At 43.0% G+C, this 144,179-nt stretch overlaps 3 protein-coding genes and 1 pseudogene across 7 annotated transcripts; 1 reads left to right on the top strand and 3 right to left on the bottom strand.

Annotated features, from left to right (window-relative positions):
* Nucleotides 1-3,038: 3,038 nt before the first annotated feature.
* LRRC58 (leucine rich repeat containing 58) lies at nucleotides 3,039-22,645 on the bottom strand. The gene is made up of 4 exons (XM_023623691.2): nucleotides 21,979-22,645; nucleotides 12,134-12,262; nucleotides 11,197-11,474; nucleotides 3,039-8,956 (listed from the first exon to the last, which is right to left on the bottom strand). The coding sequence occupies exons 1-4, from the start codon at nucleotides 22,476-22,478 to the stop codon at nucleotides 8,748-8,750; spliced, it is 1,116 nt and encodes a 371-aa protein (XP_023479459.2). The 5' UTR covers nucleotides 22,479-22,645; the 3' UTR covers nucleotides 3,039-8,747.
* A 53-nt stretch (nucleotides 22,646-22,698) lies between these two features.
* On the top strand, nucleotides 22,699-49,051 carry LOC102149205 (V-set domain-containing T-cell activation inhibitor 1-like). Of its 5 annotated transcripts, none has more exons than XM_070242738.1 (6): nucleotides 22,741-23,219; nucleotides 28,956-29,359; nucleotides 32,144-32,196; nucleotides 37,435-37,839; nucleotides 38,808-39,092; nucleotides 48,514-49,047. In XM_070242738.1, exons 3-6 carry the CDS (start codon nucleotides 32,145-32,147, stop codon nucleotides 48,546-48,548), a joined length of 777 nt encoding a protein of 258 aa, XP_070098839.1. In that variant the 5' UTR covers nucleotides 22,741-23,219; nucleotides 28,956-29,359; nucleotide 32,144; the 3' UTR covers nucleotides 48,549-49,047. The 5 variants fall into 5 exon arrangements, with proteins under 5 accessions (XP_014588167.1, XP_070098839.1, XP_070098841.1 ...); XM_070242740.1 differs by lacking the exons at nucleotides 22,741-23,219; nucleotides 28,956-29,359 and adding an exon at nucleotides 29,382-29,467 and having other exon boundaries at nucleotides 37,435-37,597; nucleotides 37,748-37,839; nucleotides 48,514-49,051; XM_014732681.3 differs by having other exon boundaries at nucleotides 22,699-29,359.
* Nucleotides 49,052-57,653: 8,602 nt separating this feature from the next.
* FSTL1 (follistatin like 1) lies at nucleotides 57,654-112,056 on the bottom strand. Its single transcript, XM_001500510.7, has 11 exons — nucleotides 111,695-112,056; nucleotides 111,498-111,554; nucleotides 77,688-77,792; nucleotides 74,926-75,055; nucleotides 74,014-74,046; nucleotides 72,583-72,713; nucleotides 68,153-68,271; nucleotides 66,691-66,803; nucleotides 66,261-66,371; nucleotides 64,049-64,125; nucleotides 57,654-60,327 (listed from the first exon to the last, which is right to left on the bottom strand). The coding sequence occupies exons 1-11, from the start codon at nucleotides 111,695-111,697 to the stop codon at nucleotides 60,283-60,285; spliced, it is 924 nt and encodes a 307-aa protein (XP_001500560.2). The 5' UTR covers nucleotides 111,698-112,056; the 3' UTR covers nucleotides 57,654-60,282.
* Nucleotides 112,057-142,340: 30,284 nt separating this feature from the next.
* On the bottom strand, nucleotides 142,341-142,655 carry LOC111768990 (cyclin-dependent kinase 2-associated protein 1 pseudogene; annotated as a pseudogene).
* Between the last annotated feature and the right edge of the window lie 1,524 nt (nucleotides 142,656-144,179).

Here is a 144,179-nt window from a genome sequence, read left to right as displayed (position 1 = left end):
GCTTTTAAAACTCCCAAGGCAACATTGTAAATCCAGTCTTTATTTGTAGGAAGAAAATACTCATAATAACATATTAAGAATATTTTCATTTCTTTGAGTTTCCATGGCATCATGAACAAGTTTACTCTTCCATTTAAATCTTCCATATATTTACAGAGACCTTAAGATTGCAGCACCATTCAGACTGAAGCAGTAAAATAATCATAGTCTTATAGCTAGATCTAAAAGAAACTGGGGTAGAAATTATGCATAGTGCTTATAAAAATGTGTAGTTGAGTTGAACTTTTATTACTGTTTCCTATCATGGGAATCTATGTTTATGGATTAACCATAGCACTTTCTTCTAGGCCATATCTACATTTTCTTATCTTTCCTGGCAATGTTAACCTGTTCCTCACTGCTCCTTAGGAATGTTAGCCATGTATTTGTCTATGGTCAGAAGAACCAGTGTGTGACTTGATGAGGTTTTCCTCACCCACGGAAAGGCTATTTCCTGCCTTGTGGCTATGACCTGAAATATTTGACCAAGCCATCCTTTCATGAATGTTTCTGGTCAAGTTGATCTGTTTTCTGCTTTTGTTTTCCACGATTCAGCAGATACTCTGACTTAGTTGAAGTTGCCTTCAACATGGCCAATCCACTTGAATACACCATCTTACATCCTCAAAACACTTTCAGTTCAGGAAAAAAGTGACCGACAGGGAGAAGCAAATAACATTGGATTAGCAATCAGTGCCTGGTCTGAAGTAGGCATTCAATTAAAAAGAAAACACCATTTTTTTTCAATGGATGAATGGATCCTAGCCCTAGCTCCATTGCTATTTATCTAAGAGAACTTGGGCAAGTCACTTCATCCTTTGGGTGCAACTCTTCATCCACTAAAAATCATAATCCAGGGGCCTGCCTGGTGGCATAGTGGTTAAGTTTGCATGCTCTGCTTCTGTGGCCTGGGGTTCGCCAGTTTGGATCCTGGGCGTGGACCTACACACTGCTCATCAAGCCATGCTGTGGTGGCATCTCACACGGAAGAACTAGAAGGACTTACAACTAGGATACACAACTATGTACTGGGGCTTCGGGAAGGAAAAAAGAGGAAGATTGGCAATAGAGGTTAGCTCAGGGACAATCTCGCCCCCCTCTACCCCCCAGAAAAGATAAAGAATCCCTGGGCATTTGACTTGACTCTTGACTCTTGTGGGAAATTTGAACCCCACAGCCCTGGCTAGCCACGGAGACTCAAAAAAAAAAAAAAAGGTAGTCCACTGACCTCAGGTTATCATGAGGGAACTTTCACCCTTGCTGGGCAACTGAGTCAGCTAGGCGAGCTTCTACTATTGATGCTCAGACTCCACCTCCAGAGAGCAGGTTTCAATTGGTCTGGGGATGGAGGCCATGCATTTGTACATTTTGAAAGCTCCCATGGTGATTCTAATGTGCAATCAGTTGAGAACAGCTTCCCATAAGAAACCTTTCTAGCTTCTTTTCCTCCCTGTGGGGGAAAGCTAATTCATCTGCTTAGACGGCCAAAGTCTGACACTAACTGTTCCAGGTTTCTCTGTTGGGTAGCACTACAGGGTTTAAGATTTGACATGACCCTCTTTGGATCTGCGGTGCTTTCTGGTCAGCTTTGTGGAATGCTATGTGGGGATAGACAGCCCCTGCAGGGGGATTCTGTGATTTTGGTTGGTTACATTCAATTTAAGAATACAAACAGCTCAATTCCGATTTGATAAACCTGATATTTAGATCCCTTTCTCTAATCTAAGCCAATTTCTTAATTGATTTCAAACTCAGATGAGGGAAAGGGTTTGATAAGCCACAGCACCAACTTCACCCAAATCTAGTCCTACCTCACTGCCATGAGGATTAAGTAAGATAGGTTCTTGAATGTCTTTGTAAATAGTAATGAGCTACCCAGATGTTTACTCGTATCTAAGGTTTCCCACCATATCTAAAATTCTGAATACACTGAGGAGACATAGTGCAGACAGCATTACTTGGATGCTAGTTGGCCAGTTACAATGCACTCCCAGTACTATTAGTAATTTCCTGTCGCAGATTGAGTATTAAAGAAGAAAGCAGCACACTATTGGGGAGCCAGCATTGAAATCAGAACCCAGAGGCTTAGATTCAAGATTCAGCCATTTAAGTCTTGGAAAAGTCTCTCTGGGTTTAAATTTTTTCCTCTCTCAAGAGAGTGAGTCAATTTCAGACCTTTAAGGTTCTTCTAGCTCTAACATTCTGGGGAATGCTGACGGAACTGCACGAGGCTGGCAGTGACTGCTGTGATGGATGGGACACATCCAAGGCTCACACACCCTCTGAAACATCTGGCTTCCTATTTGCTGTCTAGAGTTAGGCCATTAAAGAAAATCTTATTCTGAGACTTGTTCTAAGGAGAACATTCCCAACCAGGTAGTTTAGGGAGCAGGTTTATCCTCAGGAGAGAGATCTGAGTTACACCCAATGTTTTTTCTCTTGTGCCCTCAAATTTCTGAGCCTATCTTCACCAAGAAGCCTTCCTATATACTAACCAGGGAAGCGCTGAGCTTGTCCCATCTCGGCAAATCTGAAAGATTAGCTGTTCTGCAAGCGTGTGTCTTTCCTAGCCACTCTGTTTTCCTCAACTCATAACCAACCACAATATTCTTCCAAATTCTGTAATCTATAAACATGTCAGGTGTTCTAGGTGACCAAAATAATGGCACTAAAGAACAATACTAAGCACAGTAATATCAACGTGCTCAATTAGTACTGTACTACTTTGTGTTAATATTTTTTGATTCTGGACTAAATGCAAGAAGTAACTGACTTTTCGTTAGCAAAATGACTTCACCAATTTCTTATTAGAGTACGTCTGTTAAGACTGTGGAAGCAGAAGAACTCTAGTAGAAAGGGACCTGGTCTAATTCATCTTTTATCCTTTGCACCTAGCACCGAGAGTAAATGCTAATACATGCTTAATGTATGTATTCATGTATTGGAAAAAATTCAACAAATAGATGAACAATGGTCTAGCAAATAATCAGGCAAATACCAACATTATAGGGATTTTAATTTTTTTTTAAGTAAATGCTTGTCAATTAAAACTAAAATACTGTTACTTTTTCCAGAATACAGAATCAGATACCAACCAAACACTTTTAATAAAATAAGGCACAATGTTTGATAAGGCAAAATTCACACAGAGGGTTAATATAAGATCACATTTTTTGTATGTCCTCGGGGGGGAAAGGAGGTATAGAATTGAAGTAGCTTAAATATTCTTTCTAGAGCATTCACCATTACAAGGTAACATAAATCTGATGTAGTAAACTATATGTTGTCCTGAAAATAAAATTTAATTGTTGAATCATGTTGCAGTATTACATTTATCATTACCATTAAGTTGTAAATATCTATATACCTATAGATACAGATATTCCTAATTCATAAATCTCAAATACAGAAAACTAAGAAATCAGATAATAAAAAGTGATTTGACTAAAAGTACATATATTTTCAATATCCTTTGTTGATATTTCAAAGGCCCAAACTTTATAAAAGGTTAAAATACAGGTTATTTAAAATATTTCTCCCATTATGTTTTTGTTTCTCATGAACACAAAGTAGACTCAGAAGTGCAACACACACCGATTACAGGAACTCAGGTCTCTCTACGATCGTTGTAAAGTGATTGCTGAGGTTAATATTCCTTGTCAATAACACGTCAATGTCAACCATTTAAGTTAGTCAAAGGATTCTCTTGAAACATCAGTGGGAGACAGAAGAATTAACCAATTTAGTAATGTTTCTGTAGTGCCAGTAACAGAAATCTTATCCAAATTTCTTCTCCTAACTGAAATTTAGAATAAAACAGTTTTATCCAATTTATTCACAGCCAAAGGAAGAAAGTAAGTTCTGGTGAAGGCAGACAGCCTCTCCAACCCTGGCTTTCTGGTATAACAGTATATAAATAACCTTCATGAAACTAATACATTTACTAGATTGAATACTGTCCCTTACAATAAATTGAGACTGACAAATGCTAGGTAAAAGTCTAGTAGCACCCAAATCAATATTACCCTGTGAGTGTTCAATAATGTGGAAGGTTTGTTGTTAGTGAACCGTTATCTTCTACATCAATTCTTAGCAAATACGGACTGAGAGATAGAAAAGGAATGGAGATATTTACATGAAAAATATTAAAACGTAGGCCCCTTTCAACCTAGTATTACAAAGAAACCACTCACAAAATATGCTAGGCCTCATGGGAATAATATCTTTCCATGATGCTATCAATATGAAGTGGGTTAGGAACTGCTGCCCCCCCCTTAGTGGTAGCAGATAAATTTTCTCATAACATAAAAGAGAATTATACCTTTCATTCATTCCAGGGGACCCTGATCCTCATGGCTTTGACCTCTGTGACAGCAGGCATGACTGGGATTCTCTCTCCAGAAGCCCTAGACTCACAGACATGAGGCCCTGTTTTAGGGGAAGGAGTTGCTCAAGATCAGTCTTTCTCCCTCGAGTCAAATGCAAACCGTCACAGGGGTGTCAGAAACAAGTTATTAAACGAAACAGTTCCCCAAACTTTGGGTGTAAAGTGGAGGATTTAAGGCACACACTTTCTGAGCACAAGTGAAGGCACTGCTACCTTTAAAAAGATCATGACTACAACGAAAACACAAAACTGGATGCTATTAAATTCATCAGATTAATGTTATACAGAGTACAGTACAGAAACAGTGAAGGTCAAGTACTATGTATTACAAATCATGTTGCCTAAAAACCTACACAGCCGCCTTTACTGTTGCTAAACACCCAGCATAACTTAAAAGCTGACTATTTTGGACTAAATGGAGAGTACTATTTATACTGACATAATAAAATCTATACTTCAGATGAGAAGAAAGGAGGTCATTTAGCTATTTCTAAATAAATGAAGCTTAACTAATTTTATATATCCATACTATAATGGATAAAGTTTTACCTACAAAGGGTCTTCTAATTCAGAATAACTTTTTATATAAATAGCTACTGCTAAAATGCTTTAAAAGATCAAACTTTATTTGCACTAATTATTTGCTTGGTGGTTTTTCTTTTTTACGGAGTGAAAAGGTAAACACTAATCAAGGCTATACCACAAATTTTAGGTTAATGAGGTATTACTCTCTCCCTTTGCAAAGGGCGAGGTTGGCCCTAAGAAAGTCGTATCACTTGCTGGGCCCTTCATTGTGGAGGGATGTGGACAATCTCCCAAGAGCAGAAACTGAAGAAATTTGGTGATAGGGCTTTCAGATGGTAGTCAGTGGGCCACCTAACTTTGTAACAACTCATCATTACTTTAAAGAGCTTTCTTGGCTCAGGAGGATCCATGGGTGTCTGGTGACTTCTCTCTCCCTGGCCTTTGAGCTTTTAAAGATTTCTTCCATTTAATGCTCCAGCAATCAGCCTTTTCCTTCTCTTCCATTTAAAACTGGTATTTACAGTGTTTGGCCGAATTGGTCCGCAGTACTACACTGCACTAGTGCGGATCGCCCACAGCAACACAAAAATTTCTCAAATTTGAGGGACAGTTTACAATGCAAGTCTTTACTTTTAAATTTGGTACTTAAAGTTCCAAATATCAAGAATTTTAGAATAAGAGACTCCTCCAGCAGACATTTAAAAGTAAAATACGAACAGTAACTCTCAGATCTACCTCCACTACTCAACTACAAGGAATCCTGTGAACCTGGACTAGCTCGTCCCTAGGTCGGCCAATCGCTGACTCCAGGGGGCAAAATGTTCTATTAGCTCATCTTCCTGCTCCCTAAAATCCTAGGACTATTTCACCAACTCAGCTTGGTGATCCTGAGAGAACTGGATTCTAGGAAGAAAGATGACTAAGAACGTTCAATCCACCCATTTCAATTTCAAATTTCAGCACTGAAGAATTCCATTCCAAACAGAATAATGCTTTGGTTACGTAGTTCTAACCACAGAAGTCCTGGTCACCAAAATTGTCCGAGTTGAGCAATATCAAAAACTTATTCATTATGAAAATTAGTGCAGATTCTTAAATCTCAAAAAATACAGTTAAAGCTTATTAACTTCAGTTTAAACACAAATATGTGACTTAGCAACTAAAGAGAGAGACGATCACTTTAAAGACAGAGCCAGCTATATGACTCAGGAGCTGATTACCTGGTCTCAAGAATATCAGCTCCCTTGCATCGCATCTTCTGGTTAATTTCTACAATCACCAGTTACGAAAAAAGGGAAGTGATGGAAAAGAAACAGGGAAAATCTTAGAAAATATTAGCAGCTCTTGTAAAAGGTTAGGTCAAAGATTTAAAAAAAAGAAAAAAGAGGATAATACAGCTAAAATGTAGATTTCAGTAAAAGTCACCAAAGACAAGTTGCACGCAGATCTTAGATTTTCAAATGCACATATGGAAAACCATAACAAACATTTTGTTGAAAGCCATTTTGCTGTATACTATGGTATATGTCTACATCATGTAGCAAAAGCTAGAAACTGTTTCTGGTTGGACCTATTCACATCTGTAAAAGATGAATCAGTGTACCTTCTTTCTGGGAAGCTGGAAAGAGGTAAATAAGGTTAAGTACTATATTTACATACCTATCCATTTATTTTACAAAGACTAACTCTTAGAAGATTACCCATGCTGTTACTTAGATCAAGCTGGTAATGAATGAGGAAGTAAACTGAGGCACATAAGCCAGAAAAATTTGGTCCTATCAATCTGAGCATTTTACTATGAATATGTCATTTATTTTCTACGAAAATATTTTACGTATCTTAACTAAGTCACTTACAAAACATTTTGGGCTTGCCACTTAGGCAGTGCCTAACTCATTTTTACCTTTCTTAATTTCGTGGTATGCCGTTGCTGTGGCTCAAATGAAAATGTAAACAAAGACTTTCTATTACTTCCATCTTATGATATAATTACCCACGTACTATGCTAGGCAGTAGAAACATACTAGATTACTTCTATAGACACAGTCAGAAGACTTCTGAATCAGAAGGAAAGAGGAATCTCACTACAGTAATAAGGTGAAGGGATTCACTCAATAGCAGCGTTTCACAACTGCAGTCATGAAACTCTCAGGATGTTTCATGAATTAACACACGACAAACAAACCCGAACTAGCCTACGGTATATTTTCTTCTAAAATAAAAAATAATATATAGGACAAAAACCTAACACACGTACATATCATTACTACACAACAATATGCTTTTAAGAAATGATGTGCCCCCATCATGAATGCCAGGAGGTCAGAAGGGAGATCATTTGATGCTCCGGTGAGCTTCTGACCTGCCTATTACTGTACAGGTAACACTTACCAACAAACTACCATGCTACTACAGGTTAGTTACCTAATGGCTGCTAGTATATGTTGTGTACTATCTTTTATAATATCAACTTATAATTGTACTATTATTCAATTTTTATTGCATATTAAACTAGTTAGTGAAAATTTTGTCATTTCTCATAGCAATTAACTTGTGAAACCATATTTCTGCAATACTTTAAGGATATAATATATTTAATAAATTTTTTATATGTTATCGATACAAAAATCGTTCTATTTCACACAATTTAAAGACTACTTTAATCTTTACACAAACGATTCCTGCTCCCAATTTTATCTGACTTGTTGTAATGTTTTTCTAGTTTTTCTTTAAAATATAGAGAAAGTTACAGGTTAGTATATAGGCAAAGAAGTCGTCTTTGACGATTAAAAATTTTTAAATCATTTTCCCTCTCCTGTAATGCAAGACATAAAGAAGCTTTGCAAGCTTACATCTCTTTTCTGTCAAAAGAAATCTGACCAGTTTTCCAATCAAGAAGTGTTACTCTGTCTTACGATGAACAACTGATCAAGACCACGGCCTCTCATTAAGGGTAAAAGTGATTTGCTTACAGGGGATCATTTCATGTTTAAACAAAAGATTGACGCTCAGGAGGCCATGAGCTCAGATGTCAGATATACAGTTCTTTATCTAGTTCCGTTAAAGCACATTTTAAAGTGTTCTGCATAGAATGTCAGGTTACAGGCTGCTCTGGCAACATTTCTTGGATAAATTTCCCAATCTTTGCTAGAATTAAGGCACTATAACAGTTATTGCTGGATGACACGAGGGTAGCAACAATCACACAGAACAAGGGAGCAGAACTGAACAGTTTTAAAATCCTACATAAAAGTTACGTCCCTTTGTTTAGCAGTTAGCAGGTCAGAAACATTTAGGTCCTATGTAGCCATCTGTGAGCTTATCTGAATAGCTCTGTAATCTAGACATATGGGCAATACAAGAAGGGAGGGCTCCTCCCGTCATGATACGGTGTTTAACCGAAACCCAAAGACAATTCTGGTAGTAATTACAGCTTTGATCATTTCTTTCTTCACCTCAACTGTCACAAGTTACACTGCTCACGGTTTATTATAGCACTGCTCTTCAGAACATTCCATTCTGCTGTGTAATTCATATAAAACTTGAGTCAAAACTGCAAACAACCAGCCAAATTTGAAACTGCCATTCAGAGTGAATTCTATCGAAGAAATCCAAACATGGAACTGGACTCATTCCTGATGAATGGGCAGATGAAACACAGAACTTTTTACATCATCTCCGACTCTTTCACGGACATTCAAGATGAAGACAAGGTTACTCGTGACCTTCCAAAGTCTTTTCTTTTCTAACCACTTCTGCTCAGTCTTTCAGTGACTCACACCCCCCTGCACTCTGTTCAACCAAGAAGAACCTTCTGCATTCTGTGTGCGGCAACACCAGCTTCGTCCTCCGAGTCAGACTCGCTCTGGGATGTGGAGCTGTGAGAGACGGAACTGCACGGGGAAGAGCATTCTGGCGAACACAAGTAGTGCATCAGCGGGAGGCGGTACTTCCCACAGAAGTCCACAAATTTAATCTGTCTGACACAGCAGTCAAAGTAGACTCCTGGAGAGAAGGAGGAGCAAGCACAAAGTAACCATTACACAGCAAACAGCCACAGGTTCTTTCTCAGCCCTTTCTCCAGCATTCTGAAGAAATGTCATATACAGTCTTTTCTTTTGCGAATCTTAAGCAGAAGCAGTAGTTGCTTCTACAGCTATTTACAGAAATATTGGAAGGTCTTAGAAACGGTAATTTAGCTGCAAAGAGAAGGCCAGGAGATTACCTTAAAGGGAGCTGGCAGTGAAAGGACACTGCCTACTTAGCTTGTTTTCTCTGGGTGACTTGGTGGCCAGCAGCTGCTGGAGAAATTATAGGATACCTAAAGCGCCATTCCTCCACCCCCAAGCCACTCCTTGGTACCAGCCTGTAGTCAAGAAACTTAAAAAACCTCCACAAAACTCCTTTAATAAGGATCTTAAGGAATCAGTTGCTATACACAAAATTTGCAAAAAGGAGACAACTTTTGGTACCCCTGTTCTTAAGTATTGGGAAGGAAAAATTAAAAGAAAGAAAATGCCATCTTACATTTCCACAGGCTCTAAATCTATAGCCTTCAAAGCGTTTCACTAATGACCTCACTTGATTCTCACACAACTATAATTAGTAGGTAGACTGAAACTGGTATTCGGCTCTTTTGATTCCTAATTTAATGCTCCTGAACTGTGGCCCTTCAGCTAAGTGGAAATACCAGCTAGAGCTGAGAGGAAGGCAGAGGTTGCTGTGTCTCGGGGTTCGAGCTGCTCCTTAAAAAGATACTACACACCTCTAACCCACAACGGTTGCAGCACAGCTGGAACATCCAGAACTCCGGGTTCCATCGCCTCTCTGGAGCAGAATCTCAGCTCCATACTCTACCTAAGTTCCCTCTGGCAGCTACTACTCTAAATGTATCACATGAGGAACCAAAATAAAAAGATGGGGTCCAAGCAAAGGAGAAACTATGATTTCTATTTTTTTTTTCCTGATACTTCCTCATTAACTTTCTAATTTTATGATCCTGTAGTAAGTATAATTCATGGTTTAAAAGGGGAAATTTATGGTATATTACTCTGAACAATTCAGGAAAGTAAATAAATTCAACAAACTGCTCAATCTATATTGATAATAAATCCCAAAAAATGTGTTAGCTTCCTGAAAACAGATGGAAGTAACAAAATAAAGCATTCCAGAATTATCAGCTAAAAAAGAAAAATACTATCTTGCCAATCGTAAGATCTCAGACTATACCAGGACAAAATAGCTCACAAAATATAAATTTACTTTTGTTTAACTTAGAGTTCAATGACTAATGAGTCTGAGAAGGGAAACATCAATGGCTTATTTTGTATATTATCTCAAATTTTAAACTACTAATTTTAAAAGTATTTTTGTTCCTAAGGTAAATAACACATCAGTATACTAAAGAAGTCATTAAGAAACCATTTAAGAGAGAAGAGAACTCTTGTGGAGGTCCATTTCTAGAAAAGGACAGATTCAAAGCAGAGATTAGACACAGACTATGAAGTCTGGAGGCCTGGTGTGAACCCAGCCCTGCCACTGCTAAAGCCAACCTAGGAAAGGAGAATCGAGAAGAGCTTCGGCACATCTAATGCGGCATGGCAACCTCCACTTCTAAGATGGAGTGGCCAGAAACGGCCCAGAGTATTGTCTTTTTTTCTTTTTTAAACCAACAGTGTCTTTTCCTATCTTTCAATATTTTTTGAGGAACTCAGATCATTTCCTCCCTTTTTAACCTTATAATGGTGTCAAGCCATGATGAGACTTTCAGGGAAAATCTGACCTGGTTCTGATCATCATTATACAGCACTTCCTCAGCACCTACTTTATCCTACAATAGAACTCCCATTAAACTGGATTATTTAAAAGTAGTCTTTTATGAGGGAGCCAAAATAAAATAACCTGCCCGTCAGTCACCAACTCCCACCCACACACCCCAGCACCTCAGGCCCTTTATAACCTGGCCTTGGGGTATGCTTTGTTCCTCTCTCTCATTATTCCTCTAACTATACAAGAAAGAGAGAGAGAGGGAGGGAGGAAGGAAGGGAGGCATAAAAGGAGGAAGAGAGAAATCTGGAGAGGGTGAAATGTCTTACTTTCTGATAAAAGACTGAAAGGATGAGGGAAACAGAAACAGGGACTACCTGCCTTTCTCTGAAAGAAGACAGCAAATTAAAACAACACTTAGACCATCAATTTTAAAAACAGCTAAGTGAATGAGAAGCAAGGACAATGAATGAACTTACCTCCACACTTTGGATTTGGGCAATTGCTGGCTAAGCTCAAGTATCTAAGAAGATTCCCAGGAAGATCATAGGGGGTGTAGGGAATATTTCGAATTTTAATGGTCCGTGCAGCTAACTCCAGGAGAGTTGGAGGGTCATAGGTTAAATCTCTAACAAAACGAACCACCAACGGGTTTCCTCGCAAACTCAATTCTTCCAAATGAATAAGGTTGAGGATCTCTCGAGGCAGGTACGTCAGCAAGTTATTGTGAAGACTGAGGGAACGAAGGGAATGCAACCTAGAATGAATGCAACACAAAACTCAATGGCAGTACGCAAGACAACTACCAAGAAGGCCAAATGAGGAACTTGATTTCCACGTAAGAACGAGCAACTAAGACTAAGGTCACTGGAAGTAAAACGAGAAGGTGCTGAAACTAGATCAGAGGGCACATTTGCAAGTGTCGTGAAGGACTTTTGCCCATACAATCTTGGAGAGCTCAGAATACTTAGAGAGTATTCTGACGTACTGGCTGAAATATAAATGCTGGATTTAAAGACTTTTTGGGCATGCTTTATCATTCAGATACCTAAAAAAGTATTCAAATGCAACAGGAATTGAGATCCTTTACATTATCTCATTAGGATAGGAAAGCTTCATATCAAATACAAAATCAATAAAACCTAGGAAATCTATGCTAAATTAATACTCTAGTTTTGATTACAGAACACAAGCTAGACAAATATTTTGAAGAATAAAACATTTTAAATAGAGAATTTAAAAGTAACATTCACAATAAGCAACCCAATTAACAGCAAACCTCAGAACTGTAACTCTCATGTAGCATGTACTTTGAGAACACCTAATTCTCTTCTACATATAAAACATGTGGGTGAATAGGGGCAATAATTCGTAAGCATGGATCTCCGTATACATAAACTGCCTGAAACTACTCACTGTGAAAGCTGAGGAGGCACACTTTGGATTTTGTTGTCACATAACACCAAATACTTTAGAGAAGGCAGATTTGCTAATTCTGGTGGGATTTCTTTGATGAAGTTTCCTCCAAGATACAAACACTCTAAACTGCAAAATAAAGAAAAACAAAAAAAGTAAACAAAACAGAAGTTGGATAAGATACCCCATTGTCTTTATTAACACCGAACACATTTCATCTATTCATTCAGCAGATGTTCTTCTTAGGATTTGCTATGTGCTTCACAGTCTCTAGAGAAACAATGCAATCTTCAGGGAGCTTACAGGTAAGAGACAAGATACACCAATGTTAGACAATATTATAATTCAACACAAAACAAGGCCAAAAATAAGCATAACATGATTGAAACACCAAAATGAGCGGCACAATCCACAAATGATTCAGGAGGTAAAAAAGTAGAGAAATCAGGACACAGTGGTTCTGACTGGGAAAAGCTTCCCCACAGCACTGTGACTTCAGCTGGACTATGAATTCAGCTCACTTACGTGGAAGGAAAGAGCACACCTCAGGTTGGAGGAGAGGAATTTCACGGGACAAAACATATCTTTTAACACAGAAGAGGAGAATTCATTTTGAGGAATCCAGAGATGAGGCTAGAGAAAGGCCAGATGACAGGAACTCTGAATTCTGTGCTCATAGGCTTGGACCTGGTATGCCACTGGGCAATGGGAAAACCACTAGCCGTTTTTTTGAAAAGAGTGGAAAAACATGGCTGAACTCTATGTTTCTTTTTTGCTCTTCTTACAGCATTCATTATTATATTCTTATTATAGCATTATACATTACGAATGAATAGCAAGACATTCTTCAGAAGTTATCTAAACAAATTATGTAAAACTGATCACTATCATGAAATTAAGTTTCACGTAATTATCCTGTTTTCCAACAAATTAACAACATTTTAGACGTAGGCTACATTGCACCAAAATGAACTGCTACTCTTTGTGGTGACGACTGTGGAAAGGCTCTCTCCAAAAGATTTTTGCAAGGGCGTGACAGTCAGTTCTTACTACATAAATATAACGCATACACAGAGATCTTTTCCATTACTATGTTACTTTTGTCGTCTTGTTAAATCTACTAACTCAACAGACACTATCACTCTTTTAAGATACCTTTAAATGTGGGAGAAGATAGCCTACTAAACTATTACCCAAACTTCCAGGATAAGAATTACCCGGGATACTTTTAAAGCTACAAAATCCAGGCCCCATCCAGATTTTAGGGTACAAGGGGTACCATTAAAAGATAGAGCCCAATTACCCTATAGTTAATCACAAGTCCACAATTAGCATTCAAGAGCCCTCCTTACTCTTCGCCCTGCCAACATTCAGTATTAACACCTGCTCTAACTGTTTTTACTATTCGAAGGCATGACAAATGGTACCATTCTGTTCTTTTAATCTGCAGTTCCCTAATTACTAGTGAAGTCTGGCACCTTTTTATATATTTTTGGCCATTTGGACATCTTTAGAGAATTGCTGGTTCCTATCCTTTACCCATTTTCCTCATGGGTTATATGGCTTTCTCTTATTAATTTGTTGGGAGCTTTGTTGTTGTTGAATACATGTTTTCATAACCTTGTTCTTCTGTGGCCTAGAGCACGGTCTGTTTTTGTTCACATTTTATATGTGTAAAAAAGAATGTACAGCTATTAGAACTGAACTTGTTCACTGTGCAGTTTGAATTTTTACAGTCTCCCCTATCATTCCGCCTTCTTGCTCTGGTGGTTAGTCTCCTCGCGGAACCATGGTTTTCCTTCTTCCCTTGATAGTTCTGTCAATTTTTGCTCTCTTTCCCCTCAAAAAATAGAAGCTATACTACAGATACATTCAAGTTCATGACCATTAAAACTTCTTGTTGAATTGTTCCTTAATTCACACAAAGCATTTCTCTTTGTTCCTTTTAATCCATTTTGCCTTCAAATCTGTTTCCTCTGATTATCAATACTGCCTACTGCTTTATTTTTGTTAGTATTTATTTCATTTAACCCCAGCTCCACCACCTACGAGTATAAGAACTTGGGCCAGCAACAATCTTGTTATGCCCCAGTTTCCTCTTCTTCAAAATGGAATATTATGACATATCATATAAAGTGCCTAGTCAACAAACATCAACTAGGCACCTACCATGTGCCAGGCACCAGTCTAGGGACTACAGTGTAAGTAAGGCCAAGTTCTTGACATTAAGAAGCCTACATTCTAGTGAGAGAGAAAATAAATTAGTGAATGTGTACAGACTATGCCAGATAGCTTTAAATACTATAAAGAAAAAAGGAGGTAATCAGATGGTGATGGAAGCGATATCCTAGATAAGGTGGTCAGAAAAGATTTCTCTTGAAGCTGACATTTCAACGTAGATCTGAATAAAATGATTGAGTATAAATTCCTCACATACAAAAATGCTTGGTGTGTTGTGAAAGAGCAACACAGCAATGTGAGTAGAGAGGGTGGCAGAGGGGGAGAGTGGTCATTAAGAGGTCAGAGGTAGCCCAGGAGGCCAGATCACAGAGGGCCCTTGGAGCCATAGTAAGGATTTTGAATTTTATCCTAGGAAGGATGGGTTTTCAACAAAGGCTAGTTGAGTATCTGACTTACACTTTAGAAGGATCACTTTGGCTACTGTGTGGAAAGCAGCTGGGAAGTGGCAGGGAGGGGAACGTGAAAGGCAGGAGTGGGGGCAGCAAGAGCAGACTGGAGCCTACAGCACGAGGCCAGATGCAAAACGATAGCTTTTCCTGGTACATCTTTTTCAGTCCTTTTACTTCTCAGTTATTGGGGTATTTCTAGGTTAAGTGTAACTCCCATAAACAGTACACAACTGGACTGTTAGGTTAGACTTGTGTTCTCTGTTACCATGGTGTATCTTCTTCTCTTCAGCTCTGCCTTCCACTATGCACATGCAGCTTCCTCTCATCCCATTCACTCTCCACTGTTCTGAACCGGATACGCTGTTTCTATTTTGCCAGCAGTTGCCCCTTCAATTTCCTTTGCTATCCTTCTCACTTCCAAACACACATCCAGGCTCGCTTGTCTGTCCTTCTCTTCATATCATCATCTAGAATTAGTTCTATCTTGATCTAAAAATAAATTTACTTCCAATCAATAATTATTCAGATTCATCAATGTTTTACCAATTTCTTTGTTTACCACTGTTTTTGGCAGCTTGCTATTTCTTTCAAAGTGCATTTTTCCTGGAGTACCTCCTTTAGAAGTTCTTTCAGCAAGGACCCAAGTTCTTTCAGCAAGGACCCATGGTTATTAATCTTTGAGTCCTTTTGTGCCTGATGTTTTAATTTTTTCACTTACTCTTGAATAATAGCTTGGCTGGGCATAAAATTCTAGGGTGACAGTTACTTTTCCTTAGCACTAGGAAGATATTGTTCATTATCTTATTACAGACAGCATTACTATTCTTCCTTTGTAGGTAATCTGTTTTTATCTCATTAAGAGCTTTTAGGATCTTTTTTCTCTGTTTATCATTATTGTTCTAAAGTTTTACTATGATGTATCAAGATACCAGTTTAGAGCACTCTGTTTTTTAATTCTGGGAAATAGCCACTATTACTTCAAACATTGCCTTTCCTACATTCCTCTTTCTAGAATTTCCTGTTAAACAGCAGCTTGAACTTCAGGATCAATTTTCCATGTCTCTTAACCTTTCTTTCATACTTCTCATTTCTTTATCTTTTTGTGCTGCATTCCAGGATAATGCTTCCAGAAGGTCTTTTAGCTTACTGATCCACTCATCAGCTGACTTCAGTCTACCACTTGTCTCACTGAGTCCATTTTTAGGAATAAACTCAATTTCATTTTTCTCACTTCAAGGAATTCTAATTAGGGTTTTCAGAGTTGTCAGTTTTTTAACTTTCTATTCTTGTTTCAGTGATAAAGTTCCTTCCTTTACCTCTCTGAAGTTAGGAAACATACTTACTTTAAAGTCCTTTACAGATTGCATTATATGTATTTTCTCAGGTATAATTTCTTCTATTTGTTGAATTTCTTATCTGCATTTCATAATCTCAGCCTTCCTTGATGTGTGGTGATTCAAAAAGCCAACCTGAATCTGAAGTTTTGTCTTTCTTTTTTCATAGATTGATGATTTTTTTTCTATTTCTGATGGTGTAAAGCTTTTCAAGATTGCCTTTCTCTATTTAGATTTATAATGTTTAGTAAAAATAAGCAGACAACTTTAATTCTGTTACATTATTTTTCTCTCTTTCAAAGACTACCTCGTAGCAACAACCAATTGTCTGGATACAAGACTGAATTCTACATGCAAGTGTTTAAGCACAGGTGGAAAAGGTTCCTTCCTAGGCAGGATTTTTTGATCCTACCGAGTATAAGTTAATGCTCCGTTACTTAGAAATCTGTTTTTCAATAATGAGAGAGAATAGGATAGGATAGAATATTTGGAGTCCAAATAACAGAAACTACCCTGGAAAAGGAACTATTTTAATAAGAAAGCTATCTGGGGAAAAAGTTTAGCAAACTTGGAAACTTTTACAAAAGATTCAATAGTTAAACAACAACCTGCTATAGTTCAATACTGGAGGAGAAAAGAAAACAAAGCAAAGAAGGGGAAGAGTGAGCCTAAGAGTAAATTCAAATATTGTCCTTTCTATTTGTTTAAGTCAGCAATCAAGAGAAACTAGTATTCCATGTCGTCTTCTCTCAATGCTTCAGGTGGGTGAGTGGGGGACACACAGACAGAAAGGATACCAAACCTGAGTAGTTACTGTGACTTTGGCAGAGAAGGATGTCATGTTTCAAAATATAACCAAGCCCATGATTCTGAAATTACGTAAATTTTCTTTTGCAATTGATGGGTATCCATCAACCAGACTACACAACCAGCATATTAAATGTACACTTTCAGGCTTATTTCTCACTTTGAAACTCAAATAACTTCCAAAGTTCTAGGGACTTGAGCCCTTTCAATGATTTGTGGGAATTAAATTTCTAAAACACACTCTACTGTTTCCAAACATGCTTTTTTGTAAGGAGAAGGCAAAGGTGTTCAATTTAAAGCAAAACTATAGGGGCTGGCCCCGTGGGCCGAGTGGTTAAGTTCGTGCGCTCCGCTGCAGGCGGCCCAGTGTTTCGTCAGTTCAAATCCTGGGCGCAGACATGGCACCTCTCATCAAGCCACGCTGAGGTGGCGTCCCACATGTCACAACTAGAAGAACCCAGAACGAGGAATATACAACTATGTACCGGGGGACTTTGGGGAGAAAAAGGAAAAAAATAAAATAAAATCTTTAAAGCAAAACTATAGTGTTTAAAAGTTCCTGTGTTTGTCAGGATTGCACCTCTGTTAATCAGGATTGGAACAATTCTTTCGGTGTTTGACAAACACAGAAAACAGGAAAACAGTTCACGATATTTCTTCCTTTCCTTTCTGTTTAGCATTAACAGACTAACCTTAAATTTGTTCTTGAAAAGTATCTCACCTCTCCAACCCTTAGGGATACTGAAGTAGATGCCTTTTCTCCAGCAGGGACCAATGATCCACCAAAAAAAATACACTAGGGCCCCTCAGTGCCAATCAATTTTAGCCTCAGGTATAAGTCGAAAATGTTTTGCTTCTCTACCCAAATAAAAATGACATTATTATAACAAAAATATACACTAGTCCTACATTATGGTTGGTTAAAGGCAGATGGAATTAAAGTGAGACAGATTTGTAGACAGAGGCAGAAAACAGAAAGTAAGAGAAACACAGAAAGATAAGAACACAGTTTTCTTGAGGTAGCATCCGCATGTTGAGTCATTTTCAAATACTATCACTCACCAGGGACTGTTAAAGTACATTATACACTTCAAAAGTAGAAGCACAAAAGAGGAATCATCTCTTGATACCTGCCTCAAACTAAGGCTATAAAAGAAAGAAGTTAGAGGGAAGAAGCCGAGAGGCAGAGGAAAAACTCAGTATGCGACTCTAAATGGGGAAAAATGTTTTTATTTAAACTTTATCACATTCTCCTTATCATCTGGTTGAGTCACCTCCTCCAGGGCATTAATTTTTAGCTTTTACTTCATTACAATCCTCGTATCTTCAATTTCTAAGACCACATCAGACAGACAGTGAGCGAGGGGTCCTGAATAGAGAAAGGCAGGCACTACTTGAGAAGCAAAGACTGTGGGGACTAGTTCCAGTGGAACTCACCCGTGCTCACACCTGCTCTCCAAACACCTACCCTCCGGGAAGCCAAACGAGCCTGAAGCTTTCGGTTCCTCACGTCAAGTCTATTACCCATTTGGTGGTAAGTTATTAAGCTCTTTCTCAATTAATGTCCGAGCTAACTGAGAGGAATGACAGGCAAGAGTTCAGAAGAAGAAATAGGTTGAAATATGAATTACACCTACTTTTTCAACATTATAAAACAAAAACAAGTCTGTGCTCATAGAAGCCAGCTATTATAACTACTTGTTGAAGAATAACCTTTTTTCTTTTTTTTAAAGATTTTATTTTTCTTTTTTCTCTCAAAGCCTCCTGGTAGATAGTTGTGTATTTTTAGTTGTGGGTCCTTCTAGTTGCGGCATGTAGGATGCCACCTCAGCATGGCCTGATGAGCGGTGCCATGTCCGCGCCCAGGATTCGAATCGGCGAAACCATGGGCCGCCAAAGAGGAGCACGCAAACTTAACCACTCGGCCACGGGGCCAGCCCCCTAACCTCCTATTTTGATGGAAAGAATCAACACCCACAACCTCATGGTTCACACTGATAGCTGAATTTACTCCTGGGGAATGAAGTTAATCATAAAAATAATATTTTCAGCACCTACTTATTACTTCAAAATTGATCTTTCAGAAGCCATTTTCTAAAGATTTTGACACTAGGGAAAAGGATCAACAAAGTAAAGAAAACATACATGGAGGCACCCACTAAATCTGGAGAGGTCAATTACGCCACGTAAGCTAAGAGTGTGTGTTTGTTATTCCTTCCTGAAATGAAGAAGCGTGGAGAGCAGAGGGACATTTATATGGACTATACGCTCTGCGTTACTTTTGAAATTGCTATTAAAGAGGGCAGATATCTTCCTAACGTTCAAACACACCTGACGTGGTCTTCACAGCAGCACGGCACAGTTTACAATACACATCAGCGTGACTAACGAGGTCTAGGGGGTCACACACATTCTAAGAGAAGAAGGCGTTCTGGGGCAGGTACCTCAGGGTTTAAGTGACTGAACTTCCACTTCTCCATTTTTGAAGCTTTCATGCGTTGTTTCAGCAGTGAGTAACAGGCAGCCCTTGAGGGGTGAACCACACAAATCTCACTCTCAGTTTTTGGCCTCAATCAAGTGACTGGTACTAAATCACAGTTCCCTCATCCGTACAAAGAAGGGGGTGAATCAGCCCATTTAGGCTGTTTCTACCTCTCAGGGTATATTTCTACACGACTCTTTTAGTCTACACTCAACCAGAGTTTATATTTGGGGCACGGCCTAAACTTTTACTAATTCTTATCAGTTAAGAGCAATGGAGCATACAACCGAAAAATAAAAACTCTAACATAAAAGATCCCACATAGCAAAGGCATAATAACCAAAAAACACAGTTACCAGCCCAGAAAATTAGGTCAACCAGGCTTTGACTAATCCTCCTGGTCACATATGCAACAGAACAGAAGTCGGGAGAATCAGGTTCTAGCCCCACTCTATCACTGTGGAAAATTCATGGGTTTGGAGCCAGAAACCCCAGTGGTCATATCCAGTTCCACCGCTCACAGGCTTTGTGACCTTATGACCGAACCTCTCAGAGCCCCAGTTTCTTCCTCTCATCTCACAGAGTCACTGTGAGAATTAAAAAGCATATTTAGAGCACCTTCAACAGGGCCTACTGCATTGTAAGTATTCAATTAATGGGATTTTTGCCTACCATTTTCCCCATGTGACAGAAATAATTCTTGCTCTGGGTTTCTCTTAGTATGAAAAGACTAAGAAGGCTGGAATTATGTAACATCAAAATGAGAAGGAACCAAGACCTGTCAACTTTAATCTAAATCTCTCTCCAACCCTTCTATTTCTTACTATCTCTCCTAGCACCACCCTGGTATAAGCTACCATCGTCGCTCATTCTACTAGAATGGCCTCCTTCTAACTAGCCCTCAGAATCTCATCTCTCTCTCCACCCCCTCCCCACTCCATCTCTGCACAGCGACAAGACAGAGGTGCTTTAAAAACTGTCTCACGTGTACTTGGTATAAAATCCAAACTTCACCATGGCCTTCAAGATCTGACATGGCCTGGGATCTGGTCCAAATTTATACTGGTCACGTTCCTACTTCCTCACTATGCTCCAGTACGATGTCCTTCTTTCAAAATTTTGGCCTTCAGTCCTACTTGCCCCTGGGATCTCACATGCACTGTTCCTTCTACCTGAACTGATCCCACCCCACCCTCTCCTAGTTAATTCTTCCTCTTCCTTCAAAAGCTCAATTCAAATGTTACTTGTTCAAGGACCAAACTAAGTCAGGTCCCTCTGTTATGTCATTTCAAGGCACTCTGCACATCTCCACAGAACTTATAACAATTGTAATCAAATAATGAGGTTTACAGTTAGGTGTAACATCTCCTGTGTTAGTGTGTTAGCTCCACGAGGGCAGGAACATGTTCACCACTGTATCCCCAGCACCTAGGACAGTGCCTGACACATGGTAGGTACTCAATAACTATCTGATGAGGCGTAAATAAAGGGATATCTTGTCCAAACGCCTCATTTTGCCGGTTAGGAAGCTGTCGTCAGGATATGTTGAGTGACTTGCCTAAGGCTGGGACACCGAGAGTTCTTATTCTCAGGCCAATGTTCTTTTCACTACATTTAACTCTGCGGTCTCTTCCAGCTCTAACATTTTGATATCTCAGAAAATTCAATAAAAGACGTGAAAAGATTTTACAGATGGAAGACACTTTTTTTCACTTTGAACAATACACTTGCTCTTGCTCTATTTTTCATTCCCCTGCCAGGCATCTCTAGGGGACTTTTGCTATCCTGCTTCTCTGCTTCCTCCTTCCATTTAATTCAACATACATTTACTAAATAATCTAATAGGTGAGGGTGAGGCAGACCTGTAAACAAGGAATAATAATCAATAAGGTAAATGCAATGGCGGGGTGAACAAGGTACAGAGGAAGTATAGTTTAGGCAATAATTGAATGGTTCTCCAGGAAGCAGTAAAAGAAAGAAACAAAGAGATGTTCATCAAGAGAGGTTTTGAAGGATGAATAGGAGTTTGCCAGGTGCAGGCAATATTCCAGGCAAAGGGAACAGCACACGTACAGAGACACTGCATCCATTCAACACATTTAGTGAATGCCTACAAGGTGCTCGCAAAGTGTATGGACCACTGAATTCCACAAATAGCATTATTGCTGGTATTGCTATAGAGAAGAGGGAGCAGGAAATGTTGCGGATAGCAAGAGTCAGCTCAGAGTAGCTTGTATGTCACGCTAAAAGGCATAAACTGATCTATAAGCGTAGAAAACCCCCAAAGTCTTCTGAGAAGGAAGTGACAAGCTCAGATTTACATTTGTTTGCGTACCTACTCAGGATCACTCCCCCAAACCCAAGGAAGACAGAAAAATTGCCTTAAACATCTGCACAGGGCACACGCTACATAGCAAACGCTGTCAGACACACGACCTTGTTAGATCTTCACTGCGACTCGCCGAGATGGCCAGGCAGAACTCACTGGCCAAGAGTTCAAGAGACAGCCCGGAAGACGACAGTTAACGTGGCAACTGAAGGGCGCCGAGGCCGGGCCCGGCGCCCCCTCCTCTGCATCAGGGACCCGCTCACCTCCGCAAGTTCTCGATCTCGGCCGGGATGCTCTGCAGCTGGTTGCCGCCCAGGCAGAGGGTCTGCAGCGCGCGCAGCTCCAGCAGCGAGGCGGGCACCTCCTGGAAGCAGTTCCCGCTGAGGTTGAGCACCTGGAGGGTGCGGCAGAGCGGCGAGCGCGCCAGGCCCTTGGGCAGCGCGCCGGGCCCGCCGAGCCGGTTGTTCTTGGCCAGCAGCGTGCGCAGGCTGCGCAGCGCCAGCAGCTCGGGCCCGAGCGCCGTCAGCGCGTTGCCGCTCACGTCCAGCAGCTGCAGGTGCGGGAAGCCGCTGCCCAGCGCCCGCGGCAGCGACGCCAGCCGGCTGTGCGGCAGCAGCAGCCGCAGCAGCGCCTCCCGCGCGCCGCGCCGCTCCTCGGCCCGCGCCTCCAGCTCCGCCTCCAGCGTCTCGGCGGGCACGCTGAGGCGGGACAGGTTCAGCTCGGCCTCCCCGGCTGCGGCCACCGCCGCCCCGGCCTCCTCCATCCCGGCCGCCGCCGGGCCCGGGGCGCCGCACTCCCAACAGCGCCGCGCGCTCCGCAGGCCCGGAGCTCCGCGGCGCCCCGGAACCTGAAGGGAGGGCGGCGTCGGAAGTGGCGCGGCGGCTGCTCACCCCGCGGCGCCGCCGAGGCCCGCGACGCCAGGCGGCGGGGTGCGCGCGCCGCTCGGGGGCCAGGCTCCGCCCCACGTGGCACGTGGCGCGCGGCGCGGAGGCGGGCCGCGGGCGGGGTGGGCACCGAAGGCCTTCCCGGGGCCCTCTGACCCCGGTCCGGTTGGGGCGGCCGCGCTGGTAGTCTCGGGAGGCTGTTGACTTGTCCACAGAGTCCAAGGCCGCCTCAGTAAAAGAGCCCGAAGACTGCTTGGCCGTCTGGCCTTGAGGGTTCGCGTGTCACAGCGCGCCGCCCCCTTGCGTCCCGGTTCGGGAGGGGGCCCCGACTCTGCAGGCTTCAGTGAGGACACAGGAATTTCGTGGTGATTCAGCTCCATTACACAAGCCCCAGGAATTTCAAGTCCCGGGATTAAGCAGGCCGGCTTCGCTATGCAGGGACAGCTGGGCTGGAAATCAGAACCCCGGGGCCTGCTGTGCTGTAGCCTCGGGTCCTTGGACCAGGGATTTGATTTCAGTTTCTCGATCTGTAAAATACGATAATACTTGCCCTGCTTGCAGGACAGGATTTTTTTCTCTTTTTTTTTTTTTTAAAGCAAGATGGCAGTAAGGTATATCAAGTAAGGACGTTTCGACATTTTAGCTATAGAAGCACTTCTGTGGTTTTTGGTTTGAATTATGGTCGCTAGAAATGAATTTGGGAGTCGTGGAGGAGATTCGTTAATTTGAGCGAGCTCAAATTAATTATTAGTTGAAGAACTCAGAAAGCATTGAGATTTTACTGTAGGTTAAAACTGCCGTTTAGCTGGGGAAATCTGGACTCTGGCTTGGATTTAGTACTTTTAATTAACATATTTTCTCCCTTGTCCTAAACTCAGTCTTTTCTGAAATTAGTTTGTATAATTTTGAAAAGTCTTGAACAGAAATTAGAAAAGTATTTAGCTTTATTTATTTATTTTTTTACAAACGTTATGCATAGAAATGTTAAAAGATTGTGTATAATCAATGAGATTAAATTGCTTTCCTTCTAAAAAGGAGGTGATTTGTGTGAGAAGCTTTATGCCTCTTACCTGCTGCCAAACTTTAGTTTCTGGCTGAGTAATAGTTGTGGGAAGATAAACTTTGTTAATTTAAACCAGGAATAGAATGTTTTTTAAAGCGATAGGGTTTCCTGCTCTTGAAACTTGTTTTGAAAGGGACGTTTTAAAAATTAGACCTTGTTTTGGATCAAGATCACATTCTGGCAGGAACCCTGATATGTGAAAATCGCAAATATTTAAAATAGTTCAGTTTTATTCTTTAAAAAATGCTTCTGTGGTAAAAAAGTGACAGGAATGTAATTTAAAATACAGAAAAATAATTCGAGTGTGATTCAGAAATAGAGTTAAGATTACCAATTAATGAAATTAAGGGGGAAAGATGGAAATAGCCTCCATAATAGAGAATGAAGCTACCTGATAGGAAGTTTTGAAGAAATGTTTAGATTAATGTGAGAATCCCCTCATTGCTCATTACGAGAAGCCCTCTCTGTCTCAGCAACCATGGATGCATCTCTTAACCTTGCAGGCACATGGGTCTAAATTAAGCAGCTTCCCCCAACACTATATGGTGGGCCTTGAAACTACCCAAGCAGCCTGGAGAGTTCTAAGACCCTCTTGGAGGTGAAGGAGCTTTGGGGGCTTGGACCTTCGCGGTGATGGGATGTCTTGTGGCTCCCTGAAGGAGATGCCAGAGAGGCAGTGGGATGCTGGAGAGTGTGAGGGAGGCAGAGACAACGTAATGCATTATCCAGGGAAAGAGATATGGGTGTTAGGGAATTGGGAAGGTGCATGGCATAGTTGTCCTCTTATCAAATCTTCACCATTAAGCTACTCTTGGGTCAAATTGACCATATTTCAGGATGTGTCACCTGACTAGAATGTTATCGAAAAAAGAAAGAAGATCAAATGAAGGGCACTTCCTCCTTCAGCCACCTGTCTGGGTTTCCTGAGGGCAGAAACTGTGGGTATTCACCATGGCACTGCCCCTGAGGCATAGTAGGCACTCAGTAAATCATGTGTGAATGAAATAAATGCATGAGTGGGTTTTGGCATACCTGACTAAGATGGCCCCTGGTTGCCTAATTGACTCCAGAAATCAAGAAATAAACTGTGGAGAATCCTTTCATAAACCATACTTGCTGGGAGGCAACGTACTGATATAGTTAAAGCGTGGGCTTTGGCTTTTATCAGATAGAGGGTTCAAATCCCACCTCTGGAAATTAGGTTTCTCTTACTTAATCTTGATTTTTTTACTTAATCTCCTTAAGCCTTGATTTCATCATTTGATTATGAAGAATATTATGTTTCATAGGGTCATTATAGGGCTTAAGTCTCAAGTGCTCAGCGTAGTACCTATCACGAAGTAAATACTCCATAAGTAGTGGCAATTATTATTAACAGTAATAGTAATAGTAGTTATTGTTATAATTATTACTCTCTCCTGCATGTTAGATTGTGATCAGGGTAAAGAGAAATGAAATTGAGAACAATCTTTACTCATGATGGCTCTCTGCTCTGGACCATGCCATGTTTTAGGGATTAAATTTGAGAGATTGATGTGGACTCTCCTTGCCCCTGAGTCTCGAGTCCCAAGATCTATGTTTATTGTCCTGTCTCCTAGTTATATCAAGACATTATGGCTCCCAAACTGGATTTCTACCTGTCTTCCAGCCACCTCTGGTTCAGATAGCCTTTCTGCAGCACTGCTTCCACTATTTCAATCCATCTCTCTTCCTCCTTCCCTGACCCCGTGTCTCCTCATTAGTTATCAGGTGAAGGCCAGTTGCTTAGCCTGGCATGTAGCGTTTTCAGTTATTTCCATTGCTGAATCCCTCTCAGTTTGGCTTATCCAGTTTGGCCTGGGATGGTTTAAAATTCTGCCATCTTCCTACAACTGTAGTCCAAATCTCAGACAACCACTTACTCTCTGTTTAAGGCAGCATTGAAGGCAGAGGGAGCTGTAGTCTTACTATCCATCCTGAGAAGGCATCGGCCTCTCTATATACAGGGGCCTGGAGTGGGTCTGCAGCCAGTTTGTCATTTAAGGTCTACAGTTTGGTTATCATTAACAGTTCCTTCTGCCTCAGTTTATCGTTACTGTAGAATTGATAGACTAAGATTAATTGGTAGATTAAGCTTTTCTGAGTATCTTTCCCCAAACCAATCTTTATTGAAGTTTGCTCTCCCTTTATTTTGAAGATTCAAATAATGATGTGACATTTTTGGATGGGTGTCTTTGGCGAAGCATTTATTAGAGCTATAAAAGCATCCTCATGACTGCTTCCATTGAATTCACTCCATTTATGGTTTTTCTCACACTGGTGAGGTGTTTTCCTTGGTGATTGTTTTGGGAATTTGAGTGGCTGTAAATCTTTTTAATTTTTTCCGCTTGTTCAGTCTATGTTCCACAATTGTGTTGTTTTACCTTTTCACAGATAGCTAGTCATAACAACATCTAATAAACAAGCTAAAGTACTCTTAGTCACCAATTTATTCATTTGCAAATACTCATTGAGCATCTCTTGTGTGTAAGAAACTGAACTATACATTGGAAATGTATAGAGACAACTAAAAATAATAGCTGACATTTATTGATTGTTTTCTAAGTGCCAGACACTGTCCTATGAGCTTTGTAGTCATTATTTTATTTAGTCCTCATTCTATAAGGTAGGCATTATTATCCCCATTTTACAGACAAGAAAACTGAGATGTGGGAAAATTAAGTAACTTGCCAAGTCATACAGTTATGATGGGGCTGGATACCAAAATAGTGGAATATGACTCCAGTGTTATGATTTTGTCCAAATAGTCATTGCCTTCAAGAGACTTAGAGTATAGTAACAGATTAAACATGAACCCATTAAAAAAACAAGTAATCCAACTTAAAAATGGGCAAAGGATCTGATAGACATTTCTCCAAAGAAGATATACAAATAGCCAATAAGCACGTGAAAAGTTCCTCAATATCATTGGTAAATGCGAATCAAAACCACAAAGAAATACCACCCATACCTGTTAGGATGGCTAGAACCAAGATAGATTTGAGTGCCGGTGAGGATGTGGAGAAATTGGAATCTTCGTACACTGCTGGTGGGAATGTAATATGGTGCAGCCACTTTGAAAACAGTCTATTTCCTCACAGATTCAAAAAGTAGAATCACCATGTGACCCAGCAATTCCACTCCTAGATATGTATCTAAGAGAACTGAAAACATGTCCACACAAAAACTTGTACATGAATGATCATAGCGGTGTTATTCATCATAGCCAAAAAGTGGAAACGACCCAAATTTCTATCAACTGATGTATAGATAAATAAAATGTGGATACCCATACAGTGGAATACTATTTAGCAACAAAAGTAAATAAAGTACTGATACGTGTTACAACATGGATAAATTTTGAAAACACATAAGTGAAAGACCTCAGTAACAAAGGATCACATAATGTATGATGCCATTTATATGAAATATCAAAAATAGGCAAATTTATAGAAACAGAAAATGGATTAGTGGTTGCCAGGGGCTGGAGGAAGGAACAATGAGGAGTGACTGCTAATAGGCACAGAGTTTCTTTTTAGAGTGATGAAATGTTCTAAAATTGATTGTGACGGTTGCACAACTTGGTGAATATACTAAAACCATTGAATTATAAACTTTAAGTAGATGAATTGTGGTATGGTATGTGAATTTTATCTCAATAAAGCTGTTACAAACCCAAAGTAACTAAAATATAAAGGAGCATTTGATAACTGTCATACAGAGGCATAACCAAATACTATGAAAATTCAGAGGAAAGAGACCATTTCAGGCCGCTGCAATCAGGAAAGCCTTCATTGGATGGTGGAATTTTGATATAAATGGGGTGAGGCATTATGAAATTGGGGGAAAGGAAAAGAAGAGGTATTTCTTGAGAAAGAATGGCAAAAGCAAGAAGGAAATTACAGCATGTGTCTAGGAAATGGTGAAGGGTCTCATTTGGCTGGTGTGCTTGGTGCTGGTATAGCCAGGAATTGCCACACTTCGTAGAATATAGGAGAAAAGATTTAAAATTCTAAGTATCCCCCAAATCTAAGGTGTACTGTTATGACGTGGTGTAAAGGAGGAGTAAAGCTTGAAATGATAAGTTGGTCTAGATCATGGTGGAGAGGTATGAATACCAGGTGGGGAGATCGTCTCTGCTTCTTTCCTTACTGGAAGCTCTAAATCCCATTTCCTCATTAGCTCATGTAGACATACATGAAAAGACTGCCAGGCTTGGTACATTCAGGAAAAGACAGACTGCCAGGCTTGGGGGAGTCAGTGGAATGTGGCATCTGTAGAAAAAGCCTTATTTCTGAGTACAAAGTATTCTTCAAGGTTTCTCAATACTGTGGTAGCGTCAGGACGTTCTTCCTCTTCCTCAGGGTGGAAGTCAAGACTCGAGCCCCGTAGCATAAATCAGAAAAGTGATATGAATTGATAGCAATTATTTCATTCCATTCCCCAGTTCTTTTATTGAGCATACTATGTGAAAAATCTATGCTATATGTTGTAGGAGCTTTAAAAACAAGGCATCCCTCAAGACTTCAGGTTAATGGATGTAGCTTTAAGTTTATTTTGAAACTTCACAGGTGTTTCCTTCACTTAGCCACTAAAAGTGATTAGAGGAACTGAGAGGTTCCGGAGACCCAAGGTGAGGGACTAGCTACTCCGTTCACAGTCAGGTGGGGTGAGGGATACAGGGTGAAACTGTGTCAGGCCCTGATTCCCAGCAGGAGGCCTCCTGATCTTGTGTTAATATTATCTGCTCTGTTCTAGTAAGTCTGTTTACCAGAAGAAATGTTCCTTCAAACCCTTGTCTATAGCTCACCTGGGTTGTGTGCTGAGTATAAGAACCAGGTCAACCCAGTTCAGACCCAGACCCAGTAATCCATGTGCTGGGGGGGGGGGGGGGTGGAGAGGGAAGGGCACCCTAATAAAGAGCTGGCCACTACTGAACTTGAGCCTAAAGGTAAATTGGAAAGATTTGAATGGGAGGCACAAACCATCCTTATCCCTAAGAGGAAGAGAATAGAGAATAAATTTCATTTGCTTTCCTTCCTCTGCCCTCACACTCTGTACCACATCATGTATGTAAGGTCTTTCTGTCCATGTCTTTATTTTTCTGCTTATAAAGTATTTATTGTAATGTAAATGTAAAAGGTTATTATAGGAAATTCAGTCATGTGATGAAAACAATAAAATCACACATAACCTCACCATCTAAGAGTAACCACTGCTAACATTTTGGTGTATTTTCTTCCTTTTCTATATGCGTACGTTTTGTCCCACAAAGTTGAAATCATACATACGTGTAAACATATATTAAGTTTTATATTTTGATTTTTCTCACTAAAAATTATATAGTGAGTATTTTCTGTTATTTAATTTTTCTTCAAAAATGTGATTGTTTAAAACAAGCTCAGAATGATGCCCCACTGTTGGACATCGTGGTGTTGTTTTAGCTCCACTCTTCCACCACAATTCCTTGCAAACACTTTTTTAGCCAACAAATGCAGCTATAAGAAATATTAAGTCTCACGGAGCTCTTTGCCAAGATTTTGCCGCAACAGCTTGGTAATAACAGTGTCACCAAGCCTTCTCCCTGGGGGCTGCCACACAACTGTGCCTTCCAAGACGTGCTGACTCCACCTCACTTGCTTCTCACCTGGCTGATCAGGGAAACCAGCTGTGATACAGGTAAGCTGTTTCAATAAAGAGACTGTTTATTTAGGAGAAATAGTTGACCGGAGAAATCTTGACTGAACTCAAGAGCGAAATGACGGATGAGGTGACTGAAGCGTTTAGGTATCTACTCCTACTGTCTCTGGTCCCTTTACACTTATGTCTCCACATAGAGCTGGTTCATAGACTTCTCATAGTTTTTCTGTAAATGAGAGGTGAAAAGGGTACAAGTGCTGGAGGAATTCCAGGATGTACTGCTGAAATTTTCTGTTTTGGCGTAGTTGATTGTTATCTTCAGCACTATATGAATTTATTTTTTCTTTTTCCAGTTATATAGTGAACCTTTGTAAGAACGTTATACTAAATTCAATTTAGTTCAGTTAATGCAGTAAACACTTATTGAGTGCCTGGAACATATGGAGCACAGTGATGGATGTATGGAAGACACGGAGGACTTAGCCCTGCCTGTAGGAAACTTACAGTGTGGTAGGGGTGATAAGATATGCGTGCAAATAGCTAAAAGTAGACCAGGTTATATGAATATTTAATGATGGAGAAGTGCTTACAAAATAGTGTCATGAGGAAAATTAAACTGGACGCTAACCTGTGTATACAAATTGAGTTGTCTTAAAAGGTGAGCATATAAAAGACTGAAAGAGAATACTGCAAAATGGTAATATTGGTTGTCTGGCTGATGGACTTAAAAGTAATTGCAATATTCTTCTTTGTTCTTTTCTATTTTTTCAAACTTTTTTTTACAATACATCTGGGTTACTATTAGAATCAGTAAAAATAAGATTTATTAAACAAGTGAGAGTACTATATAAAAGTACAAAATACAGTGGAAGCGCAGAGGAGCAAAGATTATATCTGACTGGGATGGGGAATAGGGAAGGCTTTAGAATTTATGTCTTTCATAGTGAAAAATTTTCCATCTTGGATATAGATAATGAAATTTTATTGAGTTGAAAAGGAATATTATATTCCTACCTTTTTTCCCTATGACATTTGACTATAATCTCTCTCTGTTAACTATCTATAGCTCTATTAGCTGCTTGCTGGAATATTACGTTTTAAATTTTATGTTATTTTAGATGTGTCTTTAAATTTTTTTACTACATCTACCACAGAGAGAGATTTTCTAAATCAATAGTTGTCAGTCACTAGCTGTATACCTAGTGAGGGTATACAGACTTGGTGAAGAATCTCTCCACTTGTCCCACTGACCCCAGAAATGCTTTATTTGGTCCTTGATCAGCAAGGGCTGCTCCTTAATCCTATTCTTCTGAAGACTTCTGTGCCTGTTAATATTCAACCCACAGAGCACATATTCTCCAGGGTCTAATAGGCCTCAAGGAAAGAGACATTGTAATATTCCACAAGCCATCTGCTCTGTCAGCCTCTGAGCTTCCTGTTCTCTTGGTGGATGCCCTGGGTGATGAGACTTCCCATGGTGTGTGTGAGTTGCAGGTTTGTCAGGACAGAATTTAGGTGACATGCACAGAATTCAGCTATCCTGAAAGGTGAGAATCTTGGTTCTGTTTGATGCTGGATGAATTATTTACCCTCTCTCTGCCTAAGTTTCCTTGCCTATAAAATAGAGATAATAATGGTATCTACTTCACAGGCTTATACTGAAGGTTAAAATTGGCATTTGTAAGCATTTGAAATATAGTTGCTGTTATTATGCTGTATCATAGACCTAGAGGATTGTGGTGGGGTTTTTTTTTCCTTAATAGATAACAGGAGGAAAAGGAGACAAGAAAATATGCTGAGAGGGTATGATAATCTTACCTTTCTTTCTTTGAAATAGTAAGGGATAAAATAACATGTAAAGAAATAAATCCATACAAGGTGATTCAGGCAACGACAAAAGTATGTTCAAGATATCCAAGGGGGAATGATGCACTGGCTAAGAGATCAGGGAGGGCTCTGAGAAGAAGTGCTACTTGGGCAGAGTTTTGAGTGATAAGTGAGTAGTGAGATGTAGCAGATGAGGGTGGTGGTGATGGGGGATGTACCAGGTGCGGAGGGTTTAGACAGCACCATGACTTAGGGATGGTGCTGGTGGAATTGAAGTGTGGTGGGAGTAGTGAGAAATGACACCAGAGAGGAAGACGGGATCCAGCTCAATAGTAAGACTGCCTTTACCTGAATGTAGATGTACATTTGTGTCAGGGCTTCTCAAAAGGGCTGAGCATTCCCCAAGCCCTTTATCCCACCCCTTCCAGGGCTGTCCTAGGCTCATTAATACCATTCCCATTAAAGTGCAGCCCTGGCTGGGCAGACTCGTTTAGTTCTGTCTCTATTTTGGTTATTTTTTTCCATTTGGGAAGCATCACTTCATAACTTCCCAGATACACCTGTATATCTACCAGTTATACCCCCTCTACTGCTGACTTTGCCCCAGCAATGCCCAGAAAGGCCAGCAACAGTTGCCTGGGAAGCCGTCACTGTCCCCTCAAATATCATCTCAGGGCTGACTCTGATCCAAATGAATTCACATGTGACTCACCTAAAAAGACAGATTTGCAGACAGATAGAGTTCCAGGTTCACATAGCAAATCGAAGAAATCTGCATAGGATCAAACTGAGTGAACTTGACTCAGTGGGCATCCCACGTGGAATTCTGAGGTGCTGGAAACCTCTGTTGGCTAAAGGTGCATCTGGTGGGCGTGAAGTTTAGAGGTGGTGCCTGTGGGGCGGTTCCTCGGACTCAGCGGTGGTGGCTGCGTTCTGCTGGCCCACACTCTTTCTTGGGGGAAGCAAATTTTCTGCCTTTCTTTTTGTTCCTTACAGAATGTCTTTCTTTTTGGCGACTGTCAACATACTTCTACTTGTTCATGATGCCGGTGAGTCACTTTTCAAAAAAACTTTGTATTTCTGAAGCAGCTTTGGGATAGTGAGGAAAATAGTGATTTGGAGATTAAAAAAAAAAAAAAACAAGCAAATGATTTAATCTCTCTGAACCTCAGTCTTTTCATTTGTTAGATGAGAACAACAATGCTATATTTGTTTCGCAGGAAATGGTGAAGGGCAGATGGGAAAATATAATAGACACAAATTGTAAAGCCTTATTGTTTATTCTATTTTTGTTTTTTTGAATGAGAAAAGCCTCCCCACACTCCTAATGTGGTTTGTCTATTTGAGGCCATATCTGGATAACTACACTGATTCACATGTATAATGTGAATTCCCTCAACCAAAAAAAAAACAAAAACAAAACTAGACACTCTCTCTGACTTCAAGTGACTCTGACAAGTGCTGATTTAGAGTATAGTATCACAAAATATTTGAAATCAGGTCTGTCCTGAAAAATCTGGATGAGCAGTCAACACAGGGTTTATATAACTCTTTGTACTCAATTCTTCAAAAATGTTGGGATGAACAGTAAATAGATGTTCAAAATGTTAATGTAATTCAGCTACCAAAAGTATACATGCAAAAATTTCTTTTAAAAAAACACATGTATCCCAAACCTGTAATATAACTATTCCACATAGTGATCAAACACATTTATAGTTTCAGGCATATGTCGTCTCTCAGGGACTGATAGCAGTTCTGCCAGTCTCTGAGAGGTGGAAGCAGCTTGAAGGCATCCTCTGGCTCCATAGATCTACTCAGGAGTTAGTGCAAGGCCTGGTCCACCCAGATTATGTCTACTGACTCTTTTCTTTTGATGCTTGGTTACTCTGTGTGCGTGTGTGTGTGTGTGTATGTGTGTGTGTGTGTGTGTAGAGGAGGCAGTAAGGCAAAGTGAGATGGTAATCCACTCATAGTCAGGAACAACCTAACAAAATAAAGGAATGGGTGTGTATGTAGGTGAGAAAGAGAAAGGTGTGTCAGCTTTAATAATATCTTACATTTTATAGCAATATTGACAATCTACTACTATGTACAAGGTACTAGAGTAAGTGCTTTAGATATAATATCTTTCTAGAGTTTTCAAAGTGTGTTCCCCATTATATGATTTTTGCTGAGCTTTTGCCTCAGCTTCTTGGCCTTGGGAAGCTAGAGACATAATGGTCTAGAAATAATACAGATTGAAATAGACAAAAGTTATTCAGATTCAAGTAGGACCATCTGCAGACATAAGTCAGAAGTTGGCTGTTCTATTACCAATTACATCATCAGTAAACCATGTTTCATGATTCATTCGCTAGGGCCTTTGGATTCCTGAATCTGTGACCCTTTCCCTTGGGGCCAGAAAGAGTACAGCTATAGCAAGACCTCCTGGGTGTACTGAGAAGCTAGGATCAAGGACCCATCATGAGTCAGCTACATATTATTATGAGAGAGATTGGGAATAGGGGCAGTTTACCAAGGTATCCACCCATCTGGTCCACTCCTTCTGTCCCTCTGGAAAATGACTGAGCCATGTCATATAAAAACAGTCCCTAAGAGCCCAAGGTATTTCATAACAACCCTGGGGCAGGTGTTCTTACCCTAGTCATACATAAGGAAACTGTAATTCAGAGAGATGAAGTAACTTGCTCGATGCCAAATGACTAGTAAGGGAGATTTAGAACTAGAACTTGGATTTACAAATCTTCAGACGAGGATTTGTTGATAACTATAGTCCACTGCTTCTTGTTTATAACCGCATCAGACAAATAACAATTTAAGCAAGAAAGCACTTAGTTTTTTGTATGCAAATCTGTCCTTCTAAAGGTTATGTGAGTTGTTTCTCCCAGCCTCCTTCTTTCCATTCTCATCTGTCTTCCTTTATATTCGTTCAGTCACTTATTTAATTAGTCATTGACTCATTCATCAAACTTAAAACAAGTGCCTACTGTTAGAAGAAAGAACATGGCTCAGATGGAGGGCTCCAGAGCCAGCCTGCCAGGGTTTGAGTAGTAGCTCTACCACTCACTAGCTGCGCGTCCCTGAGCAACTTACTTCACCTCACTGTGCCTTGGTTTTCTTAGAGGTCAACTGGGGAATGTAATAGTACTTAATTTCAGTGTTAGCATGCTGATTAAATGAATTAATTTGGGAAGAGCTTTTAGAATGTGTCTGGCACATTGTAAACACTTAATAAATGTTACCTTATATATTAGTCAGATTCTCCAGAAAAAGAGAACGATCCAAAGCTATATAAAGAGATCATGTGATTATGGAGGTAAGAAGTCCCAAGATCTGCAGTGGGCCAGCTGGAGACCCAGGAAAGTGATGGTATAGTTCTATTCTGTGTCTGAAAGCTCAAGACCCAAGAAGAGCCTATGTTTCAGTTTGAGTCTGAAAGCAGAAAAAGACGGCAGTCTCACGTCAAACAGCCCGCAGGAGGAGTACCCTGTCACTCAAGGGAGGGTCAGCGTTTTCGTTCTATGCAGGCCTTCAACTGATTGGATGAGGGCCACCCACATGAGACAGGACAATCAGCTTTACTTGGTCTACCAATTCAAATGTTAATCTCATCCAAAACACCTTCACCTACATGGCCAGAATAATGTTTGACCAAATATCTGGGCACCCTGTGACCCAGTCAAATTGACATATAAAATTAACTGCCATGCCTGATCCTTTTTTACTGTATCAAGTCCCCGTGCTAGGTACTGGTGAAACAGGACGGTAAAGATATGGTCTCTGCTCTCTGTGGACAGTCTATGGCCAGCCCCACCAATAGCCACGTGGTTGCTCCTTCTGGAATGAGCAGATTGCATCTATTACTCAGCTGGAATGTCTCCTTGGAATGGCTTAGGAGCGTCCTTGCTTACTAACTTTCACCATTTAGATTTTCCCTTGGTGCTTCACCTATCTTTTCTTCTATTTCATCTCACCTCTTTATATCAAACAGTACCTTTACTTAGGCTCGCATTGGCCAGCTCTTCTTCCTTTCTGATGCTTGTTATCTACACAGTGTCTGCAGGAGAAAAAAATGTTGCCTTCTTTTTTTTTTTTTTGCAGGGAAGTGATGCAGGGTCGGTGAACCGAGGAGTCGAAAGAAAGATTTCTCAGACTCTTAAGATCTGGCAGTAGTGCTCTTTTATTTAGAGAATAGAATAGCAGGGGACAGGACCCATGGGCAGTCAGGCTGCTGCGTGGGGACAGGGCCCACGGGCAGGAGGAGCCACTGCTGCTGCTTCTGCTGCTGCAAAGTTGGGTGGAGAGTAAGGCTAAATTTAAGGCATAGGTATGTGAGTTATCTCTTTACAAAACAAAGGATATGTAAAAAAGTTAAAATGGTGTCAGTGCCTGTAGGGTCCGGCCATTTGGTGGTCCCACAAATTTTAGATAAGAATCAAACCGGATTGAGTAAATGGCAGAAGTCACCGCTTGAATTTTATCCTCAGCTAAAGACAAAGGAGGATTTGGGGGTGGGGGGGTCAGTTACATGAGGTTGCCAGACAGTAACCAATTTAAGTTCTGGCCTCTGGCATTGATTAAGAGTTTCTAGAGATAAGGCCATCCCCCTTCTTCCTGGCACAGAGAGGGAGGCATCTTCACAGATAGAGGTTTCCCTTAGAAATGTAAATGTTTCCCAACAAAGGGACAAGCAAATTCCACTCCTCGGAGCCTGCTTCTCATCTGTAGTTTTAAAATTAACCAGCCTAAAAATCCTCATTATAAACCGTTTTAAAATTAACCAGACTAAAATTCCTCATCAGGAAGGATTCGCCCTAAGCTAACATCTGTTACCAATCTTCCTTTTTTTTTTCCTCTCTGAAGTCCCCCAGCGCGTGGTTGTATATCCTAGTTGTAAGTCCTCCTAGATCTGTGTGAGCCAACACCACAGCATGGTAACTGACAGAGGGGTGGTGTGGGTCTGCCACCAGGAAACTTACCAAAGTGGTAAGAGCGCCAAACTTGAACATCTAGACCATCAGGGCTGGCTCAAGATTGCCTTCTTATTGTAGTCTCTACTTTCATAATGCTTCAGTTTCATTATTCAGTCTTACTCAAATTGGGAATTTAATTAGTTTCATAGGCTCTTTTGAGTTTGGTTAACTATTGGGGCCAGCCCAGTGGTGTGGTGGTTGGGTCTGTGCACTCTGCTTTGGTGGCCCAGGGTTCATGGGTTCAGATCCTGGGAGCAGACTTACACACCACTCATCAAGCCACGCTGAGGCAGCATCCCACATACAAGATAGAGGAAGACTGGCACAGATGTTAGCTCAGGGACAATCTTACCTCACTTAAAAAAAAAAGTTTGGTAACTATGACCCAAAAAAATTTTTTTAAACTCTGCAGCATCTTATTTTTTTCTGTAGTGCTACCAGTATTTTACTTTGTGACTCTGAACAACTTTGCTTCCTGGCTTTCAGTTTTGTCTTTTAGTAGCAGAGACATTTGACAGAAGAATTCTGACTTGGAAGCCCAATTATCAAGTAAATTAGAGAAGGATTGTTCTGAAGTGGTTAAGGGAGTGGAAATCTCACTGATTTGGTCTTCCTTTGGCTGTCAGTGGCAAGATTTAAAGATTTAATCAAATTCTCTCAGCTTTTTTCCAGCTCTAACATATCAGGATTCTGTTCCATGTCATGAGTCTATGAGTGGTACATAGGGCATAGCTGTATTCCTCATATCCTCCACCTGCTTCTGTTGATAACTCTGCCCAGACCAGTAGGTTGAATGGACTGATTTACTGAAAATCTGTTTCTGCTTTCTGATGTGCCTTCCTGGACTGCCAAGACTAGAGAGTAAAAAACTACATTTTGAAGACTCCTTTGCACTTTGGGCTCTGGGAATGACATAAGCTCTGCCGATCAGATTAAATTGGCAACTAATGTAGGTGGGAGAAAGGTAACAGTGCCTGAGGCATCCTTTCTTTTGCCAGCGTGAATCTAGCAGGTGCAGTTTGGCTCTGGAGCCAATGCCTGCAGTGATGACTTCCTGATTTAACAGCTTCCTGATATGGCAGAGGCAGCAGTTCCACTGGCAGACCAGCTCTGCAGTGGTGTCCTGAGCCTAACGTAATGTGGGAAAGGACAGAACACATGTATTGCACGTCTTATCTTCCATGCTTTCTTTGGGCTCATTCCTCCAGCTAGAGTAATTTCTTTTATCTGTTATTAACCTGAATATAAGATCTGAGTTCACTGGTCTTTATAAGTACTTTGCTAACTTCATTTCTTCTTTGATGTTCTCAGTGTCTACAGAAGAGTTACAGGCTCACCCTTTCACTGATGTTACCCTCTCCTGCCATTTCTCCTTTGTGGAGGGCCCAGAAAATCTTGAGTTTTCTTGGGAAAGAGAAGACATCAAAGAGGAATATGAGGTAGAGGATGATAAAGAATATTACCACTTTTTCAGGTACTATGATTTTTTTGAAGTTTTCTCAAAGCTGGTTTACCAGTTTCACAATAACACAGAGCAACTAGAGGATCAAAACTCCTTGTATGAGGGAAGAGTCTCTGTAGATCGGGCTGGAATTTCTGAGGGGACTCTATCACTTTTATTAAGAAATGTGGATTTCATGGATGAAGCTATCTACAAGTGCTCAGCCATCACACCATATGGAAGAGGCGAAAGTACAATTAAGCTAATAGTAGAAGGTAAGGGAATTTATTGGATGAACTTGGTTTCAATCTCTGTTTTTGCTCACAGCACTAAATTCTAAGTTTTCTCTTCTGGTGTTCTCACTTTTTCTCTTCTCCTCAAATATTATAGGCTCTTCTCATTCCCCTCATGAGAGTCTGCCATTTGGAATGGCAATTTATCTTAGCTAAAAATATTACTCTGAACCAAAGTTGCTGTTTCTACACCTGTCTACATCATTCATTCATTCAAATAAGCAGCAAAACATAAAAAAAAAAAAAAAACAACCACTGGCCTTATCCCAAACTCACCAAACAAATTGTAACACTGAAAACCCAAAATTTTTCATCACATAATACACCTACATGAAAACTCTGAGATATGTGTGTGGTTTAGTGAGAAGAGCCCTGTGTTGGGGGTCAGGAGGTTCTAATTCTAACTCTGGATGACTTGGACAACTCATTTAGCTATTCTAGGCTTCATTTTCTCACCTTTAAAATGTAGGATTGGATAGGACCAGTGGATCTCCATAATGCCCCAGGGATCCTCACCCTTCCTAGGGTTACATAGAGAGTGGTCTTCTCCCCACTAGAGATCTCACGAGGGTAGAGGGAGGCATGGCAGAATTCCTCCAGAGTGAGAGTTGGAATTGATGGGAAGGTGGTGGTGAGAATCATTTGATATCTTCTCTGATTCTCAGTAGGGTATCTGAGGTCCACAGAGAGTCTGAAATGAACCCCTCAAAGGGGAGAAGATTCCAAAAATAAATACAGCAGTGGTAGGTGAGACCTGAAGGGCAGGAGCATATGTGTATCCTGATTTTCTCTTGCCATGCCTGGATCTAAATTTTAACTACAGTGGACCTCAAGATATGTTGCCTACATAAGGGTTAATGTAAAAACTCAGGGCAAGATTTCTGCTGGCCTGATCCTCCTGGGTCTGGGATAAAAAAGGATCTAATTGTTTTGTTGTTTTTTCCAACCAGACTCTGAAATGCCCCAGGTGCAGTTTGATAGGATTAATGATGAGGACGTGGCCATGTGCATCTCCAAGGGCTGGTACCTTGCACCCAATGTGACCTGGCTGGACCGGGCAGAAAGGGATCTGAGCAACCACAGTACTGTGGAGGTCCTGGAGGAGCAGATGAATGGCTTCTACAGGGTGTTCTCCATCCTGAAATACCCTGTCAAGTTAAATGAGAAATATGTCTGCCGCATAACAGAGACAGATGTGAACAACCAGCCCTTCAGAATCATACGCAAGTACCCAAGTAAGTGAGTGGAAGTTGGGTGTATTTCACCACAAAAAAGTCATCATTCTTTAATATTTACTGAATGCCAAATGTATCAGGCACTCCTGGGCACTTTGGAGAGTAAAAGAACCATGAGAAACATAAGCTTGTAGGCTGAGGCGAGAGAAGGTGGTGAGGTGAAGTCTCTGGGTTTGAAAAAAAAAACACTTCAGGGACTGACAGCTTTCACCCTGATCGACATGGCTGTTGCTCTTGGTGAGGCTTCTGTTTCTCTGCTAAGGACATCAGCTTTATGATGTGACAGAATGTCTACTCATAGCTATCATTTATCAGCCTCTCACCACATGCCTGGCCCTTTACATATGTCATTTTAAGTCCTTGCCTCAACCCTGCAAGGTAATGGTTATTGCTCTCCCCTTCCTATATGAGGAAACCAAGTTAAACAATTTGACTAAGGACATGGTTAATAAGCACAAGAGTTAGGATTCAAACCTATTTTTTATGAATCTAAACTTCATGTAATTTATTTTCTTATACCACATAGCATTTATACATCTAATGCTATACATTGCATGAATAGATCTAAATCATATATTTGAACCTGGGTCTAACTGCTTAACAAAGGCCTGGGTACTTTTCCACTCTAATATGGTTGACTCAGGGGCATTAAGTTCCTGTGTTATAGCATCCAGAACCTCAGGCAGAGCGGTTGATCTGTGCTGCCATGTATGGCTCCACCTGCCTCTCCTTCAAAGAGGAAGGTGATGATGATGAGTAAACTTGTACCATAAGCTAATTCCTTCTACTTTCCTGTGTCCCTAACTTAGATCCTTTCTCAGACCTTCTTGGAGGGTCAGATCTAGCAGGGACTTTAGCTGTCGTCATCTACTAACCACAGCATGCAGGAGTGAGGAAACAGAAGTCCAGAGAGCTGAGATAGTTGTCCAAGATCGTACAGCCTCCATATGAGACTTATTAAGGGAGTCTGACTTCATGCAAAAGTTGGTTGGTCACCTTTCAGGTCTAGTCTATATGGTCCTGGCAATTAACTGAAGCATTCAAAACACTTTCGCAATCCTGGATCTCCCAGTAACTGTGAATACTGTACAACTGTTAAATTATTCACTAAAATTTTTAATGACCTAGGGAAAAGCTCCCAATGTAATTTAAGTTGAAAAAAACATGTTGTAATCTAGTACGTGTAGCATGAGCCCAAGTTGTTTAACTGTATGCAGATTAAAAAGAAAGGTTATAATAATTGTTATTAACAACAATTACTGGTTACTTCTGCATGATGGGATTGTAGGCAATTTTTATTTTCTTCTTTGTACTTTTCCGTCTTATGCAACATTCCATAATGAACGTGTATTATTTTTATAGTCCAGAAAAGCTATACTTCAAAAAATCTTTTTTAACATCTTTATGAAATATAATTCACATGCCATAAAATTCATACATTTGAAGTGTACAATTCAACTGTTTTAGTATATTCTCAGAGTTGTGCAACCATCACCACTACCTAATTTTTAGAACATTTTCATTACCCTGAAAAGAAACCCCATACTTGTTAGTAGTCACTCTCCATTCCTCCCACCATATTCCTCAGTCCTAGGCAAACACTGATCTGCTTTCTGACTATATAGATTTACCTATTTGAACCTTTCATATAAATGGAGTTATACAATATGTGGTAACCTACTTCTTTCACTCAACATAATGTTTGCAAGTTTCATCATGTTATAGCCTGTATCAGCACTTTACTTATTTTTATTGCTGAATAATATTCCATTGTATGGATATATATAACACATCTTATTTATTCATTCATCAGTTGATGGAAATTTTGGGTTATTTCCACTTTTTGGCTATGATGAATGATGCTGCTATGAACAATGGTGCACAAGTTTTTGTGTGGACATATGTTTTTATTTACCTTGGTATATACGTAGGAGTGAAATTGCTAGATCATATTGCAACTATTTTTTAATCTTTTGAGGAATTATCAGACTGTTTTCCAAAGTGGCTGTACCATTTTACATTCCCACCAGCAGTGTATGAGGGTTTCAATTTCTCAACACCCTTGTCAGCACTCATTATTACCTGTCTTTTTTATTTTAGTCATCCTAGTGGGTATGAATTTTATCTCATTGTGGTTTTGATTTGCATTTCCCTGATGGCTAATGACGTGCTTATTGGTGATTTGTATATCTTCTTTGGAGAAATATCCATTCAAATCCTTTTCCTATTTTAAAAAAATGGGTTATTTATCTTTTTATTATTGAGTTATAAGACTTCTTTATATAGTTTGGGTACCAGTCCCTTATCTAATATATGATTTGCATATATTTTCTCCACTTATGTGGGTTATCTTTTCACTTCTTGATGATGTCCTTTGAAACTGTAAAGTTTCTGAATTTCATGAGATCCAATTTATCTATTTTTATTGTCACTTCTGCTTTTGGTGTCATATTTAAAAAATCATTGCCTAATCCAAGATCACAAAGATGTACTCTTATGTTTTCTTCTGAGAATTTTATGATTTTAGCTCCTATGTTTAGGTCTATGATCCATTTTAAGTTAATTTTTGTATATGGTATGAGATATCATTCTTTTGTGTATAGATATTCAGTCTTCCCAGGATCATTTATTGAAAAGACTATTCTTTCCCCATTGAATTGTCTTGACATTCTTGCCAAAAATCAGCTGACCATAAATGTCGGGTTTTTTCTGGACTCTCAGTTCCATTCCATTGAACTATGTGTCTATCCTTATGCCAGTACCCGACTGTCTTGATTACTATAGCTTTTTAGTAAGTTTTGACACAGGGAGGTGAGTCCTCCAACTTTGCTCTTCTTTTTCAAGATTGTTTTGGCTTTTCTTGTTTTAACATTTCCATATGAACTTTAGGATCAGCTTGTCAAATTCTGCAAAAAAGACACCAGGGATTTTGATAGGGAATATGTTGAGTCTATAGATCAATTTTGAGAGTACTCTTATTTTAGCAATGTCGTCTTCCAATCTATGAACATGGATGTCTTTCCATTTATTTAGGTCTTCTTTAATTTCTTTCAATGATGTTTTGTAGTTTTCAATGTTTAAGTCTTGAACTTCTTTTGTTAAATTTATTCCTAAGAATTTTATTCTTTTTGATGCTTGGTGTAGAGGATTGAAATTGGCCACCTCAAAATGTGTCTCTTTGGCTTGCTTATTTTTAAGAACAAAAGACTCTGAAAGAAACTTTGAACTTCCCCCTAACTTCCTAAAAGAATTTAAGATGCAAGACCTGTTCCAGGAAGGGGCTAATACCATAAGATAACATTGTCTATAGCAGGCTCAGTAAACACTTGTTTAACAAACATTTACATTTTCATCTCCATGTAAATTTCTTTCCTCCCCTTTCAAGCCCCAAACCACTACCCCCAACATCCTCCTTTGTCTTTAGCTGAGAATGGTATTTAAGGTGGTGGCTCTATCCATTCTGGCAAGTTGCTCAGCTTTTCTAGGTTTCTCCCATATTCTTCTTTTTCAAAATTGTTTTGGCTATTCTGTATTCCTTGCATTTCCATATGAATTTTATGATTGGCATGTGATTTTCTGATCAAAAGCTGGGATTTTAACAGGGATAGTGTTGAATCTGTAGATCAATTTGGATAGCATTACCATCTTAACCATATGATGTCTTTTGACTCATGAACATATGATGTCTTTCCATTTATTTAAAGGTATACTTTTTAAAAAATGTAAATAAAATGTGGAGGCCCTGAGGTTAAGAGAATTTGGAGAGAAAAAAGACTGGTATGTGACATACTAGAGAAGCGAACTCAACTTTAGTATTAATTTTGCTACTCTCCTACTGTTGAAGCATGTAATGGCTCAAACCCAAACTCTAGTTGGAGTCATTCATCTATTAATTCAACAAATATTGGTAGAATGCTTAATCAGTGCCAGACGGTGCCAATAAGATAAACAAGATAGACGTAGTTCCTGCCCTCATTCAGTAGACAAGTTAGTGGGGAAGACGTAGATTAAGTGAGTGAACACTGCAGAGTGAGGGGAGTTAAGATGGAGAGAAATAGGGGACAGCAGGAGCATGCAGAGGGCCTCTTCCCCTGGTTTAAGAGGCTAGCATTGGGTAGGGTAGTGGCTCTCCAAGCAGAGCCCCAGACCAGCAACACTGGCAATATCTGGGAGCCTGCTGGAAATGCAAAATTCAGGCCCCACCCAAGACCTACTGAATCAGAAACCCTGGGGGTAGGCCTATGTTTTAACAGGGCCTCCAGTGATTTTGACCCACTCTCAAGTTCAAGTACCACTGATGTAGGGCATTGGCCCTCAAGAGTGGTGAAGACACTCAGGAAATCTCTGGCCTCTCCTCCCTGTGAGGATGTGGTGCCATCTCCTCAAAGCCATGTGCAGCAGGCAAGGAAAGCAGAGCACCTGGCTCCTTGCCCCACTCCAATAAAATAAGACTAACTAGACAGACTCAAGAGATTTAAATATCCTATTTTGAGTTTTCTTTTCCTTTAAAGGAAAGAAAAGAGGGAGTTATTTATTCCACAGGTTATCAAGCCTTTCCTATATATTCAGGAGTAGTTACAGGTCTTTGACCATTGCAGTGGGTCACAGACTTTCTTTTGAGACTAGAAGAAGGTGTTAATGAGTTGACTTCAAGGAATTCCCTCTTTTATGTCCCTCTAAATTTCAACACCTAAAAAAGGTCCTGGAAATGCTTAAAAGGCCCCCATATTTTGCTTTTCTTCACCTCCTTTTGTGGACTTATTTGTATAAGGCCCTTTAAGATCTGACATATGCCTGTTTTTCTAGCCTCGTGGCTCTCTATTTTTCAACACATGGCTGTTGCTCATTGCTCTCAGCTTACTGACTCCTCGTGGTTTCTAGGTTGTGTGTATTTTTTAATTCTGCTGAGCCTTTTTAGAGACTCTGGCCTATGCTTGGAATACCTTTCTTTTCTTGGACTGCCTTAGGGACTCCTGCTCATCCTTCAAGATTTGGCTTAGACTTTAAGCCCTTCTTAACTCTCCTACTCTCATTTCCATTTGTTCAATATTTCATTCATTCATCAAATATTTGTTGGGCTACAACTCTGTGCCAGATACTCTTTTAGGCATTGGGGATGCAGCAATGAACAAAACCAATCCCTGCCCTCATGGAGCTTACATGCTCCATGTAAGAGCATGTAAGTGGGGAGAAATGGACTGTAAATAAACAGATCATTAAAACATGTGTATGCCACTGTATGAGTCCATTTATGTGAAATACAAAAATAGGCAAAATCAATCCATGCTGTTAGAAGTCAGGGAATTGTTCCCCTTGGAGTGTGAAAGGGGACTAGTGGCTAGAAGAGAGAATGAGGAGACTCCAGAGGTGTTGGTAATATTCTGTTTCTTGATCTGGGTGCTAGTTACATGGCTGTATTCAGTTTGTGAAAATTAATTGAGCTGCACACTTATATGCGCTTTTCTGTATATATATTACATTTCAATATAAAGCAAAACATATTTATGTAGTATATCAGATGGTGAAGAGTCATATAGAGAAAAATAAAGCAGGGAAGGCAGATTGGAAAAAGGGGAGTTGGGGGGAAGGAGGTTTGCAATTTTAAATAGACTATCTAGAGAAAGACTCACCAAGTGGTTAAATTTTAGCAAAGACTTGAAGGAGGTGAGGGAGCCAGGCCTTGAGGCGGGCAAGGGCTGACAGATTTGAGGATCAGAAAGGAGGCCAGTGGTTGGAATGGAGAGAATGCATGCGAGAGTATAAGAGATAATATCAGAAAGATAACAGGAGGCTGGATTGCGTGGTGCCTTATAGGCCGTTGTAAAGCTTTTGGCTTTTGCTCATACTATAGGAAGACATGGAAAGCTATTGGAGGGTTTTGAACAGAGGAGTGAAATGATCTGACTTATATTTTAAAAGTATCTTTCTAACTACTTTTGAGAAAAGACCCAAGAGAGGCAAATATGGGAACAAGGTGACCAGTTGGGAGATTGTTATAATAATCCAGGTAAGAGAAGATGATGATTTGGTCCAAGGTGGTCGTAGTGGAATTGGTGAGAAGAGAGATGGAATTATGTATATATTTTTGAAGGTAGAGCAGATAGGATTTGCTGACAGATTAGATGATGATGTGAAGGAAAGAGAGGAGTCAATGATGGCTAAGGCTTTTGCCCTGAGCAACTGGAAGAGTGGAGTCACCATTTATTCTGATCAGGAAGTCCTGGAGTTTGGTTTGGGATGTATTAAGTTAGAGATGCTCATTTCAGGTATTTGAGAGACAATATTGAGTAGGTGGTTGGATATGAAATTGGAGTTTAGGAGAGAGGTCCAGCCTTGAAACATAAACCTGGGAGTTGTCAATCTACAGATGGTATATCAAATTATGAGACTAGATGGGATTGCCAATGGAGTCGTCATAGGTGGAGAAGAGTAGGGTCCAGACACTGAGCCTCCAACATTTACAGGTCAGGGCAATGAAGAGAAACTAGCAAACGAGAATGAGAAGGAGTAGACAGTAAAGCAGAAGGGAACTGAGGAAAGTGTCATGACCTGGAAGCAGAACGAAGAAAATGTTTCAGGGAGGACGTTGTGGGATCACCTGTGTCAAAAGCTGCCGATGGCTCAAGTAAGATGAGCACAGAGTAGATCATTTCAGAGAAGGAACATAGGCAACTTTTGGGGACTGAGAATAGATCACTGGACAGTTAACATAGAGGACAGTTTGTTTCAAAAGGGAGCAGCAGAGAAATGTGTATCAACCGAGTAAGTTATAAGGTCTTGTTTCTCTTCTTTTTTTAGATGAGAGAAATAACAGCATCTTTGTATGTAGATAATGAACAAATGGAGAGGGTAAAGTTGATGATGCCGGAGATGGGGAAGAATTACTGAGTAATGGTCTGTCAGTAGGCAGAGGGTATGGGAGCTAATGCACAGGTAGAAGGCTTTGCCTTGGGAAGATTATGTAAAAGGGGGTAGGATAGTACGTGGGCAAGATGCAGAAATGTGAGTAGTGTGGGAGCTTGTGGAAATTCTCTTCTTGTTTCTAATTTTCTTAGTGAAATAGGAGGTAAGTTGTTAGCTGACTGGGAGGCTGGGGATTGTGGTGTTGAAGGTTTGAGGAGAAAGTATGAAATACTCATCTAGGAGAGTAGGAGAGATTAACTAAAGAAACATAACAGGCTTCCTGAGCAGTACTAAAGGCACTTTTGAGGTTCACGGTTGTGAATTTAAAGTGAGAACCCTCAGCATGGCTGTATGTTTTTCCCTGGTCACATTCACTTGCTTATGTGTGGACACAGAATGGGAGGAAAGTCAAGTTAACCAGATGTTGGGGTTTTGCCATGCAAGTATGACAAAGGAAGACAAATATGTGCTAGAAAATGATGACAATAATCAATCAATCAATAATAATCAATGGGATCTAAGCTGAGTTAGGACGGATGAAGGATAAAAAGGGGAGAAAGGAAAGTGAAAAAGTGGTGGGATCAGTAGGTTTTAGGTCTTGATGGCAGCCAAAGAATTTTTAGAGTTGGGTACTAGAGATAGTGAGCTGCAAAGATGAAAGGTAGTGGTTGGAGAGTTTCAGTGCTTGAAATTGAGGCAATGGAGTGGTTGTGGTTACTGCTAATGATAAAGTCTAATTCTAATCACGGGGAAGGTGGCTAAGATAACATGGAAAACAAGATCCTTGGAGGAAAGGAGGTCTAAGTCCAAAGGAGGTCAATGGATGGATCATATATGAAATAGTAACAACAAGAATTATGACAGAAGTAATGTTGGACAGCTTGACAGAACCAGCAGCTAAAACCAAGGAATGTTGCTGGGGAACAACAAAGCTTGTAACATAGAAGGGTAGTGAGTGGAAAAGTCTAATGAGATGAGATTTTAAGCTAGAGGTGTGTAGAGAGGAGGGAGGGAGAATGATCTCGAAGGCATAATGAGAAGCAAGGACTTCACTTGCCCTAAGTGTATGAAGGATGCTGGAAAGAAAACCAGCACTACTTGAAAGGGCAATAGGAGAATCAATTTCAGTTAGAGCAAGAAGGTGAAGAAAATGTTAACAGAAGAAGTTGAGAATAGAAGGGGTTTGCTGATAATTGATAGCAAGTTCCAGGGGGCACAGTAGAAGGGTTTCAGAAGTTGGGAATGGGTTGGAAATGGGGTCAGAAAAGGGAAGGTACAGAGCCATATAGGGCTCAGAGTCCATGGGGTGAAGGAGACCCTGGGGGTCTTGGGCTTCTTGTGGTGTTAGACTTGAATAGAGAAAAGACATGAAGAAATTAGGCATGCTGGTTTCAAGACAGACGCTGATGGCAAAGCTGTGAATGGTGTGGGGGGAAGAGGGAGCACATAGAATTCTCAAGTCCTCTTTTTACTCTCTGTGATGGAGGTGTGGAAGCCAGGGTGGCAGACTTCTCTGGAACACGTGCAACTCGGGGACTCCCTTTTGATTCTTGTAGGTGATGGCGTGAAAACTGGAGAAAGAGAAACAAGATAGCCACATACAGCAGCTCAGGTTGTGCGTATTACAATTCAAGGGTGCTCCATTTATATAGACTCTGATGTAACTGGCATCCCCGGGTGAATGCGATGCGACTGCCCTGGAAAAACACACTCTCCATAGCACCTCAAACACATTATATTTACAAATTTATTGCATTACTGAAATTCATTATTATTTATCTTGTCACAAGACTGTGAATCCCTCACAAGCAGGAACCATATTTCCCTCTCTCTCTTTTCTGGCTCCTAACACAAAGTAGGCTCTTGGAATAGGTGTTAGCTCTTAACTCCTGAGTCTTATCATCATGCTCCCCGAGATGCAAAGTAACTTGCAACCTTGAAATGGAAATGCACGATCTGATCTCCTTATTCCTTTTCTCAGGAAACATCAGGGCATCCTCCTCTCTTCTCTCACTAAGGGCTCACAGACTAGTAATCACACTCTGCAGTCTTTCCTTGGCCTGGGATGAGTTCCTTTAGAGTATCCTGGAATGTGGTGGGATTTGCCAACTGATGACATAAGCTCCTCTTACACATGTCTCAGCTCCACAAATCAAAGACACAGGAGTGCTATTCCAAGGCCCTGCACCTGGTTCACTTGTTTCCCTTCTCTCTCTGAAAATTGGTAGGAAATATCTTACTCACTTCCCCTTTCTATTTTGCTTCTCTAATTGTTCCCCAAACAATATTGTTGAATTAATGAATGAGTAATTGGAATTTCGCCCTACAAATGAAAGAGAGCTGCTAGTGGTGTATGAGAGATATTTAGGGCTACTGCTCTTAGAAGGAATGGAGAGAATTCATTGTTCACAGCTGTTCTTTCCTGTGTGACTTTCAGAAACGCATCGTAGCTGAATGCAGGGTTTGCCTCGAATACAGAACTCTGATCTACCATGTTTCCTTTCTTTCTTTTCTCTAGGGAGAAGGTATCCTCATACCTCTGACTACCGTTAAGAGATTTGAATCACATCCACCCAAGGACCAAACTGTCCTGCCTTTAGCCACTGGAGCTCCTGGTTTTCTCTTGAGGATGATATTCTTTTCGTCCTAGGCACCTGTCTGTCACAAACAGAAAAAAGTAAGGAAATAACAGGTCCAGTGTGTTAGATGTTGACTAAGACTATAGGAGCTCCCTTATTTTGTCTCTCTTAGGTCTGTATGTTAAAGTCTTGTTGTTTTTTTAATCTCTAATTCTCTGTTTTATTTATAAGATTTACTTTTATTTGAACTTCTGCCTTTCACATGTTAAGTTCTCTGGGTAAAACTTAAAAATCTTAACTGCAAAATGAAAGACGATTAAAAGCTGATGAACTATCCACTCTGTGTATTTCACTGACGTGGTGCATTATTGGGGAATTCGAGGCAGAGCGTGTTTTCTCTAAGCTAGATTTTCTGTGTTTTGGTGATCATGTTACTTGGCACTTTGCTGATACAAAGGAGAATCTAAGAAAGAGACATCTTCCTAAAACTGATTATGGATGGGAATTATTATATTTCTAAAAGCCATTGCTGGGCATTACCAGGCAAAGACTATGAAAAACTTGGAAATTCAAAGATGAGACTAACTCTTGAACTCTTCTGATTTGCTCAAGTGCTTTCAGAGTCTTTGTTATTCCCATACTCCACCTTCCAAATCTCTCCCATCTCTATGCTTTCTGTATAGATTCTCCTCCTTTGCTCCTTCTGGAAGTTGGGGGGATGTCTTTCTTGGGAGCTGGGCCTTGTAGGAATCAAGCTTAGGCTCTGGGAGAGAGGGGAAAAAGGCACATAAGAGAAAAGAAAAGACAGACAGCTGTCCAGGAAGCAGAGATTTTAATTGGCCCCAAATCCCAATTTTTTGAATCACTGGATTCAGGTGATGAAATAATTTCCATGGAGATAAGACATATGTCTGTTTCTAAAGCCTCCATAGAGGAGGGCACAGAAAGAAGACCCACCAGGCAGGTTTGTACAGTTGTACAAATTTGACATCTGCAGTCTAGGGTAAGTTTTTACCAGGCCGAACCTTTGAGGTGTATGCTGGAGGTTGCTGGGGGCCTCACACTGACTGACTGGCATGACTCCTGGATGTGTCATCTCTGGGGAGACCAAGTTGGACTGGGGGTCACATTTCAGGGAACTTCACAGGCCTGGTCTGAACTGCTTTCAAATATTTACTTAAATGAAACCAAAGTGAGAGGACATGCAGAGTTATTAGAACTAAATGAAGAAACCTATGAATTACTGACACATGATTGGCAATGACATAATGGAGAACACTAAATAGGAATTAACACTTCAGATTGATGTGATGATCTTTCAAATAAAGGGAAACATTGTGGCAAGGTAGAATGAGTATGAGAAGGACCTAGGTTTGAATCCTGACTCTGTTCCTTGTTAGTTGTATGGTCTTAAAAAGTTCCTCAAACTTTAGAAACTATGTTCCTTATCTGTAAAATATCTTTTGCACAGGGTCATTGTGAGAATTATGAGAATGTATAATAGGTGAGAATAATTGATAATAACTATACCTGACACTTACATAGCACTTTCTATGTGCTAGAGACTCTTCAAAAAATTATATACATTAACTCATTGGATTTTCAAAAAACTAAAAAATAAAAGGAATGAGGTAGGTACTGTTATTATGTCACTTAAAAGCAGAAACTGAGACACAGAGAGGTTAAATAACTTCCAGAGGTATAAAAGGCAGGGGCAGAGTCAGGATGTAAACCCAGGAAACCTGGTTGTTAAACATTAGATGACATTGCCTCTCGGTAAAGTATCAGTCACAATAAGAACGACGTTATGATTCAGGTCAATTAGAAAGAAGTTGAAGCATGAAACTAAGAATGACTGGCATTTATGAAAGATAAAGGATATGTGAGGATATATATTACTGGCTAGCAGCTTTAACTATGGAGTCTGGTGAAAGAATTTTGAAGCAAACATTTTGTTTTGAGTTGTCCCTGCTTCTTGGAAAATGACAAATTCTGCCAACTTGTACAGTTAAAACCAAGCTAGGAACTAGAAGGACAAAGTCCCTTTCTTTTGTGGGCAAAAATTTCATTTCAAACATGTTTCATCCTCTTGAAAATTTTATACAAGTTTCCTGGTTAAACATTTTATTCTTATTCATTAACAATCTTGTCTCTTATTTTCCTGGAAATACATTGTTTCTACAGGCCCTAACATGGTCAAATTTCTGTAAGTTTCTTATCTGAACACAGCAGGTCAGATAAAACCTGTGCATTCCAGCGATAATCATCAGGTGCATTTCCTGTTCCTTTCTCCTAAATTCATTTAACTTGTTTTCTAGCAAGTTGTGTACTCCATTCCATATGTGCATGGTGGTTCCTTCTCAGTTTATTTAAGAAAGTTTTTTTTCCTTGTCAGTATTGACTTCTCAATATAATCCACAGTATGATTTTCCATCTGAATTATCTACACGCTATGCTCTTATATATAAATCCAACCTTAACAAACAAGAAAAATCCCAAATAAGCAATCTCAAACTACACCTAACTGAATTAGGCAAAGAAGAACAAACAAAGCCCAAAGTCAGCAGAAGGAGAGAAATAATAAAAATCAGAGCAGAAATAAATGCTACTGAAACAAAAAAAGGCAGTAGAAAGGATCAATGAAACAAAGAGCTGGTTCTTTAAGAAGATAAATAAAATTGGCAAACCCCTAGCCAGACTTACGAAGAAAAAAAGAGAGAAGGTTCAGATAAATAAAATTAGAAATGAAAGAGGAGAAATAACAATGGATACCACAGAATACAACAGATTATAAGAGAATACTGCGAAAAACATATGCCAACAAAATAGACAAGCTAGAGGAAATGGATAAATTCTTAGACTCTTACAACCTCCCAAAGCTGATTCAAGAAGAAACAGATAATCTGAACAGACTGATCACAAGTAAAGAGATTGAAACAGTAATCAAAAGCATCCCAAAGAATAAAAGCCCATCACCAGACGGCTTCCCTGGGGAAATCTACCAAATTCTCAGAGAGGATTTAATACCTATCCTTCTCAAGCTATTCCAAAAAATTAGGGACGATGGAACACTTCCTAACACATTCTACGAGGCCAACATCACTCTGATACCAGAGCCTGACAAGGACAACACAAAAAAGGAAAACTACAGGCCAATATCACTGATGAACATAGATGCAAAAATCCTCAACAAAATATTGGCAAGCCAAATTCAGCAATACATCAAAAAGATCATACATCATGATCAAGTGGGATTCACACTAGGGACACACAGATGGTTCAGCATCTGCAAATCAATGTGATGTGATACACCACATCAACAAACTGAGGAATAGAAACCACATGATCACCTCAATAGATGCAGAGAAAGCATCTGACAAGATCCAACAGCCATTTATGATAAAAACTGAACAAAATGGGGATAGAAGGAAATTACCTCAACATAATAAAGGCCATATATGACAAACCCACAGCCAACATCATACTCAATGGGCAAAAACTGAACACCATCCCTCTGAGAACAGGAACAAGACAAGGATGCCCACTCTCACCACTCTTATTTAACATAGTACTGGAGGTTTTAGGCAGAGCAATTAGGCAAGAGAAAGGAAGAAAAGGAATCCAAATAGCAAGTGAAGAAGTGAAAGTCTCACTGTTTGCAGACGACATGATCTTATATATAGAAAACCCTAAAGAATCCATTGGAAAACTATTAGAAATAATCAACAACTATAGTAAAGTTACGTGGTACCAAATCAACTTACAAAAATCAGTTGCATTTCTGTACTCTAATAACGAACTTACAGAAAGAGAACTCAAGAATACAATTCCATTTACAATCGCAACAAAAATAATAAAGTACCTAGGAGTAAATTTAACTAAGGAGGTGAAGGACTTATATAATGAAAACTTTAAGACATTACTGAAAGAAATAGATAATGACATAAAGAGATGGAAAGAGATTCCATGCACATGAATTGGAAGAATAAATATAGTTAAAATGTCCATACCACCCAAAGCAATCTACAGATCAAATGCAATCCCAATCAGAATCCCAATGACATTCTTCATGGAAATAGAACAAAGAATCCTAAAATTTATATGGGGCAACCAAAGACCCCGAATTGCTACAGCAATACTGAGAAAAAAGAACAAAGCTTGAGGCATCACAATCCCTGACTTCAAATGTACTACAAGCCATAGTGATCAAAATGATACCGACCCTGATGTCAGTTTCCCTACATTAAACCCAGCATATATGGAGTTAAAACAAAAACACTCATTCCCTGCTTACTCCCTGGCTTCCTGGCTCCAGAATCCGCTATCCTCCATGGAGACAGATACTGCCAAGGACAAGCACCTGGATTCACTATCTCCTTCCTGCAAAGAGATACAGGCTGGTGGGAAAGCTGCTGACCAGCAAGGTCATGGGCTCCCTCCTCTCTGCAAGTAGTCTCAAGGCCAAAGACAGGCTGGTGGGAAAGCTCTGACCAGCAAGACCATATGCTCCCCCTCCCCTACCTAAAACCCCAAATAAAAACACTTCCTTTTAGCTTTTCGGGGAGTTTGGGATTTCAGCGTTGGCTGCCCTTTCTCCTTGCTCAGCGCTGTGCAATAATAAAATTCCTACTTTCTTCCACTACACCCAGTGTCAGAGATTGGCTTGCTGTGCAATGGGTGAGCGAACTCACTTCAGGTTCAATATAAAAAACAGCATGGTACTGGTACAAAAACAGACACACAGATCAATGGACTGGAAGTGAAAGCCCAGAAATAAAACCACACATATACGGACAGCTAATCTTCAACAAAGGTGCCAAGAACATACACTGGAGAAAAGATAGTCTCTTCAATAAATGGTGTTGGAAAATTGGACAGTCACATGCAAAAGAATGAAAGTAGACCATTATCTCATGCCATACACAAAAATAATCTCAAAATGGATCAGAGACTTGAAGATAAGTCCTGAAACCATAAAACTCCTGGAAGATAATATAGATAGAACACTCTCTGACATCAAACTTAAAAGGATCTTTTTGAAGACCATGTCTTCTCAGACAAGGGAAACAAAAGAAAAAATAAACAAGTGGGAATTCATTAGACTAAAGAGCTTCTGCAAGGAAAAGAAATTAGGATCAAAACAAAAAGACAACCCACCAATTGGGACAAAATATTTGCAAATCATATATCCAACAAGGGGTTAATCTCCTTAATATATAAGGAAGTCACACAACTGAACAACAAAAAAACAAATAGCCTGATCAAAAAATGGGCAGAGGATATGAACAGACATTTTTCCAAAGAAGATATACAGATGGCCAATAAACACATGAAAAGATGTTCAACATCACTAATCATCAGGGAAATGCAAATCAAAAGTACGCTAAGATACCACCTTACACCTGTTCAAATGGCTATAATCACTAAGACTAAAAATAACAAATGTTGCAGAGGGTGTGGAGAAAAGAGAACCCTCATATACTGCTGGTGGGAATGCAAACTGGTGCAGCCGCTGTGGGAAACAGTATGAAGACTCCTTAAAAAACTAAAAATAGAACTACCACATGACCCAGCTATCCCACTACTGAGTATCTATCCAAACAACTTGAAATCAACAATCCAAAGTAACATATGTACCCCTATGTTCATTGCAGCATTATTCACAATAGCCAAGACATGGAAACAATCCAAGTGCCCACTGACAGACGATTGGATAAAGAAGATGTGGTATATATATACAATGGAATACTACTCAGCCATAAAAAAAGACAAAATCATCCCATTTGCAACAACAATGGATGGACCTGGAGGGAATTATGCTTGGTGAAATAAGCCAGACAGAGAAAGACAAACACCAGATGATTTCACTCACATGTGGAATATAAACAAGCACATGGACAAAAAAACAGTTCAGTGGTTACCAGGGGAAGGGGTTGGAGGGTGGGCACAGGGGGTGAAGGGAACACTTATGTAGTGACAGACAAGAAATAATGTACAATTGAAATTTCACAATGATGTAAACTATTATGAACTCAAATTAAAAGAAAAAGTAGCAAAAAATAAGTTCTTTTTCCTTGTCAATTTTGACCTCTCAATATAATCCACAGTATGATTTTGCATCTGAATTGTCTACATGCTATGCTCTCATATATAAATCCAACCCATTGCACCATTTTTCTAACTGTGTACACTTTTTGTTAATGATGCCATGAAGAAGGAGAAATACACACATCCAGAGTTTCTCAAAAGGGTTCTCTTTCTTTATGATGAACTCTCTCAATTCAACGTTTTTCTTTCTTTCTAAACTTGACCATCTTTTCTACACAAAGGAAGCATACACTATCTCTATGCTGTCTATTCCTGGATCTCTATCTCCAGCCTAGATCTCTTCTCGAAACTTTCTATCCAACTGCTCACAAGAAATCTCCATTTAGATGTCTTAGAGCAACTCAGATTCAACCTGTGCAAAACCAAATTCATCATCTCTTCTTTCCTCCCTTCCCCAGCCAAGTAACTTCTCCTGCTCTCTTACCAATCTCAGGAAATGGCACCACTATCTACCAGATTGTCCAAGCTGGAACCTTGGAGTCATTCTTGACTGATTTCTCTCCTCCTTAACTCCTATAGCCAGTCAATAGCCAACTCCAGTTCGTGTTACCTCCTTGACCTTCTGTTAATCCCCACTGCCATTATCTTAATTCAAATCACCATTATTTCTCACCTCATTCCTGAAACCGCCTCTAACTTATCTACTACTGCTAGGTCTTGCCACCTTCGTGACAAAGGGTTAATAACAATATATGAAGAACTATCACAAACCAAGAAGAAAAAGCCAACAATCAATAGGAATATGAGCAAAGAGAGTCAAAGAAAAGGACAAGAATCAATAATTCATGGAAAGATGCTCAATCTCACAAAAGGAATAATAAAGTAAATAATTCAAAAAGAACACGAGTTTCCATTTTTGGGGGCCTATCAGAGGCCCAAAAGTTTGAAGACACAGCCCTTGCAAAAATGTAGGGAAATAGACATGCTCCATTTATGTATTTTTGGTGTGAATGTAAATGGTACAACCTCTTCGAACAATTGGCAATTAGAAGCAACTTTATAAATGTACATACCTTCTAAGAGGACGAATTTTTTCACTGTATTTTTTTAATATAATTTGGATTTTTTCTTACCATCTGCATATCTTACTTTTCCAATAAGAAATGTGTTAAATAATTTTAAAAAATGAACTCCTATTGACAGGAGGACCCTCTCATTCAGGCAGGTGACATTGTGAAATAGCCCTCAGCATCAGTAGTCCAGGGTTTACTCTCTCCGTGTCCCACATCCATGCTAGATTTACTCTAGGGCTCTGAGGCATCTGCTTACATTCTATTTACTCATTCATACTCTTTTTTCCCCCTCTCTCACTCTCCTTATTTCAGAAATAATTCAAGAGGACTAATAGGAACTTGACACAGGTGCTCCAAAACTAAAGCTAATCAAAGTAATTTGTACTAATTTGCACAATTCATAATATTACATTTTGATTATAGTAAACTTACCTTCTGAATTATGCTTCTTTCAGGCTATTTTAATTCCTTTTCACTTTCTGAACACATACATACTGTGATAGCAAGAAAATTGCTCCCAGAGCATGGTAGAAGGTTGGGAGGGGCCAGCCAGTATTTAAAAGTGGTTGTGGACAAGGTACCCTTCAAATTGGGTTTCAGATTCCCTTCTGAGAAAGAAAATTTGACAAATCAATTTGTGATTAATGAGATCAGTAATCTGTAGCAATAACATAACCAGAGATAGCCTTTTAACATTTGATTCGCATTTGAATAATACCCCAAATCCAATCAAGGTGACCTGGCTCTAATTTTAGAGAAGTGAGACTTGTACACTTATGACTAAAATTAAGAAAACTTAAACCTCATCAATTATAATCCTCTCTTTTGAAAGACAGAATTATTGGGGGTGGGAAGTGCATGATACCTATAAGAATCACTTGTGGGGGCCGTGGCCGAGTGGTTAAGTTCACGTGCTCTGCTGCGGCGACCCAGGGTTTGGATCCTGGGTGTGGACATGGCACTGCTCATCAGGCCACGTTGAGGCAGCGTCCCACGTCCCACAACTAGAAGGACCTGCAGCTAAGATATACAACTGTGTACGGGGCGGTTTGGGGAGATAAAGCAGAAAAAAAAAAAAAGATTGGCAACAGTTGTTAGCCGAGGTGCCAATCTTAAAGAAAAAAAAAAAAAAAAAAGAATCACTTGGACAGGGAGGTAGAAAGCAAATACCAGTCATGTCTCCAAGATGGAGTGGAACAGAGGGTGTTGACCAGTCAACATTCAGTCCACTTGGAATGTTTATCCCTATGGGATACGTGTGTATCAGGTAAAAGCCATTAAAGTTATCCAACCAGACCTTGGCATGCTCCCTGTGCCACTTTCCCCGGTTTATTTGGCTTCTTATACAGGTTTACGTGCAGCCAGCCACACCCGATGCTGCTCCAGTCTCTAAGATCCACGGGGCTTCAGGAGTGTTTTCGTTTAACCTCTTCCCAGTACAGGAATGCTCCTTGATTTCTCATTCCTAGACCCACTATCCATGATTCTTTTATTTATTTATTTTTTAAAAAAATGTTTGTTTTGGTGAGGAAGATTGGCCCTGAGCTAACATCTGTTGCCAGTCTTCCCCTTTTTGCTCAAGGAAGATCGTCACTGAGCTAACATCTGTGCCAATTTTCCTCTATTTTATTTGGGATGCCGCCACAGCGTGGCTTGACAAGAGGTGCCAGGTCTGCACCTGGGATCCCAACTGGTGAACCCTGGGGCGCCTAAGTGGAGTGCGTGAACTTAACCACTATGCCACTGGATTGGCCCCCATGATTCTTTTAAATAAACTTCTTCTATCAGTCCCTGAGTAAACTTTCCCTCCCAGCTGCAGTCCCGAGATTGTATTAAGAGAAACTCTTCAGGCCTCTTTGAAGGCTCCTGAAACCCAAAGCCACTTTTACAAGGTAAATGGTTAATGTTCTCACAACTTTATTTGGCCTTAACTGGGGGGAAGGAAACTAACACAACTATTATTTTAATTTCTTTATTTATCAATAGTATCCAAAAAAAAAAAAAAAAGGAAAATCAGGAGTTACAAAAACAAGTTAAATGCAATATGGAAGCCTACTAAATACAAATACATTTCACAAACAGAGGCAACAGAAACCTGCTCAAATTGCTTTTCGAAATAGTCTAAAACATAAGTGTAAAGGAAAGACATTCAGACTGGTCCACATGGGTTTATTAGCAGGTGGAGGAGCCCTGCTTTCCAAAAACAGTGATGGAGTCCAGAGTCATGGCATGTGAGAAGGTTTCCATGGACACTGAATCTCAACAGATGCTGTAATATGTTTACAAAACCATATACACACAGAGAAAGCCCAAGGAAGCTTGCAGTCTAAGCCCTGTGCTTTTAGAGCTGGAGGAACTGAACCTGATTTAATCTTATTTATTTGCTCCATGCAAAGCTCTATGCAAGACTCCCCAAACTAGGCTAGTTAGCAGCTTTCTGTGAATGGTCATCAGATCACATGATTCTATGGTGCAGACAGCAGCTTCCCTATTGACAGGAGGAATGCAGATTTGCTCTCAAGAATCCAATGTTGCAGGGTAAGGATGGCAATCACTGTCCTCAATGTAACTGGTGAGGAGACACTCTGGCTTCTTGCTTTAAACAGGCTGGTACTTCTGCCCTCTTTTCCTTACTGTCCAAGGACTGGCAAAACCTGATCAAAGCATGCTATTGGGGGTTGTCCGAAACACTTGGACAGGGAGGTGCATTTCGGGCTGCACAAGTGGGTTCGAAGACAGCTTTGAAGTGGGATGATATATAAAAGCTCAGAATTCTAAACAAAGTGGCATGTCCTCCTTTCCAAGGAGAACAAGGAAACTTGCTTAGAAGGAATTCCATTTTCAGCACAACCTTCTCAGAGTTGCCTGTGCAGCACAACCCACACATAATTTCCCTCTGGTGGTCTGTAATCTGCTTTCTGAAAATGAGATCTTACGTCAAGTTTCTAACCTTTGTTATTCCAAATGCATCTTAAACATGGTATTGAGTGGGGTTAATAATCACAAAAGACACAGGAACAACTGACTTCTTCCCAATCACAGTTGTAAGATTCAATTTCCATTATTCCCCCTCTTGAGATGTGAAACTTTCTTTTGTCCTCATTTCTAAAGGGAAAGGCATTTGTTTCCAAGGTTAAATATGAAATGCAAATGTGAAGACAAGGTGGAGTGGTTCTCTTTCCCACTCTCTTCCTGGGCAGGCTTCACCTGAGAGGGCTCTACATCAGAGCACAGGCTGTGGGGCCATTCAGCCTGAGGTCAGATTTGGTCGTCTCGTTTTTGACTGTCTGACTCTTCTTGTTCTAACAACAAGGTTTCATTTATCCTAAGGACAGGGAAAATCACAGGAGCCTATCTTCTTGGACTGATCATCAGAATCACAGAATTGATTATCTATCAAATTGAAAGGTTAATGCATTCCTACCTGCTCACTGAGGAAACTGAGGCCCAGAAATAGGAGAGACAGGGCCAAAGTCACTCTCTTAGTGGTGGATCAATGAGCATCTTGATAGGCTTGGATATCTAAGCCTTGCTTAGCTGTACTTGTCTCCATCCTTTGGAATACTGATTTGCATGAACTTATCAGGATAAATGAAAACAAATTAGCTTTCTGGATCTTGAAAGCTTTGTGTGGAGATGCTCGTTCTTCCCTTGGCTTCTGTCTGAGGCACTGGCTGCTCCTTTGGCAGACTGCTGACCCACTGGAAGCCAGGGGGCAAACTCTGGGCTGCATCTAGTATGTGACAGGGTTGGGGGAGTCTGGAAGAACTCCAAACTCGCCCACCTCTGAAATGGTAGGACTACTGAAAAATAATTACAAAAGCTTAATTTCTAGCCAAGAAAATAAAATATTAAAAAACAACAACAATAATACAATGATAATAATTGAAGAATGAAGTCAACTTGCCAAAAAAAGTTTTACAGAAAAATAGCACCTTTGGTAAAAAGTATTTTAAAAATTTGGTTAGGTATCTAAGGGGCTCAAAGTAGACAAGTATCTGCATCATTTGGGTGCACTCTCCCAGAAACTCCGTCAGGTCTGAGGGACACTGGGTAACTAGCAGGATGGCTGTGTAACTAGAGGCAGTGGTTGGGGCCATGAGGAGAAGCACAGATGCTGGAGGTCTGTTATGCTGATGGCAACAGGAAGAGCTGGCAACAGAATGCGTTCTTCTCCAATGAGCTTCCCAAACCCCTCCTCTCTAGGACAGCGCGCTAGGCTCTCTCTGGCATTGCTTGCACTCCCTGCAGCATGGTTATAGCTGTGGGAGACTCAGAAGTGGTTTAGATCTGGGTCCGCTCCTTTGCCAACCCTGATGCAGTTTCCTTACTTGCCTCCAGCCCCTGAGCACCATTTGCACAGTTTCTCTCAAAGCACTCCTAGAAATGAAGGCTATGGCCCTTCCCCTCCTAGCCAGCCACCCTCATTGCCTTTATTGCAAAACAAATAGACAAAATAAAACTCGTTGCTATACAAGCAAATACTGGTGATTTGGCGGTTGTAGCAGACACTTGCGTATACTGGACTCAGCGCTGAAGTGGAAGAGGAGGTGCCGGGTTCTGGACACCGTTCCAGATGCCGTCTCGTCAGATCTCTTTGGTGCTCACTCTCTTGGTCTTTTCAGCTGTTTCCTTTGAGAAGCAAGAGAAATAAGCATTATGAAATATAAAAAAAATGGTTGGCATTTATCTAGTCTTTATATAGCATTGACATATACGTGCTTATGCTGAATTTTAGTTCTGTTTACTTGTCTGTCTCTCCACAGATGACAAACAACTTGAGGGCAAGGATCACGTCTTTTTCATGACATAGTCATGTAGGGGCTGTCACTGAATTAAGAGCTGACCCCATTTGAACTCCTATGAAATAATCAGGCCAGACATTATTATCCCTATTTTAAAGATGAAGAAAAGGATACTAAATGGAAGTGCTACAAGATGTTCTGAATCCAAGTCCAGACAAGCATTAAGACCAACAGGCTCTGGAGGCAGACTGCCTGATCTTGAATCATGGCAGTGCTACTTTCTGGGGAACTTTGGGCATATTCTGAAATCTTCAGTGCCTCCACGTCTTCAATTACACAATGAGGGTAATAAAGTACCACCTCTTGCAACAGTAGCAGATCTCCAAAGAAGACATTCTCACTTATGCCAATAAGCACATGAGAAGATGTCAACACCATTATCATTAGGGAAACACAAATCCAAAGTGCAATGAGATGCCACTTCACACCAACTAGGATGGTAAAATAATGGACAATGACAAATGTTGGTGAGTTTGTGGAACACTGCTGGTGAGGATATAAAATGGTACAGGCACTTTGGAAAATAGTCTGGCAGTTCCTCAAAAGATTAAACACACTTACCACATGATCCAGCACTTCCACTCCTAGGTATATACCCAAGAGAAGTGAAAACATACGTCCACACAAAAAACTTGTACAAGAATGTTCACAGCAGCATTATTCATCATAGCCAAAAAGTGGAAGCAACCTAAACATCCATCAACTGATGAATGGATACAAAAACGTAGTCTATCCACACCATGGAACGCTATTTAGCCCTAAGAAGGAATGCAGTACTGATTCATGCCACAAGGATAAACCTTGAAAACATTATGCCAAAGAAGTCAGACAGAAAACGCCATATATTCTATGATTACATTTATGTGTGTCCAGCATAGGGAAATCCATAGAATTAGAAAGTAAATTAGTGGTTGTCAGAGGCTGAGGGCAAAAAGAATGTAGAGTAACTTCTAATGGGTATGGGGTTTCTTTTGGGGATGATGAAAATGATCTGGAATTAGTGGTGATGGTTGACAACCTTATGAATATACTAAAAACCACTGGATTGTATACTTTAAAAGGGTGAGTTTTATGGTATGTGAATTACATCTCAATAAAAAAATTAAATAGGAAATAAAAAACAACAACAGCACCTGGCATCTAACAGATACTGTTGGTGCCTCATCCACGGCCCCTTGTCTTTAACGTTTCAGTGCACTGGCATGGCTTCTAACTGCCAGCACCTGCATCTCTTAGCCTGAGGCTTTCTCTGGCTGCTGGAGCCTGCTCTGCCCACACATGTTGGCAGGCCAGAAAAGCCAGGGAATTCATGTTTTCTGGTGGCAGCTCTCAGCCAATGGGCGACAGGAGTTCGTGTAGGAATAGCACAGCTCCCTTCCCCCTCGGGCATGGTAACTCTGTTCCCAGAGTTTCATAACAGGACTAAGCTCCACTTTTCTACAGTGGTAACTTGCCTGGTTATACACTCTTTACTGCTTCCTTCTCTTCCTGGGCTCACTTCCCAACTCCCCTTCTGGTGTTTCCTGGGATCGCCTCCCTAATAAACTATTTGTACTTGAGTCCTTGTCCTAGCATCTGCTTCTAAGGGAACTCACACAAAACAGAGACGCTTAAAAATGTTAGCTATTATAGTTCACTCCCCACTTTCTACTCTGATCATTTCTCCACCCTAGATGAAAGGAATTCCTATTAAGTTCTTTTTTCTTTAATGGGGCTATACTCATCTGGAGACTCAAGGCTGGTGAAATACAAAAAACCAAAAGGCTAGGAGCTTCTGCTTTTGTTTAGAAGACTGACATAATGTTTCTACACTATCAGTGACAATGATGAAAAAATGCATATAAAAAACCATCAATAAATATGAGCAATTATTAATAGTTAATTCTTTATTTTCAAGTCAAATATTTCATCTCAATAGTTTAGCAGTTCTTGTGACCATTATATTCCTTAAAAACATATGTCAGAAAACCAATGGCTTGTATTGCATAGGGGAGCAGAATTTGTTACCCCAAAATGTGTCTCTTTGGCTTATTTTTAAGAACAAGACTCAGGAAGAAACTTTGACCTTCTCCCTAATTGCCTAACAGAATTTAAGATAGAAGGCCTATTCCAGAAAGGAGCTAATACCATAGATAACTATAGCATGATATGAACTAGGTGTGGTAGACAGGGAGGAACCTAGCAAGCCCATTTGATCAAAGTCCTCTCCATGTCTCATTGTCTTTGCAAGGCAATTTGTTTGGCAAACATTCGTTTTACCAAACACTGCTTTTCTATCTCCATGTGAATTGCCTTCCTCCCCTGTGAAGTCCCAAAACACTATCCCCAACATCCTCCTTTGTCTTTAGATGAAGATGGTATTTAAGGGGGTGGCTTCAGCCATTTTGGTGAGTTACTCAGTTTTCCTGGGTTTCTTCCATGTATTCATGTTATTAAACTTGTTTGATTTTCTCCTGTTATTCTGTCTCATGTCAATTTAATTCTTAGACCAGCCAGAAGGATGTAAAAGGGCAGAAGAAGATTTCATCCTTTGCCACAATTACCAGATCCAGTCTACAGACAGGTGATCTAAGGTGCAACACTGTTTGTTAAGACTACCTGGCAAACCAGTGGAAAGACAGGCCCAGGGGTCCAGCATATCCATGTTTTCTCTCCAGGCCCTGAGCAGATATGTCAGTAGATCACTATTCTGCTAAGCAGCTTTTCCCCAAGAAGGCCTTCAACTTAATGACATAGAACCTGAACAGAATTCTTTTTTTTTCTGCTTTTTCTCCCCAAATCCCCCTAGTACATAGTTGTATATTCTAGTTGTGAGTCCTTCTAGTTGTGGCATGTGGGATGCCACCTCAACATGGCCTAATGAGCGGTGCCATGTCCGTGCCCAGGATCCAAACCAGCGAAACCACCCTGGGCCGCGGAAGCGGAGCACGTGAACTTAACCACTCGGCCACAGGGCCGGCCCTCTGAACAGAATTCTTATTTGTTATCTTCTCAAGTCTCCAGGAAGCAGAACCTCTAAGTTCACTGTGTTTGTCAATCCCAGGCTGTGTTCTAGCCAGCTTGGCATTTAACTTAAATCCTTTCTGTTGTGATCCAAATCCACTAATTTCATGCTCACTGAGAGCCAACTATATACCAGGCCCTGTGCTAAATGCACAGGTACAATGGTGAGCAAGCCATAGAGCCTGTCCTCAAGGAGCTCACAGTCTTTAAGTCTGGACACTGACAAGAAATAGTAACACTTCTTTAGACCATGCTCATTTGCAAACCACTTCCATCCTATTTGCAAATCACCACCTGGCAGATTCTTACTTACAAAGCAATTTACCAAGTTGTAATCTACATCTGCTGGAACCTGCTGGCCCTGCAAGGACTCCATCAGGGAACTGTCTATAGCACAGTTTGATACTATAGGTGTATCATTCAGGACCTTCTGTATTGAACAGAGTGCGTCTCCTTCGTCTCCTGGGGCATTAGGCAGTATCTGAGTGGTGGAAGGGCCTGATGGTGACAGCAATACCTGAACCAGCATGGAGGCTGTAACTCACCTGGTGCTTCTGGAACTCCTGGACATATCTGGTCATCTCCTCCTCTGTCTGGGTCTGGGTCCCCTTCTGATTCTTTCCTGCAAGAAGAACCAAGACTTAGAGCAGTGGTGGCTAAAAGAAGCCAGTTAGGGATCCCACCAATATCTACTTTTTAGGCTCTCAATTTCATCTCCCATTTAACTCATGGAAGGAGAAGTGAATTACCCACATTTCTCTGAATATGAAGTGTCCTAGAGCCACTGACACCTCCAAAGTAACATACTGTAAACAAAGCAATCTACCTCCACTCTTCTCTGGCCTCTGTTCCTAGTGGCCCCTTCCACTGCTCCAGCATATCCCTGCCAGCAGCTGGCCCTGCAGAAAAAGCTATGGAGACAATCTGGATCCTGACTCCAGAAGTTCCTCTGGGGCAGTGACCCTCAACCATTCACATGCCCTCAATGTGTCCTGGAGAACGTTTGAAAATACAGTTGCTTAGATTCCACCTTCAGAGATTCTGATTTAATTGTTGTGAGGTGGAACCTGGGCACTAGGATTTTGTAAGTGCTCTCTGGGTGGTTTCATGTGCAGCTAGGGTTGATAACCACTGCAGCAATGTTTCCCAAACTTGCACAGTGATAAAAAAAAAAAAAATCCTACTATACATCTTAAAAACATAGGTTCCCAAGCTGCTCTTTTGTGGATTCTGATTCAGTAGATTTGGGATGGAATCTGCATGTTTATTGAGCACAGAAAATTTGTTGTTAGGGGGCTGGCCCGGTGGCGCAGCTGTTAAGTTCGCACGTTCCACTTCTCGGCGGCCCGGGGTTCACCGGTTCAGATCCCAGGTGCGGACATGGCACCACTTGGCATGCCATGCTGTGGTAGGCGTCCCAGGTATAAAGTAGAGGAAGATGGGCATGGATGTTAGCTCAGGGTCAGGCTTCCTCAGCAAAAAGAGGAGGATTGGCAGTAGTTAACTCAGCGCTAATCTTCCTCAAAAAAAAAAAAAAAAAGAGAGAAAGAAAATTTGTTTTTAGGAAACCCTGCTCAGCCCACCTACCTTCTGGCTTCAGCATCAATCTGCCCCTCACAGCAGTTTTCCTCGGCTCTGGCTCCACTTGGCTTCACATCTTGATGGCCCTTCTTTGCCCCATTGGGATTTGTGATCTAAGACCAGACTAACTTTCAGGTACTGACCTGAAAATGCCTTGGAATGCCACCTCTACAATGTCCTCTCATATCCATGGGCCACACCAAGATGCGCTCAGGCCCCTGTGGCACCACCATCTAGAATGCTCTTTATACCCATGTAGGGCTCTGAACCTGGGCCATCCCAGGAGGGTGGATGAGCTGTCCAGTGGGGCTGTGGAAATGGGCATTGTGCCACGGGGGTGATCATTTGGATTCTGTCTGATGCATGTGATGGGGCTCATTATCCAGATGACCATACTTATTCTGTAAACCAGCTGTTCACCAACTGCCTGTGTCTTAGAAATGGACGGCTACCTTTACTTGCCAGACCAGGAGCAGTTAGGTGTGGAGAGCTACTGCAGGGAGTTTTGGGAAGATGAGTATAGGACGCTTCCTGGTTGAGGCAGGCTGGGCAGTGTAGAGATGCTGGACTCTAGTGGTTCCAACATACTCTTTGGTTTCTGCACTGGCCCCCCTTTCTGGCATCTCTGTCTCCCCAACCCAACCTGCTCATGTCTCAACTATCTCTTTTTTTTAGGATTATCCAAATCTGTTAATTCAAAGAGGGTCTATGAATATTTTTCCTTTTTCTGCTGAGTATAGATGGCAAGGAGGAGTTGTTTTGTCTTCCAAACACCTCAGTTTTTTACACAGAGGACTTCCTAAGCTGTTGTAAGGGTTAAGTGAGTTACTATGAAAAGTTCTTAGAAGAGTGCCTGGCACATAGTTCTCACTAAACAAGTGTTTGCTTTCATTATTATTGTTACTATTCCAATCTCATATCAACATTTGATCTTGTCTTGGGTCTTGAACCTCTCTTGTTCCAAGCCTCTGGAGTGATTTTCGAAATTAATGCATTGAGCATAAGTGTTTTGCCCTCAATGCTGCCCCCTGGGAGCTCCGAGATTACAGGTCTGAGTCTGTCACTTGCTCCCAGCCCTGCACTCTTCTCCATCGTCCCTACCCTGACTTCTCTCATGGTGATTTCATGAAGGAAGCTCTCTCCCTGTTCTTTCTTTCTGCCTGAGGCTCAGCTCACCGTCACAGGTCATGGCTGTGCAGACCCAGTTGCCGCAGGCACACACACAGCGGTTACAGTCCACCTCGGTCTCAGCTCCATCCGCATATGTTTCATCCTCCAGAGCACACTCTGTTGGGACCAGAAAAAAGGGGCAACAGTTTAGGGTGATGGTGGAACAGGACATCTTGGCTATAGTCTATGCACATTACCCTTTTCCTAGACAAGACCTGCCTGTCCCCCAGAGGCAATATATCTGGGCAAATGCCACCATCAACCCAAGGATTTTTGGACCTGAACCTCAACATGGAGATGAAAGGCTGGGGCCCAGTGTAGAACTGTGGAAGGGAATTTTCTTAGAAATCTCTGGAGAGTTTCACCAATCCTCTCTATCTCGGTCCCTCAAAATGCCCCCACTCCCTACAATTCCCTCTTTCTTAGGTTAACATACTCTTTTCTGGAGGGTTAAAGGATGGATTGAGACACTTGAGGAACTCTTGGAAGCTGAGTTTCCAGTCAGCATTTTCATCAGACAGTTCAATGAGAGCATCAACACAGAGTCCTCTGAAACAAAACACAGGAGAAACATGTCAGTAAGACCTCAGCTTCACTCCTGAGGAAAGGAAAGAAGCATCAGGATCACATACACCTGGGGCCTCAGAGGAGGCCAAGAAGGTGACTATTAATGGAGAAAGTTTCTACACTGACTTCCCACAACCATTATCCATCCTGACTCCTATTAAGCATCCAGCCCTTGGCTTCTTATACTGGATGTCAGATCACTCAGGCTGTTCAAATGTTCCTCCCAAGATGACTAAAGTTTCCTAGATGGTTTTGTCCACGTTGATTGACAAATGTTTCACTACTGGCACACCTTCCACTAGCCATTGCTTTTCCCCATGGTATAAGCATCAAGTTAACCAGCATAGAAAATTAAAACAGAAGAGATAGGAACAGATGATATGAAAGGAATGTGTGATCTGAAAGAATACGGAGTTCAAGCAAGCATCACCACTATCACCGTTCTAGAAAGAGATCTTTCAGAAAAATTTTCTAGAACGCCAGCTCCCTCACTCTCCCCTTGGCCTGGATTCGGGCCCTGGCTCAATCACTCCCTGTTCAAATAGCCTTGAGCTGGTTATTCAACTGCTCTAAAGCTGTTTTCTCAACTGTAAAATGAGGACAAGGAGCCCTCCTTCACTGGGATGTTATAAGGATCAAACAGTGAACTTATAAAATACTACATGATTTCAGGTTATCAAAATATGAAGGATTTGCAGATATTATACTTTAAGGTAATAGACTATTATTAAGAAAGAATCCTTCTAGAATCTGGGCTTCATGCTTTGTACTTTTGAATGAAAGAAGTGTCTTTCCTGTTTTTAATTCTTACTGATGTACTGCAACCACACCAGAAGTTTCTTAGCAGTTAATTTTTATTAATATTTACTCTGGAATAATACAGAAAAGGAGAGAGACGTGCTCACATTTGTAACATTAGGGTTCTCTACATGAAATAGCACTGATTATCTTTAAAATCAGAACTAAAGCTATTTTAGACCCACAGCTAAATAATAAAGTCATTCCTTCAGAAAATTAACCATTAAAACATCACCCACAACACTCAGAAACAACTTTGCTCTGAGGCAACCTTGATAATTTATTTTAAAATTACCTTCTTCTATTCCTTGCAAGTTGTGGCCAAAAACAATAACTGCCTGATCAGATATCAGTGGTGCTTACTATATAATTAGTGAATAATGTTCACAGAATGGACCAGGACAGAATTCCTATTTTAATTTTTACTTCACATTGACACTGGTGGCTCCTCTGCAGGCAGGAGGGGGCTCACATCCCGTCTCCCATCCAGCCTTCCCTTGGTGGACCCCTCCCTGACCCCTCCCTCCATTCACCTAAGCAGCTTGTTGTTCTCCTGGTCTGCATAGGTGGTGATGTTGATGGCAGTTTCATTCTGCTCCACAAATTTCAGGAATTCGCTGGAGTCCAAGCGAGAGTCACCATTATCAAAGTTCTAGAAAGCAGATGAAGAAATTTTTCATGAAAGTTTTGTAGAACTCGGGTTCCATCATTCCCCCATTTGGCTTGGCCCTTCTCTGGTTCATCTTCTTCTTGACATGTTCCAAACCTGCCCTGGACTGGCCTCAGAGAGTTACAGCAACCAGGCTCGAAGCCCTGGGGCACCCAGAGGAGCACCTGCACTCCAAGATGAGAGAGTGAAAGTGCCTGGATGGAGGCCATGGAGGGCCTTTGAAACCCAGACCCTGCTTGGGGGGGCAGCCTGAACACAGGTCCACGTGGCCCAAGCAGCCTGGGGTGCTTGAGAAGCCTGGGGAGCTTGAGAGCACTCTGGAGCTCCATCCCTGACATGCCCTGCAGACATTCTTGACGTTACCTCTGGGTCCAGGTCAGCCACCACACCACGTTCTCAAACCCTAAAGAACACGTAACAACAAAGTTGTGCATCAGAATCTCAGCAGCAGAGCCCATGATGCGTATTTCTAACAAGCTGCTTGGGAAGGATGAGGCGACCCTCAGAGCTCACTATGGGAGCCACAGGGCCATTTCTTGCTGCTTGATTTCCAGCCTCCCTGACCTGCCCTAAGTGCTTAACTTTCACAGGTACCTCTAAACGACCACAGTGGGGAGAAGTCAAAGACAAAGGCCCCACATTGCTAACCTGCAGGCAGAGGTGGTACAAAGCCCCCCACCCCTCTGCCCTGTGCTGTGGGCCCTACTGTAGATGTGTGCACAGGTGCTTGATTACCTGGCGTAGGCGGTCCTCACAACCCAGCTGATATCCTGAGCATGAGCAAGAGTATAGCAAGCTCAGGAATTGACCCCCCTTTGGCAGGATGCTAAACAGAGACCTGAGCTATCTGGGACCATTCAAGATGCCCAGGCCCTAGCTACAGGAGGGAAGTATCAATTTTAAGGCTCAGATCAAATTCCAAGTTGGACATTGCTGTTCTCCTAAATAGTTCCAATGGGAAAAAAATTTTCTCAAAATTCTTTCCCTATGCTGCCTCTTACCACTGCCCTGGGAAATAATCAGCAGCCCAATGTTACTTTCAAGGTGGCTTCCCAGATGGTGTAAGGGGTTCTGGAAGAAAAGTCTGTACAGGTTTCCAAGGAGCAGGGAAAGATACAGCCATTGACTCTCCTTCCATGACTGTCACGTGTCACATGTATTCCACTCTAAGGTTGTAAATCTTTCGTTGGCATGCATAATAACAGGTATGTATAAAACAACTATGCAGGCCCTTGCTCAGTACCTACTTATTATTCTTGTCCTAATCCCTAGGAACAGGTCTCAGATGCTCCCAGTCACTCAACATTCACCCTAAGGAAACTTCCCTAAGTGTTCACCTTGTGAGGTCTTGATTAGTTAATGGAAAGAAATGAAATATGGCTGGCCAGGTGCCACTCTTAGTAGCACAGGTCTTTCTTGAGTCCAAATGTTCTAAGTGCTGGACAGACCAGAGCAACCCTCATGGACCCCAATACCATCAAGGCTTGATGACAGCGAGTGCAAGGAGGGGAACAGTCCAGCAAGGGCTGCAGACCCAGAGGGCACCAGTGGGTACCTGGGACCCAAGCAGCTCTCAAAAGGCAGTACTGAGGGCTCACACTTCACGTTCAGTGGGACCAGAATCCAGGCCTGAAGCCGAGAGGAGGTGCCAGCCTGCCTGTACTCTCCTTTCATGAGGGCCCAGCTGGGCCTCCCCAGGCCAGATCTGCAGGTGGAATCCACAGGAAAACAGAGGTCTGGTCCCTGTCCCAGAAACAGCCTGGAATGCTGACGGGGCCTGCCTGGGAGGTCATGATCTTAGACCATGAACCAACCCAATTCACTGGGCCTCTGTTCAGCCACCCAGTTACAAAGGCAGTCCTCTGCATGCCTGCATCTCCCAGCTGTATACTTGAGAACCCTTTTCTTCTATGTAACCATAGAGTTATGGAAAGGCAGGAAGATTATGTTATAAAACCCATATTTGGGGCTTACTGCAAGTTTGGAGACTGTTCAGAGGAGATGGGCAAGGCCAGGCGCTCACACACACAGCAGCTGGGGCGACGAGGGACACGATACCAGGGTGAGGAAGGTCAGAAGGCGGTGCTGCACTTCAGCCCTGGCCACCAGGAGTCTGCCACCTGGCCTTCAGGGTGCGTGTGACATGGCCATGAAAGGCTCTTTCTTCCTGGGTCTCCCCTCTTCATTCTGTTATGCTTTCACCTAAGAACTCGTGGCTAATCACCAAGTGAGGTGAGAGTCTGATTTTAGTCTTATTCAAGTTCTGATTAGATTTGCTTTTCAACTAATTTTGAAATAAGGAAAGTCAGCTGGGCTGGAAGGCAGTTCACTGGTTCAGAAAATGTCTGAGATATCAGCTCTCTCACCCACGGGCAGCTGTTTGCCTGGTGGGAATGAGTCTCCCTTTGAAGATGGCACCACATGGGACTCTGACTTTCATCAAAAGGAGATAGTGAAAACCCTTATTTTGTCAGAAAACACTGCCAGAGTGTTTGGGAAGAGCGAGCGTTGTGTTTGTCAGTCATGACTGAGCTGTCTGGGTTGAGAGTGAGAACGCCCCAGAGAAAAGCTACCTTCTCAAGCGGCCTGGTGGTTTTCAGACAGGAGCCTGCGGAGTTAAGTTATTGCCAGAGAAAGTGGAGATGTGTTGAGGGTGGTGTGGGGCCCAGCTACTTGGGAATCAAATTAATAAGAGCTGTCAGTGATGCCTGAGGCAGGGTGCCAGCCATGAAGGGGCCACTACAAATGGTTACAAGGTCCCAAGAGGCCCCTTGGAAAGAGTGTCCTGGGCCCCAGGGCTCTTGTGCTGTAACGCCCATTGCAAAGTCACTGCTCACAACAGACCTGGCAGGTGCTGCTTACTCAGCTTTTGAAAAATCGTTTTCTTTAAGTTACTTTCTGCTCCTGTCTGACTCTCCTAGCTCAGTAACACGATGTGTTTTTCTCTAGATAAGGAATCACCTCCTGCTCCAAGGGCTCTGTAATATGGGAGTGGCTGAGATAGGGGACAGAGTGAGAAGGGCTGAGCTTTCTCTTCCAGGTTCCATCTCAAACAATTGGCATCCAGAGAGATTTACTTTCTGTCACAGAAGAGAGGAACCTCTATCTAAAGACAGTAACACAAGCGAAGTCTTAAACGACCAGGTATTTCAATCCAACCCATTATTTCTCCATCTGTGGGGTCCATAAGTTCAGTTAGAAAGAGGAATCCACAGACTAGGCTGGTGTTGACCACACTAGGTGGCCACTGAGCTGCCAAGAAGTCCCTCATGTATCTCGGGTTGCTCCTGAGTCTGGGCTGGTTAGGCCCTGGGACAGCAGGTCCTGGAGGCACATGAGGGCATGCACATCTGGGGATGACCTTCTGAAGGCATCTACCCAGAGGAGTGTGTCTGTAAGCGAAGGGGGCTTTTGTGCTTATGTGGGAAGGTGGGTATCTGAATGTGTGTGTCTGTGTGTAGGATGTGTCTCTGTATGGCATGCACATCTCTGTATGTGGTGTATCTGTGTCTGTGCTTCTGGGTGTGGTATGTTTATCTCCGAGTGCGATGTGCGTGTGTCTGTGTTCTTGTCAATCAGCTGGAAGAGCGCCCTTAACTGCTTCTTCTAACACATCTCTCTAGCTCTCTGAAAGATCTCTATCCATGGCAGCCCTACTCATTGCTAAATTCTATTTCCTCTCTCATTTTCCTTTTTGAAAGCAGCATCTCTCCTGGCCCTAATTGGAACAAGCCGTCTCTTCAACTAAATACGATGAGAGCAGCAATATCTAGGTTGATGAAGAATCCTGGACCCATGAAGTACCAGTCCCTTGACTCTTCTCAGATGAAGAGATCTCTGCAGCCCACGGATGGTCAAGTTAATGACTTAGACAATGTCAAACTGGGGTGGGAAAGAGGCTGAAGCAGCCTGGGTCTGGGTGAGATCAGAAGCTATTTTGCATCAGCAGCCAGCTCTATAAGGTGTCATATGGGATTGGGGGATAGAGCCTGGACATATTTTTCAAGGACAGGCTCTCTAAGACCTTTCTTTGTGCTTTAACTGCCCAAAGGGAGCAGTTAAATTTGTGTTAGATCCCAAAGGCTTGACTCCTGGAGTCCCACTGATCCAGCTGGTCAGGAGGCAACTATCACTGTATCAAAGCTCCATGGAATGATCTGCGATGAGGAAACAATTGGGGACTCTAGGCAGGTTTATATTTCCTCGTGCTCTGGGGAGACACGATCAGGCAAAGGGAAAAGAAATCTCCCCTTCGCTGGGGCTGAACAGTCTTTGACTTCAACTCAGGATTACCTTAAAGTACTTGTCTAGGATTTCACTGTAGTTGCTGCCTTTCGAGAACCAGCCATCTGGAATGATCTCCGCTTCCAGCCACTGGATGATGCGACGCCGGAGCTCATCGCGGTTGGACTGATAGCAAACGACTGCAGAAAAGGGGAAGAGGTCAGCCGAGCGGTGAGGAACCCAATATCACCAGCACTCCCTATGTGGGAGGCTGAGTGCCTGGGGCTCTGCATGCATCATCTCACTGAGTTTTCACAGCACTCCAGGGAACAGGAATATCCCAGAGGAGTCGACCCAGGTATACACTGGAAAACATCCAACCCAGGAGTCAAGCTCACGTCTCTAAAAAATTTATAAAGACTGAGAATATTGAACAGAGAGATTATGCTGCTTAGGTGAGAAAGAAGAAGAGCGGAAAAATAAAGGACATTTTCATTAATTTTAGGAAGCTGAGGAAAAAGAAAGCCATCAATCGATAGAACAGCTCTCTTGGCTCAAAGATGAGCTGAAAGCATAAATGAATAAATGACAACATTACAATTCTTTATGCCGCTGGATTTCTGGTTCTCTCTCTATAGCTTTTCCCTCTCTCACCAACTGGGTCTATGAGAACTTTCTCTCACTTAAAATGTTACCCTGCCTGCATTTCCTTTATTATAAACAACAGAAAACAAGGCCAAGGAAGTGCACTGAAGCCCTGCTCTGGACAGCTGTTGTAACCACATGGAAACAACAGGTGGGGTGAAAGTTGGGTGGATGGGGAAGCAGAGAAGGGAAGGCCATGGCAAAATGGAATTTCTGGAAGACAACACATGTTCAGATGTGAAAAGGGCACTGAGCTAGGGGAATGCAAATCCAGACACTTGTCCCCACTCTGCTACCTCCTACCTGTGAGACTCAGGGAAATCAGTTAACCTCTCTGAGCCTCAATTTCCTCTTCTATAAGGTAATTACAAGAAGATGTACCTCGCCAGGTCATCGTGAAGATCTAAGGAAAAGTATACGCTAAGGGGGTCTGTAACCATAAATCATGATGAAATTTTAATTTTTATTCATAGAAAACCATGGAAGAAGTCAAACTGGTATTTCCAATTATCCCCTTTCAAAAGAGTTATGCCTTCTCATTCTGCTCGTTCGTCCTGTGACATCAGCACGTCTCACAGCGAGTACTGGAGGAAGGACTCAGTGGCTTTCCTGTTGCTGGCAAAAATGGAAAACACAGCCAACATTCTGACCCAACCAGCTGCTTCAGATGGCAAACACAAAAAAATGCAGTTTTGCAGCTTTTCTGAGCTGTGTTGAGGGCAACCAGTTCTGGGTCACCAGTTCTGACACACAGAAGATCTTGTGAGCTCTGCCAGGGACTGTGGAACGTGAAATTTCCGTCACGAAAGGCATTTCCTCCCTAAGATGCACCCTGTAGAAAACACAGGCACTCACCTGGGCTGGCAGATGGACTGACAGATTTCTTCTCTGCAAGACAAAAGGAGAAAATGCATAATGCAAAGTGAAGAAAAAAGAAAATTCCTGTGCATTGCTAGGATTAAAACTGCCCGCATGAAGGGGGCCGCGTGTAACCTTTTCATCACTGTCTTGAGTCCTTGCTCCTTTCCTTCTTCCAGGGCCCAAGTATGGGGACCCTTCCTTTCCTGCTTTGTTTGACATTTTGAGGCCCCTGAGTTGCCCTCCTGCTCTCCACCTCCTCCTGTTAGCTTGAGGGGTGGGGGTGGGTCGCTGGGACTTTGAGAACTCATATGGAACCACTACAGACTCATACGTATCAGGGAAATGGAGTGGAGACCAACATGTGCAAAAGAGCTTCTTGTTTCTCCAGGAAAGTTCAAGACTGAGAGGGGCTGGGCAGGGCGGCGGCTGGTGTCTAATTAGCAACAAGCTTGGGACCCGTTCCCTCTTATCCTAATGACAATGGCTTGAGCGTAAAATAGAGGAAATATAATACTACCAGGGCTGAGAGGTGCCCGAATTTAAAAAGCATGGGAAAAGTAAAATTTACCTGCTTTCTAAAAAGGTACAGAATTCATTTAAACATTTTCTTATTAGTATTGATTATTGATTTTTGATGTGGTCTCCTATCACTACCAGCTGCAGACAGTGCTAGAAGCCACCCTGGGGGTCTGATGCAGGAAACTCCGGGTAGAGGCCTGGGCCATCCAGGGCAAAGCCAGCAGGCTCATGAACGCTAAGAGGATGTGTTTTTAAGGAACTGGGTGGTCTCCACAGCTTTGGGTGCTGCGGTCAGGGTGGAAAGGACTCCAGGAAGCCAGGCCACACTGCCCTGTTCCCTGGCTCCCCATGGCTGAGTTGCCATGCAGTGGTGAGAGCACTGCTTACCTTTGCAGTGTCCGTCATAATCGACCTGGATTTTGGACCCAGTGAGGCAGGCGTCTCGATGCAGCTCACAGTGGTTGAGGTAGGTCTTGCCATTGCTGCCACACACAGGCCTCTTGTGAGGTTTGCATTGCTGAAACAGACCCGCAGAGGATGAGCGTGCAAAGGTGTGTGTGTGCACACACACACACGCACACAGAGCCGTCTTGTGAGGGGACTCCCCACCAGCAGAGAGGGCCTCTGTCCCAGCAGGGCATTGGGAGCCCCAGCTCTGGCACCAGTGACCCTACCCACTTAATCAATGCTGGAGGCACTCCGTCACCTCGCAGCTCCGCATGGCCCTCTGTGCTGATCCTGGTTCGGGGCCATCTCTTCTACTCAGTGAAGAAATAGACCTCCTTGCCCCCAACCAGGTCAATTAGCAAGAAGAGCATTTTATTAGAAATCAGGAATTTGGATTCCCTGTCACTTTGTCTAAAGTCACACAAAGTCTCTGTATAATCTAAGATCCCTTAAAATTCCAACATTCTACGACACAAAACAGCCAGAGCTGAGAGCTGGGCATGTGGAGAGACTGAATGACAGGCCTTCCCTTCACACAGCCTTCCCCCAGTTCTTCAGTTATTTCGGGGCTGAATTATAGGGTACTTTGCTCTCTTGCTTTGTTTAGTATTTGGGGGCCATTCTGTTTTCCTCTTAATCTCGCACGCCTGTTGTGAGGTGGGGGTGGGGAGGCCTGGTCTTTGTGAAGAAACAGAGAATCATGATGGACAGGAAAACAGACTCGAGTTCACTTGGCAACTCGATTCTGCTTTGGCTAAAGTGCCACGGTCATCGGCAAGCTTGGTTTCTTTAGATTTTTGTGGTTTTTGAAAGCGGAAACAGGGAAGCAAGTTCAGCTCAGACTTAATAAAGGCAGCAAAGCAAGAGAGAGCAGACGTGGCGAAAAGAAACACAGAATACTGGAACCGGAAGGTGGCCCAACCTCTCCAGTTTACAGACGAGAATACCAAAGCCCAGAAAGATCGGGCCGGCCCGGTGGCTCAGCGGTTAAGTTTGCACGTTCCTCTTCTCTGTGGCCCAAGGTTCGCCAGTTCAGATCCCGGGTGCAGACATGGCACCATTTGGCAAAAGCCATGCTGTGGTAGGCGTCCCACGTATGAAATAGGGGAAAATGGGCAAGGATGTTAGCTCAGGGCCAGTCTTCCTCAGCAAAAAGAGGAAGATTGGCAGTAGTTAGCTCAGGGCTAATCTTCCTCAAAAAACCAAACAAACAAACAAACAGAAAGATGAACTTCCCTTCCCAGTACTTATTATCGAGTTCCACCTATGTGCTGGGCCAGGGGCACAGCCAGACACGGTCTCTGTCTTCATGGCATCCAGTGACATCTCACTTGCTCAAAATCATACAACTATACAGTGCTGAGCTGAGACTAGATGCCAGGTTTCCAGACCTTAAGTCTGGGCTCAGTGTACCACATGGTGGCCAGGTACACCTCTCTGAGGACCTCCCAGTGGCCCCAGCAGATCTGGTCTTCAGGTTTCTGAGTCAGGGGACTTTCTTGCTGGGGCAATGGGTCAGGATCCTTCACCTGGGGACTTAGGTGGGTGTATTTATTTGCAGAAAGAGAGATGTATTTCCAGGCATGGGTTGGTTTGACAGAAAGGGGAAAAAAGGGCACACATCCAGGTTATTCACATTTGCCTGAAGAGCAAGAACTTATCAGAATCCTGCTTATGGAGGAAGTATTTCTCAAAAGCTCACTTTGCTTTTTAAACTTCACTGAAAACCACACCAAACCTGAAAAATCTGCATTCTGTCTAGTATTTTTAAAATAATTTACGTGTCTTTTGACCTAGCAAGTCCTACTGGGAATCAATCCTCCAGAGATAAAGGCAGCTGCATGTAAGGATGCTATTGTTTGTAGTAGTAAACAACCCATGAAACAACCTACATGTCCATCTACAGGAAAATGGTTATATAAATCTGGTTCTTTTATAAACTAAATATTATGCAGCTGTTAAAAAATGAGTGAGAACCATATGTGCTGACCTGGAGGGTATCTGTGACATATTAATGAGTACAAAATGCAACCTGCATGTATCTAAGTGTATATATATATAATGATCTCATTTTGGTATAAAATAGGGGGAAACTCTATGGGTTTATCATAGCAAAGAAAAAAAAATGTGAAACAAATATATACCAAACTGTTAACACTGGTTATCTCAAACTAATGGAATTTGGGAGTTAGAGAGAAGATTATTAATTTTACGTTTGTACAAATGTCTGTACTATTTGACTTATAAAAAGCAATTGTTAACTTTGTAATTTAAAAATCTTATAAAGCTAAACCTTTTTTTTTGAGGAAGATTGGCCCTGAGCTGACATTTGTGCCCAATCTTTCTCTATTTTATACGTGGGATGCCTGCCACAGTGTGGCTTGATAAGGGGTGCGCCAGGTCTGTGCCTGGGATCCAAACTGGCAAACCCTGGGCCACTGAAGTGGTGCATGCAAACTCAACTGCTACGCCACCAGGCCGGCCCCTAAAGCTAAACATTTTTTAAGAAAAGAAAAAACATCCTTGCATTTACATCTGATTTTTAATTCCTGGGATGAAAATTCCACGTCTTTCAGACAAACAAGGTGTATTTTCATAAAGATGATGAAATCGTTGGCACTACTGTGACAGGTAGCTCCAGCAAGGCAGCCACACTGGCTTCCCTTGGCCACTGTCTTCTGGCTCCTGACCTCAGGACTTACCTCGATGCAGAGGCAGGTGGGTTCTCCCTTCTCTGTGACAGCACATTCCCGGCCGGCTCCACAAAACACATTGGCACAGATCATGGATTTGCTCCTAAGTTCTTCCTAAAACATAAAATCATAAAGGAAGCCATGTCACTGAGATAAGCCCATCACAGGATGAACCAGTCGTGGTGATTACCTTTCAGGCTCGGGCCATGGTCTGGAATCTTGGTTCATGGGGTTGAAGGGTTCTGCATAGCCAGAAGCTGTCCCTAACAGCCAGCACCAGCCTTGCTGGTACTCCTCCAACCCAGGCCCAGCCACCTCTGAGTCCCCAAGATTGTTTCTTGAAAAACAAGAGCTCCTTTCTTGCATGCTTCCTTTCTTCTAAAAAAGTTTATTGAGCGTCCATTATATGCCAATAGTACTCTAAGGACTGTCGATATAAAGGCACAGTCCCTGTCCTCGCGAAGCTCCGTGACTCTCCGAGGAAACACAACTAAAGAGACCTTTAGGAAGCAACATGGAAGTGCAACCACAGGAGCATCAGGGAGCTGAAGGGGAGGAGAGGGCGAGAATCAAGTAAGACTTTCTGAAGATAGGATGCCTTAACTGATTCTTAAAGGATGAGAAGAGCAACCTAGGCAGAAATGGAAACATTTGAGAGAAATATGGATATCCGAAGGACTAAAATCTCACTGAGTAGCATTCAAGGCAATATCATCTCAAAAGGAAAAGAAGGATGGCTAAACCACTGGAAACATGGATCTGCTGTGACTCAGCATGGTCTTATTCAGCCCCTGTCCACGTCCACCTCTGGCTTCAAGACCAGGAGGGCCAAACCACCTGACAGACTGTAGAACCATCCTTAAGCCACTTGTGGTCAGACATTCATGTTCAGACATATGCAGCAGAAGTGACAAGGCAGGGAATGGTCCCAGTTTATGCCACTGAAAATGTGGGTGTTCATAGGCATTAATCTGTTGGTGACACATTCCTTCCCTCACATTAATTGGTGGCAGAAAGCCAGCCTCAACGCATTTTCCACTCAGGCCAGCAACAGTGGTGGTTGAATGAAGGAAAATGTGATTTCTCCAGTCTCCCTCCCTGACTGGCTGGGCAGGCAGAGTCACCACAGGCTTCCGGGCCCCTGCCCACTGTGGTAGCATTGGCTGTAACAAAACCAACAAAGACGGCAGGAGCTGTGATGGGGTCATGGGACTGGCTGTAGTGAAGGCGGGGATGGAACCTCAGATTTCATCCTTTGGGCCATGTCTACCATGTCATGCAGAGAACTCACACCCACAAAGCTTCTAACAGTAAAATTCTTATGGTCAGTAAATGTTTTTTATCCAAGAACAGGTCAAAGAAAGCAAAAAACAAAGTAGATGTTGAGAGCTAAGGGGATGTGTCCAATACAGCTGGGCTGCTGCCACCCGGAGGCTGCTTTGCAAACTCCAAGTCATTATCATCTCTCTCAGCCATCTTGCCTGTCATGCAGGGCTCCCATTGGTCTAGAAGCCCTTGCCATGCTCACATTTCATTGGTCCACATGCTGTTGCTAAACCCATTCTTTTCTGGATGTTGCTAAGGAGAAATGAATAAAGCTGGCAGGCAGAGAAGAAAAGAGGAAGTAATTCCCAGAAGGCTGGGAGAGCTGTTGTTTCCTAAACAAGGAATGGAGATAAAATCAAGCATATTCTCCAGGCAGGTCCCTCTTGGAAACTGTGCCTGGCAATGGAAAGCAACTCTAAAAAGGAAGAGGAACAGGCTATCGCTGACCAGTGTAAGAAAATCTCAGAGATGACTGTGTTCTGCTCTCCCCTTCACGACACAATACACTAACCAAGGGATACAGACAAATCGATGCCCCTCCGTGGGTGTGGCACATGAGTTACAGACACACAAAGGCATAAAAAAGCACACTGACATATACCTACACTCACAGACACACACAGTTCCATGGGCCGACACCCACAAACCTTTACCACTCACTAGCTGTGTGTTCATAACTAGTCACTTTAATTCTGTGAGCCTCAGTTTCCTCATCTGTAAAATGTAAATACCAGCCCTGCCCTGTGAAGATGAAATGAGATAGTATGTTTGGAACTGCATTGTAGTTCAAACTGCCTGTGAAAAGTGTTACGTTAATGCTTCCAGAGCTTCCTGCAATAGCCTGTGGCATTTATAGAGCCTCCTTTCATCTTAAGTTGTTTTTAGTGAATATTAAAAATAAAAGCTTTTACTTATAGGCTGAATTCATCCCAAGTCATTTTTCAGAAATAGTTCTCAAAAATCCATTTGAGGAAATAGATACTCTTTACTTAAAATAGAAACTAATATTTACATTACAATTAAAATTTACAAAGTGTTTGCATACATATGATTTCATCTTACACTGTGAACAACCCTGCAAGAATATGTATATTATGAACTCCATTTTACAGATGAGGAAACTGAAGACTGGAAAGGTCAAGTAACTTGCCCAAGGTCCCAAAGCTAACAATGGGAGGAGCTGGTCTTCCAACTCAGATCTTCAGACGACAGACGACTAAGCTCCCTTTTATAAATACTGGGCACCCTGCAAGGGGATTTCTATTATCCAGTATCTTATACAAGCTCTACAACACCACCATAACTATCCCAATTTTACAGATGAGGGAACTGAGCTTTAGAGGTTAAATAACCAGAAAGTGGCAGAGCTAGGATTCCACCCAACCAAAGGGAACGCTGTTTTTTTAGATTCAATTTATTTTCATATCCAGAAGACTTAAGGTTAAGGAAATGATGATAGAGATTTGACTTGCATAATTAGCAAATATCGGGAAAAGTGCTTAAGAGTTCGTCAGAGACTTAGACTCGAATTCCCACGTCCCTCCTCTGCCCCTTATTTGCCACTGGTTTTGGGAAGGCACTCTCTTTAAACCTCGGTTTCCTCGTGTGGAAAATGGGACCATGAATTCCTGCAAGGGCTGCATGAGGACTCGATGAGCACGAGGACTCGATGAGCATGAGGACTCGATGAGCATGAGGACTCGATGAGCATGAGGACTCGATGAGCGTGCGGCATGCAGCAGAGTGCCGGCAACACCGCTGGAAGCAGCCATTGTTACAGTGGGTACTGATTTTCAGACAACTTCTCCACTGAGATGTTGTTGTCACCTTGGGCTGTCATGTCCCCACCCACCTTCCCTTACACTGGAATGAAAATACCGAGAGTAGGGGGACTGGCTGAGTGAAAAAAAGGAAGCCCCCTCCCCGCCATCCTGTCTGAAGACCACAGAGAAATGCTAGTTACACAAGCATTCCTCTTTGCAGGTGGCACATCTGTCAATAGGTGGCAATCTCTCTCTTTGTCTCGCAGAGCCAGAGCCGCAATGCAGAAGCGCAGCCTCACCTCCTGTGGCCCAGCTCTGTCCTCCCAGTGAGATGTGGTGTCCTGAGGTGGAGAACAGGGTGGCCACCCCACAGGCACAGGCAGCGGGGCCCAAGAACTGGGGATCTGCCCAATGGGGGAAGAATGTCTAACCTGAAGCCTGCAGAGCCCTCCCCGGTTCTTCCCACTCACAGGCATGCTTTAATGCAGAAATCAATAATAAAGCAAATTACGCCATTGAAAGCCCTTCTCCAAGCCCTATCTTCTCTGGGTGCAGGAATGTCAGGAGCATCTCTGAGGCTCTGGAAAGTTCCTTAGGGCGGTAGGTGGTCTTACCCATCTGCTGAGTGACTGACTTTGAGTGGAGAAGAACATCTTGAGAGGCGATGAGCATGGCATGAACGTGCTCATGGGACAGGGCAACGACTGCCTGGTAGGGAGGGGTGTGGCAAGGAAGAGAGAGATGAGGCAAGGCGGCAGGCGGCAGATGGCAGGGAGGCAGGTCTCGCCAGCCGACCCGAGGGGCTCTCCATGGATCTGGTGGGCAGTGAGGACCTTGGGAAGTTAGGGATCTGGCAGGTGAAATGATGAATGTGGTGTTTTGGAATATTAATTTGTGTCTGGTCCCTTCCAACTTGGAAATTCCCACTCAAAATGCCGGGCATCCTGGATGGAGAGACTGGAGGCAGGGAACCTGCCAAGTATAAGGCAGTGATCTTGTGCCAGGTGACAAGGGCCTACGGCCAATGCTAGTATTAATTACAGCACCTACAGCTGAGTGAGGCTGTTCAGATACCTCTATCCTCACAGCTTCTGTGCAGGTTTCGCTATTTTTAGTCCCATGTAACAGATGGGGAGGAATTTAAGATTCAGAAAAGCTCTGGGATGTACAGAGGCCACAGAAATAGTGAGAGCTGAGATAGGACTGGAACACAGGTCAGTTTGACCCCAGAACCTCGATATTGCTGTGGGGAGCATTCAAAGGAACGAGCTGTGGGGAGAGGGTACAGCTACGAGGGCTGCACAGGGGGAGAGAGAGCACAGGGCACAATGCCATTCTCGTAAAGGAAACAGAATTGTTTGCATTACCACCATAACAATTTTAGGAATTAGGTCCCAAGGGTGTATGAGAATTCTATCTACATGTAGATAACCACACAGGCATATGGATATTCTCTGGGAGTGTGGGGTCACAGGTAAATGAACCCATGAGTCTGAATGTACCTGTGAGAGTGTGCTTGACTGAGTGGGGAGAGAGGCCATGTTCTGGAAGTGTGAATACAATGATAAAAATTGACAAAATACTTGCTTCCAGTGGCAAAACATCAGGTTTCTAGCTTTATCCTTCCGCATCACCTCCCTGACTTGCTTCTATGTTGTTTTCATTAAGCATTGCATGCCATGCTCCAGGGGTTTGGTCTCATGGTTAATTTTCACAATGCCAACTCCCCTTGGTAAAAGACCAGCTGGAAACAGTGCTGACTTTTTTTTCCTTTTTTTTTCTTTTGGTGAAGAAGATTGGCCCCTGAGCTAACATCTGTGCACATCTCCCTCTATTTTGTATGTGGGAAGCTGCCACTGCATGGCTTGATGAGCAGTATGTAGGTCCACATCCAGGATCTGAACCTGCGAACCCGAGGCCACCAAAGTGGAGCTTGTGAACTTAACCACTCACTATGCCACTAGGCCAGCCCCAAGGAACAGTGCTGACTTTTACTGGAGAAAGAAAACTGAGCAACTGTCAGCCCCTGCATGGTAATAATGATATTTTACACTTGTACAGCAATTTCAATTAGCCTGTAATTTTTACTATCATTTTTGATTCTCAAAGCCTTTAGGATAGGCAGGCAGGGGTTACCTCTAGGGCACTTCCAAATGTAACATCCTATGATGAAGAAACTGAGGCTCATGGCTACCTGTGAGCAGTCCAAGACCTCATGGTTGCAGAGCTGGGTCCTGGCCCGAGGTCTCCGGACTTCAATTGTAGCCCTCTTTCCACTAAACTACTTTGACTCTTTACAAATCAAAGCTTGGAAAGGTGTCGTCTTGGATCCACGGTCTAAAAAGACAGAAATTATTTTTGCAACTGAAAAAGATCCTTTTCAAAGCAAAGGGAAAAGCAAGTTATTTGCAAAACCACCAGTAGAGGTGATAGCGTGTCTGAGTTTCTGGGCCGACTAGCATTAAGTCTGAACATAAAATACGCTTTGAATGTTTAAAAAAGTCTTCTGAAGTGAAACAATTTCTGGAAGAACAGTGTGCTTTGGCAGGGGACGAAGCTTATAAGCAAAGCCATAAAACTGTCAGTTTAATATACCATCATTTCACTAAAGTGAACTGGGTTGGCTCTGTCCCTCCATCCTTTTCCTCCTTTCCAACTTTCTTTCTGGGAAAAAAAAACCCAGCCCTACACACGCCAAGGTGAAATTTTGGCTCCACTTGCCGCTATTCTGTGACAAAGCAGCTTTGTTGACTTGAGAAAGGTTCTCCCTGCTTTGCCAGAATTAGTCATGGAAACTTCACAGGAACCCCCGGGCTCCTCAGATATGTAGAGCGCCACGGCACTGGGGACAAAGAAATTCACAGAACCGGGGAGAGCAGGAGACCTGGGTGGGGCATAGGGTGGGAGGCTGGCTGCTCTCAGGCGGCTGTTCTGGAATGGAACCCAGTAGCACAGGCCTGAGAAAGTCAAGAAGAAAGCCAAAGAACTTCAAGACCTTGGAATATAGCTGGAGCATCATGTGACCTTGCTCAAGTCTCTTAGATTCTTTTTCTCGGAAAAGAATGTGTCGGTGCACCATGACACATGCTAGGGAAAGAGGAGGAAGGAGTGGAGACTTCTAGCAGTTGTCCTGATGCGTGTGGAGACAGACGCTGCATTTGCAGGACAGAGTCCCTCCCTTGTACGTGCTCACAACCAATCCCTCATCTCAAGGTTAATGCACCAGGGCCAGATGCAGCTTTTGTGGGGCTTGAGGCTGTAACAATTTGAGGGGCCCTCCTTAAGAAAGAGAATATGGAACTGGCTGCAGAATTGGGCACAGGGCCTTGGAAGGGGCCTTGCAAGAAAAAGGTCTGAAACTGAAGCTTCCTTAGCTTCACAGTAAATCTGACTCTCCATCTTCCCTGCTATTATTTTCTTCATAAACAAGAAGGCTTTGGGGCCCTCAGTCTATTAGTCAGAGCCCTATTTAATATTTTACGCACATGTAGCTTATCTCAAGTAGACTAAGCGTCTGCACATTTTGGCTTCCCACAGACCTGGGAAAATGTCCTGCCTGAGAAAATGCCTGGTAAACGTTTTTTTACATTAAATGTCATTTGGGGTCTATTCAGGTTAGTGTCAGTATCAGTGGCCAGTGACAATGACACCCAGGATGTTTGCGCGAAGGTGTGGCTGGGCTTTATGACATCAAAGTAAGGGATGTATCATCCCAAGAGGATTAGCTTTAAGATTAAAAAAAAAAAAAATGTGTTATGGACTTGTCATTCAAGGATTAGCTAATTCTCCTTTGTATTAATTTCTATGTTCAGCCTCTATCACAGCTTATGGGATAACAAGCTCCCGGCGTTTTCTACTCTCTATGTGATAATGTACATGTGCCTGGAAATGACAACTTTCAAATGTCACATGGGACAGGGTTTTTACCTTAGTTGTTACCTTTCTTCTTTTACAGATTCTGTCATTCTCTGTTTCCCTAGTCAGACTGAAGGATCTAAACTGTCATCGTCATGTGGAAGCCCTTTCACCTTCCAGCTGCTCATCTGCCATCTCTCGAATGCCCCCCCATCCGTATATTCGGTCTTTCTTTAGGTGGCCCAGAAAGCATGGCAAACTAGATGCTTGGTTTCTATATAAAGGTAAGTTCAGTTTTCTGTAATGGACTTGTCCAGTCATAACAGAAATATACAGCAGCATTTAGTGAGCTCTTACAGAGTTAGAAATATGCCGGGCCTTTTCATACGGGACTGAAAATAATCTCACAAGGGTCTATGAGGTGGGAGGATCCCGCTGGCAGTGAGGAGACTGTGACACCAAGTTGTGCTGCGACTGAGGTGAGAGTCAACCCAGGCGGCTGTCACTCCAGGGCCTGAGGGGGCGTTTCTGCTCTCACGCCTTCAGGTCATGGTCCACAACGATGAGGTAGGGTGTCTGCTTGTGCAGTGCCATGCTGTCTCCCTGACTCAGTCACATCCAGTGACTCCACTCTGACTGACAGGGTCTATCAGGTTCCCCAATATCTGTCTATAGTCCTAGAGTGATTCCTGGGAGCTCCCAAGGTTTCCTGTCAGTCTGCCTAAAGAGTGCTCTCCATAAGTCCCCATGTTTCACAATTTCACCCTTCAGTTTCTTCAGAACACCTGGATGGAGCCTTTTAAGCCAGACCACTTCGCCCTGGATGAGTCTGCTAAGTTTGAGCATGGTGTTCATTTTCTGTTTTCCAACCATCTTCCTAAGACTTGTTTACTTTAAAGGACAAAGTGGAGGGTACGGATGGTCCTCCAGTCCTCTTTGGTCCAAGGCAAGTACTTTAAACCCATCAGAAAGCATATTTGATGAATGCCTCTAACAACAAAACAAGAATGATAACAGCCAGTGACCAGCAGGGTGCAGGCTGGGTGCATATGCGCTAGAGGAGTGTAGGATGTGGCCTCTGCCTTCACAACAGTTTCTAAGCCAGTCAGGGCGATGAAACTAACACACACAGATGAGGCAGTCCCAGAGTACATGGGGCTGGCTCCAGGTGATGGGGCTTCATGGGCGAGATGAGCCTTGAGCTGAGCCCTGAAGAATGGTGGGATCTGGATGGAAAACCTGCAGGTTTCTGAGCAGGAGGGTCTTAGGAACAGTTTGGCAGTGGTACATGGGAAGAAATAGGTGAGGAGGAATTGGGGGCACAAGGAAACCAGCTGGAAAGAGTCTGGGGTGATGAGAGTCACATGGATACAGAGAAAGGAAGAAATCCAAGAGAAATTTCTAAAGAACGAGGAGATCCGGCAACATACTGGATAGAGGAGAAGAAGGAGAGAATCAAGAGAGCTGCCAAGATCTTTGGCTTTGAGGGCCTGGAAGGTTGCTGGTATGTCTGTCTGAGATGGAGCCCTGGGAAGCAGCCAAGTGAGGGAGGGGCAGGCCATGATGAGTCAGTTATGGACATAAGTCTAAGGGGACAGTAAAACATCCCACTGACAGTTGAAACTAAAGGACTAGAGATGCACATCTGGACATCATGCATGTAGGAGTGAGAAATGGGGCTAGAGAACAAATGAGCTGAGGAGGAAAGGGTGGGAATGGAGGGCTGGGGGTGGCTAAGGAGAGGAAGGCATGGATGAGCAGGAATGAGACCAGGCTGCCAGCAGCCCACATGGGGTCTTTGTGCAAATCAGAAAAGGTGCCTTCCCCTCCGGGCAGATGCAACACTGGGCCAGGTTATAGGACTTGGCAAGCAGAGCGCAGGTTGGATTTCAGCCCACCTCACCTCCTCGTGCAGTGAACAGCCTGCACAACTATATGAGGCTTCTGAAGGCAAAGCAGCCAAGAAAGCAGAGTAAGTGCATTCAGAAAACTGGGAGCAAAACCAGGAAGTCTAGAGAGCTCCAAGAAATGGATGATGAATGTCACTGTATGAGAAATGATTTGGCAAATATTGGGATGAAACAGCCAAAAAAAAGAGAAGCTTTTAAACCTCTGCTGAAACTTGAATAGTAACCCAGAGGGCAGACTAGGCAGAGGCAGTGAGGTCCTACGTAAAGAGAACTAAGGCAGGAACCTGGAGACATGCCCTGAACATCGCCCTGCCTCTAACATACTGCAGGACTTCGAGCAAGGTGCTTGACCTCTCTGGGCCTCAGTTTCCCCATCTATAAAATAAAAGCATTATAGATGATGCCCAAACCCCTTAAATGGCTGGAATTCTCTTAACTAGAAAGCACAGGAATTTAAAGTTTGACATTCAGGAATATCTGAAACAGTAATCTCCCAAAGAAGCTAACCAAAATGCCCAAACTGAAGAGATTGGGTACATATAGACCCTCCTGAGGGTGTTTCAGGGTTTTTGCTGGGCTTTGCTGGGGGAATTAAAGTTGGCTTTCATAGTCAAAGGATTTTCATCAGCAATGCCTTTTCATTCCCTCCTGGATCACAGCAGAGGAAATCAGGAGAGCGGTAACCGGACCCCAGTTGAGTGGCCTGATTTCACTCTTAGTTAACTGGTTGGAACTCTCTGCTCCCCTAGAATGCCATTAATAACGTTTTTATTCTGTTTGTGTTTGCCTTGCAAGAAAAAAAGGGAAGAAAAGAAGAGAGCGAATGGCTAAAGGAAATTCACATGAGATTCACAATTCTTCATTCCTGCCAAGAACCTGTCACTGAAGTATGTCTGGGACTGCCAGGGCTCACATTTACTCAGCATTCATGCTCTAATTATTTCCACATGTAGTTCAAGGAAAATGGTTGATTAAAAGTTAAAAAAAAAAAAAAATCCACACACCTAAATCCCAATACCCTCAACTAAAGAGAAGAGGCAGCTTTAAGGCAGCTGTGGAAGCGTTCTGAGAACCAGTTTCAGAAGAGTCCGTGCAGGGCCTGCCACATCGGCACCAACAGCCCTGCACACTCCCGGCACTCCATCCCGGGCAGGCCAACCCTCCACGTCCCCAAGCCTCTCAAGGCCTGAATCAAATAGGATTCACATTCTTTCGACTTCTGAGTGGAATGTAGGATTTATTCCCCTGCTTTACTGGAAGGCTGAAGAGGTATGGATACAGGCTAAGAGCTACAAGTTCTCCTCTCCACCCCTTTTGCCCTGAGCACTACTGAATTAAGGTAGCTCCTGATTTCATGTACCTACCAGGGAAGGAATCCACCATGGCAGAGAACTTGGGTACCTTCTCTGAGCTGGGAAATATTCCCCCATCACATCTGTAGCTCCTTTCCATTATCCTAATGTGCACATGGCTCCCTCTAACCCTGAAAATTAAGCCACCGCCCTCCAAGGTGGTTCACACGACCTGGCAGTGATGCCTGACACTGTCATCTACTTGGCCACATTAAACAAGGTCTTTGGCACGTGGCTCAGTCCTCTTTCTCCCTCCTGGGTGACCTCATTGTTTATGTGGCCTCAAGATTCTTGGCTTTCTCACCTCCAGGAACCCTCACTTCTCAGGTCCTCTGGCTACAGGGAGCTTCAGGAGGTGTCTGTGAGTAGAGCAGGTAGCCACAGTAGACTAAACTAAGGGGCCAAGGGCTGCTGAGGGTCTACACTTTGAAATGAGAACACATTACCCTTTGAAAATGTTAACACCATGAGATATTGTGAGATGCTTCTCTAATCTTCAGATGAGCAGAGAATGTCCCACAAGACCAGCTGAAAAAATAATGTCACCATCTGGGAAGTCTGATTTATTGTCTGGATTGCCCAAATTCCTCCTGTCCTTCAAGTCTTAGCTCAAGTTACACCACTCCATCCTCAGGGACCTTCTTTGGATTGGTATGAATTCCTCCTTCCTTCTCTTTCATTCCTCTTTGTATGAATTCATTTTGATCACTTTTTAAAAAATTGAATTGATTATGCAGATTTGTCTTCCTAGCTGAACTATAGGTTCCTCGAGGACAAGGATTACGTTTTAAAGTTCTTCCATAGGTCCTAGCCTAGTACCCTGTACCACTCAATCAACCTTCATTGAAAGCATAAAAGGGCGACAGAACCACACTGTCCTGAGGACTTGGAGTAGGGCAGAAAGACAACCCCGGTGCCAACTCCTCTCCTGGGGCTGCCCCTTTCCAGGACCAGTCTTTTTGGGGAAGCAGTCTAAAGACCCCACACTCCTCCATCAGGCCATAAATATTCAGCCTGGAATTTCACTAATTAGAGATTGTTTTAGACCCACAGACAGACATTGGTGTATGTGTGTGTTGGTGAGGTGGACAGGAGAGCGATGGGGGACTGAAATGGCTTCCAGTCATTTTCTTTGTTCATAATAATGTATAAGCTAGCTGACATGCTGAGGGAAGGAGAATTTGGGGGCGGGAAAGAGGGTGGAAGATGAGGTGATGTGGGAACGTGAGGTACCTCAGAGGAAGGCAAAATTGGGTGAGACTTCAGAGTACAGGGTGGGGGCGGCAAGAGCAGCCTGGCACCTTGCTGGCCTATACAAGGGAGAAGCAGAGAGGAAGAGAACAAGTAAGAAGACGCCAAGAGAAATTGTAAAAATAGCCTTACTATCCAAGGCAGCTGTTTTGTGTTAACTTTTCTCAGGAACCCCAGCCCCTACATTGCCCTATGAGGCAGAAGAGAGGTAAGTTGGTCAGTCTCCCTAAACCAGAAAAAGAAGCTTCTTGCTTTGTTCTACCCCTCCCCAGCCTTAGAATATTCCAGGGGTCTCCACCTATTCCCCTCTGGCTCATCCTGAGGCTGACCTTGCTGTGGGCTGGAAGATAATTGAAACATCGAGCTGCCAGGGAAGAGCAAAGACAGCTGTGCCCAAGTAGTTTATTTCCCCTGGCGCTTGGACACCTTAAAAGAACTGTGATGTCCAACCAAGAGCTGAGACCACTTGACGGAATGGAGGGGGCAAAGTGGGGGGCACTGCAGGGAGGTTAGGGTTGACTGCAACAGAATGGAGCAGAGACATCCAGAGACCCAGCATAGCAGCACAGCATGAACCTCCGCTTTAAAAACTCGGACAAAGCCCTGGGAAGCTTTGGGGCAGTGTAGCTGCAAAGCAGCTGTCAAGTCTCCAGCATCCTGGCAATTATTCTCCAGCCCAAGGAATGCAGAAGGGGTTAAAACCCAGCAAGCAACTCTGGGCTAAATGAAGTCTCCATATGTGTGGCTCGGTATGGTTCTAGGAGAAGCAGACAGATGTAATTAGAAGTTCTCAGACACTATGTTGCCATGGCAACTGCTGGCCGGAAGAAAAGTGGGGGGAAACCTGGAGTCCGAGAAATACAGTCTTCCAAGGAAATGCCAGAGGCAGGTGGTGTTCATCACCCTTAGGCTCTACGGGCAGGGCTCATTCCTCCAGCGTGCCCACTCCCAGACTCTTGAGGACCCTCCCCACCCAATTCCTCCTCATCCCTGCTTCCTACTCCCCAGATATACACCCCCTGGAGCAATTATAAATGCAAATGAAGGGCTCCCTTCAGATGGCATCCAAAAAAGTCGATTCCTAGAGGAGAGTTTGTGCAGGTGATAATGTCCTCTGGGGAGCTCTCTGGATCTGAGTCTGAGGATGAGTGAGGGAAGCTGCAAGCTTAAACTACGTATGACTATGGAGCCCAGCTCCTCAAGAGGGGAGATGCTGGACGGGTGCTGCAGGACAGGGAGGGGTATGAGCTGGAGTGGGGGAATATCTGCTCAGAGTAGGGCAACTGGATATTTTATCAGCCAAACTGGGACATTTTTGAGAGTAAAAGGGGACCTCATAAATTGACATACTTGGTCAACAGGAACAAACTGTGACTCACGGTCACCTTGATTCTTAGGCGGCCCAAGGGAGAAATGCTCATTTTTATTTTACAGTGTTGGAATGAGCCCCCAGGAACCCAGCTATAGATTCTCGGACTCGATTTTCCTAGGAATCCCAACCTGGGAAAGATGAGAAACCCAAGAAAGTACTCCTCTGGACATGGACTGCCTCTTGGAGCTTCAGTCTCCCTGGACTCAACTGCCACATGAGGATGTTCCTGGGGTTCTGTTGCTGCAAAGCTGGGGAAGCTGGGCGGGTGGGACAACTTTTGCTTCAAAATCTTGGTCATTATAAATCCTTCCAACTGCTTTTCTAAAGATGGCATCATTCATTTCATGCATTGTTGCCAAAGGCAGATGGTTCTCTATGAATTTACGGCAATAATGTGGTCAATGGAGTGGGATCATTCCACAGCAGCGAGACCTAATAAATCTCCCCCTGAAGAGGGGAGGTTTCCAGAGGTGCATTCTTACACATTCCTTAACAACACAATGAAAAACAGTGGCTCAGGGAGCCTGTGGTCACAAAACCCAGGGAAAGGTCAAACTCTCCCAGGGAACCAGCAGAAATGACTGTATTTTAGGCATAATATAGGCAGCCTAGAAATTACAGTCATGTGGTTCAGCCACAAGCTCAGTTACAAAATTGTAGGATGTTTAAAGGGTAAGGCCCACCCAGGGTGCATGCCCTAGTATTTTCTCAGAACTCTGGAAATCACAGCCATTTGGTAGGAGTTCCTGGCAGTTACTTGGTAACCATGGCTGGTGGTGGCCCTCTTCTCTCAGCCCTGGCTCAAGGGTGGGAGTCATTGGGGCCAGCGTGCCTTATTTACCTGCACCTAAACCCAGACAGTCCTGAAAAGTGGGGTGCAAATCTCTAAGCTTAATGTGGAGCTTCCCTAAGATTTTTGGGTGGCAATGAGGGGCTCCTTACGACCTGTAACCATCAATGAACAGCATTGCTCTCTGCTGGGCACATGTGTCAGGAAGTTCTGGCACCTCCTGCAGGTCCCCTAGATTTTAATCGTCCAGTCTAGAGGAATGTTAACCTTTCTGGAACAAATTAAGAACTAGATAAAATCAGTCCCTTTGAAAAAAGCAACACTCTAAACACAAATTAATCTGCATTTCCTTATCACTGTCCATCGCAGAACTGGACAAAACCTATTTCCACGCAAGTATGCAATACATGGGCAATTGAGCAGCAAAACAGCAAACATTGTGCCAGGTGCTAGGGACTCAAGGAAGGACAAAGCTCAGTCCACGTCCCTAAGTTCAGATGAGGAGAGGGGGCAGAAACACATGGGATTTTAAATAACAGAACAAGACAATCTAATAAGAGATAGCTCAAGACAATGTGCGGCTAAGTGCAACGTATGGTTAAAAGTGACAAATGTCTAGAGCAGAGCTGTCCAATAGAAATATATCCATCTCACAGATGATTTAAAAGTTTCTAGTGGCCACTTTAAAAACGCTGACATTTTAAAAAGTCAAGAGAAACAGATAAAATTATTTTAATAATTTGTTTTATTTAAGCCAATATATCAAAAATGCTGCCATTTCAGTATGTAATCAATATGATTAATGAAATATTTTATATGCTTTTTTTTCCCATACTAAGTCTTTGAAATCTGGAGTGTATTCTACACGCACAGTACATCTTCATTGGACTAACCACATTTCAAGTGCTCAATAGCCACTTATGGCTGGTAGCTTTTCCTACTGAACAGCACAGCTCTACACAGTAAGTTTGAGCTCTGACATATTACTGATGAATTGAGGAGGAAAGCTTAGGTAGAAAGAGTAAGACTTTCTTTAACTTGGAATGTTTTAGAAGTGCTGTACATAATTGAAGTCAACAGATATTATCTGAACACATGGGTAGGGCAGCATGCTGGACGGCATCTGGGACCAGGATACCGAGGTAATGAACACCCAGTCCTTTGAAAACGGGCAGGCGTCATGGGCGCTTCAGCCTAATTCTGGCTCTGCTTTCAATGCCTGTGGACAAGTCTGTTCACCCTTCCAGTCTCCTCTCTAAGGAAAACAAAATGTTCGCCACCTCCTGTCTTTAGGATTTGTATAACTTATCTCATGAAATAATGATAAGGGGCTAATTAAACTACATATATTGAGCCTGCTCTTAACTAGTTAAATACACTTTTTTTTTTTTTTGCATAAAAGTCCGGGGATAAATTTGGCAATGAAGTGGATACTTCTCAAACATTTTTTTTCTTTTCTTGGCTCGACTGCTATACTCTGTTGCCGCCAGCTTTCAATAATATTACAAACAGCCCCCCACACACACTTTTAGTGCCTTGAGATTGAAGTCAATGAAAACATGTACATTCTATTCTTCTTAGACATTCCTGCCTTGCATTCTTTCCTTGGAACAGTTGGGAAGTCACAGCTGGGGAGAAGGAACTGTAAAACCTACTTGTGCGGGCCAATCAGGCCTTAGCTGACAGGAGGCCCGCCAATGCGGGACTGCCCGGTATTCCGCGCCATTGTAGACAAACTCCCTATTTTTGCAGAGATTAAAATCCTGGGAGACCCTAAAGCTGTACCAACAATGCACAAAGACCTCCTTTTCTGTTCTTTTTGTATTCCCCCAAGGACTGCCTCAGAAACTCTACACAAAATCCTACTAGCTTAGTTGCTACAGATAGATTATCATTTGCGGTAAAAACACTCCCAAGTATTATGTAGCAGTAGTTCTCAAAGCTCTGTTCTCCTTCATTTTTAACTGACTAAACACTGGAGAAATGCCACATGTTGAACTGCTTTTGGTTTCCCTCACTCCACTGAAAAGTGGAGCAAGAAGCTATGGAAGTCAGGAAAATTGGTGGAAGGGTGCACTGTAAGAGTTTACAGAAGTAAGACTGCGGGTAAGTGGGGGTGGTCTGCTCCCCAGGACTCCACCCACTGCTGATCTCTGTGCCTTTGGTGGAACTTTCTCCAGAATAAAAGACTTCTCTGAGATCTAATGTCTAAGTCCAGAGACATTGTTTTTCCCATACTGGGGACATCACGGTTGCCATTCAAATGAAACAGGAGAGAGGGCAAGAGCAGAAAGGATCCCAAAAAGTGAAGGTCTCAGCAAATGGTGAGGTCAGAAGACAAAGTGACCAGAGGCTTTGGGGCAAAGAAATAACAGAATTTAATGCTTTATTTTACAGTCCCTTGGGACATTAGCTTACTCTGGGAATGATGCCCAGTTAAATTAGAATTGCTGATCATGGAAGGAAAAAATAAAAATATTTACTATTCAGCTAGCCTCTGCTTAAATTCCAGCTTCACCTGGAGCTGAGAGCATCAGCGTCCAGGGGTCAGACTGAGCAAGCCCAGCATTACTACCACGTCCAAGGTTAAGCAAAGTGTTGACGGAAAAGTGCTGTCAACCACCTTCCCAGGTGCATAACACACTTAGAGAATCCAGCACAGAGATGGTTGGGGTACAAAGATTATAGGCAAGATACCGTGCATCTTCTCATATTGCATATGAGATATTTGGGTTCATTAATTAATCCATTTGGCCAGTGGATTAATTCAAGAAATATTCACTGAGCATCTCACTAAGCTCAGTTCCAGATGCTGGGGATTCACTGGTGTATGGGACAGAGGAGGGCTCTGTCCTGAAGGAGTACATATTCTAGAGGAAGGACAGAGAATAAACACCAACAACAAGATCATTTCAGATTGTGGTCAATACCTAGAAGACTACAGAGGATGTCTGACAGAGAGATCTGGGACAGAGAGTACCACTTAGATCGAGTCATTAGGGAACGCTCTCTTGAGCTGAGCCCTGAAGGATGAGAGGAGCAGTTCAGGCAGAGAGAAGAAAAGTGCAAAGGTTCTGAAGCAGGGTGCAATTTGCTATGTTTCTGGAACAAAAGAAAGTCAGTGTGGCTGTGACACAGGGTCCAAAAGGGAGAGCAGTGAGAGGTAAGCTGAGAAAAGCAGGCAAGGGCTGGAGCATGAAGGACCTTGCAGGCGCTGATAAGATATTTCGATTTTATTCTTAATGACAAAGGGGCCGCTGGAGGGTTTTACGTGGGAGAGTGACATGATCAGATACCTGTCTTAGGAAGATTATTCAGGCTGCTGTGTAGAGAAGCAGATGGAGACAGGCAAGAAGGAAAAGGGGGAGAGCATCTAGGATGCTACTGCAATAGTCCAGGCACAGAATGAAGGTGGCTTGGATGAGGTGGTGGCGATGGAGACAGAGAACAGTCCATGAAGAGGTGATATATCCTGACAGTAGAGTTGACAGGACTTGCTGATGGACTGGGTTTGGATAGGGAAAGTGAAAAAGTGAAAAGAAGATTTTTGGGTATTTCAAAATTCCTGGACAATCAAAAAATCCAGCCAGTTTTAGGCAGGTAGGGACATGGCCATGCCCACGGTCCAGTCTGGAGTCACTCCCAGAAGGATATTCTCTCATACTGGCCCTGGAGTCCAGATGAGTCCCATGCCTTACCAATGAAACGGAATTAGTTTAGGAAGTGAGTTCAGCAAGCCCACTAAGACCTGGGGTCAGATGTAAATAGACTCTACTTACAGAAATCTGCCTGGAATTGACCAATGTTTCCAAACTGTTTCATGGAACACTAGCCTTGAAATATTTATGGTATGTTTTAAAATGCTGTTCTGTGGTGAAATGTCTGGGAAACATTGCTTATAATACTTTCCTCCTAGGGGCTGGCCCAGTGGTGCAGTGGTTAAGTGCGCACATTCTGTTTCGGCAGACCGGGGTTTGCTGGTTCGGATCCTGGGTGCAGACAGGGCACCGCTTGGCACGCCATGCTGTGGTAGGTATTCCACATATAAAGTAGAGGAAGATGGGCATGGATGTTAGCTCAGGGCCAGTCTTCCTCAGCGAAAAGAGGAGGATTGACAGCAGTTAGCTCGGGGCTAATCTTCCTCAAAAAAAAAAAACAAACAAAAACCTTTCCTCCTAGAGAGGAAAATAAATAATGTATATGAACATTGCAAGGCTCTGAAAAGTCCTGCAACTAAAAAGCCATCTACCTAGCACATATATTAACATCACTCAACACGGAGTTTGAGAAACCAAGGTCTGGGCTCTGTCTGTCTTTCCCTGTAGTTTTACTCTCCCGGGGAATTCAGGCAAAAGCAACCAGAAGCATAGCAGCTCCTATTTCTTGAGCACTTACTTTGTGTAAGGTACTTCCTATCATTATTTCCCTTGGTGAACACACTCTACACAGGCACCATGTTAATTTACAACTTTTACATTATCATTTGCTCTTGGGAGTTTTGCTTACAGACCATGCATTTACTGAGCAAAAACAGTTACGTATCTTTTCAGATCAAATCTATCAGCAGCGTTCACTCACAGTATTTCCTCAGGAAGCATTTAAGACCAGACGTTCTCCACTTTATCGCCCTGCCTTCATTTCCTTACCGCACTACGGCCAACGGTGAGGGGCTCCCACCCCATCACTGCCTCCTTCCTCTTCCCGCGGTCGTCCCCACCCCTGTTTTCCCTCTTCCTGTTTACTCCATCCATTCCTAAACAAGAACTGTTTTGGGACAGTTCACATGCTTCCAAGACCCTTGGGCTTCGAATCCCTAATTTTTGTCTCTCCCTCAAAGAGAATGTCATGGTTTTTTGAATATGGCTGTTTTCACATCAAAAGCCACAGACTGGTAATCTAGAGCCCATAATAGCCCTCAGCTATCTGGGAACCACACACACACACACTCACTTCACCAACCTAGGCAGAGGGGACTTTTTCCTGGAGTTAAACAACAGGTCACTGGGGAATGAGGTCTTTACAGTCCTGGCCACCGTAACATAAGTAATTATGGTCACGAAATGACAATGCCATTTTATACTGGGCAAAATAATGACAGCATTAGCTAGAAAAATAACGCAATCACCAACTGAAATATAGCCTCTGGGAAGGAGCCCAGCTTGCTCCCTAATCCACTAGCAATTCGGTGAAGCAACCTAAGAGGGAAATGAAGAGCCCTCTGTTTGATCAAAAGTGTAAAGGGAATTCAGAGGGAAAAACGCAATTACCTAAGATGAAAAATGACCAACACAGTGGGGTTAATAATCCTCAAGCATTGGTTGTTGTTACAGGATTTCATATTACCTTCAGGGTTCATTTTAGTTTAAAAACAGAGGGTACCTATATAGGGGGTGTCACAAATACAAAAATTCCAACTTTCATAGTTTCTTATTATTATCCAGGTTATATTACACGTTTTTTTGTAGAAAATAAGGAAAAACACAGACTCTTTTCCAGTTGTAGTTCTCAGAGAGAAAGTGATTAACTTTGTAAGTGTCCTTTAAACAAAATGGCCCAGAAGTAGCTTAAGAAATTTTATTAAGAAATAAGTCTGCACTAAGTACTGAATTTATTATACCCAACACTAAGGAAAGACTTGAATGTCTGGCCTCTACTCAAAACACTTCCCGATCTCACTCTCCCTTCTTGTCCCACACCCCAAAAAAGGAAATTGAGAAACCCCAAATGAACTCACACCTGAAGTGGCTGTCCTTGTGTTGGGGTTTTCTTTGATCATTAGCCAGCCCTCGGTGCCACGCAGAAAATTACTCTTCTGATGAACACGATGCAGACACCAATTAATGCATAAAGTAAAAGGCTTTACCCTTAAAATAAATAGTTAAACCAGGAAGTCTGCTTCCCTGCATGTGGCTGTTGGCAAGGCCAAGGCCACACAGGATAAGAAAGGAAAGGAAATAGAAAATGCCAAGCACAGAAGACTAGAGGAGGTGGGGGAACAGAGCATGAATGGACATAAACCTGAAAGATTCTTAGGAGTCTGAGGGGAAGCCAGGTGAATGTCCCACTTCTGATGTAGACCTCAGCCTGCCCCCAATTAACTGTCGCAACGTAATTAGAGCATATAGTGAAGACCCAAGGATGAGGATGCCCTCGAAGAAGTGAAGCTGAGCATTCTGGGCATTTGTAAATTCTGCCTCCATTCCAAAACAGGTTTTGTGAGCTGGCCAGGGCCACCCAGAAGCCACACCTGGGCATTCCTGATGGAGACCCTGACAGTGAAGGACATTCAGGTATGTCTGAGTCTGTGCTCAGTGTGGGCACCGGAATTCTGCTTCAGTAGCTTTTAGCTGCTCTAACAGGAATTCCATATGTATCCATTTTGTACTAAAGTTTAGATGAGTTAGGTATCCTTGTCAGAGTCACCAAGAATTTCTCTGGACCATCTTTGAGCTCTCCATCCATTTTATTTTTCTCTGCTGCAAATGTTATGCCACAAATGTGGGTCCTTCCCTATAAGGGAAACTACGCTCAGTTAGCCTAATTCTGACAGAGCTAGTGGGACATGGTAACCACGGGATTTGAGAGGAAACACATCTCTCTCATTTTAGGAATGAGATGGGGAATGAATGAATGAATGAATAACACATATTGATTAAGCTGATGTTCATTAACAAGCAAACTTCACAGCGACAAAAATAAGCACTGATCTATTTGCCTGGGCTCAGAAAGGGATCAGGACAGTAGACCAGAAGTCAAATACTAAACTGAATTAAACAAAACAGTCAAATTAAGGGAAACTGAATTACAGTCATCCCTCAGCATCTGCAGGCGGACTGGTTTCCAAATCCTCATGGATACAAAACTTAAGGATCCTCAAGTCGCTCTTATAAAATGGTGCAATATTTGCATTTAACCTACATCCGACATCCCATATACTTTAAGCATCCGTAGATTACTTATAAGATCGAATACAATGTAAATAGTATGTAAATAGTTGTTATGCTGTATTGTTTAGGGATTAATGACAAGAAAAAGTGTGCATCTCCATGTTTGGTACAGACACACTGTGGTAGGCCTTTTGATCTACAGTTGGTAGAACCTGTGCCTACAGAACGTATATGCTTCTCTTCATCAGTCTCCACAGGAATTGGTTGTTGTGAGAGAAGTGTATTTGAGCTATAGGTAGATGGTCATGTTCTCCAAATAGTGAAATTTAAGTCAATTCAGTAGTGTCAATTAAGTAGTGAAATTTATGTGTGTGTCTCGGTCTATAGTCTACCCTAGAGCACAGCCAATTTTAACTCAATTCTCGTTTTACAAGTAGCCTTATTAGGAAAGCACATACAACATTGGGCTGGCCCCCCATTCAGGACCAACAGTCAGCACAACTTAATATTCTAGGCTTATCCGGTGGGATGTGGGAACTGGAGTGCAGTGAAGGTACCAAGCTTTAAGCAGGACTAAAACATCTGCATTGGCCTCTGTTTCCTCACTGAGTTCACCCTCGCAAGTCACTTCACTTGATTTAACCGCTGAGGTCAAGGTGGAAGAACAGTGCCCCCAGCTGTAACACGAGCCCTGCACTGACTTAGAGAGAAGGGCATGGGACCAGGCAGGGACTTCATCAATATGTGCTCAGGAAACGCAGGATCCTGGTCATGGGTGAGGCAACATGGGGAGAAGGCAAGAAGGGCTCCAGAAAGCAAACCTAGAGTGTGCCACATCTTCAGACAACTATTTCTGTAGGCCATTTTAATACTGCATCATTATTTTTAATGAAAATTTATTATTATTTTTAATGATAATGTGAATATTTACAAAGGTCAGAAGAAAGTTTGTTTTTGTTTTTTTAAATAAGTTCAATAGAAGCTCAAGTTACACACTTTGGAATTTGGGGTTTTCTTTTTTTCTTTTTAAAGCGTCCTTGCTCAACCCCAAGGGGACCAAGCATCCTTCATTTCCTGTCCAGTGTTGTTGAGCAGCTGGTTTCTAAAGTGGAAAAATCAGGTGTTTGGGATTCCTGGGCATGAAGACCGTTCGGGTGCCACGTGCTGTACTGTTTATATTGCACTCAATACTTGCAGGAGCAAGTAAGGGACATAAAATGCCTCCTGCTTTTATTCATTCTCTTTTCCCATTCCTGGGCCAGCTTCTCTTTAAAACTGTTCCTGCCCAGGCCGTCAATTAAGACAAGACCTATCCACTATCCTAACTCCATTAGGTAGAATATTTGACAATTCAACCTAAAATGTCCGCCTCCTTCTAGAGGGATGGGATTTCAGAGCTGGGTTTAGAGCTCGCCTGCTCTGACCCTCATCATTTGCAGATGAGGTGTCCAGTGACCTGCCCAAGGTCACACCACAGTGGAAGGCAGTAATGAGGCTCATGGCCTGGGTGCCACTGTCTGTCCTGGGTTATTTGCTCCAGCCCATCTCTGGCCAACAAATGGAGGCTTGCTGGAAGCCAGCTGCCATCGGGGATCTCTATAAACTCAGCCCCAGCTTCTGCCGGCACTGTGGGTGTTTTCTCAACTGTGAACCTCTCAAGACTGCTGAACCCTGACAATCTCACAGATTCACTCACCTGCTTCTTATGTGTGTGGCTCACATCGGTGCCACTGAAACAGTTTAAGGCAGACTAAGAAAACTGGGGAAATGAGCGAGGAGAGGCAACCCAAGCCAGAGCTGCAGAACTGCGCAGATTGTGCTGGAAGGCGCAGTGCCAAGCAGACACTGTCTAGACGCTAACCGGCCTCTCCAGAGGGGGGTGTGGGGAGGCGGAGCGAGCCCGGAAAGCCTGCTTGCTTTTTGTTCAGCTAAGGCAAACACATGACACCACCTCTGACAGGCTCCAGGCTGGGAGTTCACTCCAAGACATTTCTTCCTCGGGGCTGGAATTCAGCTGTGGGCTGAGGGAAGTTGTGCTAATCCAGGAATCAGAGGGAAGCTAGGAATGCTGTTCTTAATTCCTCGGGAATCACAGCTCCCAAACTAGACTGAGTTGGGCAACAGCCAAAAGAAGCACATTTGTGGGTGCAAAAGAATAGATTTTTTAAATTTTCATTGTATCATCTTAGCTAATCCATGAAGAAAATTCACAAAAATACAAAACTAACTTTTGATAGAGGTCTATTGTAAAAATTTTATAAGACTCTGAACGACATCAATTTATAAAATGTATAGATAGAGAAATGGCAACCTGAGTCCAATTAGCATCATATATCTAAGAGAAAATGTTGGGTTTGAGGAGCTTTACCCATCCGTTAAAGAAAAGACACCCTTTCCTCTGGATGGACAGACAAGCCCATGCTAGGGCACACAGCCTGGTAAACAGAGTGCAGGATGCAGTCAGCCCCATTTGCCTCTTAGCCAGCCACATTTGTGCAGTGGACAGACTAAACAACCATACCCAGCAACTCTTTTTTTTTTTCCCCAAGGAAGATTAGCCCTGAGCTAACTACTGCCAGCCTTCCTCTTTTTTGCTGAGGAAGCCTGGCCCTGAGCTAACATCCGTGCCCATCTTCCTCTACTTTATATGTGGGACGCCTACCACAGAATGGTGTGCCAAGCGATGCCAAGTCCACACCTGGGATCTGAACCGGCAAACCCTGGGCCACTGAGAAGTGGAATGTGCGCACTTAACAGCTGCGCCACCAGGCCGGCCCCCCACAGCAACTCTTACAGCTATCTTGCCATTTGGTCTTATTCAGTGTGGAAGAGTTGTGAATACATCTGCAGGACAAAGAAACTGCCTTAAAACATCTTCTGAGGCACTGCCTATGCTGCAAGTGCTCTGATGGAACCACTACCCTTCAGAGCGGGTCAGAGACGCAGCTGCACCTGAACCAAACCAAGACCATGCCGCTGTCGATGTGGCCAGAATGACCAGGCCTGAAGTCGCTCCAGGCACTTACAGCTGGTATGGTGGGAAGAGTTCAATGACAGGGCCTATGCAGGGTTTTCTTTTTTGTGTCCCTGTTACCTAGCAAAAATGTCTTTGCTTTGTTTTCAAAGTCACGTTCAGAAATAAGCCTGAGCGGACCTTGAGCTCACTTGAACCCAGAGCATTTGCCTTGAGAATTGAAGTCCTGGGTTTGAATCTTGGCTTTACTACTTACTAGGTGGCTGATTTGGGGTAACTAACAGAATTCTCTGAGCCACAGTTTCTTCACTGATAAAATGACGATTATAAGAACTGCATTATCGAGTTCGGAGAATGAAATAAGATGAGGCTCTTTTCCTCTCCTCTGGCCCATTGTCTGGCTCCCTACCACTCATTTTTCAGGGCTCGGCTTGTGGGGCGCTCCCTCTTGGAGGCCTTCCCAGACCCGCCAGTGCTGGGTCAGGTTCTCAGGCCTGTCCTCGCACTTTCCACACTGGGTCACTCTGAGCCCGTGTCCCCGTCTGACTCCTCCACTGCAAACTCCTTGGGGACAAGGTCTGCATTTTAGTCACCAGCACTAACTCAGTGCCTGAGCGAGAACGGGTTTGTGGTGCTCTTGACTTTCCTTTCTTGAGTTTCCTGTGAGCAATTTCCCTTTGTCCCAGATGGGTGAGGCAAAATAATGCCTCCACACTGTGCAGCTTTCTCGCTGCATAGAATGTGAAGCTGGTGGTATGTGGATGATCTGGGAGCTCCCCATCCAGCCAAACACTCCAGAATGACCTCTTTGTAATGGCGGAGGAGGAAGATGAGAAAGAAAAGGAGAGACAAGAAGGGAGAGGGGAAAAACAAAGAAGAGAGCAAAGAGCCACATAAGGGGCAACAGAGACTGGGCTCCCAGGCCTGGGCATCAGTGGCCACGTGGGGCTGCAGTCAGGGCTGGCTGCCAGACACAGCAGCGCCCAGCAGAGAACCCAGGGTTTGTGTGCAAAACACCCAAAGGGTTGCCTTGGTTTCCAAAGGGACAATCCCAGCCGGATCCAGGAATCCTTCCTATCCTGTCTTTGAGAGGAGGTATTTATTATTCAAACAATGAAAGCAAAGGCTTCTATTCCTTTGCCTCATTCTATTTTCCAAACCCCAAGTTTAGAATTCGTGGCCCAGTAGCAGGCAGGCTGCAGGGACTACAGCAAGAATATATGAAAATGACCAGCCCAGAAAAAAATCCAAGATATCTGGTGGCCACCTCCATCTGTAAGAAGGAGGGACTCAGGAGACAAAAACCGAATGTGGAAACATTCCAGAGGAGTTTTGTTACCTCTCTTCTGTGCCTCTTCTCACTCTTCTTCCCTCGCCAGCTCGCTCTCTCGTTCATCGTGTCTTTAGGGAGGAAGCTGTGCTGGCTGGCATAGCCCACTGCTGAGCACAGGAGGCACTCAGCGAGGGCTTCACTCTCTTGGAGGAATGAGAGGGTTGTGGCTCCACAGAGGAAACGCTGTCTAGAAGTCTGACGGCAAGATTGGCTCAGTAGAAGCAAGGGTTCTGATATGAATTCTGGGCATCAAAGCATCCACTGAAATAAATAATCCTAGTTGTCTTTTAAGAAGAAAGTGAATCTTAATCTCAGGAGAGAGTCAGAGGTGAGCAGAGTTCTGCAAGCCATGAGCACACACCCCATGGCTTTTAGAGCTCTTCCAATAGAGACGCTACAGGAATGACCATAATAGCTAACACTTACTGCCCTCCATGTACCAAGACACTCTTCTAATTGCTTTATAGATGAGGAAACAGGCCCAGAGAGGTTAGGCAACTTCCCCAAGATCGCAGGGCTAATCAGCGCAGTGCGAGGATTTAAACTCAGGTAATCTAGCTTCAAGGCCTGAGCACTCGCCCATCACGCTCTACTTCCTTTCAAGGATCAATCTGTAAACAGAATAACACCTGAGCCAGCACGCAGGCTGTACAAAGACAGACAGGCCTAGTGAATGTCCATGTGTAAACTCAGAATTCTCTTGTTGAAGTCATTACAGAGTCAAAAACATCCTTTGCCAGTGCCTAGTAGGGACCGGTGGAAGGATGTCCTCTCTTGCAGGTGTTTGTTTTTGGTGTCGACTATGTGCCATGAGTAGAAGAAACCTTTTCCATTCTCTAAGTGGACAGAAAGGCAGAGAGACAGCCAGTATTCCCACTTGACAGATGAGCAAAAAGAGCTCAGGGAGGTTCAGTAACTTGCTCAAGGCCTCACAGCAAGACAAGGTCAGAATTCAAACCTGGTCCGCCACCCGAAAGCCCCGCTCCTAACTGAAGCTGCAAGTTAGAGATATTACGTGACTTCAAAAAGGTGACAGGAGGTAGAAAGTGGCAGGGCAGGACTTCTATGTCAAGACTCTTATTCTTCTACAATGTCCTTAATAATGAGAAGGTTCTGTGACAGGGTCTGTGTAAAAGACAAGGCTTGGAAACACCCAGAGACGAGAACGAGAGAGGGAAAGGTGCAAGAAGCTCATTGGAAGGCTTGAGGGACATGAAACCGGGAAATGAGAAAAGAGCACCAGCACCCCAGGAACAGACACAATCTCAGATGTGTGCCACACAAAAAGCTGCCGCCTACTGGACAGACCAGTCAAGCGGACAAGGTGGACAGGCTGACACGGCCCCAGAGGCTCAAGAGCAGCCTCTCAAACTCCAAGAAGGCATCCATCCCATGGCCACATTTCAGGGTTTTCTGAACCAGCAGCAAGAGGTGAGGAAGGGGGTGGTAATTTCTGCAAAGGCCATGGATCTGGCCCCTGGCAGCCAGGTCCCTCTGAGCTGTACTGTAGCTATGGTGGCAGCAGCCCCTTCAGAACAGGGACCTATAGGGAACTGCCTTTTAGTTCCACACTATTCTGTAGCAGCATATGTGCAAAGTGACGAACGTGATGTCTGGCACTTCTGCAGATCAATAAATTACACTCATTTTCTATCATTAAAGGATAAAAGAAAGACTGGCAGGAAAAAGACAAATTCTGCCTCAGACACAAGGATTTTAAATCTTGACCACACTAACAAGTAAAGACAAAGAGACATTTTCCCTACATCCATTCAAGCAAATATACCACAACACATGCATGTATAAATCTGGGCCTAAAACATGTCACGGCTTTTGCCATGTGTCACATGCCTGGTTTTGGCAACAGCTTAGTCACAAATAGTGTCTGGGATTATTCAGGGAACATTTTAAAGGTCATAAACTCAGACTTAATCCTGGGAAGAGCTTATTGGTGATGGCTTCCAAATGAGCATATAAAAAGTCTGGGAAGAGATTACATGGAAATCCTCCAACCACAGCAGAAAATGCAGATTTATAGGATATATTTTGTACTCCAATTACCCAAAGAGCTTTCTATTAGCAGGTTACTGCCAGACGTCTGCTAATGCAGAAGCTGTTATCTATGACAGCAGCAGCTCTCAGAGCCTTAGCAAGAGCAACCGTTTGCTCCATCAGAACAGCCAAGAAAATTCTTGTTATCATACTTTTGTTGATGGTCAACATTAGAGGGTTTGGCTTACTTGAAGGTGTTCGAACTCATCTAAAGAACTGAGAAGACTAGGCCAGGAACAAAGAGTTTTTTTCTTGACACTTTCATCCATTTGCTACCTTAGTCCTATCACCTATTACCCCATGTTGTCTTTGTTTCACATAGTCCCAAACTCTGCCTTTGAATCACCTTAATTTTGGCTAAAGATATACCAATGTTTGTCAAATTGGATTGAATTTTCTGACAAGAATGGCAAATATCTTGTGTCTCACAGACAGACTTATTGCTAGTGCTTACCTAGAACATTGCTGAGAAAGATTTTCAAACCTCCTCCAGGCTCAGAAGGAAAATATTCTACGAGTGATTACCAATGTCTGTCATGGGTAAAGGAGAGGGTAGTGGTGACATGCATGCTATGTTTGTGCCATCTCTGGAGGCCATTTATCTCATGATGTTGGGAGGTACTTACTTTTATTCCCTACAGCGTCTACCAGGTGCATCACTTACACCTGTTCACCGATTTTGATAATTTCTCTGAAAGGAGGGAGGAAGAGCTCATTTATCTTTAGGTGGTGGAATTATGGGTAATTTTATTCCTTGCTCTAGTCTTTTCTATATTCTCTAATCTTTTTATGAGCATATTTTATTTTCATATTTTATCAGAAAATAACACATTAACTTTTATACTTAAAGATAGCATATATTAGGAGGGTAAATTCCTCTTGAAAAAGGAGAGAGGTCACAAGAATCTTCATAATGGATTTTAAGACATTTTGTTATACTTCTCCAAAAATTTTTACACAGCTGTGAGCATAAGGCATTGGCAGGGGGTGGGGATGGTGTTCTGTTTTTAAATTAAATCATAATCATTTGCCAGAGCTTTCAAAATTTATGTAAACATAACTTTTAGTGGCTGCTACATATTGTAACATATGTAACATGTTATGTTACATAACATATTTCTGTTAACTCCTAACTCTTCTCCTGTTGTTGGATATGTAGTAGGTTTTAAGTTTTTAGCTATCATAAATATTAAATGCATCTTATGTAGAGTCCCTTTAAAAGTAATAATGACCAGGGCAAAGTGGTCAAATAGCATTATTTGAGTTTCTTTCCTTGATTGAGTTTCTCAGCATAGATTATACTGAGCCCTGGAATATTCTCTGCAAACAGTCAAGTCAGCTCCCTGAAAGCTGATCCAAAGTTTGCTAAAATGGATTCAGGTCAATATAGATTGCATTTAACTGTGTTTGCTATGTGTCCTTGTAGCTACAAGAAAAACAATTTTACACTGCAAGCACTGTTAATTACAAGCTAAACACTTAACATAATATCCAAATTGCAAGTCTCATATGGAGAGGATTAATTTACCTTTTCGTTAATAATTAAAGGTTTATTATTGTTAAAACATGAATTAAAAGCTTGCCAAGCATTACTAGGGCCAGACTTCAAAGGATTGAACTAATTAAATGATGATGATCCTTGAGTGGTGAAATGTAACCTTGATCATATCTACTCCTCACCTTTTTCATTGTAACTGTTTCCACACACCCTGAGTTCACAGCCTCCTCTCCGCACCAACTCCCTCAGTCTTGATGGAGTGGGTGGTGGCTACATGGGTGTATCCATATGTAAAAGTTCATCAAGCTAGGGGCTGGCCCCGTGGCCAAGTGGTTAAGTTCGCGCGCTCCGCTGCAGGCGGCCCAGTGTTTCGTTGGTTCGAATCCTGGGCGCGGGCATGGCACTGCTCATCAAACCACGCTGAGGCAGTGTCCCATGTGCCACAACTAGAAGGACCCACAACGAAGAATGTACAACTATGTGCCGGGTGGCTTTGGGGAGAAAAAGGAAAAAAATAAAATCTTTAAAAAAAAAAAAAAGTTCATCAAGCTATACATTAAAGATGTGTGTACTGTGCTAATGTAAAAGAACTTTAAAAATCAATATGTTGATGTAAAAAAAAGCAACAATAATTGTAAAGATACTTGTTCATCACGTAGTTATAACAATATACATTATAGCTGCCAGAGTTTAAAAGCACCTGGCCCACCATTACACTGTAAGCAACCTGAGGGCAGAGACAGGTCTTACACTTCACCCATGACTCTGCCTTGTGTGTAGGGCATGCTCAGCCGGCAGCAGGGAATATTGCCTGATTGGCATCGTGAAGGGAAGGCTCCTACCATTACTACTTGCTCCTGGACAAAGTGCCCCGCACCAAAGTCCCAGGCACCAGAAGACAGCACCTTAGAGAAAAGCAAGAATTTGACCTGCAGGACATTAATCACCTGGCTTACAAAATGAACCCATCTAAGTGTAAGGGGCTTTTCAATCCTATCATATCTGGCGTCATTAAGCTAATACTATTTGTGGCTGCTAGAAATTTTCTGTCTGGATGTCCAGTTATTTGAGGAGGAGTAGGAAAAACACACAGTGACATTCTCAATTTTCCATGTGTGACCACTGATATTTACAGCTCATCCTTTCCTTTCTCCATTCTCCTGGAAACACGTCTTTCTGCCTCGCTGATTTTAAAGACTTAATTTTCTTCTTTGGGACATTACATCCACTGCAGCCTACGCCCCCGATCTTCTCTACCTCACAGGTCCTCCCCAACTAGCTCCCCTGAGCCTGGGAACTGACTTTTGCTTTCCATCACCCAATGCAGAGACTTCTATGGGAACTGTAACATGTCCCCCCTCTTCTAAAGACATTTTCAATGGCCAGGGCCACAATTTTCAGGGCACTTGCCCATCTGTTTTGGCTACTCAGCAGAGTATCTGCTGTTTTCACATCTCAGTTTCTAGCGATGGTCTTTAGAATCACAGCAAGCAGTTTATTTGCCAAAGGATAAACAAACAAGAGATTATTTTAGCGGTTAATGTACAAGATGGATATTAAAACCCTAATTTTGCTGCAGCTCCAAGAAGCAGTCAGCGGATGTGGGTCAGACCCTCGGCCTGCCTGAATCTACCATTGGAATAATTCCAGAGAGTACAGAGGAGATCCCACATCAGCCAATAAAACCCTTCGTGGCTGATTAACTGTATGTTGATAACAGGGTGTAAATGAGGTTAAGGAATCTGGCTTCAGAGGGACAATGCCCTAATAATCTTGTCTATTGTTACTGTCCTTGTTACTATTACCTTAAATGATGCACTCAGTTCATGGGTCAAGCATTGCCTTACTGAAATGAGTGTTCTAATTTGTGTGAATCACTCCCCTGTACATGTGATTATCATGATGAACTTATAGAGCCAGAATGCTGGGGATCAGAGCGCTTGGACACCTGCCAAGGCTGTCTTTGGGAAGCAGTTGGCCCACAGGGTCCCCTCCAGCCTGCCATGTAGAAGGGACTGAGCCTACTGAGACTCAAGGGCACATGCCCTAGCACCTAGGTTCTCAACCTTTCCCAGCCCCCACCATCCACACCTCTCGGGGAACTGCAGTAATTCTCAATGGGAGCGAAATTGGTGAGGGTGAGTGAGCAGGGCCACATAGCCCCCTCCCAGAAGAATGGAGAAAAGGGGTAGCTGTGTGATTGTTAGCTGAAGCTCTCCCTCTGCTGCTGGCACACCTCCCATTCCTCATCCATACCAGACACTAAGATATGCTCATCAAGAGACACGTGCCACACCCCTCAACACGCCCTTTCCAGCACAGACTCTAAAGAGTGCATGAGTGCGAGCTCAGGTGGATGGGGCAGAAATTTGATGGAGGCTGCCTGAAGGAATACAATGGTGATAGAGTATTAAGACCAAGAGAAAGTAAGAAAGAAAGGGAGCAATCAAAAAGCAACCCTGAGGTGCCAGTAAGAGATCATGGAAAATACTCAAAATATGACACTTTCCTTAATGAGATTTGTTAATAGTTTCTTGACTCTAACCAAACAGGATTTAAAGCTTGGCATTAGGGGCTGGCCCCGTGGCCAAGTGCTTAAGTTCGCTGGCTCTGCTTTGGCAGCCCGGGGTTTTGCTGGTTCGGATCCTGGGTGCAGACATAGCACCACTCATCAGGCCATTCTGAGACGGCATCCCACATAGCACAACCAGAGGTACTCACAACTAGAATATACGACTATGTACCGGGGGGCTTTGGGGAGAAGAAGAAGAAGGAAAACAGAACAATTGGCAACAGATGTTAGCTCAGGTGCCAATCTTTAAAAAAAAAAAAAGCTTGGCATTAATAATGATGACAACCACCCTTTCCCAAGCTTGGGATACCTCTGATCCTGGATGTCTACTACTCCAAAGGCTTCGCTTCTTCAAATATCAACATGATGTGTCAGGCGATCATATTTTTTAAAAAATTTGTTGAATTGAATCTTTGTGTTTGTATTAAACCAAAAGGCACCAAGAAAACTCAGTTTCTTTTCTAAATTTCATTTCTAAAAAGTTCAACCATATTTGTACAATGTTAGCCCTAAAGTCTACAGAAGTGGATTCATGTCAATAAAGACTATAAATATCATTATTTGGCTTTGTTTTCTATACGTTGTTATAGCTAACAAGGAAAAAAATTTTGACTGCAAGCACTATTAACTATTAACAGGATAAAATGTTTAAAATAATATCCACATTGCTAAGGTTAATTTACCTTTTCATTAATAATTAAAGGTATATTATTATTAAAACATGGATTAAAATTTTGCCAAATGTTACTAGGGCCAGACACCAAGAGACTGGACTGATTAAAAGATAACCCTTAATAACCTGGAGTCATAAAATGTAACTAGCTCATAGCTACTCCTCACTCCTCTTTTCTGAGTTCATAGCCTCTTTTCTGCACCAACTCCCTCAGTTTTCATGCCTCAGCACTTCCTGATTTTGCCTCTTTCCCTGTGGATTTTGCCTGAGAATTCTGTAAGAGGACTTTCTGCTCTTCCACCTCAAGCAGGAAACTGCTGCTGGGGGAACTTCCTATGAGAGCTCTGCTTCTCCCTGCAATGCACTGGGGGGAGGGGGTGTATGCAGGCTGCCTAGAATAGTGAGATCCTGGACCTTGGGCCACGCAGCCTTGTGGTGAGTGAACCAACAGCCTCCTCACACCTCATCTGTATTTGCATTCCAGTTCCCAGCGATTTCACACTGGCTGGCAATTCCTAAGCCCGCTGTAAAACCAACCAGGGGTTCGCCTCATCCATCATTGGCCTGCGGCTGCCTTTTGAGGACCACAGCAGGGAGGGCGGGGTGTTCCTCAGCCAGGGCTAAATCAGCCCATGAAAGAGAGATCCTCCCTCAGATCCAAACCCTGGAAAACAAAACACCTGAGAAGCAGACCCGGAGTTCAAGATGGGCTCCAAAGGCGGAGGGAGCTGGGTTCAGATGCTCCTTCAGAACTATGACCTTGGGCAGCTTCCCTGATCCCCCTAAACCTGATTCCTCCTCTGTAAAATGGGGATAACAAAACCTACCCTACAAGGTTCAGGAAGCTTTAAAAGAAATGCTGCATGCAGCCTGGCATCTGCTATATAAGCAGTGCCTGGCAAATACATGGTCCTCCTGTGGGGTGGTGGTGAAGAGGCCGGGGTGTGACACCGGACTGCCTTGGATTCAAGTTCTACTCCTACCATCGAACAGCTCAGGGCAGTGGATAAATCTGTAATCTCTCTCAGTTTCCCCATCACTAAAATGGGGTTTATTATAACACAAAGCAGATATCCAGTAGGTGTTTCTTTATTTCATTGTGAGCAAAACCAGCTCGTGTTTCCAGCTCAACCAAAGACATAGTACTGAATTAGATGAGAGTTCAGGATAAGGTGTATTTTCTTAAAATCGAAAAGAGCTTGATTGCTTTTATGATTTTTCTAGGCAGAGTCAAGCTGAGATGCTAAGGGTGAGGCTAAGCTGCAATACCAAGAAAAAAATTCAAAGAGGGGGAATAACCACCCACCAGGGAGCTATTTCTTTTGTAATGTACATTCCATTTCTTCTCCCTCATGCTTTTTAATTCCTTCCACATTTCCTGCCATAATTATCAAATGTTTGGTTTCTGACCTCACTTTTCTGGAGACTGGAGCACAGGGAATTTAGAATTGTTTATTTTCTATCCATAAACCATGAGTTAATGGAGGGGCTTGTGAGGGAAGGGTTTGTTGGTTTGTTTGTACTGTCTCAGGAAGGTCACTGGAGTTGAAAAGAAAACATTACCAAAAAAGCGCTGAAACACTGTGACTGGAAACGCGGAGCCCCCAAGGGCAGAGGAAGGGATGTCTCACACTTGCGCAACGCTAATTTAAGGGAAAAATAGAGATTTTAAAAGGTCATGACATGGCCCTGATAATAACACAAAATCCGAGGACATTATACAAAGAAAGAACCCCAAATTTCAGCGAATCATAATCTTTCATAAAAGAGAAAAAACTGTATTCCGCCCTAAAAAAGAAAAGAATCCCGTGGGGGGTTTTCCCCCCAGGAAACAGACTCGGAAGGGAAAAGTCCGCAACTATTCTCAGTTTCCTCTGAAGTGAAGGAAAGAACTCAAGGCGCCTTTTTGAACTCGGCTGCTGCTCTTGTCGCCGCCCCCGTCGCGATGGGCCCGCTCGTCCTCTCCCCTCCCCGCTCTCCCTCCATATTAGCCGCGGTGCGGCTCCGCTTACGGCCCAAACTACTTTTCCCGATTTTGAGGTTTAAGTTTCCCAAGTAGCGTTTCTGCTCGGAGCGCCCCCCTCACCCCCCGTATGCAAACTCCCGGTCCCACCCGGGAGAGCATCCCCAGGACGAACGCGCCGCCCGCCTGACGCGCAGACCCAAGTGGCCCCGGAGCCCGAGTTCGGACCTCCGCAGCCGCTCGCCTACCTCGGCGTGGACCCAGGCGACGGCCACCAGCGCGAGCGCGAGCCAGCGTGTCCACATCTGCGGAAGAGAGAAGAGCGAGACTGAAGGCACCGGGCCCCGCGCCGACCCCAGAAACTTCTTCGGGTCCCGCAGGCTCGTCCCCTCCGCCCGGCCACCCCGGGCCGCCCTCGGCTCCGCGCCGCGCACCCCGCTCTCACCATGGTCCCGTCCCGGTCTCCGGAGGGCGCGGGGCAGGGCGGCTGCAGCGAGCTCTAGGGGAAGGTGGGAGCTCCGCTGATCGCCAGCCTCGGAGGAAATCCGACCTGCGCTCGCCGCCCCTTAAGACCCCTCCTTCCCCGACTGCCTGCCCCCCAGCTCCTCCCCATTCTCCTCCCCCTTCTGCTGCAGCGGGCCCCGCGGCTCCGGGCTCCGCTGCTTCCTCCCCGCCCCTCACTCCGGGGAGCCCGCGGGCGTCCTGGCGCCGCCCGAACCCCTCTCCTCGCCGGGCCCCTAGCCGAGCACCCCTCAGACCCCTGGACGTGGAGGCAGAGGCAGAGAGGGGGGTGTCCGGGGAGATGTTGCAACAAAGGCGGAGGGGGTGTGTTCGGGGGGGGGAGAGGCCGAAACCCCACCCCCGGGAGGGGCCGCCGGCTTGCAGCGGCTCGGGCGGGCTGCGGGCGCCGGCTGCGGCGGTGGCCAGGTGGGCGGTGCTGCCGGGGCCCCCGGCCCGGTGTGGGGCGGGAACCTGGAGGAAAAGGCGCCCTGCGGCCTGGGGAGCCGGAGCCGCCCCCCATGGCTGATAGAGAGAGGGCCGGAGGCACAGAGGGACCCCCACAGGCTGGGGTCCAGGGCGCCACTGCAGCCAGAGTGCGAGGAAGTGGGCACAAGGCCCAGAGGACTGGCCAGCGTGGGGAAGGCTGCTTTGAGTTCAACTGTGGATTTCCTGGGGGGGAAGGTGGCGGCCCTCCTCCTCTGCTGAGATCTTGACTCCAGCGTTTGCCCGCAGCCTCATCCCGTCCTTCCCAGCAGTCCAGGAGCGACTGGTGTCCCCCTCCCCTCCGCCCACCCTGCACCTGTGTCCCTGCTCCCACCCCTGTCATCCCAGGTACCCTCCATGTTCATACTTCCCAGCTCTGCCAACTTCTTCCCGGAGGCCTTCAGATGTCACTGCCTCTTTGACAGTGTTGACGCCCCAAACTGCTCGCAGCTGTGGCCTCTTTCCCACCTTGCATCGGTTTCCCTGGTGCCGAGAACAAATCCGCCTGACGCCTCAAATTTAACATGCCCGAGGCTGAGCTCCACTTCCCACCAGCTCCCTGGCCTGCCCATCCGCCTCCTTCAGAGTGGTGCGCGGAAAACCTATCTCCACTTCCCAAACCTGGTTGTCACCATACCCTGGCAGTTTTCCCTTTGAGATATCACATCACGTGCATCCCTTCAGCCCCAGTCACATTTTCTCTTCCCTTACGCCAGACCTTTATCCTCCCTCACTTGGGAATTCTGGAAACCACCTCTGGTTGCCTCCAGCTCTGGGCTCTCCTCCCTTGGTCTCCACTGCAACCCACTGCCGTAGTCTCACTACCTGATTTAAACACTGTCTTCCTCAAGCTCTTCCCCTGCTCAGAAGCTTTCAGCACTCTTCTTCCCCCATCAAATCCAAACTCTGCCTTTCTTGTAAGTCTTCCATTTCTGGGGTACCGTATCCATCTAACTTCAGCTGCTTAACATATGCCCTCTGCTCAAGTCAGGCCAGTCTTCTCATTGTCCTCTGAACTTGTCATATTCACTCTTTGACTGTGGTTTGTTGAGTGCCAACTGCTGCCATTTTAGGGGCCTTCAAACAACCCCCATATTCCCTCCACAAGTTCAGAATCCGTTGAGATAGCTGCAGGAGTCTGATAGACTGATAGCAAAATGTCACCTTTGTCTCTGGTGACAACTGGAATGGTGGCCATGGCGTTAGATCTGTGGGGATAAGGACCTGCTTGTACTTCACCCCAGAACTGAACATACCCCCCCACTCACAAGCAGAGTTGGACAATCTGCTTGTATGAAACTGACTGCAGTTTTACAGTTTCTAGAAAGGAAGAAAGCATGTGCTTCCTGGGACAGGCCTGCTCCCCAAACTGGAGGGGCCAGAGTGGCACACCCCCAGTTCCTCTTGCACGCTCACCAGTCAGACAATGCACTCCTGCTTCCTTGTTATAGAAAGAAAAGAAGAAGGGAATAAATGTCCCCTCACCAGCTACTCTGTCCCAGTCTTGTTACTGCACGAAAGGGGGTTTCTCTGCCCACTTCACATAAAAAGCCAATAATTACGCCACCAGCTTTTGAGAAAAGAAAGGCTTTATTGTGAGGTCCACCAGCAAGGAGACAGGAGGTGAGCCTCTCAAATCTGTCTCCTGATCCAGAGCTTGGGGCAAAATTTAAGAGGCTGGGGGACCAGGCTGGTATGCAGGAGGGCTTGCAAGGCAGGTTTTGATTGGAGCGCTTTAAACACTCAGGGTAAAGTGTAGAAGGGCCTTTAACACCAGATCTTCCTAGACAGTGGACCCCTCGCTTCCATTGAGAGTCCAAGTTACTTTTTTTCTTTCAAGTTCCAGTCGTGTCCCGGTCCTTTGGTTCTGTAGGTGGGTCGGGTGGAGGAAACTTTGGTTTCAGGCGTTATTTCAGGTCAAGATTTTCTCTTCTGTGCATTCTCTGGCTACATGACTTGCATTTTTTGGCTTCTCCCTGAAAAACAAGCTTAACCTTCTGTTAAGATGGGGTTAGTTTGATCTGATCCTAGAGGGCCCATGGTTACAGTCTCTGGGCCAGGACTGAAGGGAACTGTGATGTGCAAGGTTTTCCTTCTGTCATCTAGTGACTCACAATACTTTTCATCCTTTGCACGTGCACTACACCCCCTCAGAATCCAGCTCCATCTCCTTTCTGCCCTTTCTCCCTCTGTCTGTTCAAATTCTGTCTCTTCTATTGCAGGACCCAAGTAAAGTTTTATTGCTTCTCTAGCTTCTTTTCTGACAATAACTTGGCATATTGGAAAGCACATGAGGTGTGAGGTCAAGCGAACCTGGCTTTTAATCTCAGTGCTACCACTTACTAGCTTGTGTGACCTTTGTCAAATTACTTAAACTCTCTGAACCTAGGTTTGTGCATCTGAAAAAGGACAGTGATAACGCTTTGCAGGGGGGTGTGAAATTTAAATAAAGTACTTTATAGAAAGTGCCTGGCAGGTACTACCCCCATAAATGGTAGCCATTATTACCTCATTGATCTGCTTTGTATCTGAATAGCAGTTGATACTAAGTGCCAGGTACCACAAGAGCCATTCCACATGTCTTATTTTATTTAATTATGACAACAAACTGAAAGGTATTTTTTTAATTTATTGCTTCCATTTTCCAACTAAGGAAACTGAAGCTCAGAAAAATTTGGATGCTTTTCCAAGGTTAACAGTTGGTTATACAGCTTTCCAACCTGGCATTTTATTGCATACTATTATACAATTTTTAACACTTGTTCATATAGTTGTTGCTCTTGATTCTCCCGCTAGATTTTAAGTTGCTTAGGGTGTAAACAATGTTTTTCATATCTTTATTCTCTCTTCATTTGGGGCACAACTGATGGATTTGATTATATTGAGATTAAAGATTCCTGTTCAATCAAGGGAATCATAGAAAAAATGATAGATTAGAAGGAGATGTTCAATATGTAAAACTAACATGGAATTCATAACTGCAATATACATGTGACCCAATCAATAAGAAAAAGACAGGAAACACAATAGAAAAATGGGCAAGGGTATGAACAGGCAATTCCCAAAAAAGGAATCCCAAGTGGCCAAGGGGCAAGGATGCTCAAGATCAGCTCAAACTACACAACCACTGTATGAAATCAGTATTATTTTCTTACTCCCATTTTACAGACAAGGAAAGCGAGACACAGAGAGTTTAACTAATTTGTCCAAGGTTACACAATAAGTGGTAAATATTACTTTACACTCATCACAGTGGCAAAAATTAGATAGTTGGACAATGCCAACTGTTAGTATGTGAGTAGTGCAGTCTTTCTGGTGTACTGTACTGATTAAGGGCATGGGTTTAGGAGCCAGACTGCCATGGTTCAAATTTGCCTTGGTAGTGAATCTTGGCTTTACTACTTACTGTGAAACCTTAGGCAAGTTACTTACCCTCTCTCCGTCTCAGTTTCCTCATTTGTAAAATAGGGATAATAATAGCACTAATTCTATAGGGTTATTGTGCAGATTACGTGTGTTAATCTATGTAAATTACTTAGAACAGTGCCTGGTACATAAACTTATAATTAATGTATGCTAATAAGGGAATAATTTAATAGAAGGACTTTGCAAATACTGATGATAATTGTGTTACAGACTATGGTTTGGGGTCCCACATAGCAAACCAGAGTCATATACAACAATGTACTGGGAAGCTTTGGGGAGGAGAAGAAGAAAGAAAAAGAAGAGTGGCAATAGATGTTAGCTCAGGTGCCAAGCTTTAAAAAAAAAGAAAAAATCAGGCTAATGTTGGCAGGAAAAGCAGGGAATGAATGCTAGGCTAGCCAAGCAATGTCCATGGCAGCAAAGCATCCCCAATGTACACTGTGAAACCAGTGTCCTCCAAAGTGGGGTGCAGTGTCTGCAAAGGGCATGGGAAAACAATATTAGGATTTCTGCCTTTAACTTTTAACTATTTCCTATTTAAAAACAGAAATTGACTTTGCAAATGTGTAGATAGACTCTGGCACCCATAATTGGTCCATAAATCAGACATCATAAGCTACACCCCATTGCCAAGTACCGTGAGGAGAGAGGGGGCATTCTCCCACAACAAGGGACTGACAGCAGCTAGCTGCCGTTAACGTATCGTGGATTATTTGTAATAATAACGATATGGGAAGTGACTAGGAAAATATTTTATACCACATTGAAGCTCACAGATTATCTTGGGTCAGAGGCCGTAAATGTTGTTGAACTTGAAAACAAAAACCTTTGTTTAACATAAAATCAGCTGTTCCAAATTTGTTGTCTTTTTATGTGATAAGAAGTAGAATGCTACCTATTGGATTAAAAAAAAATCCACGCACAGTCTACCACTTCAAGGAAAATTTGTGATGCTAATAATGAGTGAGAAAGTCATTGCTTTTAAAAACAAACTTGTGCTATGGAGAAAGTATTTTAAAATTGGATATTTGGAAATGTTTCATCATTAGGTGATTTTGTTGTTCAAAACAATAAAGGTGTGGCACCCATAAAAACTCTCATATATGCCCATTTTAAAAACTTCAACAAAATTTTCAAACTTGTCTAAAAATCTTCCAAAGAGTTCCAGTGGTTTATTTACTCGTTTGTGAAAAATATAAAAATGCAGTAACTTTCAATTAATTTGAAGAACAAATGATTTCTAGAGCAGGTGGAAATTTACTAGGCAAATGGCAACAAAAACTTTTGCATGATTGGTTAGAGGACTGAAGAATGAGTGTCGCCATTTTGTGAGTGAGCCAATGATGCACATCTTCCATCCAGATCTGCGTGTATTTGGAGGGTATTAGTCTCCTAGGGCCGCCGTAACAGAATACCACAGACTGGGTAGCTTACACCACAGCAATTAGTTTTCTCACAGTTCCCGAGGCTGGAAGTCCAAGATCAAGGTGCTGGCAGGATTGGTTTCTGGTGAGACGTCTCTCCTTACCTTGCAAATGACCATCTCCTCACTGTGTCCTCACACGGCCTTTCTCTGTGTAGGTGCATCCCTGGTACCTCTTCCTCCTCTTATAGGGACACTACTCCTATAGAATTAGGATTCCACCCTTCTGACCTCATTTAACCTTCATCACCGCCTTAAAGGCCCTATTTCCAAATACAGCCACACTGGGGCTTAGGGCTTCGGCATATGATTTTTGGGGAAACACAATCCAGTCTACAATAGTGAGTTATTTTTTTCACCTCTGACAGTCATAAAACCAAATATCACAATTGACTGGACTTAGAATCAGACCTTCAACTCTCTCTGTCACAGAATGTGAAGCAAATGTTTTCTAAATGAAATAAAAACATCACTCTCACTAAATTTATTATTATTTTTCCAGTGAGAACAAAAAGGCTTTTTGACCATTAGTAACCATTAATAATGAAATGTTTTAAAAATGTTGATTATCTTATCTTTAACCCATCTTGTTATTTTATATTTTGTCTATGTTTCATAATGTATATAATATGTTAGCCCATTGTTATTGGTGGAGGTATGTGACCATAAAATTTGAAGACCACTGCTGTGGAAAACCAAATCTCCCACTTAGGCCAAAAGAACACTTCTAGAGTTGAGTATAATATTTATCATTGTTAATCACATTCATTGTGACATTTTGTTTAATCATTGAAAGTACCACTGACAAGATGCTTTCATTAGCCACTTGGGGAAATAAAGTCCTTATTAAATATTTATGTGTTTATTGACGTATACAGAGCAATGTATAATTTAAATGCATGCCTATTCTGCCCTGTCTAAAGGTGCTAGATCCACACAATCTCCTCCAAGTTAATTTCTGAAAATTCTGTAAATTGGTAATAAAAATTTTCATATTATACTCACAAAACTATGATCTCTGATAATCAATCTACTTATCATGCCAATAGGCTTGGAAGGCCTATTAATTTGGATCAATAAAGGAATTTCATATCATGAAATCCACATGATATTCAGTACACATCTATTCCTTTGGTAGCCAGCATGCTTTCAGCTTCCTTCAGGTAACCGTATCCAATTTGCCTCTAGAATATCATTCCTCTTTCACTCTCCACCCGTGTGCTCTACTCCACTCTAGAGGTAAAGCAATGATTTAGGGTAAGTCAGTCAGTGCATTTCATTCCTGGCCACAGTTCAGGAGTGGGCATCTGACAGAAGTCAGGCCAACGGAGCCAATGAGATCCAATTCCAAGAATTTTGTTCTACCCATCAGGGAAACCTACCATCTCTTCCACTGGCCTAGGTACACGATAATGTGAGTCTGAAGCTGCAGGGGGCTACCTCCTGGGGCCTGAAAGACTGCCCACTCTAAAGAAGCAGAGCCAAGAGAAGGAGCCCAAGAATATCGTCAGAGCCTCAGACTGAGCTGGACTTGATTAGCCCCAGACTTTTTAGCTTTGTTGTCTGCTTGTTTTCGCTCAAGCCTTTTAGGTTGGGTTTTTTTTTTTTGGTCACAATTGAAAAAAATCCCAGCTGATCATCAGGCCATAAAAATAATTACAGAGTGTTTGAAACAATAAAATAGCATTAACAAATGCTACAGTCCTTTAAGCCTAATATTTTTAAGAGTTATGAAAGCTAGGAAAAGGAAATGATTGTCTCCAACTCTTACAGAAGAGCAGATGTTCTGTCCACTGGACCAGGCTGCCTCCTCATTTCCCAGCCTGCTGCAGCCATGGGGATGTGTATTATTTAAGACGCTTTTAACGCAAGTGACCAAACTCAACTGATGCTAGCCTAAGCCTAGAGGGAACTCATTGGCTGCTGAGGATGAATGGGGCTGAAGGAAGAGGTGCAGGAACTAAGGTCTCAGGGACTTGAATGGGACTTATGGTAGGCTAAAAAAAGCTCCCTCCATCCCCGCCAAGATATGTTCACTTCCCAACCTCTGGAACCTGCAAATGTTACCCTATATGCAGAAGAGTGAATATTATTTTGCAAAGATGTGATTAAGTGAAGGATCTTGAGAGGAGGAAATTATCCTAGATAATCCAGGTGGGCCCTAAATACAATCACATGCATCCTTATAGGAAAGAGGCAGAGGGATATTAGACACAGACAGAAGAGGAGAAGAGACACACACAGAGAAGGTGATGTGAGGATGGAGGCAGAGATTGGAGTGGTGCAGCCACAAGCCAAGGAACACCAGAGAATGCTGGCAGCCACCAGAGCGGGAAGAGCCCAGGAGCAGATTGTCCCCCAGCGCCTGCAGAGGGAGTGCAGCCCTGCCAACACCTTGATTTCAGTCTTCTGGCCTCCAGAACTGGGAGAGAATAAATTTCTGTTGCTGTAAGTCACCAAGGTTGTGGTAATTTTTTTTATGGCTGCTCCAGGAAACAAAAACAGGACTCAATGCTGTAAGTTCTCACTCTCGCTTTCTGTCTCTCTCACCTCAGCTTATTCTGCATCTTTAGTTTCTCCACATGGCGGAGAAGATGGCTAGTGCAAGTCCTCAGATTACATCCTCCCAGTTTTGGAACCCCAACAAAAGAGAGTGTTTATTTTCCCGAGGTCCATATATGCAACCCAGGACAGGATTCGGATTGATCCAGATGTGTCGTGTGTCCCTCCTGCACCTTGGACAAAGCATATTGCCCAGGGGGCGGTCCTGTGGTTGGCTGTGTTTGGGTCATGAAGCCATCCCCAGAGCAGGCAGCACACTCTGATTGATATCTTCCCAAACCACATGGTATAGGGGAGAAGGTTTTTCCAAAGAAGGGAGCCTGGGCAGACTGAAACAACATATATCCACCACAAGGCAGTCAGTTAGATTCCTGGGCTCTTTCCCAGCTTGGGACACAACGGGGACATGTAGAATTCTGGGCAGAACAACAGACTTGTCCCTGGGACATGGGACATTGGGTAGCCCCTCCTCTAATCATATGTAGACGTAAAGATTCAGGTGGAGACTGGAAAAGCTGCGTGTTTGGTCAGAATGATGGGCCCACCCTCCTGTAGGTTCCAGTCTGAGTGCAACTGGTCTGGACTGCATGAGAGGGCGGCCTCCGTGGCACCAGGAAGTTAATCGGCAGCGTCATGTTATGGATAGGTTGGGGCTCTCCTGAGAAGACTCCCGCGGATAGGGTTTTTCATGGCCACAGCCCAAGGCTGAAGGGAGCCTTACCTTATTCTCTGGCCACTTTACTTCCCTCTCTTCCCCCACTTTTAGTCTCCTTCCCTCCAATACCTCCTCCCTCTTCTTTCTCTCCTCTTCCCTGTCAACTCCCACCCTTGGGTGAAGAATCAGGATGCTAACGCACTAGCCGTGGGTTATGTAGAAAGCAGTTTATGCTTTTTTTCCCCAGTGAAAAGAAAATGCCTTCCCCTGCCTAGTTCTGGTGGAATAGTCTATTATCAGTATAATCACTGGCATTTATCATAAAACCTCACTGACTGAGATTCTCCCAGGGCTGGGGCTACTCCCCAGGAGTAAATCAGGCGCTTTTGAGCAATGACAGGGCTTCTTTCAGACCCTTAGGTATTATTTTTAATGTACCAGCAAAACCTAAAAATGGAAGTGAATAAATGCAGCTGCTTAAAGGAACTGACCTGCCCACGAAGGTCGTGCAGTAGAAGAATTTGGCTCATTAGGAATGTGTGAGCGTGGCAGAAAATGCTCATTTTTACTGACTTTTCATGGTAACTAGAAATGCTGCCATTCACCTGCTCAATACCCCTCAGAGCGAGCCTAGTAGAGATGCTGCATGGAAACCCCCTCCAGCTGGGTCTGCCCCCTTGATGTCTCCTCTTTGCCTTCATTAAATTTTTAGCCGCTTATGGCTCCTTCCAAAGAAAGCCGACTCTTTCAAGTTTCTGACTTCAATAGCTGTAATGGGTGCAGTGCAATGTCTCTGCAAGGAACAGACCTAAAGTTTCCATTTTTAATGTGAGGAAATGGTGCTGCTCTAATACGGATGAAAATCTGCGGACCCATTGGCTGTGTTTTGGGGGTCCCCAAGACCACTCTCAGATTCCATGATTCTCTAGGTGGGTTCACAGGACTGAGCACACAGTTATGTTCATGGTTGTGATTCATTACAGTGAAAGGACACGAAGCAAAATCAGCAAAGAGAAAAAGTTCGTGGGGCAAAGTCCAGAGGAAACCAGGTGCAAGCTTCAAGAGTCCTCTCCCAGTGGAGTCACACAGGATACGCTTAGTTCCTCCAGCCACAAATTGGGACACACATGTGAAATGCTGTCAACCAGGGAAGCTCTTCAGACATTCAGTGCCCAGGGTGTGTGCTGGGGGCTGGTCATGTAGGCACTGTCTGCCTAGCACATACCAGAATTCCAGATTCTTAGAAGGAAAGCAAGTGTTTAGCATAAGCCATAGTGTTTGCACGGTTTAGGCACGGTGAGCCACTCTCATCAGTTCTGGGAATGGTGGGAAACCTCTGGAAATCCAACTCTCCTGATGTCAGCCATGGGCCATCCTTGCAACCAGCGCTTTCTAAGGATAGTACTCTCAGGCCTGATATCTTAACTCTTTTCCGTACACAGTGACAACGAAACTTTCCAGTCCCTTAGTCTCCACAATTTACCAGGGGCCATTGCATTTCCTGCATAAACCTTAAAGTTATAAAACAGAACTTATTAAATGTAAGTTAAGAGATACACCATGAAGCCTCAAATATCTGTCACGCCCCTAGCTTTCTTCTGAATGGTACTCATATGCCCTGTGCTTATCCTGGCCATAAATGGAGGAGCAAGGGACTTCTCTTGAGTCAAAAGCTAATAGGCATAGCTGGACATGATCGAGACCAAGACTCACAGAGTCTGATCAAGAAGGGGAGCTCCATAGTGGGTGGTGACAAACTGGTCCAATTCACTGTCTTTGGAAGAATAAATGCTAGATGGAGAAAGTGAAAGTGGATGACTAGAGCTTAGACTGAAGGAGGACAATGTCGAGTTACTGTTCCAGGTCTCCATGAAGCCTGGTGCTCCTTAATCTTGGAGGTCTATGGTTAAGGTGGAGGTGATGATTCCTGGCTCACATTCTCATGCATCCTTGCAATGAAGACATTTCCTTCACTAACATGGTGTTTCTTTTCCAAGCAGCCTGAAAGAGCCTAGCTAACACAGGGGTAAAAATTCCCTTTACAAAGGGATTTGGCAATGAAAATGACCATAGTTGTAGTAGAGGGTGTCCAAGGAAAATTGAAAGAGTATAGTTTAGATCAATAACAGGAAGTGGTACCTTGCATTACAAAAAGGAAGTTTCAGAACAACTCCACTCCCTCAAAAAATAGAAACATACGTAGGCTTAAGAAAAGCTTTAAAAATTATCTGCGTGGTTGAGTCATAGGAGTTATTGGGAAAAGCTCAATCTGTTGGGACTATTTCCTCTTCTATGAGATGGATGTCAGGAAAGAGAGGGATGATCTTCTGTGACAAAACTATCGTGTCCTTGGCACACACAAGCCTAGCCAGGACGACCCCAGGATGGTCCAGAGCAAGGGTTCCTCTTGGTGAGGCTGCCAGCAGGGGCTGTGATGTTGAGAATAGCCCTTGCGTATTTGAGCCCAGAAATCCCAAACTAGACTTGACTGGTGAAGTGAAGCATCCTGACGGGCTCAGTGGAGGGCGATATTCAATGCCCGTATTCAAATCAGGCTCGGAGGCAGGAGTATAATGTATTTATCAACTTGTCTGTGGATTGAATATATCTCAAGAGTCAACATTTTGGGACTTTGCAAGATGTGGGTAATTGGAAATATCCCCCATGGATACTGCCTAGCCCAGGCTGTTCCTGTGAAAGGCCTCTCAGCACATGCAGTCAGTGTGTGGGAACATGCTAGCTGCCACCAGGCTCAGCACTTCAGAGACTCCCGTTGGTATGTTGTTGGCCCAGGCAGGACTCTAATTGGGGGTGGTGCTTTCGTTCCAACACCATCACCTTCTTAAAGAGAGGATAACCTTTCTTTATCTGGCAGGTGACCTTTTAGTTGAAGCTGGAGTGCTGGGGGCTGTTCAGAGATAGCGCTAAATGGCACAAGAATACTTACTCTGTGTCTTAGCTTCCTGCAGTCAAAGTGATAAAGGTTGTCTGAGACTATCAGGTTTTAGTATTGGGGACATTTCCATCCTTTGTTATTAAAAACGGGCTCAAAGTTTCTTTCTCTGTAGGGGGAGGGGAAAATGAATGGCTTCCTTAAGCATTCAGGGAACCGTTATGCCTTTAAATACAGAGTAGTGGTTAAGACTACAGATTCTGGAGTCCGAGAGACCTGCAACTTACTAGCTGCTGGGGCCAGTTACCTAAGCTCTTTGCTCTTTAGTTTCTTCTGTAAAATGTGAATAATAATAATATCACACAGGGTTTTTGTGAGGATGGAATTGAGTAATGTATGTAAAACACTTAGCACGCGGCCCAGCACAAAGTGAGCGTTCAATGACTATCAGCTATTTAACTATTTTATTTTTTCCTAAGTACTGAATCCTGCATAGGATTACTTTATTTTTTTACTTTTATTTTTTCCCTTTTTCTCCCCAAACCCGCTGGTACGTAGTTGTATATTCTTAGTTGTGGATCCTTCTAGTTGTGGCGTGTGGTATGATGCCTCAGCATGACTTGATGAGCAGTACCATGTCCATGCCCAGGATCTGAACCGGTGAAACTCTGGGCCACCACAGTGGAGCACGCGAACTTAACCACTCGGCCACAGGGCCAGCCCCTGGTTATTCCTGAACCTTCCAGAATTCCATCGCAAGAAGTGGTCGAGAGCAGCAAGTTTTTTTTTCTTTTTGTGAAGAAGATTGGCCCTGAACTATCATCTGTTGACAATCTTCCTCTTTCTGCTTGAAGAAGATTGTTGCTGAGCTAACACCTGTGCCAATCTTCCTCTGTTTTATGTGAGATGCCACCAAAGCACGGTGTGTAGGTCCACACCCAGGATCCAAACCTGTGAATCCGGGCCACTGAAGTGGAGCACGCGAACATTACACCACTGGGTCGGCCCCAAGAGCAGCAAGTTTAATAGACATTTAGCAGGGGTAGACTTGGTGCTGTTTGTAAAGTGTAGTAGACCTTTGGCATTTGTGGAGTTCAATTTTGTGGTTTCAGCTGTTCACAGACAACCTCAAGGGTCCATGACATGGTATATGTTATTTACGTATATCTCATCTTAATCTAAAGGAGATGAAAAGAAGTCAGGATGCAGTAGAATCGTTTTAAGTACCCATCCAGCCATGTCCTTCTCTGAGAACTGTCCCCCACAAGAGACACAGACCCCCAAGGCTGGCATTGTGCCTCATGATTCCTCACCACAGCTGATTGCGCTGCTGAGCCAGGAGAGCCAATCTGGTGTTTAAGTCAACCCAGTTTTGTCCCCTGGATTGTTCTGGTTTTCAGGAGATACATGAAGAAGAAATCACATTCTGGAGTTCTATCAATTGGTGAATCTAACTAAAGGGCATGCAAATGTTCGTTGTACTATTCTTTCAGTTTTTCTTTGGTTTAAATTTTTAAAAGTTGGGAAGAGTTTTTAATGGAAAATAAAAAACCTTTTTAAAAAGATTGAACAAAACTGCTTGAGTTAGAAATTAGCTCGAGAGCCTCCAGCCATCTCTTCTAGAGTTTGAGCTAAGAAATTGCTTATTACTCTTGGGTGGAGGGGCGAAGTGCACCCGGGAGAGAAAGCTGTCTGTCCTTCAGCGAGAGACAAGAGAAGCACAGTGCAGACACACACAGAGGGCAGGGAGCCCGAGGTCCCAGGAAGCTAGGAGTATAGGCTGGCTTCCTGATCTGGTTCCGGCTCCAGAGGTCTGGTTCTGGTGCAAGGCCTGGCTCTTCTTTCTGCCTCTGAGATCCATGAGATACCCTGGTATCCTTCCAATAAATTCTTTTAAAAAATTTTCTTAAAAAAAAATTGGAGTGGTTCTAGTCCTTGTGAACAGATGGCCTCTGATTGAGCCCCCAGGCCGGCCGGGCACTGGGGCACCTATGGGATTCTTCCTCTGAGTTGGGGAGTGTGGAATGAGTGGCTCAGCTGGACGGTGTGCCCCACAGACTGCGGGCATCTGCATCTCAGTGGAGTGGGTACGACATGGAATACAAGCATTAACTAGAAGCATCACTTTCAATCGTATTTTCTAGCCTTTGAGGAAATATATCACATGTGTAGTGGGAACATATTCCTCAGGCCACAAACTCAGGTGTGGACTGGGCAGTAGGGGGAGTAACATTCTCTTCTTTTCTATCCTGAACTTAAGTCCTATCTGCAGCCTCTCTTCTACCTGGTGGCAGAATCTGAGTTTGCTCACTGGGTTCAGGGTTTTCCCTTTTTCCCCCTGGAGCGTGTGTTGGGGAGAACGGGCTATACCCCTGGGTCATCACCACTGATGTGAGCCTGGCATCTACAAAGATGTCCCCTCACCCTCTGGTCCTCCTGGCCCTGACTGTGAGGTTTTTCCTGGTTGATCTGCTCTCGGGGTCCAGACCTGCTGCCTGGGTGCACAGTGACTCTCTGAGGCTGCTTCTGGCCTTTCAGTCCACACTCTCTCTGAGGCCAGATCATTCAGCTGCTGCTTGCCCCACTGGGGTGGCGCCTTACCACTCCTTGGGCTCAGATTTCCCCAAAAGATCCTGAGAGTTCTGTCTCCCTTCCTCCCTGGCTTAGCCTGTGGAGGGTACAAGGGCCTTTCTCGAGTCACCTAGGTGACATTCTTTCTCTTCTCTCTTGTGCAACCCTGGGCTGGGGGACTGGACCATAGACCCCCTGGAATTATTCTCTCTCTACTGTTTATGGCATATTTTCTTTTAAAACTTAGTGTTTTGTTCTTATTGGAATACCTGCACTGAAATAGCATATTTTGATGTTTTCTTCAATTACAAAATAACCAGAACTAACAAAAAGGAAACTTTCTATATTGCTCTTTTAGAAATATGGAATTCACAATCTAATAATGTATAATATGGCACGATTTTATGCCCTGAATCCTTTTGGATATTAGCTTTTGATATCTAAAGGCTAAGCTTTTGGATCTCAAAATGCTTTTTTCTTGCAAAGCCTATTTGAAACCCAAAAGCTAAGAGCTGACTTCTTTGTTATTTGCATTTTGTTGAAACAAACCTACCCTGAGGCAATGACAACTTCTGGTCTAGGTCAGGTGAAGACTGGTCAAGGGATATAAGACAGTGTAGGGGTGGGCAGGAGAAGAACACATCGGGTTATATTATCCACTCTCTATGCCAATGTAGCATTAATGAATTTGGGATTTAAATAGGTCCCAGAATTTCCTTTGCTAATGTCAAGGTTTTCCTAGATCTTGATGCCAAGATTCTACTATATGTTAACATCTCATCTACCTGAAACTTGGGTCAGACGGGGCAACATCAAGAATCTCCACACAGCTGGGGATAGGCGATAGCAAGCAAAATCTCTAAGTCACTAAAACAGGTTTCATAGAAGCCATACGCTGAAGAGTTCATTCATAGGCAAGCCCCTTAAGACCTCAAATTAAGCCTATTTGTTTTAATTTACATATTCAAACACACTCAGTTATCAAGTTTCTAGGTTTGGGGTTGCTAAGTGGCAGAAGGATCTGGCTGTGTGTTGCAAACAGTAGGAAAAATAGCTGATAGTAAGATAGCAACAGAGGTACAAACATTTAAAAATCAGGTACAAACATTTAAAACATAAATACTGTCTAGGGACTTCAGTGTAAAGATAACATGTCTTAAATTTTCATTTGTTCTTGTAACCGCTACTATAATTGATCAGTGACTTAGAGCTTAGTGGGAATTTAGGGTAATCTAATCCAAGTATGAAATATGGGATTCAGAGTTTGTTAATTATGTCATTATTAATATGACATAATATGACATAATAATATTATTATGTCATTATTAATGTGACATAATGATGGTGTGACATGATTTTATAGTCTTTTGGGGTATTAGCTTTTGATAACTAAAAGCTAAGCTTTTAGATCTAGAAACTTGTTTTTTTGCAAAGACTGTTAGAGGCTGAATTGTGTCTCCCCTAAAACTCATATGGTGAAACTGTAACCCCAGTGCCTTAGAATGTAACTATTTAGAGACAGGGCCTTTAAAGAGGTGAGTAAGCTAAAATGAGGCTATTAGGGTGGGCCCTAATCCAGTCTGACTTGTGTCCTTATAAGAAGAGAAGATAAGGACACACTGAGAAACCCCAGGGATGTGCACACACAGAGAAAAGACCATGTGAGGAGACACAGAGAAGGAGGCAGCCATCTGCAAGCCATGGAGAGAGGCCTCAGAAGAAACCAAACCTGCTGACACCTTGATCTTAGACTTCCAGCCTCCAAAACTGTGAAAAAATAACTTTCTGCTGTTCAAGCCACTCAGTCCATGGTAAATCTGTTATGCCAGCCCTAGCAAACTAGTATAGAGACTATTTTGAAACCCAAACGCCAAGAACCAACTTCTTTGTTATCTGCATTCTCTGGAAAAAAATTTACTTGAGGCTTTATAATTTAGTCACAGAACAGTCTAGAGGATTTTCCAAGGTTTCCAGGAAGATGCAGAATTGAACCCAGTGCTCTTCCCTCTGGGCAGCAGCTTGCAGTAGCAGAAAGAACATACGGTGTTAGGTCCAGACCTAGACTCTGCTACTTAGAAGATGGGCTGCAGTTCATAACCTCTTTCACTTCTCTGAGCCTCAGTTTGCTCATTCATGAAACACAGACGAGCTGTGCAATTCCATGAGATTACATTCAGGTTACATAGGGAAAATACCTAGTACGGGCATGGCACTGCAATGGGCAGATAACAAATAGAGTTCTATTATTATATCTACTATGCCTTATCATGACCTTAAGCCAGCAATAAAGATTAAATTGTTCTTGGTTTTCTCTGAACAAAGGGAGGGGGCGTATGTTATTTTTAGAAGAGATTTTTAGCCTTATGAGATAAGATTCAAATATCTTGGTGGTTAAAGGGATGGGCATTAGGAATTCAGAATGCTGGATTTATCCAGGACTATTCTCCAAAGACTGTTGATAGTTTGGATTTCAGTGTAAACATTTTGTGTCCTGTGAACTGTTTTTAATTTCTATTCTACTCTTTTAGTTCTCTGCTCCAAGAACCCCATTTCTCTCATGTATGCCCCACGGCTTCTCAGAACCATTCAGAACTTTTTTTTCACTATATTTTATTATTTTCTGTATTCCCCAAAATGTCTATAATGACTGTGTATTAATTTTAAACCAAGAAAAACACTATCATAAAATCTACCAAGAGGTCAGGTAAGAGGTCCCACCATCAGTTGAGTTAGTTGGTCATTGCTGACTTTAGTGGATGGCATTTAAGTGAGTGTTGGTGACAGATGCCAGAGTGCACGGGTGGAGGAGTGACTGAAAGTGAGGGGGTAAAAGTATGCAGGGATGAGAACATGAAAAGGGAGCTGGATTTAGGGAAGCTTTTTTTTGGATGAGAGAAGACTTGGCTGTATTTATAGGTGGAGAGGAAGTAGCTTTTGGGCAAGATGAGATTAAAAATATAGGCAAGAGAGCATGGAGCCAACCCGTGGCCGAGTGGTTAAGTCCATGTGCTCTGCCTTGGTGGCCTGGAGTTCACCGGTTTGGATCCTGGGCGCCGACCTATGCACCACTCATGAAGCCATGCTGTAGTGGCATCCCACATAGAGGGACTAGAATGACTTGCAATTAGGATATATAACTACGTACTGGGGCTTTGGGGATAACAAAAAAAAAGAGGAAGATTGGCAACAGATGTTAGCTCAGGGCCACTCTCTTCTCACCAAAAAAAGTATACATTTAAAAAAAATATATAGACAAGAGAGCAAAGCCTGGGGGGAGGCAGGAGAGATTGGGTTGAGGCCCACACAGGGAGGAGGTTACCCTGGGACAGGAGGACTGAAAGCTCTTTCTCTAGGACAGGCAGGAAGGAGGAAAGTTAGGGCTACGATATGTAAGGTTAGAGGAAGAGGGAAGAGAAGTTGAGGGGTTCCTGCCAGATAGCCCATTATCTTTGTGACAAGTGATCTCAACTGCTGAGCTTGAGGGGGACAGGCTGCAGAAAGGGCTCATGGAGAGTGTGTGGAGTTGCCAACATGAAGAATGAGAAAGATCATTTAATAGGGACAGGCGAAATCATTGCTGGTTAGGGCTAAGGGCCTGCTCAATGTTGAGAGAAAAAAGGGTTATAGAGACAACTGTGAGTTATTAAAGGCTTTTCAGGAGAGGAGTAATGTGATAACAAATGTGTTTTAGGAAATTTGCAAAGTGCTGGTATATCAGAGAGTGCAGGTAAGCTTTGCCAAATTCTAGGGCGACTGGTAATGGGGCCGAAGAAGGGATCATGAGCAGGGTCCTCTTGAAGAAAGATCATCTGGACCTTTTAACAAGGGAGATGTCATCAAGCCAGATTTCTCCTTGGCCGGCTGGCTCCCCATGAGCGTCTGACCATAGAGCATAGCAAAGGGAGCCTGGAAGGCTGGAGGAGATTCTCGGGACTGTTCTGCTTTCTGTTCCTGTCAGTGTCACCCCAGGAAAGATTCTTCACCCTGTCAAAGACAACTGGTTCCAGTTTCCATTTTTCCCACACTTCTGAGCCAACCTCATAGTGTCCCCTTGTCCCCTTGGTGATAGCAGCCCCAGCCAGCTGCCCCCCTCCTCAGAGATCCGAGGTCCAACTTAGTGGCTCCCTATTCTGAGCTCTGGAGACAGCAACACTGACAGGCAGCCCCCAGATATGGGCCCCAGCTCAGCAGGGCCTTTCTTCTATGCTTCTGGATTCTGACGACTCCACCCACTTCCCTTTTCCCTTAGCCCAAGGATGAAATTCTATTTTACCTCACGGCTCCCCCACCTTGCCTTTCTATCCCCAATGGCTGCTTAGGCAGTTTCTTCAGTTAAATTCTTTCTGTGAAAAGGAACTGGTGTGGTTTGTGTTTTCTTGATTAAATTCTCACTATAGAGTCACTGTATTAGTTTGCTAGGATCACTATTACAAAATACCCAAAACTGGGTGGCTTCCTGAACAGACGTTTATTGTCTCACAGTTCTGGAGTCTAGAAGTCTGAAATCAAGGTGTTGGTGGGGCTGGTTCCTTCTGAGGGCTGTGAGGAAAGGATGTGTCCCAGGCCTCTCTCCCTGGCTTGTAAATGTCCGTCTTCTCCCTGTGTCCCTTCACTCTGTCTTCCCTTTATGTGTGTCTGTTCCCACATCTCCCCTTTTTATAGGGATATCAGTCGTACTGGATTAGAGCTCACCCTAATGGCTTCACTTTAACTTGATTTCCTCTGTAAAGACCCTATCTCCAATTAGGTCATAGTCTGAGGTCCTGGGGATTAGGACTTCAACATACGTACATTGGGTGGGGGTTGGGGGGACACAGTCCAACCCATAACAGTCACCTTCAGCATAAAGAACAGCAATTAGAGACAACTGTGTGTTTAAGTTTTGGTTAGCCCACTTTCAGCTCTGTGTCCTTGGGCAAGAAGCTTAATCTTTCAAAGCCTCAATTTTTATCCTCTATTAAATGGGTGTAGTAATTCCTACTTCAAAGATTAAAAGAGATAATATATTAAAAAAATGCCAATTCTCTCTTCTTTTTATGTTTCCTAGAAGATAAATGTGTTGCCCCTTATTTTTCCCCTGCTCACTCTATTATTCTTATCCTATTTAGATGAAAAGATGGAGTTTCGTTGCTCACAGCTGACTTAAAGACTTGACTGACAAGGGCTGCACTGGCCACTGGACATTCATGCCTCCACAAACAGCTCTCTGAAACCTTTCATTCTAACTCCGGTGGTATCACCAGGGCTTCCTTCCAGCCGCCCTTTGCTCTGTAATTCATTTCTCTGCTCCCTTTGGCATGATCTGGGTGTGCCTCTGTTAGAGACCCCACTCTCCCAAACAAATCTTGGCCCAGTTTCTTGCTGCTAACCACACCCCTGCCTCTCTGGGGAGAGCGCTTTTCCGCACGCTACTTTGTTTAGAAATCCTTGTTCCTGGAAACTAACAAGCTGTGAGTTGCTTAAAATGTGATGGTTACCCATGAACAGCCTGGCTAAATATAGTCATGGAAGATGCAGTATTTTGAAACAGAAGAGCATTGTTTAAATAAGATTTTCAATAGTTTCTTCCACGTAGGACTACAGTGAGAGGCCTCAGTGAAGACTGCATTATATAATATTTTGAAAAGAAGTGGAATTTCTAGAATGGTGTGATAGTTGGTTTTATCTATTAACTTGACAGGGCCATGGGGGCCCAGATAGTTGGTCACGCATTATTCTGGGTGTTTCTTTGAGGGTGTTTTTGGAAGAGGTTAGCATTTGAATCCATAGACTGAGTAAGGAAGAACTCACCTTGTAGATCGTGGGGCTTGTCGGTCCCCATCATTGTGTGAACCAATTCCTTATGATAAAACTCTTTCTGTATATGTACGTCCTATTGGTTCTGTTTTTCTGGAGAACACTGACTAATTCAGGCTGGAAGGAATTTTAGCAGTGCTTCTCAAACTTTGATGTGAATATGCACCTCCTGGGATCTTGTGAAAATGCGGATTCCGATTCAGGAGGGCTGGCAAGGGGCCTAAGACTCTGCAGTTCTAAAAAGTTCCCCGGGTGATGCTGACACTGTTTGTCCACCAACCACACACTGATTGCAAAGCTTTAGCAATCATAAAGCAGAGGCTCTCAGTCTTGGCTGCACATTAGAATTATCTGGAGTGCTTTCAACAAACATTGATGCCTGGTTCCCAACCCCCAGCGTTTCTTTTATATTTTTAAAGATTTTATTTTTCCTTTTTTTCCCCAAAGCCCTCTGGTACATACTTGTGTATTTTCAGTTGTGGTTCTTCTAGTTGTGGCACGTGGGATGCCACCTCAGCATGGCTTGATGAGCGGTACCACGAGTAGGATCTGAACCAGCAAAACCCTGGGCCGCCAAAGTGGGGCACATGAATTTCACCACTCGGCCATGGGGCCGGCCGCAGAGTTTCTGATTTAACTGGTCTGTGGTTGGACTCAAGCATCAATATATTTTTTTTTTAAGCATCTCAGGTGATTCTAATATGCAGCCAGGGTTGAGAATCACTGCTCTAGTCCGGGGTTTCTCAAAACTTTAATATGTATAGAAATTACCTGGGAGTCTTGTTAAAAATGCAGATTCTGAGGTTGGAGCCCAAGATTCTGCAATTCTAAAAAACTTCCAGGTTATGTCAAGGCTGCTGGTCCATGGACCAAACTTTGAGTAGGAATGGTCTAATTCAGTGTTTCTCAACCATGGCACTATGGACATTTGAGGCCAGATAATTCTTTGTTTCAGGGGGCTTTCTTGTGCATTGTAAGATGTTTAGCAGCATTTCTGACCTTTACCTACTAGATGCCAGTGACCCCCATCAGCTGTGACAACTAAAAATGTCTCCCCTCTCTCCCCCTGCCACCGTGTTAGTCTAATCCAACCTTCTGGTTTTATTGGAAACTGAAGTCCTGTTACAATGTCTGCATCTTCTAAGGATCTCAGAACCTCTAGATATTTGAAAGCTGATGGATAACAAAATTACAGCTCCCTCAAACAATGTGGTAGGTAGGATAAGGGTTCCCCAAAGATATTCGTGTCCCCATTCCAAAGACCTGTGAATATGTTACTTTACATAGAAGAAGAGGCTTCACAGATATGATTAAGTTAAGGACCTTGAGATAAAGAGATTATTCTGGATTATCAATGGTTGGCTCAATGTAATCACTAGAGAGTAGGAGACATGATGATGAAAGCAAGGTCAGAAACAGAGAAAGATTAGTAGATGCTATCCTTTTGGATTTGAAGATGGAGGCAGGGGCCACAAGGTAAGGAATGTAGGCAGCTTCTAGAACCCATGAAAGGATAGAGAATGGATTGTCCCCTAGAGCCTCGAGAATGAATGCGTCCTTGCCTAGATCTTGATGATAGCCCAGGGAAACCCATTCCAGATTTCTGAACTTCAGAACTGTAAGAGAATAAATCTGTCTTGCTTTTGGTCAATAAGTTTGTGGTAAATTGCTACAGTAGCAATAAACCAATACACAAGGGGAACACAAGAAGCAGATAAACAGTCCTTTGTTTTGGGAGAAGGAGAAGTAAGGTTGTACTTGGGTAGAATGGAGTGGATGGGAAGGTGATTGAGGGAACCAAACAGACTCTGAATTGGGAGGAAGAATCAATAACACTGTTCCAAGTTAACAGTAATGAATGGAGGATCCCATGTGGGCCACAGGGAACAGACAGACAAGGCACACACCTGGCAGAGTTGGGCGGAGTGCACAGGTGGGGCCATAGAGCATCAGCTCACTGCTTCTGTGCTGTGGGCCCAGCAGGCTTGGATGGGGCTTTGTGGTCCTCAAATTTTGCTGCATATTGCAATGACCTGGGAAGATTTAAAAACTCCTGCTGTTCAGGCTGTGCCTCATACCAGTTCAGTAAGGATGTCTGGGGACATCAGTGGTTTTTAAAACTTCTTGTGATTCCAATGTGAACCACTTTAGAAGGGGGAACAGGTGAAAATAGACCAATAAATGCACTGAGCTCTTATTAACTTGTTTCTGGAACAGCAGTCCTTTGGTGGTTTGAGGTGGCTACATTCTTGGGAGAAATGATGCAGGTGAGAAACCTGGTGCCACCTGCTGTTCCACAGCTGGTAAGTGGTGGAGTAAGGACTAGGACTCATCCAGGTTGTGTGTAGGCGGGTCCACCCACAAGGCAATGGGGACCTCAGCAGCAGGGCGGGGCATTGGGGAGGAGCAGAAAGCTGGAAAGCTGGGAGTATGGAGGGCCAGGGCTGAGAGTGAGGGTAGGTATCTAAATCATGGCATCCAGAGAAATTGGGGGAATTTACATTTGTGCTGAACTACAGTTACTATCAAGGACACAGGGCAAGTCTCCAGGAACCCATGAACCACCATTGCCTTCAATTGATTAACTTTCCTGGGTCTTTTAGGGCATGTCTTAGAGACGCTTCTTCCAGGAAGCCTTCCCTAACTTCCAAGCCTGAGTTCGAGTCTTTCTTTTAAAGCACCATTTAATAGCCTGCCACATTTAATCCTTCTGGGCCCGTGGTATAGTAGTTAAATGATTCTCCATGCCCTCAGGCTAAATGTGATTGTAAAGCAGAGCTATGGCCCATGGGTAGAGTCTATTTATTATTATACAGCCTTTGGATAAGGCAAAAACATGGTATTTGTAGCATTTGAGTAAGAAAGTATACCTTGAACCTTGAAACCCCACAGGTATTACAACCAGTGCAGGCAATTAAGCTAAAGTTTCAGGGTAATGTGCCCAAGGGCCTGAGTTCATAGCTTCCTATCCTCTGGCAGGAACCCACCTCCCAATTCCTAGGCTGACCATTGTCACCAACAGAGATCGTGTGTCAGGGGGGACTGCAGGAGATCCAAGAATTTATGCTTACCAAGCATCTCTAGTTGATATCTCTTATCCTTTTGCTGACAACTGTATCCTTTAAGCCTACTACAGTAGAGTGAAATTTGCATACAATCTATATATTTGAGTGTCAGTTCTCACCAATTCTAAAACCCAGTCTTCCATTGGACTAACGGCCACTTTCCGCTCAATATTATAATTACCTATTTGGCTGCTTCGACTCTCCACCAGACCAGAATTTTTAAGGAGGTAGAGATTCTGTCTTCTTTACTCCTATATTTTCATTATGAATATAGTGACTATCACATAGTAAGTGCTTATTTATCTTTGTTGAATGATTGAGGATGAAGATGAGTTTTTGGCACATTGAGTTTGAGGAGACTTTGAGACCTCTAGTAAAAATACCTGCTAAGCTGTTGGTTGTGTAAGGCAGGAGCTCAGGAGGTTGTTCTGGGCTGGAGTTAGGGAAGGTGGTTGATGGCCATGCACAGTGATGAGGTCACTAAGTCAAAGTATCTAGAGCAGGGCATTATCAATATTTGGGGCTGGATCATTCTTTGTTTTAGGGGGCTGTCCCATGCATTGTAAGACGTTAGCAGCATTCTTAAACTCTATTCGTTAGATGCCAGTAGCACCTCCAAGTTGTGACAACCGAAAATGTCCCAAGACTTTGTCAGATGTTTCTCGGAGGGAAAAATTGTTCCCAGTTGAGAACCATCGGTCTAGAGTGATCAGAAGCATTGGAAGGCCAGCATGTAAATGTGTACACATCAACAAACACTTGGCTCTGTAGAGTCAAGTAAGGAGTTCTTCCTCATTGCCTCATGAACTCACCTACCCTTCCACCCTCTTTCTCCAACCCAGACACTCACTTTGGTGTTGGAATTAGCAATGTGGCATTGACAGAAGAAGTAATTATGTCTATGCTGCTTAGCGTTAAAAAAAAAAAGTCATGCTCTCAGTCCTATAAAACTGAGACCGTTTCCCTAGCCTTGTTTCATGCAAGAAGAATGCCTCCTTCCTGAGGGCTTCACAGATCTTCTGAACTCTGGAGGCCCTGGATAGGAGTGGAGACCTCTGAGGGAATGTAGGTCTGCCTGAGGGTGGGGCTGTTCTGAGGAAGCAGTTGGAGTGGGTACCAAATAAGATATTTCTTCCGAGGTTCCACACATCAACCCTCTCCTTTCATGCTTGGAAAATATGTGCTGAGCAAATCAAGCAACAATAGCTTCAGTCAGGCCAATGAATGATGTTTCTCAAGATGGATTTAATCATTGGAATGCTGCACGAAAGTTGAAGTCTCAAAATGAATTCATTCTGCTTTCCAAACTTTAGGACCACGAAAAGTAAAGCCACAAAGGGAACTCAGAGTGGGTGACTGTGTGTCATTCCATAATGAAGCTGGGAGGATCTTTGGAGGTCTTCTCTTCAGGTTCTGAGCTGGGAGCAGGAAGGGCTGTTTCTTTCCCTATAGCCCTTCCTGTGTCTCCCAGAACATTTGCCATGTTTGGAAAAACCTCATTTAGATTTATATAGACAAGAAAACCAACTCATCTAAGAAAACATTGACAGTCCTCTGTTTAGGGTTCTAAGCATCTCTTTTTTCACTGTGCATCAGATGAAATATCCATTATAACGTGAAAGGGATCACAGTTTGAAAGTAGGAAACAATGGAAGGGGCCATGATCTCTGTCAACAGGGCAGCAAAATGAAGGTGTGTAAATGGGGCACTTGACCCTTTCATCATTCAACATTTAGGGGGCTTCTACCATGTTCCATGCCCTGTGCTGGTCATGAGAGATGTCGATGGAAAATATACAGCTTGGAACCAGAGGTTGGTGGAGGGAGACAAAGAAATACATAGCTGACTGCCAGCCAGGATTATAAACTTAACGACAAGTAAGGAGTGCTGTGGGTACACGTAAGGGGTCAGGGAAGCAATCCCAGAGATGGTGTCATGTAAGCAGGTGGGAGTCACCTAGGTGAAGGGTGTGGTTGGTGAATGGGTGTGGAGTGGGGACTCCAGGCCAAGGGCAATTCAGAGGCTTGAGGGAAGAGAGAGTCCCTACTGGAAGCAATTTAATCTGGCTGGAGTAGAAAGTGCCAGCTTGGGGAGTGTTAGCAGAGGAGGCTAGAGAAGCGTGCATGGAGGAATCCATGTTAGGAATTCTTTGGTCAGGAGCAGCAGCCACCTCAAGGCCAGGTCTAGAGGTACAGATACCCCCACCAGTGGAGTCTCGCTTAGCCTTAGCAAGCAAGCTCCTCCAGCCTCCCGCTAACTCCAAACACGGAGAGCAGGCTCAGTAAGAAGCCAGCAGGCCCAGGGTGAGGTTTTGTTCTTGGCGGGGAGTGGGGTTTCACTTTTTGAACTCTGCATGGGCATAAATGTGTCTACTTGTCACACGGCAGTTCCAGGGCCAGACTGAACTTTCCTCCAGGGCAGTAGGAAGTGCTCTAAAGGAATACATATGTAGAATGGAGCAATATGCCTTATTTCCGTTTTTTTAAAAAAAGTGTCTTTCTACCAAAAGAGGGGAAGGAATTCATAAATAATTGATGCTCATTAGAGGTAAGCAGCAGCCTAGCTGGATTTCTGCCAGCCATTAGGGTATAAGTGGATAGCACCAGCTTAAAGGTACAGTGTCAGGGTGAAGCCTCCTCCATGCCACCTGTCAAAATCTCTTCTCCAATTGGCCAAGCCTGTGATCTCACTGGGCCCCTTAAGATATCTCAACTCAGTACTCTGAGTCTCAACCTAGAGCCATCTTCCCTGTAGCTCTTCTCCTGCCTCTCATCTACTGTAGTTGGCATTCCACTCCCAGGATCCCTCCCATACCCTCCACACGAGACTCCTCATAGAATTCCATCAACTTTCAGAGCCGGAGGGAGCTCGCAGAACGTAATATCCAACTTTTTCATTTAACAGCTGAGGAAACACAATTTACAGCTGAGAGCTGTTGAAGGAAGCCATTATCTGCAATGGGGGCTGAGTAACAGAGGAAGCCTACAGCCAGAGAGGCCATGGAGCAGAGAGATGCTCAGAAAGGAGCAGAGATGAGAGATTGCAAAAGAGGAGCCCTAGGTTGCCTGGTTCTGTCCATTCTTGAGGTCCAGCTGCATTCCTGCTGGCAGGCTCTGCAAGACTCCCCTAGACCCTAATTACAAATTTCCTTTTCTGCTTATGGTAGCTTGAATCAGCTTCTGTTACACGTATGGCTGTTCCTTCACACACACAATGAATCAGAATTCAGGCATATAAGAGAAAGGGTGGCTCTCAAGCCGAAACTCTAAGTATTGATGTATTAGTTTCTTGTGGCTGCTGTAAAAATAACCACAAACCTGCTGGCTTAAAACAACAGAAATTTATTTTCTCATAGTGCTGGAGGCCAGAAGTCCAAAATCAGTCTCACTGGGCTGAAATCAATGAATAAGCAGGGCCCTTACTCGTTCCACAGCCATGCTCCTTCCAGAGGCTCTAAGAGAGTCTGTTTCTTGACTCTTCCAGCTTCTGGTGGGTGCCACCATTCCTTGATTTGTGGCCATGTCAATCTCTTCAGTCTCTGCCTCTGGAGTCATATTGCCTTCTTGTCTTCTGTCTGTGTGTGAAACCTCCTCGCTCTTATAAGGACACTTGTGATTGCATTCAAGGCCCACCCAGATAATCCAGAATGATCTCCCATCTCAAGATATTTGATGCAATCACATCTGCAAAGACCCCTTTTGCCAACATAACCTTCACAGATTCCAGGGGTTAAGATGTGGGTATCTTTTGGGGGACCACATTTGGGATATTTAACTATGATTACTCAACTAGCATGCCTTCTTATGATTTCAAGGAACTTCCTGAAAATTTGGCTGCTTATTAGATTAAACTACGGTGTCAGAATATGCTGATCTGATCACCAAAGTATCCAATTTGTTGGATCACTACATTTCTCATTATAAATGTAAAAATCAGAATTCTGGGTTTTTGGCTCATTAGTTTTCATGAGTTCGGGTAATGCATATCAGGCTCTGAGATGTGAGCTGTCCGTTTTACAAGCTCAGAAAATTTTTCAGCACACTAATAGTGAACCCATACCTGAAGGGGCAGTCAAACTGAGTTGTAATCTCTTGATCCCAAATCCAAATTCCTAAGGAAGGAGTATCATTAGCCAAACCCGAGCCAATTTCCTACCCTGGAACAATCAACTGTGGCTGGGGAATAAGGTCCCTTTGAATGTACTGCTTTTATTTTATATTCATTAAGGAGGGATAGTCAGTCTCCTCAAAGTTGGGGAACGTGGCAAACAAAAGACATAATGTCTGTATTGTACTTTAACTCTCAGCAGGCATTCTATTTCCAAACGTCTTCTGTACTATCTGCTAAGTCTTCTTGACTACACATTTGTGTGTATTTTCAGGATTCATGGTAAAACTCTACTTTCTCCTTCCTCCAGTGTATTCTTCTCACATCTACCAAATTAATCTCTATAAAATACCCTTGCTTTATAATCTATGATGTTTATTGCTCATATATTATCTTTGTTTTTAGCTTTTTGTATATTTTTCCTGTATTTTATTACTTAAAATTTTTAAATCAACTCACTCTGTAATTACATACATTAATTTAAAAAGTAAACTCTCTCTGCCATAAATGAAAAACTGATGTCACTTTCCTTAAATGGAAGGTAATCATACAAATAAATACAGCAGGCTGTTAAATGAGGTTTCCAACAGTTTTGACTGAGTTTCCAACACAATATACAGGAAACAGTAGGTATATTATGAAAGTTAGTGTAAGATGGACTCCTCACATGCAAGTTTACAAAGGAAATTGCGGAGAACTGGTTCCACGGTTTTTGCACTCCTCAGTCAGATCAATGATATTTAAAATGAGTCAGAATATGAAGGGAGAGGGGGCTCTGTGAGGGATCTCTTAGGAAGGATCTGGCGCTATGCTAGAGACCCAAGAGAGGGGGTACTGCTTTCTCCTCAGACCTAGTGTGAGAAGCTTCCTTGAGACCCCATGGAGAGCTATGAGGGTGTTCCCTGCCATTAGGAGATGTAGAGCAATGGGAACTGAATCCCACCTAAGAAAAGGTAGAAATGGCTGGGCTAGGATTGGGCTGCACTCCCGGTGTTTTGGGGACAAGGGAGGTGTGAATGTTTTCCGTGGACCAGATGTGGGCCACTTGGGACAAAGAGAACTGGAGTTGGGTCAGATCATCTTGGGTCTTTCCAGTTGAGTGGCCCGGAGGAACTCCAGCAAGAAGAATCTATGGGAGAATGCTGGCTTTTTAGGGGCTTTGAAGGGAGTCAGTAGCCACTCAGACTAGAAATGCTTGCGTTAAGTGTCCTGCAATGGATGGGGCTGGCCCAGTGGCATAGTGGTTAAGTTTCTGCACTCTGCTTCAGCAGACCAGGATTTGTGGGTTTGGATCCCAGGGGCAGACCTACACGCTGCTCATCAAGCCATGCTGTGGCAGCGTCCCACATACAAATGGAGGAAGATTGGCACAGATGTTAGCTCAGGGCCAATCTTCCTCACTAAAAAAAAAGTGTCCTGCAACAGGGAGTGAGAGAAATCTCCAAGAAAGTGCCCAGGCAAGAAGGAGTCAGGTTTGACCTACTTGGCCTGAAGAGCTCTCAGCCACCAGCCAGGAAATACTGTCCTCATGCATTTACCTCTTCTGCCCTCTGACCTCCCCTTTTCTAACCCTGAAAAGAAGTAGGACAGCAGCTAACAAGTGAAGGAGGAAGTGAGTGGAGAGAGCAGAAGCCAACCACACTCCCTTTCTGGAAGGCAGACAGCTGTCAAGTAGAGGCCTTGCCCAGAGGAGGGGGAGGAGATGGAAGGGTTGACTAATTTCTAGGACTTGACATTCAACTTACCAAATTAGGACTGTATTAGCACAAAGAAGACTCTAAGACCGTCTTTTACTTCAGAGCCGGCAAAAAAGGACGCCGGACCTGCTGGGATATTATCCAGTGGCAGTAAAAAAGCTTTCCCACTGGATAAAGTTCAAAGGAGACCTGGGAAACAAAATACAAAGTTGGATTTTGATTGTGTCATGGTCATACTTGTTCAACACTCTGCTTACATAAACATTGTGAAAACAAAGAAGTTATACCTTTAAAAGTTAAAGTTGAAAAACCAAGGACAATCAAATAGTAAAGACAATTTGTTTTTTAAATGCATACAAGAAAATAGCTGCTTAACTTACACGTGTGAAGAACTCCTTGGTCCAGGTTGGAGATTGGCCAGGTGGGTGACTGATGTTGCCCCTAAGCCTAGATGCTTCTGTGGTTCACAGTGGGTGGTGTCCCTGCTTGGTGGTGTGACACAGTGGGGGCATGTTGACAGTCCACCCCCATTTCAAAGCAATGTCAACATGGGAATGATAGCCTACATTAAAATAAATACTTTTTAAAATAAAAAAAAAGTTCAGTGGTATGAAATCATCTTGCATACGACACTCTGCTGGAATCCTTGGGCCCCATCTTACCTCGAAGACTGTGTCTCTCCCTGTGCCCAGCCCGGCCCATCTGTGCAGGGCAAAGCCCCTTTTTCCTGTTCTCTGCTCCAGTCATATTCTCTGGGCTCCAATCCTCTAGTGGCTCAAATCTGCTCTTCCTTACAAACTCTTCTATTTCTTCTTTCAGTTCTATCAGTTTCTGCAGCTCTGTTGTTTGGTGCAAACATATTTAGGATCATTATATCTTTCTGGTGGATTGACTCTAATTATTATATAATGTCTCTTTCTGTCTCTGGTAAGTTGCTTTGCTCTGACATCTACTTTGTTATTAATATAGCCATTCCTGCTTTCCTTTACTTAATGTTTGCATGATATATCTTTCCCATATTTCTACTTTCAACCTGCCTATATCATCATATTTGAGATGAGTCTCTTATAGACAGCACATAGTTGGGTCATGTTTTTAAATCCAATTTGCCAATTTCTATCTTTTAATTGATGAATTTAGATTATTTGCATTTAATGTAATCATAAATATGTTAAAGCCTAAGTCTTGCACTTAATTTTATTTATTTTAATTTTTTTGTTAATGAAAATAAGCTTTATTATATCAAGTAATAAATATACACAAAGATGAAAACAGTTTTAATCATTTTATTCCAGATGTTTTGATCAACTTACAGTAAACACAACTGAAATCTTATATAGTCTCAGAACAATATTGTTGTTTGGTTGGTTGCTCTTTCTTTTGTATTTATAACTTGTGCATTTTTAAACTGACTTCAAAGCACTCATAGTCATGCAAATGCTTAAGCAAAAAAAAAGTTACGTTACGCAGAATCTATAATGTATGGCCAACAAGGACTGGCTACTAAGTCAAGTGTGCTGTCAGTATTCATTAAAACCAAAATCCTTAGGGTTGTGTTGGCTTGCAAAAAGAAAGAAGGAACAATTCTGTTTACATAAGTATATTCAACAAAAAGATTATAGTGAGACACTGGTATCTTAGAGGCAAACTACAGTTTGCTATGTTAGACAACTTTTATGTGCATTTTTTTAATCAATGATTTAAAAAAAATACCTGAATAGTTTCTAACGACTTAAAGTACAAATCCTTATCAACTGCCAAACCTTTTCTGTAGGTTCAGAGCCTAGTGAACCAGGAGAGGGAAAAGCAAACAGTCACCATTTTGAAGACGTGTTTCATCTAAACAGAGGATGCGAACTGTGACTTCTCATCTTGTAAAAAAACGGAGAGCCTTTCAAACCTGACAAGGTGGCTAGGATCTGGCCTTCTGCTCTGTTTCAGCCAAGCACCCCCTTCCCGGTCCTCTAGCATGAGCGATGCCTCGGTGTAGACGGGTCTGATCACTTTCCAATCCTTCTATGATGGTCAGCAGCTTAGCATACTTGCTTTGAGGTATCTGGCTGTCCCCAGTTCACTGAGCACAGCCTAGGGATGGTGGCCTGTAGTCATTCAGCAGCAAGAAGTACTGTGAAAACATTGCCGTGAAGGTGAAAGGCGAGTGGACACTTGCAGCCTTGTGGAGGGAGGCCATGGGCCTGTGTGCAGTCAAGTTTAGTTTGTAAGACATGCCTTCCCCTGCCCCATATTAGTGGCAGATGGCACCTGGGTGCAGTCAGGGGCAAGCCCGTGAGTGTGGCAGTGGCAAGGCTGGGCTGCTGGGCAGATTGCAATGGTGATTTAGCCGTGGCTTAGGCCCAGTATGCTGGTTTGTGAACTTCTCTGTGTGTTTGCCAAGCTCCTGAACACTTTTTTTTTCTTTTTTTTTGCTGAGGCAGATTTGCCCTGAGCTAACATCTGTTGCCAATCTTCCTCTTTTCATATGTGAACCTCTGCCACAGCACGGCCACTGACAGATGAGTGGTGTAGGTCCATGCCCAGGAAACAAACCTGGACTGGCAAAGTGGAGCATGCTGAACTTAACCACTAGGCCACTGGGGCTGGCCCCCAACCACTTTTGAGTACTTCTGTTTTATTTTTTGTTTTCCATTTCTGTGTTTTCTTGGTTTCTTGCCTTCCTGTGGGATACTTGAACAATTTTTAGAATTCCACTTTGGCTTATCTGTAGTATTTTGAGTGTATCTCTTTGCATGGCTTTTTCAGTAGTTGCTATAAGTATCATGTTATGTGTACCTAACTTGTCAGTCTTTTGCTGTCATCGTTTTACCAGTTCAAGTAATGTTGGAGAAGCCTTACCTCCATTCACGTCCCTTTACCTTCCCTCATTTGTAACATAATTGTCTTAAATATTTTACATTTAGAACCACACCAGACAGTGTTATAATTTTTGCTTTAATTGTCAAACATAATTTTAAAAACTCAACAGAAGAAAAGGCGATTGTATTTACCCACATTTTTGCTAACCTTTTTTTCTTTGCTGTTGTTCCAACGTGTCTTCTTTTGTTGTTTTCTTTCTGTTTAGAGAACTCTAACTAGCCATGCTTGTGGTGTGGGTCTATGGTGATAAATTCTTGTAATTTTCTTCAGCTGAGATTGTCTTGATTTCCCCTTCACACCTGAAGGATATTTTTGCTGAGTATAGGATTCTGGGTTGAAAGTTCTTTTCTTTCAGCACTTGAAAAATATCATGCCACTTCCTTTTGGCCTTCATGATTTCTCATAAGAAATCTGCTGTCATACAAATTATATAGATATAATGTCATTTTTCTTTGACTGCTTTCAAGAATTTTTCTTTGTCTTTAGTTTTCAGGTTAATAATGACGTATCTTGTCATGGGTTTCTTTGGGTTTACCCTGTTTGGGTTTTCCTCAGCTTCTTGAATCTGGAGGTATATGTCTCTTGCCAAATTTGGGAAATTTTCAGTTGTCATTTCTTTGAATAGTTTTCCGCCCCATCCTCTTTCTCCTCTTCTGGGACTCTGATGACACAATGTTAGATCTTTGGTTATGATCCCACAGGTCTGAGGTGCTGTTCATTTTTTCCAGTCTATTTTTTCTCTGTTGTTCAGATTGTGTAATTTCTATTGTTCTATCTTTTACTTCACTGTTTGTTTCCTCCGTCCCCTCTATTCTGCTTCTGAACCCATCAGCTGGGATTTTTATTTCATTTTTTGTATCTTCAGTTTGAAACTTTC

This window comes from Equus caballus, chromosome 19 (assembly GCF_041296265.1).
Source record: "Equus caballus isolate H_3958 breed thoroughbred chromosome 19, TB-T2T, whole genome shotgun sequence".
NCBI classification, from domain to species: Eukaryota; Metazoa; Chordata; class Mammalia; order Perissodactyla; family Equidae; genus Equus; species Equus caballus.
The sequence above is the reverse complement of the archived record's forward strand: the minus strand, read 5'-3'. Positions and strand labels throughout refer to the sequence as shown.

Bases quoted from the DNA above. Each gene is read 5' to 3' on its own strand.
- FSTL1 (XM_001500510.7), bottom strand. The intron at 68,272-72,582 runs GTAATCCTGAGT...TCTGCTTTCTAG, and splicing joins TCCTAGACAAGTACTTTAAG to AACTTTGATAATGGTGACTC. The intron at 66,804-68,152 runs GTGAATGGAGGG...GTTTTGTTTCAG, and splicing joins GAGAACAACAAGCTGCTTAG to AGGACTCTGTGTTGATGCTC.
- LRRC58 (XM_023623691.2), bottom strand. From the start codon at position 22,478: ATGGAGGAGGCCGGGGCGGCGGTGGCCGCAGCCGGGGAGGCCGAGCTG. The intron at 11,475-12,133 runs GTGAGTAGTTTC...CATTCATTCTAG, and splicing joins GTGCCTCCTCAGCTTTCACA to GTTGCATTCCCTTCGTTCCC. The intron at 8,957-11,196 runs GTAAGTTCATTC...CCTTCTCTCCAG, and splicing joins CCCAAATCCAAAGTGTGGAG to GAGTCTACTTTGACTGCTGT.
- LOC102149205 (XM_070242737.1), top strand. From the start codon at position 29,439: ATGACGGATGAGGTGACTGAAGCGTTTAG. The intron at 37,840-38,807 runs GTAAGGGAATTT...TTTTCCAACCAG, and splicing joins AATTAAGCTAATAGTAGAAG to ACTCTGAAATGCCCCAGGTG. The intron at 39,093-48,513 runs GTAAGTGAGTGG...TCTTTTCTCTAG, and splicing joins AATCATACGCAAGTACCCAA to GGAGAAGGTATCCTCATACC.